At 40.1% G+C, this 144179-nt stretch overlaps 1 pseudogene; it reads right to left on the bottom strand.

Annotated features, from left to right (window-relative positions):
* Window positions 1-48547: 48547 nt before the first annotated feature.
* On the bottom strand, window positions 48548-112742 carry LOC100345707 (heterogeneous nuclear ribonucleoprotein A/B-like; annotated as a pseudogene).
* Window positions 112743-144179: the final 31437 nt, after the last annotated feature.

Raw genomic sequence — 144179 nt, 5'->3', positions numbered from 1 at the left:
ACTACTATGCCACAGCACTGGCCCAGGATGCTTTATTATTTTTTTAAGATTTATTTATTTATTTGAAAGTCAGAGTTACACAAAGAGAAAAGGAGAGTTAGAGAGAGAGAGAAAGAGAGAGAGAAATCTCCCATCCTCTGGTTCACTCCCCAATTGGCTGCGTCAGCCACAGCTGCGCCAATCCAAAGTCAGGAGCCAGCAGCTTCTGCCAGGTCTCCCACACAGGTGCAGGGGCCCAAGCACTTGGGCCATCTCACACTGCCTTCCCAGCCTATAGCAGAGAGCTGGGTCGGAAATGAAGCAGCCGATCTCGAACCGGCACCCATATGGGATGCTGGCACTGCAGGTGGTGGCTATACCGGCTATACCACAGTGCCAGCCCCTATTATTTTAAGACCAACAGTAAGCTATTATTCACATATCAACCCCTAATAGTTTGTCTGCATTGACTTTGCTTCATAAACCATGTCACTCTCACTTTTGGATTTCTGTGTGCTCTGGGTGGATGTGTTTTCCTAATATTCATATATTATATCTCTAATTTCATGACCATTGCCTCATTAGACCCTAATCACACGGTTTTCCACATCCACTTGAACCTCATGCCAAGATCATTGCCTAAGCAGTAAGAACTGCTGGATGCCAGCTCTCACCCTGAGACCAGCCTGACATATACCTTGAGAAGTTCACTTTATGTCTCAGCCTTCATTTTTAAGGGGCAGAATTTGGGTGGAATTAGGTAACAATATTTCCAACATTTCTATGGTTCTGTGACAAAACTCCAAATAAACAATTTTTGATTTCTCAAAGACCTACTATCCAGTTTGTGATTTCCTTATACTTTTCTTAGCATTAATCATTTCAATTGTTAAAACCCAGTCAGAAGAAGTAAAGTCCTAAGAAGTCTGGACCATGAAATGTCAGAACTTCTAATATATTATTTTCTGGAGTTGACATCAGTTACTCTAAATGTTTAAAAGTTTCTAGATTTTTAAAGTAATAAATAGTGGCCCTACACCTGCAGTTTTCTTTTCCACAATATTGTCAAGTACAAAACCATAACAATAGTATATCCAAGGGCTTGGGTTCTACACTGGGAAATGTATGTGCTATGAGTAAGAAATTAAATTTAAAAAATTTTAAGTATTTTTAAGTGCATGGCTATTCATTATTTAAAGCCAAAAATAAATTTATAGCCAAATTAAACTACTCAAAGTGACAAAAGAAAAATCACTTGAACTTCTATTTCTAGAATCCTGCCACAATATCTAAATATGCTACAACATTTTCCTGTCCAGAAAATACAAACAAAATAGTTCTCCTTATTGAATTCTATCCCTTACATATGTTCAAGGAATTACAGAAAGAGATATGAGCATCACAGAATGTGAACACTGTAATCACCCATGTACAGATGTGAAATAGTTTACAGCTATTTTCTTCCACAGGTAAATCCTTATGGAGAGATGCCTGAAATAACAAAATGGCTATGCATTTTGAGTTTTCTTAACAGGACTGTAAGTTGTCTTATGAAATAATGAACCATTATTTTGTTTCAGTTATTTTAATCTAATTAATTCAGTTAACCTCCCATCCATTCATATAGGCGCTAACACTCTAAAACTATGACTTATACCAAGAGAGAGGAGAAAGTATCAAACTGTCAGCCTGTGTTACTTTAGGACCTGCCACCTTTCCCCAGGCAGAGGTTATATGCCAGGTGGAGACGAAGATCGAAACCACTCATGAAATTACTTTTCTGAGCATCTGGCCTATAAAATGAGAATAATAATGGTGTTGATCTTAATGAGTTCATGGTACTGGGCTTAGTGTGCTGTATGCTAAACTGTATAAACATTTATCAAAAGAATCCTCATTGGCCCTGTGTTCACCTGTTTTCTTTAATTCTTCAATAAGTACTCTCTTTCCTCTAGGATTCTGTGTGAGGAATTTGCTCCACAGTATTTTCACCACGTAGGTAACTACAGATGCATGTGTGTGACTACTTCCTTAATGAACACATTACCCACAAATATAATTCCATGAGGTCAAGAACTCTGTTTTGTTCTCCATTGCATAGGAAGGATTATGTCAATGCTCACAGTGGATAATCAATGGGTATTTGTTGATGTGCACTAAATAAATGATAATAGTAAAAGAAGAAAATTATCTAAGTAATTTCTAAAGCCATGATAGGAATTTGGTTCATTAAGCTTCCATGTTTCAAGCTGGTGCCTCTTCTGCATTAGAGCATCAAATCTCAATTTAGCTTTAAACCTTAGAAATGTGCTTTTATGTATTTCCTTCCAAAGTACTTCTTCAGAAACCATATTGCAAAAGATAATCGCGTTTTTAGAGAACTACAAAAATGTATGATAGAATCTCTGAGATTACCTCATTTATTTCTTCTTTGGAACTACGGACACCTTGAAAGAAAATCTAATCAAATTGAATCAGTCAGTGGTAAACAGAGTGTTCCCAGAACAAAACTTCTTGGTAGATGATGCAGAACTTTGAAACTCGCTGTTTTTCCTTTTAGGAAGTACAGAAAAAAGCTTCAATAGGTTCAGTGTACCCTAGTGATACTGTTACGATGATTTAGGGAATGCAATTTGTAATGAGAATGTACTTGCAGAATCAAAAAATGAAATTGGGGAGGGCTGAATTTTTCACATTACTAATATTTTATTCCTATTTTCCTATAAGGAAATTAGTATCTCCAGAGGGTAATGACCAAATGACTAAGAGTATAAAAAGTGCTTCGAACGGCTGTGGGAGAGGTTTTATATGACAATATTATTTAAAAAAAAAAAAGTACTGAGGACTTACAAACCCTCAGGCCACCAGGAAAGGAAATAAGTTTGACAAAGGTTCTGTTGAGTTAGCAACTTTGAGATGCATCACTGCTCCTGGTTTTTATTCAATTCAGCCAAGTATACAACTTAGCTGTTTGTTCATTGACATTTTTACCTTCCTACCTTGCAACTACTCAGCATGGTCTGAAGAACAGCAGTATCAGCCTCACTTGGGAGCTTGTTAGAAATGCAGTCTCTAAGACCACACCTTGATAGACTGAACCAGAATCAACAAGTTAACAAGATCCCCAAGTGATCTATATGCACATTTGAGAAGTTCAAAATCAGCATGTCTTTTCCCTTTTCAGCCATCTGAAAAAAATTTTGAAAAATAGCTTTACTCAAAGCAACAAGAATTAAATGGAAGATTTCAGGGTAAAGAAGAAATCGTATGATTAGAAAAAGGCCTATTTGTTAAAATGTGCAGGAGTTTGCTGTATAGAAGCCTGTGGCAATGGAGTAAGATAGACTCAACTTTAGCTTTGCCTCTCTTTAGCTGTGTGCATCAGACACTTCTTGTCCTTAGCTCACATTCTCTCAACCCACAACTGCATGGCCGTTGGTGTGGGAACCAACACTGCACATCTATAATTTGACAATATCTCACCCCAACTGTCCCAGGTAGCTTTCACTTCAAACCCTGGTTTTCTCTGCTGCCCTCATGAGAGATGCCTTTGGAAACTTGCTCAGTCATTTTCTGACACTGAGATATACTCCTTGAACTCACAGCATCGATGAGGCAACCCTTGACCAACTCTAAATGCGAGTTGCAGTCAATTCCAGGTTACATTTAATAAGATCCAGTGTTCCCAGGAGGGGTTAAGCCCCAATTTCCAATTGTTGTCTAAGGAAACTGTGGCTTTCCTCTAATCAGATGTCACTCCTGTGATAATATTGCATTTTATATTAACTCTCACTTGCTAACACTCTAACTCCAAAGATGTTCTCTAAATAGAATTCTCATGTAGGGCATGGCTTTGCTGGCTCTGAAGAATTAAGCATCTCTGTTGGGAGACACACAGCAATGTGGTCTCTAGGAACTGAGTGTGACATATAGCCAACAGCCTGTAAGAAGTCAGGGCCCTCAGTCTATCCATCTGTTTCTGTACCAGTACCATGCTGTTTTGATTACAACTGCCCTGTAGTATGCCCTGAAATCTGGTATTGTGATGCCTCCAGCTTTGTTCTTGTTGTACAAGATTGCTTTAGCTATTCGAGGTCTCCTGTGTCTCCATATAAATTTCAGCATCATTTTTTCCAGATCTGAGAAGAAGGTCTTCGGTATCTTGATTGGTATTGCGTTGAATCTATAAATTGCTTTTGGGAGAATGGACATTTTGATGATATTGATTCTTCCAATCCATGAGCATGGAAGATTTTTCCATTTCTTGGTATCCTCTTCTATTTCTTTCTTTAAGGTTTTGTAATTTTCATCGTAGAGATCTTTAACGTCCTTGGTTAAGTTTATTCCAAGCTATTTGATTGTTTTTGTAGCTATTGTGAATGGGATTGATCTCAGAAGTTCTTTCTCAGCCGTGGCATTGCCTGTGTATACAAAGGCTGTTGATTTTTGTGCATTGATTTTATACCCTGCTACTTTGCCAAACTCTTCTATGAGTTCCAATAATCTCTTAGTAGATTTCTTTGGATCCCCTAAATATAGAATCACATCATCCGCAAAGAGGGATAGTTTGAGTTCCTCCTTCCCAATTTGTATCCCTTTAATTTCTTTTTCTTGCCTAATAGCTCTGGCTAGAACTTCCAGAACTATATTGAATAGCAGTGGTGAGAGTGGGCATCCCTGTCTGGTACCAGATCTCAGTGGAAATGCTTCCAACTTTTCCCCATTCAATAGGATGTTGGCTGTGGGTTTTTCATAGATTGCTTTGATTGTATTGAGGAATGTTCCTTCCAAACCCAGTTTGCTTAGAGTTTTCATCATGAACGGGTGTTGTATTTTATCAAATGATTTCTCGGCATCTATTGAGATAATCATATGGTTTTTCTTCTGCAGTCTGTTAATGTGGTGTATCACATTGATTGTTTTGCGCACATTAAATCATCCCTGCATACCAGGGATAAATCCCACTTGGTCTGGGTGGATGATCTTTCTGATGTGTTGTTGCATTCTATTGGCCAGAATTTTATTGAGGATTTTAAAATCTATGTTCATCAGGGATATTGGTCTGTAATTTTCTTTCAACGCTGCATCTTTTTCCAGCTTAGGAATTAAGGTGATGCTGGCTTCATAGAAAGAATTTGGGAGGATTCCCTCTTTTTCGATTGTTCTGAATAGTTTGAGAAGAATTGGAGTCAGTTCTTCTTTAAATGTCTGGTAGAATTCAGCAGTGAAACCATCTGGTCCTGGAAACACCAGAAATCAATCCAAATATCTACAGCCAACTCATATTTGATCAAGGATCCAAAACCAATCCCTGGAGTAAGGACAGTCTATTCAATAAATGGTGCTGGGAAAATTGGATTTCCACGTGCAGAAGCATGAAGCAAGACCCCTACCTTTCACCTTACACAAAAATCCACTCAACATGGATTAAAGACTTAAATCTACGACCTGACACCATCAAATTATTAGAGAGCATTGGAAAAACCCCGGAAGATGTAGGTACCAGCAATGACTTCTTAGAAAACACCCCAGAAGCACAGGCAGTCAAAGCCAAAATTAACATTTGGGATTGCATCAAATTGAGAAGTTTCTGTATGGCAAAAGAAACAGTCAGGAAAGTGAAGAGGCAACCAACAGAATGGGAAAATATATTTGCAAACTATGCAACTGATAAAGGGTTGATAACCAGAATCTAAAAAAAAAATCAAGAAACTCCACAAGATCAAAACAAACAACCCACTTAAGAGATGGGCCAAGGACCTCAATAGACATTTTTCAAAAGAGGAAATCCAAATGGCCAACAGACACATGAAAAAATGTTCAAAATCACTAGCAATCAGGGAAATGCAAATCAAAACCACAATGAGGTTTTACCTCACCCCAGTTAGAATGGCTCACATTCAGAAATCTACCAACAGCAGATGCTGGAGAGGATATGGGGAAAAAAGGACACTAACCCACTGTTGGTAAGAATGCAAATTGGTTAAGTCACTATGGAAGTCAGTCTGGAGATTCCTCAGAAACCTGAATATAACCCTACCATACAACCCAGCCATACCACTCCTTGGAATTTACCCAAAGGAATTTAAATTGGCAAACAAACAAGCAGTCTGCACATTAATGTTTATCGCAGCTCAATTCACAATAGCTAAGACCTGGAACCAACCCAAATGCCCATCAACAGTAGACTAGATAAAGAAATTATGGGACATGTACTCTACCGAATACTATACAGCAGTCAAAAACAATGAAACCTGGTCATTTGCAACAAGATGGAGGAATTTGGAAAACATCATGCTGAGTGAATTAAGCCAGTCCCAAAGGGACAAATAGAATATGTTCTCCCTGATCAGTGACAACTAACTGAGCACCAAAGGGGAAACTTTTTGAAGTGAAATGGACACCATGAGAAACAGTGACTTGTTCAGCTCTTGTCCTGATGGTTGATGTACAATGTAATACTTCATCCATTTTAGTATTTTTTTGTTCTAGTACCATTGGTTGAACTCTGTAATTAACACACAATTGTTCTTAGGTGTTTACATTTTAACTTAAAAGTGATCCCTCTTAGGAATTTGGAAAACATTATGCTGAGTGAAATAAGCCAATCCCAAAGGGACAAATACCACTTGTTCTCCTTGATAGGTGACAACTAACTGAGCACCAAAAAGGAAACCTGCTAAAGTGAAATGAACACTAGGAGAAACCGTGACTTGATCAGCCCTCACCCTGACTGTTGATGAACAACTTGATATGTTATCCCTCTTAGTATTTAGTATTTGTTTGTTTGTTTGTTCTACTTAATACTTTTGGTTGAATACTGTAATCAATACACAATTCTTCTTAAGTGCTGAAACTTAACTGAAAAGTGATCCCTGTTAAATAGAACAGTGGGAATAAGAGAGGGAAGAGATGTGCAATTCGGGATATGCTCAAGCTGACTTACCTCAAACGGTAGAGTTAGAAACATACCAGGGGATTCCAATACAATCCCATCAAGGTGGCATGTACCAAAGCCATCTCACTAGTCCCAGTGATCAATTTCTGTTCACAATGGATCATAATGATAGGACTAAGAACCAAAGGGATCACATAAACAAGAATAGTGTCTGCAAATACTAGCTGATAGAATCAAAAAGGGAGAGAATGATCCAACATGGGAAGTGAGATACACAGCAGACCCATAGAATGGCAGATGTCCTAAACTGCACTCTGGCCTCAGAATCAGCCCTTAAGGCATGCGGATCCAGCTGAAAAGCCCATGAGAGTATTTCAGGCATGGAAAGCCAAGACACTCTGTGGGGAAAAAAAAAAAAAAAAAAAAAAAAAAAAACTAAATGAAAGATCTCCGCGAGTGAGATCCCAGTGGAAATAACGGGTCATCAAAGAAGGAGGTACCTTTCTCTGAAGGGAGGAGAGAACTTCCACTTTGACCATGGCCTTGTCTAAATATGATCAGAGTTGGTGAACTCAGGGGGCTTCCATAGTCTTGGCAGCTCATGACAAGAGCCTAGGGTGATTACTGAGGCCATAAACAAGAGTGTCAATTTGTTAAGTCAACAACAGGAGTCACTGTGCACTTACTCCTCATGTAGGATCTCTGTCCTTAGTGTGCTGTACATTGAGATTTAATGCTATAACTAGTACTCAAACAGTATTTTTCACTTTATGTTTCTGTGTGGGAGCAAACTGCTGAAATCTTTACTTAATGTATGCTAAACTGATCTTCTGTATATAAAGAGAATCAAAAATGAATCTTGATGTGAATGGAAGGGGAGAGGGAGTGGGAAAAGGGAGGGTTGCGGGTGGGAGGGACGTTATGAGGGGAAGCCATTGTAATCCATAAGCTGTACTTTGGTAATTTATATTCATTAAATAAAAGTTAAAAAAAAAAAAAGAAGAAGTCAGGGCCCTCAATCATACAACCACAATGAAATGAGTTCCATAGAATAAATAAGTGAACTTGAAATGCCATTCTTCCCCAGTTGCGTTTCTAGGTGAGAATTCAGCCTGTGGCACCTTAATTTCAACAATGTGAGTCCTTGCCAAGAGGATACCATTAAGCTATGGCCCATATTCTGACCACATAAGGTGTAAGATAATAAATGTGTACTGTGTTAAGTGTATTGTAATTTCAGCAATAGAAAACAAATATGCTCTCCTTGAGATTAGGAACTACGGTATATCCAGTATCTGATAGAGTATATTACACATAATAGTTCTTCAATAAATGTGTTTTATGTATTAACATATATTTCTCAGTTTCCTGAAACAATTAATATTACTTAGGTCTAAAAGTAAATTTCACCAGAAATAATTTGGTATAAAAAGCAACTATAAGCTAAAGCTACATATATATAAATTATAACAAAAACAAAATTGGCAATCAAAAAGGAAATAAACCAAGAAATAAATTTTGCTTTCAAAATTTTCAAAATTTTCTGACCAAGATTTGCCTTAATATTTTGTCTTGAGATTCACTGCACCAGGCACCAATCACAAAAGGACAAGGTTAACATGGATTTCCTTCTAACCTATTTTCTTATACCTTTTACAAAATCTTCAATCTCTACCTAAAATTTGTAACTGGGTTATTTCTCTTTTTAAAACAGATTTATTTATTTATTTGAAAGACAGTGTTACACAGAGGCAGAAGCAGAGAGAGAGAGAGACAGAGGTCTTTCATCCACTGATTCACTCCCCAGATGGCCACAATGGCCAGAGTTTGCCAATCCGAAGCCAGGAGCCAGGAGCTTCTTCCGGGTCTCCCACGCGGGTGCTGGGGCCCAAGGACTTGAGCCATCTTCCACTGTTTTCCCAGGCCATAGCAGAGAACTGGATTGGAAGTGGAGCAGCTGGGATTTGAACCGATGTCCATATGGGGTGCCAGCACTGCAGACAGTAGCTTTACTCACTATGCCACAGTGCTAGCCCCAGGTTATTTCTCTTAACATAAGCATATTCTTTGTCATTATAAAATCAGCCATTTTCAAAGGTGTATTTCAAATACTTGGTCTTGCCTGGTTTTAGTAATGTTCTCCCAGCATTCTCTGCCCGGTATTATCTCCTGTTAACACCCATTCATACCAAACAGGTGTGGGATAGCTGACTTCTGCTCTGTACAGCAAGTTTCCCAAATTTCCCAATTTTAGTAACATCTCCTTTTCCTCATTACAGAACTACCTAGGTGTTCCAGATGAAACCTCAACAAGATGAGTAAAACATCACAGCACTCGATAATAAACTCAGATCCTCTTTTAGCCTAAAAATTCCTTGCCATGGCCTGTTATAACTACTAATGCCACACGATTTTTTTTTTTGTGTATATATATATATATATATAGAGAGAGAGAGAGAGAGAGAGAGTCAGAATCATGGAAAAATTTGCAAATTCATAGAAACACATAATATGAAAAAACCATGCATAGATTGCAAATATTGCTTGCAACAAAATAAAGTTATTCTTTAGTTCCCTATTCCACAAACTGAAGTACACACATGTACACATACACACACTCATTCAGGTATATCAGTAATCTGGCTGTGGACATTCACATTCTAGATGAATTTTTCATTTTCTCACTTCATTGCCTTTATCTCACTCAGTATGGATTTCCTATCCAGAAGCTGTATTGAATGTGTGCCAAAAACTAGCGGGAGTTGAACTCAAAAACTCCTTACTTACACTGTTATCTCATTTGTTTAGTGTGCCCTTAGACAAAAAGTGATCAAATAAGAGAGGTCTTGAGAAAATTCATACTAAATTTTAGTTACATTTTCAAGGAACTTTTGAAGTACTCTGATGTTTGTGTGTGTGTGTGTGTGTGTGTGTGTGTAATACTACTCAGCTTAAAAAAAATTAAATCCTGTCTTTTGCAACAAAATGGATACAAACAGAAATCTTATTATATATAGTGAAATAAGCCAGTTCTGGGGCTGGTGCTATGGCGTAGTGGGTTAAAGCCCCAGCCTACAGCACCAGCATCCCATATGGGCACTGGTTCGAGTCCTGGTTGCTCCTCTTCCAGATCCAGCTCTCTGCTATGGCCTGGGAAAGCAGTGGAAGATGGCCCAAGTCCTTGGGCACCTGCACCTATGTGGGAGACCAGGAAGAAACTCCTGGCTTCGGATCAGCTCAGGTCTGGCTGTTGCGGTCATTTGGGGAGTGAACCAGTGGAATGGAAGACCTCTCTCTCTCTAGCTCTACCTCTCTCTGTAATTCTTTCAAATAAATAAAATGATTCTTATTAAAAAAAAAAAGAAGCCAGTCCCAAAAAGACAAATACCACATGTCTTCCCTGATCTGTGGTAATTCATAGCATACCAAAATATATAATGTATAGGAGTGAAATTGACATTGAAATTTGATGATTGGTTACAGCCTGTCTCTACTCTTGAGGAACAGTGTTTGTTTTTGTTTTTTGGTTTTTTTCTTACTATCTGCTGAGGTCTTTATTTAGTGTAGGGTTAATCTCATGAGTATAAAGTAAACTGAAAGTAGATCATTGTTAAAATTAAGAGAGGGAATAAGAGAAGAAGGAGGAGGAAAGGTGGAAACCTGGGCAGGAGGGACGGTAGGGTGAGAAGTATCACTATGTTCCTAAATCTGTGTATATGAAATATATGGAATTTGTTTGCCTTAGATTTAAAAAAAAATTAAAAATGAGACTACAAATTTTTCTTTTTTAAAAATAAAATATTTATTTATTTACCTGAAAGTCAAAGTTATACAGAGAAGGAGAGGCAGAAAGAGAAACAGAGGTCTTCCATCTGCTGGTTCACTCTCCAATTGGTTGCAACAGTTGGAGCTGTGGCGATCCGAAGCCAGGAGCTAGGAGTTTCTTGCTGGTATCCCACATGGGTGCAGGGGCCCAAGGACTGGGCCATCTTCTACTGCTCTCCCAGGCCACAGCAGAGAGCTGGATCGGAAGTGGAGTAGCCAGGTCTCAAACTGGCGCCCATATGGGATGGTGGCACTGCAGGTGGTGCCTTTACCCACTACGCCACAGCACCAGTCCCTAAGACTGCAAATCTTTCTGAGCAAAGACATACTACCTTTATTGCAAATCAGGAGGAAAAAAAAAAAAAAAAACACATTTTCCAGGAATAAATTTTCATGCAGTTTAATTGCTGTTGTATCTTTTGAACTTATATGATCAGGAACATTTCTCAAGCTTCTCAAGGTTAATTGTTGATTTATTTTTTATTAAAACCTATTCTTCTTATTTGATTTCTTAAAATTACTTGGAATGCCAACAATATACTTGCAAATGGTAAATCACCACTTCTCAGCCTAGTTAAATCCAGTTCTTAATCTACTCCACACTGTATCAACACAGCTGGTTCTATCTAAAGAAAGACACAGTAAGTGCTGATTGATTTCACTTTAAATGCATGACCACCAATTTCCTAACAAACCTGGCAATCCCATCTCTCTTCCTAATGATGTCACTCACAATGCTTCCTCATCCTCCATTATTAATTTCCTCATCTTATATGCAGTATTTTATCATCATCAAACAAAATAAAGCATTATGATTCCAATTCTTTTTCCTGGTGTGGCTCCATTCCAACACCTTGGAACAATGACTGTACTCATTCTAATTTCTCTCTTCCTGTTCTCACTTACACTCACTCCAGTAATGCTTTTCCATCAAAACTACTCTTGTCGGGCCGGCGCCGTGGCTCAATAGGCTAATCCTCCACCTTGCGGCGCCGGCACACCGGGTTCTAGTCCCGGTCAGGGCGCCGGATTCTGTCCCGGTTGCCCCTCTTCCAGGCCAGCTCTCTGCTATGGCCAGGGAGTGCAGTGGAGGATGGCCCAGGTGCTTGGGCCCTGCACCCCATGGGAGACCAGGAAAAGCACCTGGATCCTGGCTCCTGCCATCGGATCAGCGCGGTGCGCCGGCTGCAGCGGCGGCCATTGGAGGGTGAACCAACGGCAAAGGAAGACCTTTCTCTCTGTCTCTCTCTCTCACTGTCCACTCTGCCTGTCAAAAAAAAAAAAAAAAAAAAAAAACTACTCTTGTCAAGCTCACCAATGATCTTCACAGTGTAAATCCACATTCCTCGCCTTACTTGACAGCAATCTGATGCGGATGACATTATTTTCTCCTGGAAACTCTGTCTTCACTTGACATCCAGGATACCACACCTTCCCCAAATACTTCTCAGTCTTGTTAGCTGGTTCCTCCTAATTTCCTCAGTCTGTTAATGCTGAAGTGCTTTCATCCTTACTTACTTCGGAACTTGTCTTTCCTACTGTCTATATCTATGTACCTATCACGATATATATTTAAAATAGGCCACATCATGCTGTTGTAACAAAACCCTTCAAATTTTAGCAGTCTAGTGAAAGATTCTCTCTCATGTCCATTGCCCCACACTGCCCCATCACTCAGACACACGATGACAGAGCAGCTACTGTTTGAAGCATTGCTACTTGCTGTGGCAGGGGTGAAGAATGCAACAAATTTGTAATAATTACTAAAACATACACCCAGAAGTAACAGATTTTACTTCCACTTGATTTTGATTGGACAGAGCAAGTCACAGAGCCACCACAGGCAGAAAAGTACAATTCTAACTTGAAATCGTATTAGAAAAGAAAATGGTGAATAGCAGTAATGATGATCAAAACCCAAATTTGTATCTGCTGCCCAGGGGCCCCCCTAAACTTGAGATTCTTATGAGAATTTTTCAAAAAGTTCATGAAAGATTAATCTCCTGACAAAATGATGAATGCATTTCAAAATTCTTTGTCCCACAGAGACTTACCTTTGGATTCCATTTTCTACAAACTTTTTGAAGCTTCTTTATATATCCACCCATCTCCTACACATCTCCATCTCGCCAGATAATTGAAATCTCAAATTAGACATCTTCAAAACTGAGCTCCTACTTTTCTACCCAAACCAAACTTCATCCTCCTAAAATTCTTCCATGTCAGTTCATGGCAACTCCAGGAAGTCCATAAAGCAGCTCTAAGGAAGTTTATTGTTATATCCCCAACTGCGTGGTAAACAGTAGATGAACATGTAGATTAATGAGTAAATCACGTGTTTGTATCTCAGTTTACCCTCTGATTTCTTTATATGCCTTAAAAGTGATCACTTAGCTAATCCTCCGCCTGCGGTGCCAGCACCCTAGGTTCTAGTCCCGGTTGCTCTTCTTCCAGTCCAGCTCTCTGCTATGGCCCGGGAAGGCAGTGGAGGATGGCCCAAGTCCTTGGGCCCCTGCACCCACATGGGAGACCAGGAGAAGCACCTGGCTCCTGGCTTCAGATTGGCGCAGCACCGGCTGTAGCTGCCATTTGGGGAGTAAACCAACAGAAAGAAGACATTTCTCTCTGTCTCTGTCTCTCTCACTGTCTAACTCTGCCTGTCAAAAAAAAAATAAATAAAATAAAGTGGAAAGATTCCCTCTAGTTGAATATAGTGGTCACCACTGTAGTTCGTGAAATTTGAGGGCCTATTACTATATCCAAATATTGTGTTATATTCCTCGAATTCCCTGCTCTATCCATCCCACAATTATCTCACTATAAGGGCAATAACTTACTCATATTTCTCAGACATTCTGTAAGTCTAATGGCTGAGTCTGAATCCTCACTAACCACATCCATCCTTTTTCATTCCACATGTCCATTCTTTCTATACATGTGTATACCAACCTTCCAGAGAGCCATAGAATATGTCTTATCTCCTAAACAGTTTGCCTTATGGTTCTCATTAGACATTTCCAAGGATACTTACTACAAGACATATGCTTTCTATTTCACAACTAATTGTATTCACTTTGGACTTAACCCTTTTTTTGGTCATCAAGAACCTAATCTTATCTCCTTACTCATTAGGCAAATTGTATTCCAGGTGTGGATGTTCGCTTCCCAAAAGCATGAATTTTAATGAACTATTTGCAAATTATGCTATTTTCTGGATATGACTGACATACCAGGTAAGGCAGTTGTCAGCTGTAAGTTGACAGCTGCAAACCCAAGGAGCCTTAAATGAAGACTCTAAATACAGAAATAAACATCCCCAGCGAAAGCTGCTATTCTGATACTATATATATATATATATATATATATATACACACATACATACACACATATATATAAATATGAGCTCTTATAACAATTAAATCAATAAATACATGTCAAGTGTTTAGTACAACTCAATTGAGGTATGCATTGCTTGTATATTTTCTTTCCCTTTAGATTAATAATTATTTAATATTCTAAGTGGATATAGTCTATTTAATTATAATCAAGAAAAATCTTGGCATGCTATCATTAACATTTTAAATCTTTAGTTAATTAAAAATATTTAGATAAATTAAATTCACAGTAAAATTCTAATCACAATTACACAGATTATACAGCTGTTAGGAAATTTGGGTATATCAATGCAACATGTAAGACAAGAAAATAATTAGATGGCAAGGACTACACAGATCTAAGATTTCTGTCCCATGACAGAATGCATGGAGGAGGAAAGGCCCAGAGAGGCAAAAATGACCAGAAGGAAGTTGACCAGCTGAATGGAAAAAGAGATGGACTAGTTTTGGCTGCATAAATGATTAAGCCACCTGAAACCAATCATAGATCAACATTTTTACTCCAATGTGAATAGAAATGACTGCCCAAAGTTTCTTAGTCACTATCGTATGAAAGCATTCATTTTTCAATGTGAGTCTGCCAGAAAATATAAATTCTCTTTTAATTGTGTCTCCACGCACAGTCCCAGCCATGCCTAGGGAAAGCTCTGATACTTTCTAGGCTGAGATCACGGCCTCCGCGGATCCTCACACTGTACAGTGGCCATCCCAACATGGACCTCCAGGAGGCAGTGTCTCTTCGTTTTAACTGAGCACATGCATTCTGAGTGTTCTGCAATTCCCCAGCTTGTGCCCTCATTCTCCTTGGAAACTTTCTAGTCCAAAAAAAAAAAAAAAAATTAGCCTATTAACTGTAGCCCTCCCTCCAGTCCATCCATCATAAAATAAACATCATGATTTTGACAGGTAGGATGACTTGGTTCAAGGGTTACACACAGGCCTATGGTATGGGGAAAGCTAGAAAAAAAGAGGCCATAATTCTGGGTGAAAGGGCAGGAACACAAAAGCAGCATTTAAAATAAGATGTGATTCTAAAAACAGAGCTATAAAATCAAATTAAAATCCTTGGCCCTTGCACATATAAAGTCACATATGCTGCAATCTATAGGACATTCAAACCTCAGATTGACTTTTTGTCATTTTTTCCACACTAGATGTTGCTTTTGACATTCAGTTTCACTGACTTCTATTTTCAACTAGGCCCTTGGATGTGATGCCAATTATTGCACCTCCAAAAACCCTGGAACAGTGAATGGAAACTTCTCTTGATCATAGATTTCATTGAGACTCTTATGAAAGTTACAAACTTGATCAGCCATCGCCCTGACTGTTGATAAACAACTTAATATGTTATCCCTCTTAGTATTTAGTATTTGTTTGTTTGTTTGTTCTACTTAATACTTTTGGTTGAATACTGTAATCAATACACAATTCTTCTTAAGTGCTGAAACTTAACTGAAAAGTGATCCCTGTTAAATATAAGAGTGGGAATAAGAGAGGGAAGAGATGTGCAATTCGGGATATGCTCAAGCTGACTTACCTCAAACGGTAGAGTTAGAAACATACCAGGGGATTCCAATTCAATCCCATCAAGGTGGCATGTACCAATGCCATCTCACTAGTCCCAGTGATCAATTTCTGTTCACAATTGATCATAATGATAGGACTAAGAACCAAAGGGATCACATAAACAAGAATAGTGTCTGCAAATACGAGCTGATAAAATCAAAAAGGGAGAGAAGGATCCAACATGGGAAGGATCCTACACAGCAGACCCATAGAATGGCAAATGTCCTAACAGCACTCTGGCCTCAGAATCAGCCCTTAAGGCATGCGGATCTGGCTGAAATGCCCATGAGAGTATTTCAGGCATGGAAAGTCAAGACACTCTGGGGAAAAAAAAAAAAAAAAACTAAATGAAAGATCTCCGCGAGTGAGATCCCAGTGGAAATAACGGGTCATCAAAGAAGGAGGTACCTTTCTCTGAAGGGAGGAGAGAACTTCCACTTTGACCATGGCCTTGTCTAAATATGATCAGAGTTGGTGAACTCAAAAGGCTTCCATAGCCTTGGCAGCTCATGACAAGAGCCTAGGGTGATTACTGATGCCATAAACAAGAGTGTCAATTTGTTAAGTCAACAACAGGAGTCACTGTGCACTTACTCCTCATGTAGGATCTTTGTCCTTAGTGTGCTGTACATTGAGATTTAATGCTATAACTAGTACTCAAACAGTATTTTTCACTTTATGTTTCTGTGTGGGAGCAAACTGTTGAAATCTTTACTTAATGTATGCTAAACCGATCTTCTGTATATAAAGAGAATCAAAAATGAATCTTGATGTGAATGGAAGGGTAGAGGGAGTGGGAAAGGGGAGGGTTGTGGGTGGGAGGGACGTTATGGGGGGAAGCCATTGTAATCCATAAGCTGTACTTTGGAAATTTATATTCATTAAATAAAAGTTTAAAAAAATTTAAAACAAAGAAAGTTACAAACGTAACTGTTTGCTGAACCTACATATATGTATCTATGTTTATACTTTGCTAGTGATTATTTCAAGTGTTTCATAGATTTTGCCCAACAAGGCTTTCTAGTTGGAGAAGAGCATTAGTTCTCCCTACCACTGGTCCTAATTCAATTCAATTAGTCTGATCATCAAGGGGATTTTTGTGAAGGAGTGACCATATTCAAAGTCAAACATCAACAACTCAGGAGGATTATCTTTGCCTTTGTTATTTGGAAATATTCTATGCAGAAGCAACTTGATTACCACATAGGACTGATGCTTTAATTTGTATTTTGATTACCAGGCAGCTCCTTCATGCATACATTTCATTTATTTTACTATCATTATATCATATTACATAATATTTAATAGTTATTGTCATCAGGACATTTTATACTCTTTAACCAAGTCTATTATAACACTACTGAGAGGAGGACATTATTATCTCTTTATGGGTAATTAAGCCAGAATAGAACAGTTAAATAACTTTCTCAGTCTGGTAGTGAAAGTTGATATCAATGCTAAATTAATTACTTCCATTCTAGGATCATCAAACCATACCTTCCTTCTTTACAAAAATTAGCATGATCATATGAACGAGTGTTTTGTACCTCCCATATTTACTGAAACTCAATTCACAATAGTTAAGATATTGAATCAACCCAGATCTCAATCAACTGAATACTGGATAAAGAAATTATGGTATATATACACCATGGAATACCACACAGCTGTAAAAAATCCTACCATTTGCAACAAAATAGATGCAACTAGAAACCATTATATTTAGTGAAATAAGCCAGTTCCAAAAAGAAAAATGCCATAAGTTCTCCCTAATCTGTGGTAATGGGATATCTAAAAGGTAGTCCATAGAAGTGAAATTGACACTTTGAGATGCGATGATTTTGAACAGCCCTTGGCCCTTGTCTCAACTGTTGAGGAACAGTTTTTTTTTTTTTTTTCTTCTCTTGTTATTTGTTGAATGCTTTACTTATTGTAGGGTTAATCTTATGAGTATAAAGTTAACTGAAAATAGATCTTTGTAAAAAAAATAGGAATGGGAATAGTAGAGGGAGGAGGAAGAAGAGTGGGAGTTAGGGCAGGAAGGAGGGTAGGGTGAGAAGTATCACTGTGTTCCTAAATTTGTATAGATGAAACACACAAAGTTTGTACACCTTAAATAAAAGGTTTCTAGGTAAAAATAAATTAGCATGATTTTCGAACTTGCTGAATTCATAACCAATTTAGTAATTTCAACTAATACACAGTATTTGCAAAAGCATCTGAAAAAAATCATTTCTGAATTAAAATCCTCATTAAGCCTGAACCTTGATGTCCTACATTGAGGATATTAAAGTCATATAAACTCCCTTTACTTTACTATATATAAATAATCCAGTAATATCACAATAGTCATTGTCATGATTGTTGTCTGTTTAAGCTTTATTATCAGAGTGGTCCCTAGTGGTACACTCTTCTGGTTCAAATTTTCAATGGGGACAACTTAAACATTCACTATTGACTCATTACAATAGCACCCTCATGAATGAAAAACTTACCATCACCACCGCCCTAAACTTACATATAGGAAACCAAGTCTTTTAGAATTTGATATCTCACATTTGAAATATACACAAAACAAAACGTTTGAGAACAAAAATCTATTGTTAAGACTTAGTGACAATGAAAGTTTTTAGAGGTAAATTAAAGGTGAGATGTTTCTTCCTAATGAATCAGGAAATTTAAGAGACAGGCTAATAACACGATAATGATCATCCCAAGACAATAACTCAAGAATTAACTACCTGCAAATAATCATCTGTGTAAGCAGTACCTCGACTTTAAAGCTCTTAAAGACACGAGCATGGAGATGAGGGAGCAAATCATACTAATTAACTCACTGTGCCTTGTAACAAATTAATTTGAGTAAAGGGACAGGCAACTAGAGAAAAAGGCCAAAATCTCAATTAGTTAATCTGAATAGAACATAAATACTCTCAGATCTCATTTGGCTTTTAAAATAAAATAGTAGAACTGGGATGGGTGCAAGTAGTGATCACTCCATGCTGATAGCCTGGAATTGTTATTTGTGGCACCATTTCTAAGCTCTGCGCTCCAATGGGAGTGTTTACTATTTTGGAGCAGCGGAATGTGACAGGTTGATGCATACTATCCATAACCAGTTCCACCCTCAGAGGACTAATCTAACCTGGATCTTCAACAACTTCTTTCTCTGTAGGACAGGTTAGGATTGTCAGCACTTATTTTTAGTCATGTAGTTGTGAGTAAGAGTCCTCTGTATATCTTATGTCATTTTATGAGGCCTAAATCATCATTCAAACAAATGCTGATAATATTTTGAGTCTTTAGGAAGTAAGAGTATGATGTAAGGTTTTTTCTTTATGCTTTAGAGAAAAGCCAAGACTAACTTTCTCTATCCCTTGGAGGTTCAATAATTAAATCTATGAAATAAAGTAAGTAGACAGATTAACAGGGGAAAATGCATACAAATTTATTACATACAAAGCACTCAGCATGCAAAAGTGATGTAATTTGTGATATCTGTTTCTGAGCTCCAACAAGTCCTACAGGATCTAGTTCTTCAATGCATACACTGCCTTCTCAGAATCTCCGAACTCTTCTTCCACAGGTTTGAGTCCCCGTGTTTTCAAAGGTTTGCCTGGATTAAAGCCTACATTTAGCAGTTGCTACCACTGACTTAACCAGTCAACATCTGTCACAAGCGCCTACTGTCACGTAGCTCAACAGTAGCCAAGTGTGACATACGACTTATCAGTCACGGGGAAGAAAGGAACACCAAGACACAATACTATTTTTCCAATGAGAGATTTTATTATTCACACACCGGGACACACCAGGGTTTTTCTTTATCACTCATCAGCATGCCCACTGAGGTCAATACACTTATCAGTATCAATATACTTATCAATCTATCCTCTTTAATACACTTATCACTAAACTTAACACTACTATTTAAGGTGACTTAAATGGTTAACTACTTAACTACATAACTTAACCACTTAACTACGTGACTTAACCACTTAACTACTTAACTACATCTACCCAATCTTAACAATATCACTTGTCTGCCAGGCAATCAATATTATACCACAAGTCATAACAAACACTATTAAAATAATCTTAAGTACTATCACAAGGAACACTACAAGCACAGCAAAAGAGTCATGACATTGGTTTGCTCCGTATCTAGGCTCGCATCACTGTCACGAATGTGCTTCTCCTGCGGGGAGTGTCCAGTGTCCAGAGTTCAGTGTCCCAGCAGGGACGGAACTCGGACCAGTCACTTACAGGAGGGAAGTTGTGGCAAGGTTATCACTCTGGGCAGTAGGCTCAAGGTTCCAGGTGGACGGTGGGCGAGAAGTTGGAGAGGTCCCCTGCTGAGAGGCCTGGCCCAGCTCTGCGGGATCTGCGGGCTCTGCAGTCAACTCCAGCAGCAGGCTGATGATAAGGGTGAGGCAGCAGCTCCACTGGTCAGACAGCAGCTGGGCAGCAACGCAGCAGCTCCCGATGGCCTCTTGATCCCGTCGTCACCTTGCGCCACGTAGCAAAAGCTAGCAGGCTGGCTCTTTGACTCCACGTGCGAGGAGATCCAGAGGTTCACTCCCACTGGGCCACACACACACACACACACTCACACAGACAGTGGTGCTACAGCTCAGGGACAGATCTGCAGGTCGGCTTGTGCTGCTACTTGCTCTGTGCAGAGTAGCAGGCTGCCACTTCAGCTCCGGAAGTGTGGAGATCCAGAGGTTCACACACACCGGGCCATGATCCCCGAGAGGATGAAGAGTGGTGCAAGGGCTGCCTTTTTATCCTCATTTTCAGCAGTTCTCCAGCTTGCCATCCTCCAACTTGTCCAATCAATGCTGGTTCCTCCTTGCTTATGTTGGAACTGTCCAGTCAGCGTGGGTAGGAGGGTATTGTCCATAGCACACTGTTATCTGACTGACCAGAGATGTCTGGTATGATTAGGAGTGTCTCCCTAATAGCCGTTAGGCATTGCCTTAGCTCCCACTTTACTTTTATTTTGTGGGTAGTGGTAACTTCTCAACTCAATGTTTTACTGTGTTTCTTTCTTTTTTTTTTTTTTTTAACAGGCAGAGTGGACAGTGAGAGAGAGAGAGACAGAGAGAAAGGTCTTCCTTTTGCCGTTGGTTCACCCTCCAATGGCCGCCGCAGCCGGCGCGCTGCGGCCAGATCTGAAGGCAGGAGCCAGGTGCTTCTCCTGGTCTCCCATGGGGTGCAGGGCCCAAGCACCTGGACCATCCTCCACTACACTCCCAGGCCATAGCAGAGAGCTGGCCTGGAAAAGGGGCAACCGGGACAGAATCTGGCGCCCTGACCGGGACTAGAACCCGGTGTGCCGGCGCCGCAAGGCGGAGGATTAGCCTATTGAGCCGCAGCTCCGGCCTTTACTGTGTTTCTACAGTTCATCTCCTCTTCAGGTAAGCGGTGATCTGTGACTCTTTTTGAGATTCCTGTGGGATTCCCCACAACCTCATCAATGTAGCCTTCCTTTCATACAGTTCCTTAAAAGATATTCTACATTCAATGCTTTTGTTCTTTCACTCACACAACTTAAAATTCCCATCATAATGGCCCTCTATCAACTTGCATTTGCTTTAAAAAAAAAAAAAAAAAAAAAAAAAAAAGCAGGCTTCCAAAAACCACTTTTCTCCTGAAATTCTCTGAGGTCACCCACAGTGACCTCACCAAATCCAGTAGATTTTTTTAACCTTTACTTTCCAAGACCCATCTGCTCTTTTTCACATTATTGATCTCCACTTCCTTCTCAAAATGTTTCCTCCTTTGGGATTCCAGGACATTATATTTCTCTTATTTTCCTCCTCCATTTGTAATCCCAGGGACATTCAAGGGCCCTTTTTTTTTTTTTTTTTTTTTTTTTTTTTTTTTTTTACAGGCAGAGTGGACAGTGAGAGAGAGAGAGACACAGAGAAAGGTCTTCCTTTACCGTGGGTTCACCCTCCAGTGGCCACTGCGGCCAGCGCACCGCGCTGATCTGAAGCCAGGAGCCAGGTGCTTCTCCTGGTCTCCCATGCTGGTGCAGGGCCCAAGCACTTGGGCCATCCTCCACTGCACTCCTGGGCCACAGCAGAGAGCTGGACTGGAAAAGGGGCAACCACGACAGAACCAGCGCCCCGGCCGGGACTAGAACCCGGTGTGCCAGCACCGCAGGTGGAGGATGAGCCTATTGAGCCGTGGCGCCGGCCAAGGGGTTTTAAAAAGTTCATGGAAATACATATTATGAAAAAAAATTATGTGTGGATTTCAAAAGTTTTTCATCAAAGCACACTTCTCTTTTAATTTCAGTTTTCCACAAATGTTTTGACGTATTCTCATATATTCTATGTCTGAATATGATATACTTCTATCATATGAATGAGTTCCCTAACATTGGCTACAACAAAGTATTTTGCAGAGCGAGGTGAGAGCAGCCAACAGTAGCCTGTGGCACTGGTGATACTGCCGGGGGAGAGCCTAGTAGACTACATGGTCTTTGAGTCCATCCTGCAGCCCTAGGGGGGTTATGCCTTACTGAGCAAAAAAGGGGCACATTTCTCTCCTCACCACCTCCACAACAGCACCTGGCAACTTGCTGGGAGATGGTGCCATCTTGACGCCAGCTGCAGCTGCAGTGGCTCTAGTGCGAGCACCCAGAAGCTGGCAGGGACAAGCTACCATGTTGACAGGAGCAGTGGCTGCAGCAGCAAATGTGCGCACCCAGCAATGGGTGAGGAGAAGGAGCCATTTTGACATTAATAGTGCAACAGTGGCTCCTGTGCACGCGGGTGATCCAGGGATTTTACCAGAGTGAAAAATCTGCACTCCCCATTGACTTTGAGTCTGGATGGAAAGATTGAAAAGGGGCTGGGCACCCATGTAGGAATGTGAGGTGTCCCCAGCCTCTCAACAGAACACAGGCTCTTGGGCTCAAACCATCAAGGGGGAGCACCAACAGACAGCTGGCTCTGGGAAAGATTCTGCCACTCTGTACACAGGTCAGGCTAAAAGGGCGGAACTGATTCTCTGCTCCTCATGACTGTGGGAACCTCGTGTGCTGAGACTGGGAGAACTCCGTGACTATACAATTGGTTGCAGGGTGCAGCCAGCTGGGTCCCAGGGCAATCACTGATTATGGTGCCAGAGACTCAGAGCTCCCTGATGGCGTGGGGTGGGTCATTGTAGCAGAATCCATGCTTACACTGAGGACTACAAAGTGCCTTTGTATGGTTCATGTGGCAGCATGGGTGAGTGTTGATCTACTGTGGGCTAACCCAGGTCATTGATCACCTTGGAAGAGACAAAGTGACAATGTGATTAAGTTAACATAGGTGATCATACCTTGCCTCCTGCTGACAATAGAGATCTAACATTCCAAACTTAGGTGTCACCATAGATACTTGCCTCACACTGAAGCACTGACAAGAGCACCCTGGCCACACACAGCACATGCCTCTGGGTATTCTCTGAATGGACAGACATTGCACTAAGCCACAGAAGCATAGTTCAAACAAAAAAGCCATCAGAGGAGAAAACCAACAAGTATTTACAAAAATGCCTAAAAGTAAATGTAGAAATTCAGGAATAAGGAAGACAACGTGACTCACCTAAATGAACACAACACTTCAATATTAGAACTCAAAGATGAAGAGATTGATGAAAAGCCTGAAAAGGAGTTAAAAAGTTTAATCATTGGATCACTAAAAAGCAATAAGAACCAAACTGACAAGTTAAAATGGTTACATGACAAGGAAGAAAAATTTTCCCATGAGACTGAGATTTTCAAAAGAAATCAAGTTGAAATATTAGAAATGAAGAATTCAATATGTCAAACAAGAAACACAGTGGAAAGCTTTAACAATAGACTTGGTGAGGCACAGAAAGAATAATTTCTTCCACAAGCTGGAAGACAAATATTTGGAAACTTATCAATCACACCAAAAAAAAAAAAAAAAGAAATTAGAAAAATTAAAAACGTTCAAAATTTGAGGGATACTATCAAAGGACCCAGCATACAGGTCTTAGGAGTTGCTGAAGGTGTGGAAAGAGGAAATGGATTAGAAGGCCTATTCAGTGAAAAACTTACAGAAAACATCCCTATCTAGAGAAAGCAGGGACATCCATGTACACTATGCACACAGATATGCAAGATATGACCAGAAAGACCTTCAAAATAACACATAGTAGTCAAACTTTCAACAGTAAAATATAAAGAAAACATTCTAAAATGTACACAAGAGAAATGTCAGATTAATTTCAAAGGATCTTCAATTAGACTCAAAGCTGATTTCTCATACAAGCTATGAGAGAATAGACAGACATAGTCCAAGACTTAAAGGAAAAAAAAATACCTGTTAAACCAGAACACAGCACCCTGAGAAATTCTCATTTATGAATGAAGGTGAAATAAAGGTATTCTATAACAAACAAATGTTAATGTCCTATATATTCCAATTAAGATACAGACTGGCTGAATGAATTGAAAAATCACCCATCTATTTGCTGCCTACAAGAAACACACTTCACCAACAAAGATATACAAAGACTGAAAAGTGAAAGGATGGAAAAATGATATTCCATGCTAAATGAAAACAACATGAGCAGATGTAATCATCCTAATACCAGACAAAATAGACTTCAACAGAAAAACTACTAAAGTGACAAAGAAGGGAACAGGAAGATGTGACTATAATATATGTAAATTCATGCAATGCCAGGGCACATGACTATTTATAGCAAATGTTACTGGATCTAAATGAAGATGCAGACTCAAATACAATAGTAATGGGGGAATTCAACACCACACTCTCATCAACGGACAGATAAACCAGAAAGAAAACCAACAAAGAAATAACAAAGCTAATCTACACCATGAATCAAATGGACCAACTGATATCTACAGAAGTTTTCATCTCACAGGTACAGAAAAGGCATTCTTTTAATCAGTGCATAGAACTTTAGAATAGAAGATATGCTAGGTCATAAAGCAAGTCTCAGGAAATTCAAAACAATAAAAATCATAGCATGCAACTTTTCTGACCACAATGGAATGAAGCTGGAAATTAACAACTCAAGAATATCTAAAACATATGCAAACAACATGCTCCTGGATGAACAGTGGATCATAAAGGAAATCAAAAAACCCTGGAAATGAATTAATGTGACAATACAAAATATCAAAATTTATGGGAAACATCAAAAGCCGTGTTAGAGGTAAGTTGATACAAACTGAAGCCTAATCAAGAAATCAGAAAGGCGTTAGAGAAGAAAGAAACAAAATTGAAACCAAAAAATAAATAAAAGATCAGTGAAATGGAGATAGCTCATCAAAAAGATGAACAAATTTAATACATCACTGGCCCAACTAACCAAAAAAAAGAGGGGTAATACTCAAAATAATAAAATCACAGATGAAAAAGAAAATAGAATGGATACCATGGAAATAAAAAGAACCATCAAGAATTATTACAGGGGGCAGCAAGGTGGCACAGCAGGTTAACGCCCTGGCCTGAAGTGCCGGCATCCCATATGGGTGCTAGTTCGAGACCTGGTTGCTCCACTTCCTATCCAGCTCTCTGCTATGACCGGGAAAGCAGTAGAAGATGGTCCAAGTACTTGGGCAGCTGCACGCACGTGGGAGACCCAGAAGAAGCTCCTGGCTCCTGGCTTTGGATGAGTGCAGCTCCAGCTGTTGTGGTCAACTGGGGAGTAAACCATCAAATGGGAGACCTCTCTCTCTCTCTCTCTCTCTTCCTCTCCTTCTCCCTCTCCCTCTTCCTCTCCCTTTCCTCTCTCTGTGTAACTCTGACTTTTAAATAATAAAATAAATCTTAAAAATTATTATTACAAAGAGCTATATGTCAACAAATAGAAGAAATGGATAGATTCCTGAACACATAATATCTATCAAAATTGAGTCACAAAGATAAAGAAAACCTAATCAGAACAATAACCAAGACAAATCAAATCAGTAATAAAGAGCCTCCCAAAAAAGAAAAGCCCAGGATCAGATGGCTTTACTGCTGAATTCTCCCAGATTTTTAAAGAATAACTAATGCCAATTCTCAAGCTGTTCAAAGCAATTTAAAGGGAGGGAATCCTCCCAAACTCCTTCTATGAGGCCAGCATCACCCAATTCCTAAACCAGAAAAAGATACAACAGAAATAGGAAACTATACAGCAATATTCCTGATGAACACAGATGCAAAAATTCTCAACAAAATAAATCCCATTCCAAATGGCTACAGAAAAAATTAAATACCTTGGAATACATTTAGCCAAAGAAGTGAAAGATCTCTATGATGAAAATTACAAAACATTAAAGAAAGAAATATGAGAATACACCCAAAAGGAAAAATCTTCCATGTATGTGGATTGGAAGAATTAATATAATTAATATAATCAAAATGTGCATACTATCCAAGGTAGAGATTCAATGTGATCCCAGTGAAAATGCCAACAATATTCTTCTCTGATCTAGAAAAAACAATGCTAAAATTCATACGGAAACACAAGAGATCCTAAAGAGCTAAAGCAAACCTATACAACAAGATCAAAGACCAAGGCATCACAATGCTATATTTAAGACATACTACATGGCAGTTATACTCAAAACATCCTAGTAGTGGCACAAAATAGATATGTATACCAGTGGAACAGAACAGAAATTCCAGAAGTCAATCCACACTTCTACAACCAACTAATCTTTGACAAAGGAGTTAAAATCAATCCCTGGACAAAGGACAGTCTCCTCAACAAATGGTGCTGGGAAAATTGGTTTTCTCCATGCAGAAGGTTGAAATAAGGTCCCAGTCGTCCACCTTTTATAAAGTCAGCTCAAAGTGTATTAAATTTATAACCTGATAGCATAAAATTATTAGAAGAGAACATTAGGGAAACTCTGCAAGACACTGGCATAGGCAAAGACTTGTTGGAAAAGACCACAGAAGCATAGGCAATCAAAGCCAAAATTGGCAAATCAGATTACATCAAGTTGAGAAGCTTCTGCACTGCAAAAGAATCACTCAGCAAAGTGAAGAGGAAACTAAGAGAATGGGAGAAAATATTTGCAACTATGCAACTGAGAAAGGATTAATATCCAGAATCTATAAAGAGCTCAAGAATCTCAACAAAACAATCCAGTTAAGAAATGGTCAAAGGACTTGAACAGGTATTTTTCAAAAGAAGAAATTCAAGTGGTCAACCAGATACATGAAAAAATTCTCAAGATCACTAGCCATCAAAGAAAAGCAAATCAAAACCAAAATTAGATTTCATCCCACCCCACTTAAAATAGCTCCTACAGAAATGAAAAAATAAATAAATAAATGCTGGCAAGAATGCGTAGAATATCCACTGTTGCTGGGAATGTAAACTTGTATGGCAATTGTGGAATCCAGTACAGAGATACTTCAGAAAACTAAAAATAGATATACCATATGACCCAGCAATCCCAATCCTGAGAATTTACCCAAAGGAAATGAAATTGCACATGAAAGAGTTATCTATATCTTATATTAACTGCAGCTTAATCCACAATAACCAAGCAATGGAATCAACCCAGATGTCCATCAAGTGAAGATTGGATAAAGAATTTATTGTATATATACACAGTGGACTACTACTCAGCCATAAATAGGAATGAAATCTTGTATTTTGCAAAAAAAGAAAATGGATGCAACTGGAAATCATCATAATTAGTACAGTAATCCAGTCCAAAAAAGATAAATACCATGTTTTCCCTGATCTGTGGTAACTCATAGAATATAAAAAAAACTAATGTATAGGAGTGAACGTGACATTTTGAGATTTGATGATTATACACAGTTCTTGTCTCTACTGTTGAGGAACAGTGGGTTTTTTTCTTGTTACTATTTGTTGGACTCATTACTTAATGTAAGGCTAACCTTATGAGTATAAAGTAAACTGAAAAGTAATCATTGTAAAAATTAACGGGGTTGAGGGTAAGGTGTGTGGCACTGTGGCGTAGCAGGTAAAGCTGCCGCCTGCAGTGCTGGCATCCCATATGGGTGCCAGTTTGAGTCCCAGCTGCTCCATTTCTGATCTAGCTCTCTTCTAAGGCCTGGGTAAGCAGTGGAGGATGGCTCAAGTGCTTGGGCCCCTGCACTTGGCTTCAGATTGTACAGCTCCGGCCATTGCAGCCAGTTGGTGAGTGAATCAGCAGATGGAAGACCTTTCTCTCTCTGTCTCCCTCTCTGCCTCTCCTTTTCTCTCTGTGTAACTCTGACATTCAAATAAATAAATAATCTTTAAAAAAAATTAACAGAGGGGACAACAGAGGAAGGAGGAGGAAGGGTGGCAGCATGAGCAGGATGGTATGTAGGGTGGGAAGTATCACTGTGTTACTAAATCTGTATATATGAAGCACATAAAATTTGCATACTTTAAATAAAATTTTTAAAATAAGATATAAATTGTCAGAGCAATCAGAGAAGGCTGAACTGGGCAAGAGTGAGAAATAGTGTTATTCTATAGAGGGACATTTTATCTATATAACATTCTGTGAAAGCCCAGTCTTATAAGTGGGATTTGAAATATGTCACCTTTTCTGATAATGTCATCAAAACCATAAGATAAATACATCTTCTGTAATCCTAAAGTCCACATCAGCCTCCATCTTCAATCTTAGAAAGTCCCACTAATTCCAATAAAAGAAGAAAATTAATTAATATCTTATTTAGACTAAACTTGTTTGTAAGTATATCTCTTCAAGTAAATTTCAAATTGATTATATTTATATGAGTGGGAGGTGTTTATAAAGCAAAATGAGGTCATCTTTCCACAAATGTCACAAGCAAGTCAACCAGAAGGCTTTTGTTAACCTAGCTTAGATTACACAATTGTTAAAGGTTAATCTTTTCTGTGGAGTTTAATGAAGTGGAAATTGTATTTTTAACCTTGGCTGTTATGCTATCAGTTGTCAGTCATCATTTGCTTAATCTTTCTAAACTAGGCTATAAATTAAGTTGATTCAAAAACTAATTTATTAGGCCAGCAGAGGAATGAAAATAGCCCATGGTAGTGGGGAAAATTTTTAAAGAAACCTGTCCTTAAGTCATGTTTAAGAAGATGGCAGTGACAATAGAATGACAACTGAATTACAGACCCTTTGATAAGAACTATTGGAGGAGGATTTTCCTATAGTAGGGCCTTGATGTTGTTATAACTTGCACCTAGTAAAGTAAAACATGGACTCAAGGCCTGGTCAAGACTCCCACACACCAGGCAAAATGCCAACAGATTATACCTAAAAATAAGTCCACTATTAAGCTTTTTTGCAACTGCTATTCCATTTTATATCAATGTCAGAGTTTTGTACATAGCTCCCTTAACAATTAATTGATTATTTTGTTTTCAAACACAATCCATTCATTGCATACCATTTCATTTGCTAAAAAAAAAGTAATCACCAGTAATTTTATGAAATAAATATTTCTGTAATGCCTCCTTTTTTCTTCACATTATTTTTTCTTTCTATTTTCCTCATTAGGGACATTATTCATCTATTAATAGATTTTCTTTTTCAAAATTCTGAAGTTATTAATTCTCATGAAAAATTCACACAATCACCATAGATAAAGTCACTGAAAAATCTGTACTCCTTCAGTTCTTTGCCAGCACGAATGTTGGCCTTGGCAGTTCCTCTGACCTGCTTCATCCTGTTCTTGCATTCCTTTCACTATTTTCTTGAGGTCTTTTTCTTCTCATGCAGGCAATGTCTTCTAAGTACATGTGTCTGTCCACTTATCATAGTATAATCCCATGGTCTTGTCACCACCAAAATGAGTTTAGAATCCAAATACAAAGAAGACATTGGGAGTAGTCTTGTACATTTTGGATAGTTTTCCTGAATTTCTGTCTTTGGCACAGTTGCTTTCCCAGAGTGGAAAACATCAATGACTATTTATTTGTTTCCTCTGAAGTAGTCAGTCGTGAACTTCCTGGTCTGGATAGTTACTGTGTCATTTATGATGACTCTCGAAAGTCATGCAACCAAGGAGGAAAAGAAAATATATTTGCTGATATATACCTCTGCTTTTCCAACAAGGTTCTAACACATTGTAAGTGAGGTATTTGTGTAGGCTGAAGCTATTTGCATACAATTTCAGAATAATGAATAAGTTTATCCTGTAGAAGAGGTGGTCAATTCTGAGTGGAGGAAAACAATCAATTTAACAAATTAGACACACATTCCACTCCCCTGGTGCAAGGTGTGCCACTGTCTTAAGAACAAACAAGGCCAGCACCGCAGCTCAATAGGCTAATTCTTCCGCCTGCGGCATCAGCACACCGGGTTCTAGTCCCGGTCGGGGCGCCAGATTCTGTCCCAGTTGCCCTTCTTCCAGGCCAGCTCTCTGCTGTGGCCAGGGAGTGCAGTGGAGGATGGCCCAAGTGCTTGGGCCCTGCACCCCATGGGAGACCAGGAAAAGTACCTGGCTCCTGGCTTCGGATCAGCGCGGTGCGCCGGCCGCAGCGGCCATTGGGGGGGTGAACCAACGGTAAAGAAAGACCTTTCTCTCTGTCTCTCTCTCTCACTGTCCACTCTGCCTGTCAAATAAAATAATAATAATAATAAAAACCAACAGAAGCCAGTTTCTGACCACAAGGAGCTTAGATTCCTGGTAAGAACCAGTGCAAATGACTATCAGCCATGCACTTTGGAGTTCAAATAGGTAGGCAAACTAACCCCTTTATATCATAGAGTTAATGCAATATTTTTGTTCATAGAGTCATCATCTTTACCGGTTCATTTTGTTTGTTTTAAAGGAAAATAACAAGCTTACTTTCATATATATATAGAAGCATAAAAAAGTGGGAGAGGTATTTTTATATCTGTCAAGATTTTAAATTTAAAGATACCTGTTTCTTTTTATACACACACAAAATGTGATGACCTGGCTCCCCATCTCCACTCCCTCCATCCCTGGGAGGGAAACAGCCCTGTGATGACAGCCCGTGCCTACACAAGTAAGCAGCCAAATGAGGTCAGAGCACTGGCTGATTACTTGGAGCACTGAATAAACAAATAAATGTATGGAAAACAGCGGAACCAGGCTTTTGGCTGTCATATAAGAGAAGTACAGATGTAAAAAAGGGAAAGCAAGAATTACCCCTGTCATGTTGGATTGGCACTGAAGGTATCAAAGTGAATTACTACTTTTCCGTATATATCTTGACAGATAGGTATGGAAATACAGGGAGATGTAAATGTGTATATGATTTAGTATCACATCTCAGGAAAACTTGGGACCAGAAGTGGTTTATATATCAAATTTGCTCAGTTTGCAATATTTACAAATAGACGGATGAAATATCTTGGGGATGGTACCCAAATCTAAACACAAAACTCACTGGTGTTTCATATATACCTTACACACGGAGCCTGCATGAAATTTTATGCAATATTTCTTCGTGTGCCTGATTTTTTACTCCAACTCATCACATGAAGTCAGGTGTGGAATTTTCTACTTGGGGTATCATTTCAATGCTCCAAAAGTAGCAGACTTTGATGTATTTCAGATCTCGGATCTTCAGATTAGGGTTGATCGGTCTACACATGCATATATACCAATACATCTACATATAATACAACCTTACATGCTGTAGAATATCAACTTGTAATGAAATAATAAAATTACCATTTGACTACCATTTTGGTAATAATTAACTTATGCAACAAACCTTGATGGATACTAATGCTCATAGATAAAAGTGGTATGAGTAGATGTTACCTAGTATCCTAGTGTCTCTCTGCAAAGTACTTCAAAGAAAAAGAAAGATAAATTTACAGTGGAAAACATGAAAGATATCTTAATTGAGGGATCAAAGTTAACACCTCAAGCAATGAGACAAGTAGACAATCAACTGCATCAGCTAGGATGAAATAACAAGACCAAAGCATCACTTACATGGAATCCTGGGTCTTATCATGAAGAATCATCAAACAAGTCCAAATCCCTTGTAATCTTTGTAACTTTCCTGGGTCCTGGAAAGTCAAAAGAAAACTAAAGAATCATTCCAAGTTGGAGATTGGAGTTGTGTGGCTGGCACTGTAGCATTAGCAGGTAAAGCTGCCACTTATAGTGCCGGCATCCCATATGGGCACCAGTTCGAGACCTCGCTGCTCCACTTCCAATCCAGCTCTCTGCTGTGGCTAGGGAAAGCAGTAGAAGATGGCCCAAGCCCCTGGGCCCCTGCAACCATGTGGGAGACCCAGAAGCAGCTCCTGGATCCTGGATTCGGATCAGTGCAGCTCCGGCCATTGAGGCCATCTGGGGAATGGACCAGCAAATCGAAGACCTCTCTCTCTCTCTCTCTCTCTCTCTCTCTCTATCTATCTCTATCTCTGCCACTGCCACTGCCACTGCCTCTCTGTAACTCTGCCTTTCAAATAAATAAATAAATAAATCTTTTAAAAAGAGAGATTTGAGTAACAGGACTTGAAGATTTGAACAATGTGACAACTGTGTGTAAGTAGTCTTAAATTGTACCACTACAAAAGAATTGTATCACTACGAAGGAAATTAAAATACAGCCTCTGGGTTAGAGATATATGCATATTTAACTTTTACATAAATTTTCAGTTGTTTCAAAGTGAAAATTATAAAAAGAGGCATTGAGTATACGCACCTGCTATAATGACATGTAAGTAAATTGAAATGGGGTTTGGAAGACAGAAAATCATATTCCCACAGTCACCAAGCTCATGTCTGTCTTCAGTATTACCCTGTCATGAGAGACCAACCTAGTCCTTCATATAATTGGGGTGTGCTGAATGAATTCTTGTTTAATTAAGCAGGGAGAAGACGTACCAGCCAGGAAAGGCTTCATGAAAGAGACTGGTAGGAGGAATGGGCATTCTAAGCATAGAGAACACAATGAGAAAGGTCACAGAAGGGAGAAAGGAGGCAGCACATGAAGGAGCAGGTGGCCAGAGCAGAGAGAATGTTTCAGGACACAGCAGGACTGACAGCTGTCAAGGCAGTTGGTACAATATGATACTTGACCTACAATATCAGGGTGAGGTGAGAACTGAATTCTGAACTTAAAAGGCAATTGCAAAAGCTTGTTAGCCCTTTCTAAGCAAAGTAAGATTCTTTCTTTTCCACCCTTCCTCTAACAACCCAACAGTGGTTCCAATGAGAAGGGAATACAAGCAAAGATTAATTTGCCAATAAAACTCCAAAATCTCTTTATTCTTCAGTACATTTCCAAGGGAATTCTATAGGATTATGTTCCATATAACCTTGTTTTATGTTAAATAAGTGTTTCAAAATGGAATAACTTCATATTAAGCTAAATTCACCATATTTCTCTCCTAAATGATTCTCGTTAGATATTCCAAAAGGAAGAGAATATGCAGTTTGACCCATACCCTTCTTCACATCGGCCCCTGGAGAGTCCAGAGGAATTTTGGAAGCACTTTCTAGGAACCTTGGTTTGTGTTGTCACGCAGATAGAAGGGGTTAATTCAAGGCTTTTATGAGCAACCAGTTAAACCACACAAGGCTGAGGGCTCTCAGGAAAATCAGAGATAAAATGACTAACCCCAAATAGCAGCAGAGGAGCAGGGCCCCACACACCATCACTTGCCTACTCCTCTCTTTGGGGCTCTTATTAGTCTCTGCATAAACAGTACACACACACAAAGACTGTGAGGATGTAGGGCCTGTCATGAGCTGACCTTTTTGCGTTGCTTGTGCTAGCAGTGGCCTGGTTACCATGGATTTCAGAAGAGTTAGAAGAAGCTTGCAAGAAAGGAGTTATTCATAGATGGGTAGGATAGAAAGATTGAGAGGCCAGTTTGATGGAGGCCCAAAGTGCTGCAGACTTGTACTCCATCTAACAGCACTGACAGAACACCTTCTTCATTGAATGTTCACATTCAGGGTCTAGTGACTCATGCTGACAGAGATGCAAATATTCAGCCTAGAGGTGGGGAATGACTGATGATTTTGGTGGAATTGAAATTCAGTGGTGCGTGAAGTACACACAGCACCTCTTCAAAGACCACATTGGACAATTACTAAGTTGAAAGATATATAAATGTCATGTAAACTTTGCAAACATTCAAGGAGCAAATAGCTCTTTCACACAAAACGTTTTTTTCCTCCAACATGAGAGGAAAAGAAGGGGCAACCAGAATTGACAGCAGAAAGTAGTAAAAGTAAATGGAGGAAATGTGAGGGAGATCTTTAAGGTTTCCCCTCCGGGTACTTTAACAAAATGGAAAAAAAAGGATGTGCACACCATGCATGCAGTTAGCCTTTTGAAAATGTGGAGATGCCACTCAAGCTGCAGTGTGCTCAAGAATACCCAGGGCAGTTTGTCAGGAATGCAGATGCCAGGGTTCACTTTCCCTCAGGTTAAGGATCATTAGGTTGAGGTGTGGGACTCAGAAATCCAAAGGTTAAAAAGATCCGCAGGTGATAAAGCTTCAGGTGCCCATGAACCACATTGTTATAAACTCTAGGCATAACTGTCTGGTAAAAGTCATTTGGCCCGGCCAGTGCCACGGCTCAACAGGCTAATCCTCCACCTAGCGGCACCAGCACACCAGGTTCTAGTCCCGGTCGGGGCACTGGATTCTGTCCCGGTTGCTCCTCTTCCAGGCCAGCTCTCTGCTGTGGCCCGGGAGTGCAGTGGAGGATGGCATAAGTGCTTGGGCCCTGCACCCCATGGGAGACCAGGAGAAGCACCTGGCTCCTGGCTTCGGATCAGCGCCGTGTGCTGGCCGCAGCAGCCATTGGAGGGTGAACCAACGGCAAAGGAAGACCTTTCTCTCTGTCTCTCTCTCTCTCTCACTGTCCACTCTGCCTGTCAAAAAATAAATAAATAAATATTAAAAAAAATCATTTGGCCCAAGGATTTCCTGAGAATATAAGTCCATCTCTGAGTGGGCCAAAACTAATGAGCAGGTTAATAGAAGGCTCCTAGTTCAAAAAATTTAGTAAAGAATAAAATATTATGTCCTTGTAATATGCACAGATCTCTGTCAAGGTCTTGCCTAGCAATACAAAATATTTACTCATATATATAAAGATGTACGTGTGCACAGAAGGATTCCACTTTAGTTAGGAGAAGTTTTGGAGAAAGAAGAAATACACTATGGTCCAAATCTAGATGATATGTAGTTAAATACCAGCAAATTCGTGCATGATCAATCATAATTATAAACAAATTGAGTTCAAATTAACTCCTAAAATGAGGGGCTCTTTGTAAAGGAAGTGTCAGCCCTATATGTTCCCTCAGAGTCATGTCCTAAAATACCAATGAGGTATTTTAGTGAAAGTCCAGCATGAGTGGTGATTCCATTTCCTTTGTGTATATGCCCAGAAGAGGGATTGTTGGGTCACATGGTAGTTCTATTTTTAATTTCTTTAGGAACCTCCATACTGTTTTCCTTAATGACTGCACCAATCAACATTCCCACAACAGTGTGTTAGGGCTCCCTTTTCTCCAAACTCGCCAACATTTGTTATCATTTGACTCTTGGATAACAGCTGCTCAGGGGGCTTCCATAGCCTTGGCAGCTCATGACAAGAGCCTAGGGTGATTACTGAGGCCATAAACAAGAGTGTCAATTTGTTAAGTCAACAACAGGAGTCACTGTGCACTTACTCCTCATGTAGGATCTCTGTCCTTAGTGTGCTGTACATTGAGATTTAACGCTATAACTAGTACTCAAACAGTATTTTTCACTTTATGTTTCTGTGTGGGAGCAAACTGTTGAAATCTTTACTTAATGTATGCTAAACTGATCTTCTGTATATAAAGAGAATTGAAAATGAATCTTGATGTGAATGGAAGGGAAGAGGGAGTGGGAAAGGGGAGGGTTGCGGGTGGGAGGGACGTTATGAGGGGAAGCCATTGTAATCCATAAGCTGTACTTCAGAAATTTATATTCATTAAATAAAAGTTAAAAATAAAAAAAATAAAATTCATATAGAACTACAAAAAAAGTAAATAACTACATGAGATGATGGATTTGATAATCTTCTTCACTATGTTAACTATTTTATTCTCTATATGTACCCCACAATATCATGCTGGATACCATAATTATAATATGATAATATTCCTTTATTACAGTAGCATATAATTTTTTATGTCCTGCACGTCAGTCAGCCTGCCTGGTTTCAAACCTTGTTCTGAAACTCCTTTGCGGTAAGACTCTAGCAAATCAGATTGCACACCCATCTGAACCACAACTTTTCTAATAAGGGATTTCAATATGCAGAATATGTTATATATATTCCAGAAGGGCTGAAGGAGCCAAAATGGGAAGGAGGATGAGGGAGCAGTAAGAGTGATCCCTAAATATAAGAGTATTCAGGTCTCTAAATTGGAACCCATTAGCTACATCTGCTGCTGTGCAATTGGAGAAACAACTTCCACTGGATTTGAATCCATGAGAAAGATGCTGTCTTGACCAGGGTCAGAACTACAGAAGGCCGTCGCCGCGGCTCACTAGGCTAATCCTACGCCTGTGGCGCTGGCACCCCGGGGTTCTAGTCCCTGTTGGGGCACCAGATTCTGTCCCGATTGCTCCTCTTCCAGTCCAGCTCTCTGCTGTGGCTCAGGAAGGCAGAGGAGGATGGCCCAAGCGCTTGGGCCCTGCACCCGCATGGGAGACCAGGAAGAAGCACCTGGCTCCTGGCTTCGGATCGACGCAGCACCAGCTATAGCAGCCATTTGGGGGTGAACCAATGGAAGGAAGACCTTTCTCTCTGTCTCTCTCACTGTCTAACTCTGCCTGTCAAAAAAAAAAAAAAAAAAACTACAGAAAAGATGTTGGTTTAGTTCAGCTTAAGGAGTTCAGAGTCTCCCTACCTTAGGTATCACACAAGCAGCAAGCATTGCCACACTGTTGGAGCACAAAGCAGAAAAGTTCTTTTTCTACTAGATTTCCATGAGTTTAATCTAAAAAGAAATCCAGTCAGCAATGAAAGCTTGGAAATCTAGTTTATAGACTTCCATCCTAGTAGCAGAGAGCACAGGGCATGTATGGGGCTGAGAAAGATGAGTAAACAAATGGCATCTATGGTCATGAGGAAGACTGGACTAATTTTCATTCTCATGCTAAATTTGTTGGAATTTCTTTCAAACATTTCTTTAAATTAGTTTACCTTATATATTTAAGATGTACCCCTGATACTTTGATACATGTAGTAAAATGATTACTATAGTCAAGAAACTTTACACATCCATCATCTTGCAATTACTCCATTGTGTGAAGGTATGCAGGACAGGAAGTAGGTGGGGAAAAAAGGACTTAAAATCTACTCTCTTAGTATTTTCCCATGTTTACACTATATAATTGTTGTATTTTTCTCTAGTGTAATCTTGAGCTCACCTTCTCTCTCTCTTTCTCTCTCTCTCTCTCTCTCTCTCTCTCTCTAACTCACTAGACAGTTTAGCTTTGCCCTGATGGAGCCCCAGGGAAGGTGATCACATTGTTTACAATTTGTCTTTCCAAATATACTTCTTTATGCTGGTGGAAAGCCTAATGCATAAGTGTCAGATACGAGATCAGGTGTCCATCATACGAGATGTGCTTCTGTCCAGTCTATATCTACCAACATAATCACTCTTCAGGAGAGCTCTGACTGTGAAAGAAGTTAAGGTTGGGTCTGTCAGTCAGGTGAGGCACAAACAATACAGGACAGTAAAACACATGAAATAACATAACTGTTACAGATTCCAGAAAGAAAAGGGGAACAATCTCTCAGGGCCAATAGGAAAAGGAAGCCTTCCAGAACTTGGACTAAGCCAACTGGTGACAAGCAAGAGACAAAGGGGAAAGACCTATGGGCCAAAGTGTCTAAAGGGTTCAGGGCATTACACAAGCAGGATTCTCTCTGGAGTTCTGATGGGTGGATTTTGAGCAAACGGGCTCAAGTTCATGGAAGTAAGAGTCACACTGTGGCTGATATGGTCACTGAACCTATCTGTGCTGTCCATGTTGGGTATTGGTGTCAGCGGGGCGAGTCAGGTGGGTTGGCTCTAACAGACCCATAGGAAGGTGGTCACCAGGGGTCACCTGTATAAGATAGACATCTAGAGGAACCACCTTCAGGAACTAGGAAGAGGTAAACAAGTAGTAACTGTATCAGGGGGACTAAGTCCTGCTATTCTAGTATGGGAAAATCCAACTTACATTGAAAACAGAGACCAAGTCAATGTAAAATCAAAAGAACTCATTACCATAACACAATGTTATTAACTACAGTCCTACACATCAGATTTCAAGACTCACTCATCTTCATAAACATAACTTTGCACTCTTTGACTTACAACTCCTTGGTTCCTCCCCTCAATAACCTTTCTATTCTCTGTGTATTTGACTTTTCCTTTCTTAGATTTCACATAAAAATAAACCCATAGTATTTTTCTTTATGTGTCTGGCTTCCTTCACTTAGCCTAATGTCCTCCAGTTTCATCCAAGATATTGTACCTAGTAGATCTTCTTTTCTAAGGCTGAGTAATAATCCACTATATATACAAGTACATGCCAAAATTTCCTTATCCATACATCGTCAGTTGTGTCCACATCTTAGCCATACTGCATGAGGCCAAAATGAAGAAATGAAGATATTTTTATGAGGTGTAGATTCCATCTCCTTTAGATATTCACCTAGAGGGATTGCTGGGTCATAGGGTAGCTCAACTTGAGGAAGCTCTATACTGTTTTCCATAATGGCTGAATTATTTTACATTCCCACCAACAGTGTGCAAGAATTTAAATTCAGGTATTATAGACCTCCATTCTCAGAGTTGCTGAAACGAACTCAGGTAGTATATGGAAGGTGCTCAGCACTGGGTAAGACATCAGTTAAGCATTCACACTAAATTGAAAGAGCAAGAAATGGATTAATATCTTTCCTTTAGGGCTTCTGCTGAAAAATAAAATTAGTTCTTCAAGAGAGAAGAAATCAAATGAGGAACAAGCCTCAAACCAGGAACTGCCTCCTTGTTGAACATCAGTATATAACTATTACTACTGGAGTTTTCTTTGGAAATACAACTAGTTGTGACGTTAGTCACACCACTTACATTCTTTATTAAAAATTTTAAAAAGCAAAAATCTTTTTACCAGTTAAACTTCTGATTCGGTGAAGTGCTAACCCTTTTAACTGTAATGTAACTTTAAAATACGTCATCTCAAAAAGTAAAAACAAAAAAAAAAAGACACAAAGGGAAAAGGAAAAAGGGTGGAAGGGAGAGAGAAGAAGGGAGGGAGGAAGGAAGGGAGAAGGAAATATCATAATGTTCTTAGAACTGTGTCTATAAATCACATTGAATCTATTAAAAATGAATTAAAAGTAAAATTAAAAAATATAAAATGAGTTAGGAGGCAAAAATATAATAAAATAAAAAATCTAAAACATTGCTGACTTAAAATTTCATGTTAAATGTTCTTTACAAATTGGAATGAGAGTGCATGGCAGTGTCATTTACAAAGATACTATAACATAGCTTTGTTTCTGGAGTGTGTGTATTTAGCTAATTCTACCACATGAACTTTCACAGTTACATATTTGGGAGGGGGTAGGTCACTGATATATCTGGGTGCCTTCTCATTAATAGACTGGGGTCATGCCCAGTCACTCCAGGCAGCTATCAGCAGCAGCTAAGGGTCAAATAGGTGCAATAAAATCAAGAGAAGGTGAATATTATCACAACATCATTTGAACTCTTTATTCCACTATGCTTGTTTCCCAGAAGACTTGCTGTTATTAAAAACAATGTCATACTTTCACCAAAAATAATTTAATTTGGATATCTGACCTTTTCTCATACAGCTACAAATATGTCCATATGAAAGCATTTGGCACATGAAACATACAGTGTCTTAGGGCACAAATGCCCTCATTTGCACTGTTTTTTGGGGAAGCAATGAATCTACCTTGGAATCTCAGTGCCTATAATAGTGATGGACCAATGCTCAACATATGTTTGAAATGCATGCATTTGTGCTTGCATATTGAATTCAATAAACTAATAATTGAATAAGTGACTTGGAAAAGAGAGTGTTGGGAAGTTATTCTGAGCACCTCTTGTTTATACTCCTGTGGTACAATGATCTTCCTTTTATTTACTTGTTGAATATTAGGATTAGTGGCAAATTAAGCCTGTGAATATAGAGTGGATTAAAGTCATATCTTTGCAAAAACTGATGACGAGAGAGGAGGGAAAGATTGGGGGTAAACAGAGAGTGAGGGAAGAGTGGTTGTCTCCTTGGAACTGTACCTAAGGAATGCATGAAATCTGTTCTCTTTAAATTAACTTAAAAAATTTAAATATCCACCATAAAAAGGGGGAAAGATTTTAAGATTTAGAGATTATATGACTTTACTTCTTTTTTTTTTAATTTATTTGACAGATATAGTGAGAGAGAGAGACAGAGAGACAGAGAGAAAGGTCTTCCTTCCTTTGGTTCATCCCCCAAATGGCCGCTATGGTCAGAGCTACACTGATCCGAAGCCAGAAGCCAGGTGCTTCCTCCTGGTCTCCCACGTGGGTGCAGGGCCCACCCAAGCACTTGGGCCATCATCCACTGCCCTCCTGGGCCACAGCAGAGAGCTGGACTGGAAGAGGAGCAACTGGGACTAGAACCCGGTGCCCATATGGGATGCTGGCACCACAGGCAGAGGATTAGCCAAGTGAGCCACGGTGCCGGCCATGACTTTACTTCTTTAACAAAATGGATGAGAAAAATCCTTGTCCATAGAGCTGTAATTCCCCCCCCCCGACACAAAATTATACAGGGAGTCCAATACAGGCCTTCCAGTTCAGAGAACTTGACACTCATCATGTCTGCTTTCCTCCTTATAGACGAACTCATCCCAAATGCTTATTAATAGTCACACTGGGCTAGAAACCAGAAAACTCAAGTTCAAAAATTGCCTTCCACTTACTAAAAACATTAAACAAATCATCTCATCTCTTTGAACACAACCTTCTACAGCTTTAAAATGGACATAACACTGCCCTTCTCAAAAGCAGTTGTGCAGGGCGTAGCAGGTAAAGCCGCAGCCCGCAGTGCAGGCATCCCATGTGGGTGCCAGTTCTAGTTCCAGGTGCTCCACTTCTGATCCAGCTCTCTGATATGGCCTGGGAAATCAGTAGAAAATGGACCAAGTCCTTGGGCCCCTGCACCCATGTGGGATACCCAAATTTTCCTAGCTCCTGGCTTCAGATTGGCACAGCTCTGGCTGTTGTAGCCAATTGGAGAGTGAACCAGCAAATGGAAGACCTCTCTCTCTCTCTCTTCCCCCATCCTCTCTCTCTGCCTCTCCTCTCTCTATGTAACTCTGACTTTTAAATGAATAAATAAATCTTTTAAAAATAAAAGCAGCTGTGCAGATCAAAGAGCACCAAAGTCCAAGTCTTCTGTAGACTACAATTCTGTAGAAATTAAAGGTGCTAGCTTACTGGGATTATAATTAGTAATAAAAGTTCAAATTCAGATGGAGATAAATTTTTCAGTCTTTCAGAAAGGGCCTAGCATTGTGGCACAGCGGATTAAACAGCCACTTGTGACACTGGCATCCCATATCAGAGTGCCGGTTTGATTCCCACTTGCAGTCCAGCTTCCTGCAAATGCACCTGGGAAGGCGGCAGAAGATGGCCTAACTGTTCAAGTATCTGCCTCCTGCTGATGGAGTTGGAGACCCCAGTGGTGTTCCTGGCCCCTGGCTTCAGCCTGGCCCAGACCTAGCTATTCTAGTCACTTGAGTAATAAACCAGCAGATAGAAAATATCACTCTCTCTGTCTCTCTCCTTTCATCCCTCTCTCCCTCTGCCACTCTGCCTTTCAGATAAATAAATATATACATCTCTTTTTAAAGGGGAGAAGAAAGAAAGCCAATTAGGAAAATACATCTATACTCAAAGCTATATTCTTTCAACTTGGACAGAATAAAGCTCATGTATTAAAATTAAGATTTATTTTCTATTATATGAATTAAAAACCCAAGGCTATGATCTGTTTGCATATCCCTCGAATGCATGTGTTGAAATCCTCACTCACGAAGTGATAGCATCAGGAGGAATCAGTGGGGCCTTTGGAAGGCTATTCCCTCATGAGTCGGATTAGTAGACTTAGAAAACAGGCCCAAGGGGGCTCATTCAGCCCTTCCATCACCTGAGGTTATAGCAAAAAATAGCCATCTATGAACTAGAAAGATGCCTTGGTCCTGGGCTTCTGAGCCTCACAACTGTGAGCAATACATGTTTGCTATTTGAAGCCACCCGGTTTACAGTATTTTGTTGTAACAGCCCAAATGGACTGAGATACCTACCACACTTGTTCGAGTGAACACTCTTCTAATCCTAGGACCCAAAGGATCATAGCAGTTTGAACAGTCAGTCATTTTGCTTTGTTTATAACACAGAACACACATCAGCCTGGTGTAGAAGTGGAGACTTTTGGAGCTTTGTGCCACCACCTCAGTAGAACATGTGGACAGAAGCAAGGGCATTAGACCAGAGGGCAAGAATTCAGGGTCCTCTTCCAGGAACAAGCTGCCCCCAGCATTGGCTGACAGCACAAGAGAGCCAGTGCAGCAGTCAACTACAAATCACTCCCAGTCCACCCCGGAATGGATGGGTCTGAAAGAAGCAGCAGCTGTTGCAACAGTCAGTTATCAAAGTGACCGCTGCTGGCTGGTTGCTGCTCACCAAAGCAAAGAGCAGCTAGCAGTGGGAGGGCTGGGAGAGAGGGACTGCGTCCTCTGACAGCAAGGGTATGACCTCTTCAAGCTACCCTCTGTGCTGCACTGTTGAGTCTTAGAAACTAAAGCATTCCAGGGGAACAACGTGCAAGGCGCCCGAAACTGCGAGAAAGAGGACACAGAACACCAGCAAACCAGAAAGCATTAGCTGTTGTCACGCTCAGAACAAACTTTGTTGTCCTTTTTTTCTAAATGATATTTTTAATAATCCCTTTACCCACAAGCAACTCAGATGATATTGGGTTTTCTGTGTTTCCAAGGGTTGCTAGGCAACGTTTCTAGGCAGCTGGAGATATTTCCATAGTAAGCAAGTCATGTTCTACCACAAAGGCCATGGTTTGAAAAATACATTTTTCATCTATCATCTATAAACCCAGTGTTTTAATACTAGGCGCCTTTATCATGGGGAAAATGAGATTCAGCATTTGATAACAGTAACTATAGAGCACTTTAGCATTGGACCCTGACATAATTCTGCTCTGGGAACACACAGTCACCAAAGTATGCATCAGTGTTTATAGGTATCATAAGTCAAGCATGGTCAACAAGATGCATCAAAGAAAATTCACCCAGGCAGGTTTTTTATTACATAAATAGAAGGAATTTTTTAAAAGAGCTTTTTAGAGGTTGATCTTCTGGTTTTAATTTGGTTTTTAATTCAAACCAAAGAGAATATGTTCTCTCCCTTGATTTTCTTTATTGCTGCATCAAAAATGTATTTGAACTAACCTGTGATACCATGGGATTTACTTGTGGGAGCCTCCAATGTTTTAATTAAAAATGCAAAATAGGAGCAAGCTTCATGGTATAGTGGGTTAAGCAACCACCTGGGAGGCCTGCATTTCATATCAGCCTGTTAGTTCAAGTCCTGGCTCTTCCACTTTCCATCCAGCTTCTTGTTAACACTTCCTGGGAGGTTTCAGATGATGGCTCAAGTGCTTAGGTCCCTACCAGCAACACAGGAAACCCATATGGAGTTCCTGGATCCTAGCATCAGCTTGGCCCAGTCCTGGCTGTTGTGGGAATTTAGGGAATAAACCACCAGATGGAAGATATGTCTATTTCTCTCTCCCTCCCTCTTTCTCTCTCTCTCCCCCTCCCTCCCTCCTCAACCTCCCTCTCCCTCTCCTTTCACTCCTCTCCCTCTCCATGTGTCACTCCGTATCTCAATTAGATGAAAATGATAAATGAATAAACATTTTTAAAATGTAAAATATACCAACAGTCTGTATATTTTTGCTAACTTCTAATTTTGATTCTCTTAGATGAGTATGAATATCCTCAGTGTGTGGGATGCTTTAAAAAATTTAAATGTTGATTGTGCCTGGAGGTTTAAAAAAAATCTCCAGAAACCCTGCTAAATCGCCTCTGTTACAGAAAATTAGCTTTTAACAATAAACATGCTAATCAATAGCGAGTGAAATTATTTCCCATTCTGGCTCATTGCCATTTCTGTGAAGCCACGCCGCAACTCCCTACTCAGGTCCCTCTTCCCCTCTGAAGCACACACAGTGCCAACTTCTAATTCTCAGGTTTAGCAATAGTTACATATCCTGAGTTCCAAAACTTTTGCAGAATTGGCATCTATACAGAACCTCTTTCAGAGTTTTCTTGAGCACAAATTCACTTGCTCGCTTTCACCTGCAAAAAAAAAAAAAAAAAAAAAATTCTAAGCCAGCAATTCTGGTTACTAGTTCCTCAAAAAGCTAAAAATATCAATTAAGCTTACCATATGCAAACAAAACCCTTTTTGAACCCATTTCTCTATTGTGCCCCTATACATGTAACCTCAGAAGGTATTCTAATTACTTCCAAAATAAGATATTTATATCTGATTATTTTCTGATTTGGTTTTCTATAGACCAAGAAGGGGAGAAAGAAAGAAAGAGAAAGAAAAATTCAAGTTTGAATTCTGTGGTTACTTTACAGAAAAAAAGGGTGGGAACTGAGGCTGAGAAATCTACCCTCAACAAAAGTAGACACAGTGGCACATTCATACTCCAAAAATGGGTATCCTCTGTAGTGGACAGTTTTCAAAATCAACCAAATCTATAGAATTAAGGCAATTTTAACATGTGTGTTCTCACCCAATTCTTTGTGCTATTAAACCATCACCACAACAAGGAAAATGTTTTTCTTTCTGCTAAACTACAGGCTCTTGTTGATTCATTCAACAAATCTTAAGACCCTACTAGACTCATATGCCAGGTACTCTGGCCACAGTCTGGGAACACCACCAATGCGAGTGTTTTTCTTGTCCTCAAGGAGCTTGTGATGCACGAAGGGAATGAAAACAACTAGCCAGGCCACGATGGCAGTGTTCTAATGTCAGACTGAAGTCAATGCAGGAGGCTAGGAAAGCCCAGGAGAGCTCAGGAAAGTCCTGGAGGAAGCCTCTCTGAACTGATACCTAAAGGACTGACAGAGGTGGCCAACAGAAGCTTGTAGAGAAGGGGAGGGAGGAAAGAGGTGTTTCAGACAGACGGAGCAGAGGTGTTTCAGACAGATGGAGCTACGAGTACAGAGGAAAGAAATACCTCTCTCAGCTGACAGATGGCCATCTTCTCTCTGAATGTTCACATGTCCTCCTTTTATTCCTGTCTGTGTCTTCATCACTGCTTATAGGACACCAGCAGTACAGGATTAGGATTTAGCCGAACAACTTCCTCTTAGTTCAATAACCTCTTTAAGACTCTAACTCTAAACACAGTATTCTGAGGTACTGGGAGTTAGTATGCCAACAAATAAAATTTGGAGAAACAAATTTAATTCATGACAGTCATTTTGGCTCTCGAGGTGGAGAAAGGAGAGATGTATGTTTCCAGGAGGAAGGGAGAGTCAATAGGATTCCAAGATCAATAAAAAAGTAAGGCCTGGGAATGACCTTCAAAAGTAAGGTCAAAGAAGGCATGATGATTTTGGTAAGCACTGTTCAGAAGAGCAGGGGACAGGGGCCTGCACTGTGTTAAGCCACCACCTGCAGTGCTGGCATTCTATGCAAGCACCAGTTCTAGTCCCGGCTGCTCTCTTCCCATCCAGCTCCCTGCTAATGCACCTTGGAAAGGAGCAGAGGATGATCCAAGAGACTGGACCCCTGTACCCACGTAGGAGACTGGGATGAAGCTTCTGGCTCCTGGCCTTGGTCTGGCCCAGCCCTGGCCATTGTGGCCATTTGGGGAATGAACCAACAAATGGGAGACTTCTGTTGCTCTCTGCCTCTGCAACTCCCTCTCTGTAACTCCACCTTTCAAATAAATTTAAAAAGAAGAAGAGTGGTGGACACCAACAGCCAATCACAGTACTTGTGGATGATCTGGGAGTTCAAAGGCACAGATGACCCCTCAGGAAGCTTACCTGGGGAAGACAGGAAAGAATTAATGGTAACTGATGGAAAACATAGTCCAAGAAAATGCTTTTTGTCAATTAGTAATTAAAATGGTTAAATTCCCACTGTGCACAAGGGTCTGAGGAAGGACAGTAGATGAAATCTTGCCGGAGCAAAATCAACATTTTGAGCCAATGGAAAAATTACTTTGGCGAGTTCAATTTCTATTTCGAAATCTTAGATAACTTCTAGGTCATGGAAAAAACATGACATGTATAAAATACCTTACATTAGTTTCCCAAAAAGGTACCAAAAAGTAGAGTAAAATTAGCACTTTCATTAACAGGAAATGTATGACACAAATATTACAAAATTAAAAGGTGGGGAAAAGAGGTGACATTGGTTTTGTGATACACAGTTTACTGTTGTTTTTTTTTTTTTGACATATAGAGTTAGGTAGTAAGAGAGAGAGAGAAAGGTCTTCCTTCCGTTGGTTCACCCCCAAAATGGCCACTACGACCAGCGCACTGCGATGATCCAAAGCCAGGAGCCAGGTGCTTCCTCCTGGTCTCCCATGAGGGTTCAGGAGCCCAAGAAACTGGGCTATCCTCCACTGCATTCCTGGGCCACAGCAGAGCTGGACTGGAAGAGGAACAACCAGGACAAGAACCCAGTGCCCATATGGGATTCTGGTGCTGCAGGCGGAGGATTAACCAAGTGAGCCATGGCGCCAGCCCTGATACAGTTTACTTTTTTTTTTTAATTTTTTTTATTTTTTTATTTAGTAAATATAAATTTCCAAAGTACAGTTAATGGATTACAATCGCTTCCCCCCACTATAAATTCCCTCCTACTCTCACCCCTCCCAACTCCTGCTCCCTCTCCCATTCCATTCACATCAAGATTCATTTTCAATTATCTTTATATACAGAAGATCAATTTAGTATATATTAAGTAAAGATTCCATCAGTTTGCACCCACACAGAAACACAAAGTGTAAAATACTGTTTCAGTACTAGTTATAGCATTACTTCACATTGGACAACACATTAAGGACAGATCCCACAGGAGAAGTAAGTACACAGTGACTCCTGTTGTTGACTTAACAATTTGAGACTCTTACTTATGGCGTCAGTAATCTCCCTAGGCTCTAGTCATGAGTTGCCAAGGCTATGGAAGCCTTTTGAGTTCGCCAACTTCAATCTTATTCCAACAGGGTCATAGTCAAAGTGGAAGTTCTCTCCTCCCTTCAGAGAAAGGTACCTCCTTCTTTGATGGCCCCGTTCTTTCCACTTGGATCTCACTCTCAGAGATCTTTCATTTAGGTCTTCTTTTTTTTTCCCCAGGGTGTCTTGGCTTTCCAAGCCTAAAATACTCTCATGGGCTCTTCAGCCAGATCCGAATGCCTTAAGGGCTGATAGGGCTGATTCTGAGGCCAGAGTGCTGTTTAGGACATCTGCCATTCTATGAGTCTGCTGTGTATCCCGCTTCCCATGATGGATTGTTCTCTCCCTTTTTGATTCTATCAGTTAGTCTTAGCAGACACTAGTCTTGTTTGTGTGATCCCTTTGACTCTTAGACCTATCAGTGCGATCAATTGTGAACTGAAATTTATCACTGGGACTAGTGAGACGGCATTGGTACATGCCACCTTGATGGGATTGTATTGGGATCCCCTGGCACAATTCTAAATCCACCACTTGGGGCAAGACCTGGAAGCAACCCAAATGCCCATCAACAGTAGACTGGATAAAGAAATTATTGGACATGTACTCTATAGAATACTATACAGCAGTCAAAAACAATGAAATCCGGTCATTTGCAACAAGATGGAGGAAAACATTATGCTGAGTGAATTAAGCCTGTCCCAAAGGGACAAATAGCATATGTTCTTCCTGATCGGTGACAACTAACTGAGCACCAAAGGGGAAACCTGTTGAAGTGAAATGGACACTATGAGAACCAGTGACTTGATCAGCTCTTGTCCTGACTGTTGATGTACAATGTAATACTTTATCCCTTTTAGTATTTTTTTTTTGTTCTAGTACAATTGGTTGAACTCTGTAATTAACACACAATTATTCTTAGGTGTTTCAATTTTAGCTGAAAATGATCCCTGTTAAATATAACAGTGGGAATAAAAGAGGGAGGAGATGTACAATTTGGGACATGTTCAAACAGTTTACGCTTTATAACCAAGATCCACAGCTCCAGGTGCAGGGCGGCAGCAGGAAGCCAACCCTCCAATCTGGTTCTGGGAAATCTGGTGATAAAATCAGCCCAAAATGCTTCCATGTGACACCACACACTGCCTAACACAACGAGCACTCTGGAAATAGTAAACAGTGTTTTCTATAGGAGAATGCAGCTCACAAGAATGTCACCCTCCCCCCCAACCCGTACTGCGGGAGATCTGCTCATGGTCCCTCTTTCTAGCCACCTGCAAAATGGCTTGAAAAACTGTATAAGCGAAAGTCCTCCAAGGCTTCTGGAGAGCCCCTGGTGCAAGTTCCCTCAGCAACCAGACAGATAAAAGCCCAGCCCTCTCTTTGGAGACTGTCACCACCTCTTTGCTTCAATACAGCATCCTATCTCTGTTGAGGTTGGCTCCATCTCCTTTTTCCTTCTCTCCTTTCTTGGGGTGTGAAAGGCCAGAACCCTCAGTCCAGGGGGACATTTTAAATGATACATGGAACAGGCCAGGGAAAGTTTGCCAAGTTAAATTTGGTACATAATTGCATCCACTCCATCTGCAAACCCAGCATGTGCAGGTGTCAGCCACTCCTGCTGAGTCTCATTAGGGCTTGTAGTTATTCTGCTGGCTACCACGTGGCTGGTTCTTCCCAGTAATTTGCTCTACCCTGACCACGTCCACTGCAGCCACCAATGTCTCACTTCCCCAGGTGGCAGTTTCTGTAGCTCCCGGAGCCACACTGTCACTGCTGCTAGATCTCTTTGGGCTGGGCCACCTTGATTTCACACTTATTTCCACTGAGGTGGAAACCACTTCACCAGAACCCTTTTCAAGGGGTGTGATTTAAAGGTGATTAAAAAAAGACCCTGTCTTTTGTTCAACACTGGATATACTTAATGACACTTAATGGTCTCAATCTAGCCAAACTTGTCAAAGTACTTGTCCATATTTCCCTCAACAGCTTCAGGATTCAGACTGCCCACAAATACTGCTTTCACTGGGTCTTTTTTCATAGTCAAGGCCTTTTCAGGGTCAGTGACATGGCCATCCAGCCTGTGCTCTTTCTGGTCCAGGACCTTCTCCACACCACACTGCTTGCGTCTTTGAAGAGGATAAACCCAAATCCTCTTGACTATCCACTGTTGGGATCTATTTTTATTGTGTAATCAATGATCTCTCTAAACTTAAAAATGGTCCTCTAAATCTTTTTTTGCTGGTATTCCAGCTCAGACCACTAAGGAACATTTTCCTGAAACTGTCAAATGAGATACATAGAACAAATATTAAAAAAGTAAGCTGTGATTTTTAGGAACAGCTGGTCCTGGCTAAGCTTTCACCGCAAGTATTATACAGCCAGTGTTCATGCAAAGTCTATGTAGACTCACCCTTAACAGTTGTATGGCTGTGGCCTACACTGTGATGTAGCTGGTAAAGCCTCTGCCTTCAAAGCTGGCATCCCATGTTGGCCCTGGTTCTAGTCCAGATTACTCAACTTCAAATCCAGCTCCCTACTAATGTGCCTGGGAAAGCAGTAGAAGATGATCCAAGTGCTTGGGACCCTGTACCCACACAGTAGACCCAAATGAAGCTGCTGGCTGCTGGTTTTGGCCTAGCCCAGCTCTGGGCATTGTGCCATTTGGGAGTGAACCAGTGGATGGAAGATCTCTCTCCCTGTCTTCTCTCTCTGTAACTCTGCATTTCAAACAAGTAAATAAATCTTAAAATAATAAAAGTCTGCACTATGCTTCCTTTGAAGGGTGCAAAATCTCCATTACCATCCAAATTCAATTTCAAACTCAACCCAGCCCTTCACAAAGCCAAAGACAATTGCAGGCCCTGGTTGTGAAAGGAGAAAAAAACAAAACACCTAGGGTCCAAGCCCTGACCATGCAGGATGGTAAGTACAATATTTTTTAAGGGGCTAGCATTGTTGGCATACCATGCAAGTGCTGGGTTCAAGTCCTGGATACTCCAATTCCAATCCAACTCCCTACTAACGCACTTGGGAAAGCAGTGAAAGATGGGCCAAGTGTTTGTGACCCTGCACCCATGTGTGAGACCCAGATTGAGTTCCTGGCTCCTGACTTCTGCCTGGCCCAGATCGGGCTGTTGTGAGGCATTTAGGGAGTGAAACAGTGAATAGAAGATGTCTTTGTTTCTGTCTCTCCCTCTTTCTCTGTCACTCTGCCTCTCAAATAAATAATCTTACAAAAAATAAAAGCTCCTAGAAAATATAATTAAAAGTTAAGTTTTTTAAAAAATAAAAAAGAAGTGATTTCCACATATGGTCAAAGACTGGAATACACCAAAATGATATCAATTATAGGGTTTGGGAGTTTACATTTAGGAATCATCTATTTTTTAATTTTCATCTATTTCTTTGATGTTAATACTAATAACAAAAGTCATCACTCATGGTTTATCAAGTATCATTAGGTAATGTGTGAAGCCTTCCTTCTGTTAGCTCCTTGAATCCTCAGAGAAACTCTGAGGTAACTGCCATAATTTTCTTCATTCTACAAAAAAGAAAGCTCAGGCTCATTGAAGTAAATCATTTAATAAAGTGAAGACAGAAATGATACCCAACCCCATTCATGCACATGCTCTTAAATCCTATGCCACCAACTCTTTTCAACTGGTATGCTTGTGTTTGAGAGGGAATGTGGTAAGGGGAGGTATTTTGTTTAACTTGGGGGAAAAGAAAGACAGAAACTACTTTATATGATAATAGCAAAAGAAAGAAATTTGTTTCTAGATTCTCCTAGCACTTATCACCTGCATCACAGAGTATAGAGCTTGGTTAAATTCTGCCTTGAGTGGAAGAAGCTTAGGAATTCATTGTTGTCTGTACATCTTGCCTGCCAATCTGATAAATTTCTCAAGGGTAGATATGTCTTCTATCCACATTACTATCACCACAAAAACTATCTCAGTGGTTTCAGCATAGGAATCTAATTAATGCTTGATAAATGTTTGCATATGGAATTGCTTGAATGTTAAACAAAATACTTAAATAGAACGAAACAGGACCATAATGTTCAGGGACACTGATTTCCATTTCTTGCTTAAATACTTGGGCCATTGATGATATTTGACACCATTTCCTAGAAGGGCTTTATTGGCTCTGAAAGAACAGGGTGATTCTCTTCTCCCCTACCGTTAACTTCATATTGATAAAAAGAGTCACTTTTGAAACTGAACAGAGACACTTTGAAGTTGCTTATTAGACATAGTCAATCAACACCAACAATCAATTATGCATCTTTGCTTTGCTGCTAACATCACTAATGGAACGAAGTTGACTCATACTATTAGCAGTCAAGGGCATGCATAAATGTAACATTAACTAGTTACAGCTTAATGGCAAAATCACTTCCTTAAGGAGACATTAGAATTAAGCTACTGTAACCCTTCATGCACCAAACTGGATTATTTCTATTTTCAAAACTTCATAACTCAACTTAAAGCCATTTTTTCAATGCAACAGTAGTCTCCTATTATCATGTATAGTAAGGCATAGAACGTCTAATGATAAAATGGGAAATAATGATGTTATGATACAATAGCACTTTTAAAGTAAAAGTTCACATGCTTAAGATAAATTTTCTGTCTCTACAGATTCATCAAAGGTCTGATTTCCTTTTCACATACATAATTCCAGGCCCCAAATTGCCAACATTCAAGGAAGTGCTGCATGGTGGTTGTGCAGCATGAGGAGTTACATTACTTGGAACCAAATCGCAAGTTTATTACATGTGTGATCTCAAAAAGCTAACTTTGTTGCCTTAATTTCCCCAACTCTATAAAGAAGATGATGGGGTCGGCGCTGTGGCGCAGTGGGTTAACGCCTTGGCCTGAAGAGGCAGCATCCCATATGGGCGCCAGTTCTAGTCCCGGCTGCTCCACTTCCGATCCAGCTCTCTGCTACGGCCTGGGAAAGAAGTAGAAGATGGCCCAAGTCCTTGGGCTCCTGCACCCGTGTGGGAGATCCAAAACAAGCTCCTGGCTCCTGGCCTCAGGCACAACTGCGGCTATCTGGGGAGTGAACCATCAGATGGAAGACTTTCTCTCTCTCTCTCTCTCTCTCTCTCTCTCCTCTTTCTGTGTAACTCTGACTTTCAAATAAATAAATAAATCTTAAAAAAAGATTATAAAAATAATGAAACAATATAAATATGAGATGCTAATAAGTAAATGGTAATATAGGTGATTCTGACCAAAGGGCCACCTAATTTTTATTAAGGTAAATTTCACATAACATAAAATTCACTATTTCAAACATTTGGAATTATACAAGTCACTGGCTTTATAATGTTCACAATGACCATTATCGAACTTCAGAGCATTATCATGTCCCCCAGTAGAAACCTTATACCCATTAAGCAGTCAAGCAGTCACTCTCCACTCCTCTCCTATCCCAGCCCCTAGCAACCACTAATCTGCTTTCTTTCTGTGTGGATTTGCCTATTCTGACATCTCATATAAATGCAATAACACAAAAGAGAGCCAACTCAATTTATCAGACAGTTGTATAGCATAATATATCTAGAGTTTTAAAGATAAATGCTCAAAGGATTAGAAATAATTAAAAATGGTGGATTCTGGGTAGAGGGAGTAAATGCAAGGTAGAGGGATTGAATGCAAGGTTTCTGTTAGTAGTAACTTCTTTACTGTTCAACACAAGTATATACTGTTTTCATATTTTTTCCAAAAAGGAATTTTATTTAAAATTAATGTGTAATGTTTAATGATGAAGCATTTACTTCATCAAATTATTTGAAAATGAAGTGATATAATATTTATGAAGTATTTAGCCCATGCCTGAAACACAGGATATTTGATAACTGTTCATTATCATTATTATCACTAATAAATATTAACCAGTCTATTAGTGACATATAGCTATTGGAGCAGAACCATTTTGGGGATAAATATCAGCATCCTTTGATTGAGAGTGAATGGTACAATATCAAGTAAAAAAAACTAATTTTTTAACACGAATTATCATTGCCAACTGCTAACTCTTAAACATCAAAGTGATAGGCTAGGGGTATCACCCTGATACAAGGTTAAATACCAGAACCAAAGTTCTGCTTATCACAAACCAAATGTATGCTGAAAATCAGGTGGTTTGAAGACAGAACTAGAATGGACCTCAGCCATCAGTCCCTTAATTCTTTTTTTTTTTTTTTTTTTTTTTTTTTTTTTTTTTTTTTTTTGGACAGGCAGAGTGGACAGTGAGAGAGAGAGACAGAGAGAAAGGTCTTCCTTTTGCCGTTGGTTCACCCGCCAATGGCTGCTGCGGCCGGCGCACTGCGCTGATCCGATGGCAGGAGCCAGGTGCTTCTCCTGGTCTCCCATGGGGTGCAGGGCCCAAGCACTTGGGCCATCCTCCACTGCACTCCCTGGCCACAGCTGAGAGCTGGCCTGGAAGAGGGGCAACTGGGACAGAATCCGGCGCCCCGACCGGGACTAGAACCCGGTGTGCCGGCGCCGCTAGGTGGAGGATTAGCCTAGTGAGCTGCAGTGCCGACCAGTCCCTTAATTTTTTTTTTTTTTTTTTTTTTTTTTGGACAGGCAGAGTGGACAGTGAGAGAGAGAGACAGAGAGAAAGGTCTTCCTTTTGCCGTTGGTTCACCCTCCAATGGCCGCCGCGGCCGGCGCGCTGCGGCCGGCGCACTGCGCTGATCCGATGGCAGGAGCCAGGAGCCAGGTGCTTTTCCTGGTCTCCCATGGGGTGCAGGACCCAAGCACCTGGGCCATCCTCCACTGCACTCCCTGGCCACAGCAGAGAGCTGGCCTGGAAGAGGGGCAACCGGGACAGAATCCGGCGCCCCGACCGGGACTAGAACCCGGTGTGCCGGCGCCGCTAGGCGGAGGATTAGCCTATTGAGCCGCGGCGCCGGCATCCCTTAATTCTTAAATCCTTCTTGTGACATAATTGCCAAGGAAGCTACTGAGGAACATGCTTTGGATAACAGAAGTAATCACAAACAGGAAAGACAAAGGCTGTGGGCTTCCCCTGAATGATAGGTCTCTTCCAAGAGACATAGAATAGTAAACGGACTGAGCAAAGACTTCCTGTAACCCAAGACACAGCACTGAAAACAAGAGGGAACACACTGAGAGCATGCCTAGCTTTAAATCCCTGCTCTACCCCTGAACTTAGCTGGGTGCCTAAACTCCCCATATTGTTGTAGTTTCTTCATCTGTTACATGATATTTTTAAGAATTTGATGTCATGTTTTTATGAGGGTTGTTAACAATAACTCTTACAAAACACTTTCACCTATGCACCAAATAGTAAGCACTCATAGATGCTATTATCATTATGTTCAATAGCAGACACATTTCTGATCAAAGCCAAATCTCCTAAGAAGTTTCTCCTTTAATATAAACACAACTCTTCATCTCACAACCTCAGGAAAAATTTACTCAAACAGTTTTCATCTTACTACAACTGAAACCACAGGTATAAAGAAATCTTTTTTTAGGAGATACATTAAATATTTATTTATTTATTTTTAACTTTTATTTAGTAAATATAAATTTCCAAAGTACAGTTTATGGATTACAATGGCTCCCCCCCCCATAAATTCCCTCCCACTCTCACCCCTCCCATCTCCCACTCCCTCTCACATTCCATTCACATCAAGATTCATTTTCAATTATCTTTATATACAGAAGATCAATTTAGTATATATTAAGTAAAGATTCCATCAGTTTGCACCCACACAGAAACACAAAGTGTAAAATACTGTTTCAGTACTAGTTATAGCATTACTTCACATTGGACAACACATTAAGGACAGATCCCACAGGAGAAGTAAGTACACAGTGACTCCTGTTGTTGACTTAACAATTTGAGACTCTTACTTATGGCGTCAGTAATCTCCCTAGGCTCTAGTCATGAGTTGCCAAGGCTATGGAAGCCTTTTGAGTTCACCAACTTCAATCTTATTCCAACAGGGTCATAGTCAAAGTGGAAGTTCTCTCCTCCCTTCAGAGAAAGGTACCTCCTTCTTTGATGGCCCCGTTCTTTCCACTGGGATCTCAGTCGCAGAGATCTTTCATTAAGGTGTTTGTTTGTTTGTTTGTTTGTTTTGCCAGAGTGCCTTGGCTTTCCAAGCCTAAAATACTCTCATGGGCTCTTCAGCCAGATCCAAATGCCTTAAGGGCTGATTCTGAGGCCAGAGTGCTATTTAGGACATCTGCCATTCTATGAGTCTGCTGTGTATCCTGCTTCCCATGATGGCTTGTTCTCTCCCTTTTTGATTCTATCAGTTAGTCTTAGCAGACACTAGTCTTGTTTGTGTGATCCCTTTGACTCTTAGACTTATCAGTGTGATCAACTGTGAACAGAAATTGATCACTGGGACTAGTGAGATGGCATTGGTACATGCCACCTTGATGGGATTGTATTGGAATCACTTGGCACGTTTCTAACTCCACCATTTGAGGTAAGTCCAATTGAGCATGTCCCAAATTGTACATCTCCTCCCTCTCTTATTCCCACTCTTATATTTAACAGGGATCACTTTTCAGTTAAAATTTAAACACCTAAGAATAATTGTGTGTTAATTACAGAGTTCAATCAATAGTACTAGAACAAAAAAAAATACTAAAAGGGATAAAGTATTACATGGTACATCAACAGTCAGGACAAGAGCTGATCAAGTCACTGGTTCTCATAGTGTCCATTTCACTTCAACAGGTTTCCCCTTTGGTGCTCAGTTAGTTGTCACCGATCAGGAAGAACATATGCTATTTGTCCCTTTGGGACAGGCTTAATTCACTCAGCATAATGTTTTCCTCCATCTTGTTGCAAATGACCGGATTTCATTGTTTTTGACTGCTGTATAGTATTCTATAGAGTACATGTCCCATAATTTCTTTATCCAGTCTACTGTTGATGGGCATTTGGGTTGGTTCCTGGTCTTAGCTATTGTGAATTGAGCTGCAATAAACATTAAGGTGCAGACAGCTTTTTTGTTTGCCAATTTAAAGAAATCAAAAATAATACCTGTTCTTTCTATGGATTCCAAAGAGCATTCATTATTTCATAATGAGTTGAGCTGTTACTCTTCCCTCCGGCCTTCACAGGACTCTCACAGCACCTGTGTAGAAGAGACAGTTCCAGAACAGAACAGAACAGTCACCTACTCACCTAGGAAAGATTTCCACTTAAGAAGTCAATAAGGCTGTCTTCATGATTTGGGAAATATAAAACCATTGCTGGGACATTTGATTATAGGAATTGTTTTCATATGAAATATTGGTGTGGTCATTCTAGTGAAACATAATTTCTATAAGAGTATCAACTGTTAAATCAACAATGGGAGTCACTGTGCACTTACTCCCCATGTGGGATCTCTGTCCTTAATGTGTTGTTCTATGCAAATTAATGGTAAAATTAGTATTCAAACATTACTTTATACTTTGTGTGTCTGTGTGGGTGCAATCTGTTGAAATCTTTACTTAGTATATACTAAGTTGATCTTCTGTATATAAAAATAATTTAAAATGAATCTTATGAAGAATGGGATGGGAGAGAGAGTAGGAGATGGGATGGTTTGCAGGTGGGAAGGTGGTTATGGGGGAAAAACTGCTCTAATCCAAAAGTTGTGCTTTTGAAATTTATATTTATTAAATAAAAGTTTTAGAAAAAGAAAATTGGGGCCGGCGCCGTGGCTCACTAGGCTAATCCTCCACCTTGCGGCACTGGCACACCAGGTTCTAGTCCCAGTCAGGGCACCGGATGCTGTCCCAGTTGCCCCTCTTCCAGGCCAGCTCTGTGCTGTGGCCAGTGAGTACAGTGGAGGATGGCCCAAGTCCTTGGGCCCTGCATCCCATGGGAGACCAGGATAAGTACCTGGCTCCTGCCATCAGATCAGCGCAGTGCGCCGGCCACAGTGCACCTGCCATGGTGGCCATTGGAGGGTGAACCAATGGCAAAAGGAAGACCTTTATCTCTGTTTCTCTCTCTCACTGTCCACTCTGCCTGTCAAAAAAAAAAATAGATAAGTAAGAAAAAGAAAATTGGCTATTCAAAAAAAAGAAACATTATTACTTTTAGCCCATTTCTTTTCTTACTCCAAATCTGTTACAATGAATGAGTCTACACAGTCCCACAAAATTTCAAAGCTTGAAAGGACTTCAGAGAATTTCTCATTCACCTTTTTATATTACAGATGAGGAAACTGAGACATAAAGATATTAAATAGGTTACCCAGCATTGGGATTAGGATCTAGATCTATAGAATTTCAATGTTAGCTCTTTTTTCCCTACCATTCAGCTTTCATTTATGAGAGATGAAAGAAAGTGAAGCACACAAAGATTCATTTGAGTCAAGGTAATAAAGGAATAGATACTTTGCAAGTCATTAGCATCCAGAATTACTGATTCTCAGTATTCTAACTATAAAATAAAACCCTATTCCTAGCTACCAAGAGCAAGCAATTTAACAACAAAAAATTATGCTGGAATGGTTATGGTCACTTTGTTTACTCTCAACCTCCATAGGATGCCAAGAAATACTAGCACACTAATTAATCTTGCCCATCTGGCTAATGCAGTCTTCATAATTAATAATCCAAAGCCTTTGGGCACAAAGACCTATTAACATGCTAATATACCTTCTCACTATTCTAGCTGCTTTTCAATTAGTAATTATCTATAGACTGAGCCAATCAGTGGCAATTTTTCCAAGTGATTAGCACCTTGGAAATCATGGTCAGGCTGGTTTCTGATTAACATTCTTTTGTGTCAGCAGTTAGCATTCCTCATTCCAGAAAATTATTCCAGTGGGTTCCAATGGCTGCTTGGGGCTATGGAAACCCAATCCTATTCAATAACCAATAACTTATTTTGAGAAAACAGAATTATAACATATTGACATGAGAATTTGATTCACCTTACAAAAAGAATTGTATCAAAACATTTCGGATTTAAAACATTCTGGAGGTAACTGCAGAAATTTGACTATAAATGTATATTAGATGACATGATTGTGTTGCTACTAATGATTGTTGGTGTGACTACAGCATTATAGTATAAAAGATGGATATTGAAATATTTATGCATAAAGCATCATGATGTCTGCAACTTACATTCAAATGCTTCAACAACAAATTTAGATAAATAGACACAAACAAAGATAGCAAGCAATTGTGGCAGAATGTTGAAAATGTCTTTTGTTTCAAACATATATTTTATTTTAACACCATGAAGGAATGTTTCTTCAACAACTATATCACTTTCAGAAAACTACCTATATAACTAAAGCACTATATTTATAACCAGTATCTAGATCAAGTCTCACTCCTTTCACTTGCCAATATTTTTCTCTCCTTCCTTCTGAATTGAAAGAATCAGAGGAGTGGATATTGTGGCAGTGAGTTTAAGCCTCTTCTTGGGATGCCCGCATCCCATATCAGAGTGCCTGAATTTGAGTTCTGCCCTTGCTTCCAAACCACCTTACTCCTAATAAATACCCTGAGAGATAGCATGTAAAGGCTCAAGAACTTGGGTCCCTGCCACACACATGGGAGACCTGGAAGGAGTTTCAGGATCCTGGATTTAGGCTGGCCCAGCCCCAGCTGTTGTAGGCATTTAAGGAGTGAACCAATAAATGGAAGATCTTTCACATTCTCACTTTCTGTCACTCCACCATTTAAATAAGTAAATCGTTTTTAAAGAATCAAAATTCACGGGGTCAGCATTGTGGTAAACTGGGTTAAGCTATTGCCTGCAAGACTGGCATCCCATTTGGGCACTGGTTGGAAACCTGGCTATTTCACTTCCAATCCACCTCTCTGCTAAGGTGCTTGGGAAAGCACTGGAGGATTACTCAAATGGGGCTTGGGACCCTGCACTCACGTGGGAGACCTGGAAGAGTCTCCTGGTTCATGGCTTCAGTCTGGCACAGCCTTGGCCATTGCAGCCATTTGGGAAGTAAACCAGCAGAAGGAAGATCTTTCACATTCTCACTTTCTGTCACTCCACCATTTAAATAAGTAAATCGTTTTTAAAGAATCAAAATTTCTCATTCTGTCTCTCCCTCTCTATAGCTCTGCCTTTCAAATAAATAGAAATAAATCTCTTTTTAAAAAAGAAATGGAATTTAAAGCTTAAAAGTTCAAAAAATTCTGAAAGTAGTTCAATGTCTTCTCTATCTTATTATAAGTGTCCATTGGATGATAATGTTATCTAAAAATTGACCATGAAATCAGAGTGAGGATGATGTTCCCACAACCACAGAGTACATCTGTAGTGCATATTCTGTCAAGCAGTCCCAGACTTTAGCTGCCTCAAAAGTGCCCACTGATGTAGATATGTCTGCTTTAGGAGCTTTACTTAGGTTTTTACTTCAGAATCACTCTCACTTTGTTCGGTGTTGGGTACTCAAAGTCAAACAACATTCTTGAAAATGTGGCTTCATATATTATAAATATAAGTAATTTTATACTATTAAATATAATATATATTATATATTACATATAAATATATAATATATATGGTGATCAAACTCAAAGTAGCAGTGAATCTATCTGCCATAAAAGATGTGGACTAAGTGCAAATAAATCAAGACCTACAACTCCAAAAGAACCACAAGGAATTGGTACTAAATTTGTCAAGTTTCTGTCTAGTTTTTTCCAATGATGTTAAAAATGTAATCCTGGGCACCAGTGTTACATTGCAGAAGGTTAAGCTGCCACTGGGGATGCTCCTATCCCATGTCAGAGTGCCTGTACAAGCCCTGGCTACTCTGCTTTCCATACAGCTCCCTGTTAATGTACCTGGGAAGCAGGGAATGATGGCTCAAGTACTTAAGTTCCTGTCACCCATGTGGGAGACCCAAATGGAGTTCTTGGTTTCAGACTTCTGGCTTCAGCCTGGTCCAGCCTCAGATGTTAATGGTGATGTGGGGAATTGATCCAGCAAACAGAAGATTTGTGTGTGCATGTGTGCGTGTGTGTGTCTACGCCTTTCAAATAACTGAGTAAATCTTTTTTAAAAAAAGAAAAGATGCAATCTAACTAAAAGCAATCACTGATTAATGATTCAAGCAGTAAACATTCATTAAAGTATCAATACTATATCTGACATTTCCATATGCATTATAAATCCTGCTAATATCTTCTTGCTCTTGATAAGACAAACATGAAGTCATATCAGTGCATTACAACGTTGTAGCAGTTTTGAGACCAGCCCATTTTTAATTTAATAGCAAAATTAAACAGACTTAGACACTTTTTGGAGGACTAAATATCAATAAATAAAATATAAAATGGCATATTAAATATTCATATGCATATTTGATGGCACTGACTTTTTCCTTATTTTTTCCTGAAGGAAAATGAATACAAGTATATAATAGAAGATTGAGAAATACATTGTTCTATTTAAAAGATTATATTTAGCAATAATACAAAACTTTGTGTAATTGCCTCTATAAAGTCAGAATTTTAGGTTTCACTGGGGATAAACTCCAAAATCTTCATTCTAGCAAGACGCTGGTACACATAAAGCCAAACACATACATACACACATACATACATACACACACACATACGCACACACCCTTGCCATTTGAACCTGATTCACAGGTTCTCATTTTAAATAAATGATATCCCACCCCAAAAGAAATATACTCAGGGGCCGGTGCTGTGGCCTAGAGGGTAAAGCCACTACCTGCAGTGCCAGCATCCCATATGTGCACCAGTTTGAGTCCTTGCTGCTCCATTTCCGATCCAGCTCTCTGCTGTGGCCTGGGAAGGCAGTAGAAGATGGCCCAAGTGCTTGGTCCCTGCACCTGCATGGGAAACCCAGAAGAAGCTCCTGGCTTCAGATAGGCTCAGCTCTGGCCATTGTGGTCATTTGGGAAGTGAGCCAGTGGATAGAAGACCTCTTTCTCTCTCTCTCTCTCTCTCTCTCGCTCTACCTCTCTCTATGACTGTCTTTCAAATAAATAAAACAAATCTTTAGAAAAAAAAAAGAAATATACTCAGATCGATAAAAGAACAAAAATATGGAATTCCCACAATGTCCAATATGTTAACTGTATTGGAATATTTGAAAATAAAAACAGAATACCAAGCCAGCTATTTGAAGGTCTCAACCTAAACCAAATGGACAAAATATGATAAATATATCTTTTCTTTGACAGTCAAGCAAATCTGTCCATCTGATGAAAGTCTTGCTCAATATTAAACTTTGAATATAATACTCTGTTCAGCATATGAAATGAATTTAAAAACAAGGATACCCAGGGTGGATGAAGAAACAGATAGATACAAAATAGGTGAACTCAAGAGAATTTTAGATCAGTCATTTTTGACATTTAAACTTTCTTTAACCACAGATTAGTATTCTGACAGATAAAATGATATCAAAATCCAAGATCCATTTGCTTGGATAAAATTTTTATCTCCGCATTTTCTGAAAGGTTTCCCTTGTCTCTGCCTGCAAATATTTTCCTTAAAACAAAGCAATTCTATGAGCTTAAAATGAAATCTCTCAGTATTAAATGCTAATTTATTAGATGGTTATAAAACAGAAACACCATCAACTCCAGCAATAATGAATTCCTATGATCTCTGGTTTCATGAGGAACTTCACATATTATCTGAAAAAAAAATTAAGAAACATAATCAAATGTCATTGTTAATGATATTCAATTATTCCACCTGTGACCTGAGCTATTGTAACTATCACCTTATAATTGCAACTCATCCACTGGGAAAGTCAACTTCAAACATTATCATAGCTTAAAGGTCACTCAGAAAGTATGCAATTATGTCAAAATTTTGTGAGAGTTATGGAAATAAATTCATTTTTATACTTACTCTCAGGTGATATTTGTTCTTTAAAGAACAAGCCATAGAATATGAGTTAAGTATATGAGTGTTTTCTCACCCTCATACATATTTTAGGAGAAAAGCAAGAACTAATTCTCCCCACACAATTCCCTATTTTCAACTGCCTTTTGTCTTGGTACAGCAGCTTCCATCAGGGATTCTACTCCCTGGAATCTGTTATGTATTTACAGGGATGGAGTCACCTCCTCCAGTTCATGCCTTGCCTCTTACCCCACTCTGACCTCTGTCCTCTGGACTTAGTACGATTGTATTCTCAGGCCTCCTGGTCACCTCCAATAAGCAAACAAAGAACAATGAATCAGAATGTAGTTTTTCTTGTTCTTTACAAGCCTAAGTAAAGTAAATGTTCTAGTCTTGATTGGCCTAATGTAGAAATAGAAAAAGAAACAAAACTCAAACTATTTATTGAATTACATTTAGATATTTTTAAAGATTTGTTTTATATATTTGAATGGCAGAATTACTGAGCGAGGGGGAGAAACAGAAGAGATCTTCCATCCACTGGTCCACTCCCCAAATGCTTGCAAGGGCTAGGGCTGGGCCAAGTCGAAGCCAGGAGCCAGGAGCCAGGAGCTTCCTCCAGGTCTACCATGTGAGTGTAGGGACCCAAGCACTTAGAACACCTTCTGCTACTTTCCAGGCTCATTAGCAGGGAGTTGGATCAGAGTGGAGCAGTAAGGTCAAATCTGTGCTTATACGGGATGCCAGGACTGCAGGTGGTAGCTTAACCTGCTGTGCCACAGTGCCAGTCTCCATATTTAGATTCTTATAACCATCATTTGTTGACAGCTTTCTAAGTGTCAAGCACTTGATTAGTTACATTACACACATCTAATTTATGTCATCAGCTTTTTTCTTTCTCCTGGTTTGGTTTTCAAGTTTGAAAATGCTCACTCAAAGCTGTCTCCCATTGAGGAATGGATAAGAAAGAAACATTAGAGTATGCATAATAACCAGAAGCTTTTGCATGCCTACATCCCTGGGAATTACACATTGGAGTAAGAATTCAGAAGGCAGAAAGGGGTGGGAGCAGCAGAGGGAGAAGAAATCAGGAGTTGCCAGGTCTCCTCCAAGTCCCAAATTAGGTGTCAGAATAGGAAGAACTCTTGCCATGCCATAGAAGTGAAAAGGAAATTCTGAAACTGCCAAGGAAAGAAGGAAGACAGAAGACAGACAGTAATAGATGTCGAGTTGTGGAGCCCAAATAGCTTAGAAGTCCAAGTTATTCAAGCTCCCAAAGGGAGAGTAGGAAGGGAGACCCTGATTTGCTCTGAGTGCCAAATGCTAAGGCTGCCATAGCCTTTTATCTGTTTCTTTCACCCAGGTGGACTGCTTTCCCCAACAAATTGACCAACTGAACAACCGCTTTATTAGATGATGTAGCTATCACTACTAGAATGAGACAGGAATTTTAGTACTTCAGTTTCCAAAAAAGCAACACTAACTTCCTTTTCTAACTCTTTCTTTAAGAACAGTAAAAGTAATATATATTGAGAAGAAAAAATTCTTAACATTGTCGCTCCCCCTCTTCGTGGAGGAACGACACAGGACCCTGCGCTGTTTGCTCCCCACAAACATAATATTGGTATACAAGTGTATACCATTTTTGTACATGTCAAATGCAGAAAAAAATAGGTTATTTATAAATGCACATTTGAGGGAGTATTGAAAAAGTTGATGGAAAACACAAACTTGAAAACAACAGGTTTCAAAAACTGTTACATGCAAATAAACATTAGCCTAAGCAACTCATGTCAAGAGCCTCGGGTGATCCCTGACATCATACATAAGAGTGTTAATTGTTAAATTAACAACAGGAGTTACTGTACACTAACTTCCCATGCAGGACTTCTGTCCTCAAAGAGTTACAGTGTAAGAATTAATGGTAAAATTTGTTCCCGAAGATTTACTTTGTTCTAGTGTGTTATATTCTTATGTATCATAAATTTTAGTTATGTCTAAATGTCAAACTCCACTGACTGTTTTCTTAGGTGTTTCTTTAAAGTTAATTAAGTGTCTCAAACATGGACTTTTGGATCCATGTATCCCTGTGATATTCCTATCTTGTATGTTTTAAGGTCAAATACAGAGTACAAAATAGTTAAAGGCCTCAGAACTATTAATGAGACAGTTGTTTCAATGCACTTTATTGTGTGCTAGACCTTTGCCTAAGGGATAATTTCTTCTGCATCCCACTAAATTCAGAATCTGGGAAAGTGAAGATACAGAATTTCCCAAACAAAACAAGGGGTAGATTACTTGGGATATATTCTAACCCCAGGAAAGAGTGCTCCTTCAGTCAAGAGAAGGGAAGCTATTCTATTTATAGGGTCACCACAAACCCAAAAGCAGCTAAGGCCATTTCTAGAAATGGGAAGATTCTGTGGAATGTGGATTCCAGGACTTTTGTATAAAGCTTTCAAAGGCCCTGACACCAACACACTGTGCTGGACAGGGGAGCTACAAAAGGTGTTCCAAAGAATTAAGGAGCTTTTAACAGAAGCTACAACATTAGGAATTCCTGAGCAAGCCATTCATAGAAAGATCCCCTTCAGATCAGCTGAGCTTAAATGGAAGGGATCCTACCAGGTGCTACTGAGGACAACTACCTCAGTAAAACCTGGGTTAAACTTCTACCTCTTAAGTCTTCACAGGTAAACTCAAAAGGCACTCTTGAATGTTCCTGTAAGCCAACTTAAGGTCTTAGACACCTCTTCAAAAACAGAAAAGTAAGTAAAGCTTTTGCTTTCAGGGCTAGCGCTGTGGCTCAGCAGGTTAACGCCCTGGCCTGAAGTGTCGGCATCCCATATAGGTGCCGGTTCTAGTCCCGGCTGCTCCACTTCCAAATCAGCTCTGTTGTGGCCTGAGAAAGCAGTGGAAGATGGCCCAAGTCCTTGGGCACCTACACCTGAGTGGGAGATCTGGAAGAAGCTTCTGGCTTCTGGCTTCAGAGCGACACAGCTCCAACTATTGCAACCAATTGGAGAGTGAAGCAGCGGATAAAGACCTCTCCCTCTCTCTCTCTCTCTCTCTGCCTCTCCTCTCTCTCTGTGTAACTCTTTCAAATAAATAAATAAATCTTAAAAAAAAAAAAGCTTTTGCTTTCATCACATCAAGACTGCTGCACCTTAAGATAGACATGCTGTACCTGCTTCCTCTTTTGATTCTCTCTGGGAGTTGTTATTGACAATAAACTCCTTAATGGATTCTTCTATCATAATTCCCTATGCTCAAGCTAAATGGTTTTATAATCTACATATCACCACCCACTATCTGGGAGTCTGTAAGATATGATATGTGCTTTCCATATTAAGGGGCACACCACTTGCATTTGGTTTTGTTCTGGTGTTGCTTATGCTAATTAACAAACTCATATATTTCAGAACTCAGTGACTATTTGTTTTATTTTTTATGACTTCTAAGAATAACTGACCATGCAAGAGACACAGCCATTTGTGGTGACCGAAAATTCTCCAGCTCATAAAACAAATTCATTAGATGAGATAGGCAGAGACTTCCAGACCCAGAACAGGCAGGGCCTGTGCTACGCCCCTGAGAAACAGGAAGCAGCTATAGAAGATAGGATGATTCTACACCCTTCAGCATCCCTTAAGATTAAGGTCTGGAATCTCTCTGAGGGGGGAATGATGCAGGCAGCAGATAGGATAAAACTGGAAGCTGGAAGGATAAAAGCTGGAAGACCACACCCTCTGTGTGTCTCATGCCCTACCTGACCCCACCTGTATGCCCACCTGCCAATCAGACTCCCTAACCACTCCCCCTCTGGGAGTAAATAAAAGGCCTGGAACGCAGTGGGCCCTCCCTTGTTGCGCCCTTGTCTCACCACACCTCTGAGCAAGAGGCCATCAGGCCTCCGCCCTGACTCTGTTTTCCTGCCTGCATGCTTGCTCCACGTGGCTCTTGGCTTGCCTGGTATGGATCCAACTTAGCTTCTAGACTTCTTTCTCCCCTAATTAAAGCCCTCACTTTCCTGTGTATTTCTCTCACTGAATAAAATCCTTAAAAACTTTTTAGAAAGAGAGAGATTTAATTTATTTGAAAAGCAGAGTTATGGAGAGGAGAGGTACTGACAGAGAGAGAGTTCTTCCATCTACCAGCTTACTCCCCAAATGGCCACAATGGCCAGGATTGGGCCAGGCCACAGTTAGTAGCTTCTTCTGGGTCCCCTATGTGGGTGCAAGGGCCCAAAGCTCTTGGGCCATCCTTTCCCAGGCACATTAGCCGGGAGCTGGATCAGAAGTGGAGCATCCAGAACTTGAACCAGTGCCATATGTGATGCTGGCACTACGGGTGGCAGCTTAATCCATTATACCCCAATACCAGCCTGTTAAATTTCATTTTCTACAAACTATTTGATTTATCCTCATATGTATATATATAAAAGCATTAAAATGGAATAGAGGTTTTTTTTCCCCTTTAGCATTGTTTCTTAAAATGTTTGTGAAGCAAAACGATGGTTCAAATTGAGTAACAAAATTGCTGGGGCTGGGACAAAAAGAAGGGAGTATTTAATCAGTTGGGTATTAGGCATTATTTAGGAAAAGCATCAATAGATAAGCATCTTTCTCAAGAGGAGGGGATGTTTTCTTGTTGATGTGGTCAGAAGTATCTTTTTTCTTTTATGAGCATTACATTCATGCTTTAACCCTATCTATGAATGATTATAGAGTTCGAAATATCACAGGACCAGAGAAAAATCAGCACAGCTTTCAGGAGAATGTGATGACCTTTACTCTTTATACTATCTTCTTACAGTTTAGCAAACTCAGATAAACATTGTCCTGCCTAATATGATTGCAAAGATTTGGGATATAAATCAACCTATGACACTCTTTACCTATTCCCAATTTCTATAACTAAGATTCGTTTTTTAAAAAAAATATTTATTTGGAAGGCTGAATTACATAGAGAAAGAGACAGAGAGAGCAAAATCTTCCATCCACTGGTTCATTCCCCAAATGGCTGCAATGGGTGAGGCTGGAGCAGGCCAAAACCAGGAGCCAGGAACTTCTTCATGCTCTCCCACCTGGGTCAGGGGCCCAAACACTTGTGCTGTTCTCTGCTGCCCTCCAAAGCACATTAGCAGGGAGTTGGATCAGAAGCAGAGCAGCTGAGACTTGAACCCCTCCCATATGGGATGTCAGTGTCTCAGGAAGCAGCTTTACTTCCTGTGCCACAGGAGTGGCCCCTGTAACTAAAATTCTTAATTTTTTTAATGATTTTTACTCATTTATTTGTTGGGAAGTCAAGAGTTACAGAGAGAGAGAAGAGAGACAGTGAGAGAGATCTTCCATTCACTGATTTACCCCCTCAAATGGCTGCCATGCCAGAGCTAAGCCAGACTGAAGCTGGGAGATAGAAGCTTGTTCGGGATTTCCCACCTGGGTGCAGGGGCCCAAGCACTTGTGCCATTCTCCACTGCCCTCCCAAGCGCAATAGCAGGGAGTTGGATCAGAAGCAGAGCAGCTGAGACTTGAACCTCTCCCATTTGGAATGCCAGCACTGCAGTTCTACCTGCTATACCCCAGAACTGGCCCCTAAAATTCTTAATTTAAACCTAATAAAAGTAGCATTACTTAACACTGCTGAATCAAATTCCACACGATGTATAAAGTTATCTATAAAACATTCTTTTAGATAGGTTGCTGTAAGATAAAAGGAACAGTGATATCTTTGGTAGGCCAAGGCTTTACTTAAACAAAGTTAATATTCCTAGACTTAAACCTTTTAATGGACAACTCAGTCAAAATATGCAAGTCTGTCAAAACATGTAGACATATCCTGAATTCTACACCAACTCTGTGATGGAGAAGAATTTTCTACATTTTTTACCTGGCCACAATGTCCTCATCTTTGTAACAATGTCTCCAGTGACATCATGATCCATCAAAGGAAGTATAGTAACTACACAATGGGGGTAACCATTAAGGTGAACTATTTCAGATAATAGTGCCTTGAGGAAACAACTGTTTGCATTATCCACAGCCTTACACTCAGTTCTCTCCCTCATCTAAGGGAAGATGGATATTCTTTGGTCAGATGAACACTTTATGAGATTTTGTACTATATAAAGAGATATCTTCAGGGCCTTGTGACTCTACATTGTAAAATCCCTTGATATGTTATGTTGCAATATACATATTTAATGTGGTAATAAAAAATCTTATTTCAAACTTTCTCTTGATTCTTGCTTATATAACCAAACAGCTTGATGCTATTGGCAAAATTTTCAAAACTTTCATTGTTTACATCTGCAACAGGAAAATGCCCAACTTCCAGATACATCAATCAAATTCTAGCAGCAAATGACACATTCTGGATGAATAATAGGCATCCATATGGAAGCACAGTGTGGCAGATTAAGGAAGACATGTATTTTTAAGGCCCAGCAGTTCTCTTTAGCTCAAAATTGTTTCCACAGTTGTTATTCTTATATTGTTACTTCCAAAACTGGTTAATTTATAAGCCAAAATTATTTAGTACATTGAACACTGTAACATAAAAGAGCAAAGGACTCTTGACAAAGGCAAAAATACTCATAGCACTGAAATAGTAAGGAATAAGATGTTCAAAAATCAGATTTCCTAATGGAAATTCATTTGAACAGCAAATGGCATTTACTATACAATCAATATAGGCTATGTAAAGACTCACAAGCTCAACTCCATGATATCTGTTACTGATCAGAGTTAGTGGCAGAAACTACTGCTCTAAATAATTTTCTAGGACTAGTGTCATTTCTGGAGAAATGACAGCTATTGTTGAATCATAAGATTGAAATGTAAATACTGGTTCGAATATTAGGCAGCACATTATTTCCCAGCCAAAACACGACAGAGAAGCAAACATATGTATTAGTCTTGCCTAGTTCTATCCTAAGATAGCCCCAAAGTGGTGTTTAAAAAGATGTGTACCTGAGTTACAATGCTGGATGAATCACTGAAGATAATTACATTATCAGAAAAGAAAAAAGAATCTTGTATTGTTTTATATGAGTACTACTTGGGGAAAATTGCTTCTGAGATCATTATAATAAATGCTTAATCAAAATATTTATCCACTTTGATTCTAAGCTATATGTCCATAACCCAAAGGACATGAGGATCTGGATCAAGCTTAGTGATCACCAGCATAATCGCAGCAAGTAAAACTGATAACTCCAACCTTTAGGTTAATTTTTACTAGTTTAATCATATGAAAACAACAAATACGATTTTAGTACATTTTATTTTGGGAAACACAATTTCATAGGACTTATATGTATTTTGACCTAATCCTTTTATGTAAATAATATGTATAAATTAGATTTCTATTGATGTGCTGTGAACTCTTTCTAAATAAACTTAGTTTATATCTAATTGCAAACCACAATAGTGTTTGCTGGCATTGGTCCAGGTGAGATGTTTTAAATGAAGCTCACTTTTAGCATTTGACAGACAAACCATTTAATATTTGGACTTCTAAACTGAAAGAAGGAAACCTTTATCCTAATTATTATTTGTGATCAACTTTAAGTGGTTGGTGTCTTTTGTAGTCTGACATTATTGCACACTACAGGATGATGGAAATGGCTGTTTTGTCTTAAAAATTTCCCCTCTAAGCCAAGAATCATTTCATTCCATTTACCGGGCAACACTATTTAACTCTTCTTGTTTAGATTTTTCTCTGACAGCCAAAAAGCACAGTAGGAAATAATTTCAGTGATTGCTTCTTGTACCTTCTTTTTATTTGTAGTTACTGGAGAAAATCCTCAATGAGTAAGTTCATAAAATAAAGACACAGGGCTCCTCTATCCACTAGAGGCCCAGGCCTTAGAGAGCAAGCTCTGTGGCCAACCCAAACTAATCAGAAACTCTCCCAGAAGATTCTGTTTCTCTCTCTCTCTCTCTCTCTCTCTCTGTGTGTGTGTGTGTATGTTGTTTCAAATACCCTAAAAAATCATGCTTGAGAAAGTTGCAGTCATTCTAATAAAACAAGGAAGGCATCATGTAAAAAATGTTTTCTACCTGGTAACATCTTTATTTTTTAGGTTCTAGTTGCTACACACAGGCATGTACAATGCATATGAGCAATGCATATGTTCACATGGTTGTGACATGAAGATGGAGCCTGAGAATACTTTGCTTTTTCAGCTTGTTTTTTAAAATGTGTATTTCAACATTTTAGACTTCATGATCTATTTTATTCTCTTACATCTTCTCCTAACTATTCATTTACTTACTTCACAGTAATTATTAAGTGCATTTTAGTAGCAGAGAACAGAGTTTAGATTAGAAAAAATGTGCAAACAATCATAGAAATGTGATTTTAAATCCATATTAATTATATGGGAATCTATAAGCTGTCCTTACATTTCAAGGAAATGGTGGTATTTGAGTTGTGTCTCTGAACATAAATAACATTTCCATGACCACAAAGGGAATTACAAAGGAGAGGACAGACAGAGGAATAGAAAGAACATTCCAGGCAGAGGCAAAGTAACTTTTCTAGGAATCAAGACAGGAAGAAAACACGGCAGCAGCCTCCTCCAAGAATTCTAGACTTTGGGTTGGCAGAAGCAAAGGGACATGTAAGGGAGTGGCAAGCCGTGGCCATAACCATGAGTTTGGAGAGAAAAAGAGTAGAATGGATATTCCTGCCTGGTTCATTTTTCTACTGATGTGGAATGGAAACTGTTACTAAGGTGAAACTGGAATTGGTGGTGTCAATCCAGATGCCTCTAGTTATAAAATATTCCTTCCAAATAAAGGACACAAACTCTAGTTCATGGCATTTAGCATTCCTTTAGGAGAAGCAGCAGAGCCTAAGTGTTCTGAGAATGTCCAGTTCTCTCCTTCCTTCCTATTTACTCAGATGACAGGAAAGGCCAATGACACAGGGAAAAAGGTAGCCTAATCCACGTTGGTTGGAACATAAACTGGTGCGACTGCAGAAAACAGTATGGAGATACCTTAGAAATCTGAATATAGACCTACCATATAATTCATCCATCCCACTCCTGGGAATTCACCCAAACCAAAAGAAATCAGTATATGAAAGAGTTACCTGTACGCCCATGTTCATTGCAGCACAGTTCACAATAGTGAAGATATGGAATCAACCCGGAAGTCTATCACCTGATGACTGGATAAAGAAATTGTGAAATATATATGTATATGTATATATACACTATTACTATATACAATATTACAGTATTACTCAGCTGTAAAAATAAATAAATAAAATCCTCTCTTTTGCAACAATATGGATGCAACTGGAAACCACTTTACTTAGTGAAAAAAGCCAGTCCCAAAAAGACAGATATCATATGCTTCCCCTGATCTGAGGTAACTAACACAATACCTAAGATATAATACATTGGAATGAAATGGACATTTTGAGATTCGATGATTTTCTCTTGTCTCATGCCCTTGTCTGTTCTGTTGAAGAACAGTGTTTTATTCTTTATTCTATTTGTTGAACTTTTTACTTAGTGTAGGTCTAACTTTATGGTCATTAAGTAAACTGCAAACAGATCTTTGCAAAAATTAAGAGAGGGGGGCCGGCGCCATGGCTCGCTTGGTTAATCCTCCTCCTGCGGTGCCAGCATCCCATATGGGTGCCGGTTCTAGTCCCGGTTGCTCCTCTTCCAGTCCAGCTCTCTGCTGTGGCTGGGAAGGCAGTGGAGGATGGCCCAAGTCCTTGGGCCCTGCAACTGCATGGGAAACCAGGAGGAAGCACCTGGCTCCTGGCTTCGGATCAGCACAGGGCCAACCATAGCAGCCATTTGGAGAGTGAACCAATGGAAGGAAGACCTTTCCTCCTGTCTCTGTCTCACACAGTCTGTAACTCTACCTGTCAAATAAATAAAAAATAAATTTAAAAAAATTAAGAGAGGGAATGGAGAGGGAGGAGGAAGAAGAGCTGGAGCATGAGTGGGGGGGGCGTCAGAAATCTCACTATGTACATAAATCTGTATATATAAAATGCATGAAATGCATATAATATAAATAAAATTTAAAAAATAAAAAATATGAAAAATCCAATTGAAGGTAATAGTCATTTGAAAGTGAAGTAGGGACAGTCCTTTCAAAATATTATCAAGTTTTGGCTTGAACAGCAAGAATCATGCCACTAATAATCAAAACAAGATTTGTCAAATATGTAAAATCTTTGGATGTTATAACATTTAATTCAAATACCCATGAAACAGAGCTAACCAAGCACTAACCCAGCACCAGTCATACATATGGATTTAGGAAGTGATTCAGGTCCAGAATATAGGGCTCAGGAATCACAAATGCAAAAGTTATCATTAAAGTTATGTGGGAATGACTGAAGGAGTATGTGGATGCAGAGAAAAGAGAATGGTGCCATGGAAGGAGGGGGCTGTTTACTGGATGAGTCAAGAGGACACTGAGGGAGTGCTATATATCTTTGAATATTTGTTTTGGTGTCCCCCAAAGGCCTGTATGTTAAATGGTTAGTCTCCAGGGTCTTATGCTAATGGCTTAGGGATTAAGGGTAGAAACTCAATCCAATTATGATGTCTAAAGGTAAGGCCTACGGGAATTGATTCAATTGGATGAAGTTGTTGTGGTGGAGCTCCATCACTGATTCATGGTGGCTTTATAAAGAGAGACCACATAACACATACAATAAGCAAGCTCCTTTTCTCTCTTCTTGACTCACCATGTGAGCCATATAATCTCCGCAACCCTCCAACTTTACCAAACAGACAGCCAAACCAGTGAGGGCCACTTAGTTTTGTCTATGAACTTCCAAAAACATGAACTGAAATAAACCTCTTTACTTCATAAGTAGCTTGTCTTATTTGATTATAGTGCCAAATAGTTGACTAGTACATGGAGATATAGAAAATAGTGTCATCAAAGATTCAGGAATAAAAAGCCACTAGGGAGCATCAATCTACTTGCACTGCCATCATACAAATGTGACTGACTCCGTGCAAAGGTTAATCTAGCCCTGAGAAAGATACTTACGCATTTTTCCATTTAAAAATAGAACCTTCTTACAGTAAGTTCTTTATCATGACAAACCACAAGGAAATAAACTTCAACTGTACCTATGATACTACATTGATAATTGTTTTAGAGTATGTAAAGTACTCCTTTAGGGTTAAGTATATCCTTAAAAAGTTTTTTGTGAACATTATAGGCTATATAATTCAGATAGTGATATTATAGAATATACCTAGATTTCTAACCTATGAAGCTATCTCCAGTCTTCCTTAACAATATTGTTGATTAAAGCAGCATTACCCTGAACTAAAATGATTCAGGTCAAGAAAGAATATGGATATTCTACTAATCTAACTCTAAATGGAGAAACAAAAAACTTACTTAGGTTTTACCCACTCTGCTGTAACATAATGACAAGTTCATACATTTCTGCTTTTATTTTTCATGTACAAAAGTTATAACATGAATTTTATATATGAATATATAAGCTTATAATATATGACTTTTTCTATTGAAAATTCCATTTATTTTTACTTTAACATGTATTTAAAATGTGCTTTATCCCAGTCAATCTGTGACTGGCAGGGCATGACAATATAAAAAGAAAGAAAGATGCCCTGGCAAAGAGCCTCCTGTCTTTCACTATAAAATATATTTATGATACAAAAAGGTGATAAAATAGAATAGTTTGAGCTGCTCCTAGTCACTGATGTTACTGAGCTTCTCTAGTCACTGATCCACAGATTTGCAAAGCCTCAGTTCTTACCTATGCACCCTTAAAAGAAATTTACAAGGCATAGTTCTCATTTTACTAATTTCAAGGTGACTGAAGCCCTAGAGTCTCTTATAACTGATGTTCATGGACTTCAGGATTTACATTATTTGGGAAATAGACAATTCATACATTTTAACACTCAAGTCAACGTTGAGTGCCCTTCTATACCTCTACAAACAGTAAAGATGTGATGATCAAACTCGCACAATTCTTCATGGCACCTTACATAGACTGAAAGTTTAAGAGTGTCCTATTTCTGAAAATTATGCTTGGTTGTTTTAGCAATTTGATACCCAATGATTAGAAGGGGTGAACCATTATTTAGAGAAGTATTCTCAGAAATGAGGAATCTGAGTTTACTCCCAAAATCTATTTTATTGCATACCAGGTGTCATCTTACACAATGTCTTCTCAGAAAATAATTTCAAAGTAGTATTTTTGTAAGTCAACATCCTTTGTATGAAGACTTTTTTTTTGTTAGCAAGTTAACCCTTTGGTCCAATGATGTGTTCATTTGGCCACACAGTGGTGATTTTCCCAACTGTAAAACTGTTCCTTTTTTACCTAGAAATCTTTTATTTAAGGTATATAAACATCATATATTTCATATATACAAATTGAGGAACATTGTTGTTCTTCCCGCCCTACCCTCCCTCCTGCCCACACTCGCATCCTTCTTCCTCCTCCCTCTCCTATTCCTATTCTTATTTTTTACAAAGGTTAACTTTATACACATAAGATTAACCCTACACTAATTAAAGAGTTCAACAAACAGTATGAAAACAAATCAAAATAAAACAAAACAAAAAACTTGTTCCTCAAGAGTCGAGACAAGGGCTGTTCAAAATCATTGCAACTCAAAGTGTCGATTTCACTTCTATAAATTACCCTTTAGGTACCCTATATAAGTCACCACAGATCAGGGAGAACATATGGTATTTGTCTTTTTGGGACTGGCTTATTTCACTAAGTATAATATTTTCTAGTTGCTTCCATTTTGTTGCAAATGACAGGATTTCATTTTTTTTATCACTGTGTAGTATCTCATGGTGTACATATACCATAATTTCTTTATCCAGTCTTCAGTTGACAAACATTAATTCCATATCTTAGCTATTGCGAATTGAGCTGCAATAAACATGGGGTACAGTTAACTCTTTCATATGCTGATTTCACTTCCTTTGGGTAGATATAATGGCTGAGTCATATAGTAGGTCTATACTCAGATTTCTGAGGTATCTCCATATTGTCTTCCACAGTGGTTATACCAGTTGTAAAACTGTTTCTACACTTTGACCAAAAAATGGACTTCTATGTCCACCTTCTTTCAACCTGGAAAAAAAATGTGGCTTTTAGCCACCACATTAACAGTAAAACGAATGTATACACTGACTCTGAAGCATGATCTGCACACAATCAGAATCACCTGAGGATTTGTACAGTTGAAAATTCATGCCCCACTTCCAGACCTGGTGAATCAGAACATCTGGGATTAGCAATTTGAGATTTAGCATGCCCTCAAGGTGATTCTGAGAAAGGTAAAGTGTGAGAAACACTGCAAATTAAAAACACCTGGGATACTTTTATTACCTCAGAAGGGAGAGGGGCATATCAGACTAATGAAATCAAATTTCTGGGTTTGGGTTTGAACACCAAAACTTATTTTTTAAATTCATTTTAATTCTGACAGATAATAATTTTATGTCTTTATGGGGTCCATTTATGCACTGCATATTAATCAGCTCAGGATACATAGGCTATGCATCCTGTCAAACATTTATAATTTCTTTGTGATAGAAACATACAGGGTCCTCTCTTCTTGATGTTTTGAACTGTGAGGTAATGCTGCTGACTTCATTCATTCCCTGCCTAACAGAACACCAGAACGCCTTCCTGCTATCTGACTGTGACTTAGTAACCAGTCTCCTCCCAGACAATCCTAGCACACACCCAGATCTGAGAGTCACTGCTCTAGAGACCTGTGTTAAACGGTGGAAATCGCCCTAGCATATACCAAGACAATTTATAGATTGTGTGATTTACTAGTTCAATTTATTTAGGTGCTTGTTTTCTCTGCCTGATTAGCTTGGGGTAGGAGTTTGAGTACAGTTCATATGTCATCCCTTAAAGCACAGGCCCGTGCACCCTGATTTTAATGAGAACATATTTCAACACCCTCTTCCCCAAGAACCATCTCATTCGGTCCTCACAATCAACCTCTGAAATAGGCAAATCATGATCTCTTTTGTTTCCAAATAGGGCTCACAGATGGTAACTGGCCGTCTCACAGCCAATTACCGCAGAATCTGAACTGCCAACCCAGAAAGCTTTCCACCACAAGTGTTTCTCCTTTTGTTTAACTTCTGCCTGGGATGCAGTTTCCCTACAGGGAACCTTTCCACCTCATTTAGACAGGAAGCCCTCTCCTGCCCCATCTCCCCAGCGTTTCAGGACTAGAATTTATGCTGTTCAAAAGGCATCATGGCTTTGGCATCCTCTCAGCTGCAGAGTTTCGGCCCTGTTCAACCAGCAGAGATGAACAGCACTGTGCATCTCATTTTGCTGAAATGCTAAGGATACAGAACATAGTCTTCATTTTAAAAACAGTTCTAAAAGGAGGGGAAGTAAGTAATAAAATGAGCATCTTTCCTGGCTCATTGATCTTTACCACATGTAAAATATCACATGATCTTTACCACATGTAAAATAAAGGAAAGCATCAAGTGGATTTGACTGTACATTTTTTTCCTAAATGAATTTCCTATAGTTTTAATTGGAGTCTTTTGATGGCTCAACATTTACTGTCATGAAAATGTGGACCCAGTGAAGTCAGCCTGAATCGCATGCAAATCTATCTGTATGCTGGCCATGCACCATCTGCAAGAAAGTCCTGTAAATAATCCTTCTCTTCCTTCCAAATCCAAACAATTATACTGTACACAAGCCATGTTTACAGATGGATCACTGTGCACTCTCATTAGAGGCTTTTGAACGTCATTTCCCTTTTCCTAATGTCTAAATGTTGACAAGTTGGTCTGCAGTACTCATTATAGGTAGGATGTGTGAAATGTTTTAGGTTTTGCTCAGAACTGTATGCAGAAGTTGCCTCTGTGCTGGGAGAGAACCAGCCACTGTCTTGATTATCAACTGTGTTAAGGAAGCCACTCAGAAGGCATAATTTACTTTTACTTCCTGGAGTTGTATAATTCTAAAGATTTTTCAAGTTTTATTTACTGCACTCCCATAATAAAATTTAAAGCTTGATAATCCAAAGAGGGAATAAAGATACAGAAACAGGATTATCTAGGATCATATGCACATCTTCGATTCAGATGAGAGGATCACATTGTCACTAATGAGGGAAGGAGCCCATGAACTTGGCCATGAAGATGTTTTATGCTGCACTGCTTTATGATGTTTCTAGTTCAGATCACCCTCCACCATTACCAAAAAATCTCACACTTCTCAGATGACAAGCAAGTGGGAGAAAGGAGGCCAGCTAGTTAATGAATAGAAAAGGACATGGCACTAAAAATAAAAGATTTGAATCAAAAACCACAGGAATCTATGACCAAGGTCACTTCCACATAAAGAGCAGTAGACAAGAACATAATATGAATAGTGTTATTCAGAATCAATATACTACATTCTAACTGCGGATCCACTAATTTGTGTGATCTTTGATAATTCACTTAACCTTTCTGTGCCCCAATATCTTCATCTGTGAAGTAGGGAAAATAATGGATCTGACCTCGTAAGCACTATTGAGAAAGAGCTTAGAAAGATGATTGGCACACAGCACACCATGAGTAGTCACTATTATTATTAGTCTTTAATGCCTCCTCTTAAGGAAGGATTCCAATATAAAACATCCAAGATAGGGAGAGAGGAGCCAGCACTGCGGTGTAGCTGCTAAAGCCGCTGCCTGCAGTGTCGGCATCCCACATGGGCGCCGGTTCGAGTCCCGGCTGCTCCACTTCCTATCCAGATCTCTGCTGCGGCCTGGGAAAGCAATAGAAGATGGCTCAAATCCTCAGGCCCCTGCACCCACATGGGAGACCCGGAGGAAGCTCCTGGCTCCTGGCTTCAGATCGCTGCAGCTCCAGCCATTGCGGCCGTCTGAGGGAGTGAGCCAGCGGATGGAAGACCTCTCTCTCTGTCTCTACCTCTCTCTGTAACTCTGTCTTTCAAATAAAATAAAAATCTTTAAAAAAAAAAAAAAAGAGGGATCTACAGAGAGCTCACAGAAAATGCCTATTTTGGAAGTAGGTTTTAGGCCTAGTGCTTAAGATGCAATTTGGGACACTCTCATTCCGTATTAGAGTGTTAGCTCTAACACTGACCCTAATTCCAACTTCCTGATAACATGTATAGGCAAGCAAGGGAATCAGCAAGTGATGGCTCCAGTTCTTGAACTGTTGCCACCTAGATTGGAGACTTAGGGTAAGTTCCTGGCTCCTGGCTTCAGCCTTGCCCAGTTCCTGTCCTTACAGGCATTTGAAGAGTGGACTAATGCATGCGAGACTTCTTTCTGTGTATCCGACTTTCTATCATCTCTAATCTCTACCTCTATCTCCATCTCTGTTTCCCAAATAAATTAAATTCCTTAAAAATAAAATGCTTATCATGAAAAAACTATGCATGGATTTTAATTCTTTGCACCAAAATTAACTTATCTTTTAATTTCATTTTTCTGTGAATTTTCTGAATTCCCCTCAAAAGTATGCACCAAGATAAGCACCTTCCAAACTCTGCTGTTATTTATACCCTAATGTTTTCTTACACTCAGTAAATATTTTTTAAAAAGGATTCTTATAAACCTGATATATGAGGCTGACAAACAGTTATAGTCTAATCAACTCTCTTCAATCAGACCAAAATCAATATGTTGTAGGGCCCTGCTTTTGTCATGTGTTTCAGAATTGGGGTTAACTGTCCCGTTTAAAAACCTTTTAGTCCTTGTGCATCAGTTAAGCTTCTCCCAACATGTTCATGTGTTTACTCTCAAGTAAAGAAGACTGGTTATTTACACAACCTCCTGATATCTTTTTCAGTGCTGAACTGGTACTTAATCTGACCCTGAGACACCACATAGGGGAAATGTTAAAATGCCAGTGGGTTTTTTGACTGGATTTGATTTCTTGAAACTTATCTCAAAGAGCTCAAAAGCATGCTGGATATAGACAGGGCAATCTCTATGTGAATAGCTATTAGACTCACAGTGACAATCCAACATATCAGTGGATATGTTGTGTTATGAAGAGTAAAAGGAGCAATTACAGAGACCTGAAGTGATCCCTACTTATTTCCATCTTTGGAAACAAAAACTAATGTTCCTTTGCACAGCCTTCCTGATAGACAAACATTTCTCAAGTGTTGTTCCACAAAACCAAATAAATTCTGTGTGGTATTTGAGAGGATCCAAATGATAATTTTTTCACATTCTCCACTGAGAACTAAAGGATCATTCTACCTCTGTTGGGAGTGTGTTAGAATAAATAACAGACTAGAAATCTCTCAAGAAAGTGATTGTACATGACCAACTCCACAATCTACACATTCAAATCAACGTTGTTACCTCCCATAGGGTCAAAGAGCTGCTTGAAATGTAGCCTGGGTTTTGGAGAACAGAATGTCAAAACAAATTCGGTGATAGCTATAACCCCTACTCTGATGGTCTCTGTACACTCAACATGAAATGATGATAATGATACCCATTCTAGAGTCACTGTGAAGATCACTTTGGATAACCCACATAAAAAGTTCTGTAGGTAATAAGTACTCAATAAAGAGTATACACAATGGTTCTTTAAGGTAATGGAAATACATATTATGAAAATACTATGCCTATGTTTGAAAATATTTTTGCACCAGAATAAATCTATTTTAATTACATTTTTTCACAAACAAGTACTACTATATTATCACACTTTGCATTTTTTCCTAAATGATGCTTTAATTTTATTTATTACCTAAATTAGATGAGTATGAAATATTAAGTTAATTTCTGGGCTAGTATGATGAAGAATCCAAAAACATTGTTAAATGGAGTCTAGGCTAATGGGGAAATTTTTATCTTCTTTGGCTCACAAGGATCTATATCCCATGAGGAGGTGTGGTCAGAAAGCAATGAATAAGATTTGAAAGCAAAATTAAAGTAAGCCATTAAGTGGATGTTTCAGCTGTATCTATGAACATCAAGCAAAATGTGAGATTAATAAAAATAATTTAGGTATCACAGGTAATCTGAAAAACAACTTTCTTCCCTCAAATATCCATATATTTCATTTAACCCTCTGTATCTACCAGGTCCCCATTAGCATATTCAACCAATCACAGGTTGAAAATATTTGGAGAAAATTTTCATCTGTATTGAACATGTGCAGACTTCTTTCTTGTCATCATTCTCTAAACAATACATTAAACAACTCTACATAGCATCTACACTATATCTGGTACTATAATTAGAGGCCGTACACAGCTTATGTTAAAATACTGTGCCATTTTATGTAAGTAGCTTGAGTATCCTGGGAGTTTGGTATCCATGGAGAGGTCCTACATTTAATTCCCCTGCAGATACTAAGGGATGACTGTGTTCAATGATTGCTTCAATTCCATAGTTCATGTGTTATATATACAGATGTAACATAGTTCTTTGATATTTCACAAAGAAAAAAATGGCTGCTCATCAGTATCAAAGTCATGAAAAAGGCAATTTAAAAAGCAATCACTACATTTGGTTAAAGGCAGACCAGGAAAGTACAAATCTAAGGTTACAATACACTTTTATGAGTCACCAAAGTTCAAAGGATATTACAGATTTCAGATCAACCTACAGAACATATCAAACGTTAATGGCCTCTAAGTAGTTGAGGAAATACTACTAAGTGGAGCCATTTATCAGGTGGGAGGCAGAAGAAATAAACGTCTAACACCTTTCCCATGGAAATTTGTTTTATTCAAAGGTCCATTACCCTTTATTAGCCTGTACTTCTAGGCTACAAAACAAGTGAGAGAATTGAACCTCCTGTCCCATCAGTTAAGACCAAAAACTCCTGCTTTCATTCAAATTTCCATGTGCTTTCACCCCGGATTATATAGAAACTGTCACAATCCCATACTACATTTCACTTTCCACGCATAAAGAGACATATATATGTTAACTAAGGGCTTTATTTCGGATTTTACTTCATTCTGCTTTCCATGCTTGGTAATAAAGAACAAGGCACTGAATGATAAAGTTTCTTAAAGTTGTTGACATGGCAAGATGAATTCTATTCTGGTCAATAAAAATGAGATTTACTTTTCTAAACTCATGAAAATCAAGCTGAGTTTGTACAATTCGTGAAGTTTTGTCTAAACCTAAGTTATTTTTAAAGGCAGAATTATATGCAGAGAGCTAAGGAAAAGTCTTTGGCAAATGCATATCTGTACCATCCTTTGATGTACAGTTTTATTCCTCATGTCACTAACTTAACTCAGACCTTGATTTTTTTCTTAATATGACCTTTGTGATATTATTTATCCAGTCTCCAAGGTCCCAATCTATCTTCTGTTCTTCCACAACAGTTTTTAATACAAACCCCAATACAATCTTCTCTGGACAAAAGCATTTCATGACACTTCACCATTAGCATTCTCATTGCTTATCAAGCAAAGTCCGAGTTCCACTGCATGTCTGCAAACCCTTCAAGTTCTACCATCTGTGCAAAATATTCAATGACTATCAGGTCTTTGTCAAGTTCTTTGGGCTCACTTTTCACCCATTACCTGCCCTTTTCCATGTGTGACATACATTTCTCAACCTTGTGGCTTTGCTGATGTTGCTTCTTTCACATTGTGTAAAGACAAATACCTATCTTTAATACAACCCAAGTACCATAGTATTCATTTGATGTCTATCCCTAACTCCAGACATGAATTAATCAACCCATTTTTGGTGTTCCCATAGTATAAAACTCCATTTTTTGAAATTCTATTCAATCTTCAAAACCAAACTAAAATGCAGTTTTCTCCCTAAGTAGAATAACCATATGATTTGTCTTCCGAACAGGAACACTCCTGAGAACGGAAAAGACTTCCAGAACAGTTACACGAGGACAATATATGTAAACGGGAATTATCCCAGGCCAGCCAAACCATATGCCTACCCAAGCCATAAAGGCTTTGAATGATAAGCAAAACTGAATATATGAGTTTTTACATCTTTTTTTACTTCTTTTACTTGTGTACTTCTTTTATGCCACTAAAGCCTTCAAATCTTTTGTCTTAATTCTACAAAAGAATTATACCCTCCTCAAGAGTAGGGATTAAATTTTAGTCATGCTTTTATTCTCTTCTATACCTACCACTTTGCTTCATATTAAAAATGTACTTAATTAATAATTGTTTACTGAAAACAATTACAAGAATGATGCAACAATCTATGACAATGTGATTAAACAAAATAAAAAAGAGTATGGAGTTTTCTTTTAAAATAGGAAATAGAACTGTCACACAAGCCAGCAATCCTACTCCTACCCCTACTCCCAAAAGACATGTAATCATTGTTATCAAAGGGAACCCTACTCTCCCATGTTTTCCACAGCACTGTTCACAATAGCCAGTCTGTGGAATCAAACAAGATGTCTATCATCACTCTGGCCGGCGCCGTGGCTCAATAGGCTAATCCTCCACCTTGCGGCGCCGGCACACCGGGTTCTAGTCCCGGTCAGGGCGCCGGATTCTGTCCCGGTTGCCCCTCTTCCAGGCCAGCTCTCTGCTATGGCCAGGGAGTGCAGTGGAGGATGGCCCAGTGCTTGGGCCCTGCACCCCATGGGAGACCAGGAAAAGCACCTGGATCCTGGCTCCTGCCATCGGATCAGCGCGGTGCGCCGGCTGCAGCGGCGGCCATTGGAGGGTGAACCAACGGCAAAGGAAGACCTTTCTCTCTCTGTCTCTCTCTCTCACTGTCCACTCTGCCTGTCAAAAAAAAAAAAAAAAAAAAAAAAAAAAAAAAAAAGATGTCTATCATCAGATGCATTGGTAAAGAAAAGGTTCTATATCTACACAATGAAATGCTATTCAGTCATAAAGTAATGAAATCCTGTCATTTGCAGCAAAATGAATGGAGCTAGAGGCCATCATGTTAACTGAAATAATTCAGATGCAGAAAGATAAATACATGTGCTCCCATATGTGGAAGCTGGGAAAAAAAATCTGAACACTGACTATTGATTACCACAGGCTGGGAGGGATGGGAAAGATAGAGGGAGTTTAGATTTTAAAAACCGGGGAAGGGGTGGGGCCAGTGCTGTGGCATGGTGGGTTAAACCACCCACTGCAGGGCCAGCATCCCATATGGGTGCCGGTTCAAGACCCAGCTGCTCCACTTCCAATCCAGCTCTCTGCTATGGCCTGGGAAAGTAGTAGAAGATAGCCCAAGTCCTTGGACCCCTGCATCCACATGGGAGACCCGGAAGAAGCTCCTGGCTCCTAGCTTCAGATTGGCATACCTTGGGCTATTGTGGCAGATTAGGGAGTGAACCAGAGATGGAAGACATGCCTCTCTTTCTCTCTCTCTCTCTCCCTCCCTCCCTCCCTCTCTGCCTCTCCTTCTCTCTCTGTGTAATTTCTGACTTTCAAGTAAATAAATCTTAAAAAAAAAAAAAAACAGGAGAAGATAGGTATAGTTCATTAATTGTGACAAATATATTATATTAACATGAGATGTTAATGATAGGGGAAGCTGGGTATTATATGGGAACTCTGTACTACTTCCCTTTTTTTTTTTTTTTTGTAAATTTAAAACCATCCTTAAATAAAAAGTTAAAATATATATAAATAATTTTTTTAAGGGAAAAGGTTTATTGGGGAAAACCCAGCAGGCCAGAGGGAAGGGACAAGGAAGGAAAAAAAGAGTAAAAGAGAGAGAGAGAAGAGAGAGAGCAAGCAGAACAGAGAGAGGAAAGGGGTGAGAGAGAATGAGAGAGAGAGCGAGCAAGAGAAAAGAGAAGAGGAGTGGAGAGAAGAGAGAGCAAAGGGAGAGAGGAGCGAGAAAGAGAGAGAGGAGAGGAGAGCAGGGAGCAAGAGAGGAGCCACGTGTTCAGGAACTGGTCCTTTTAAAACTTTGCGTAGAGGGCGGGCAGGGAAACAGGAGCAGCAAATCCTATTAGAATGAGGGTGGAGCTTGACACCAGTGGCTGGGTCATGTGGCTACCTGGCTTCCAGCAATGGTGCAGGGGGGGGGGGGGGGGCTAGAGCCTAGGAGGTAAATCAGGGGGTAGATCGCACCATAGATAAGACTACGCCATTTTCCTAACATTCCCCCCTTTTGTTTTTTATAAAGCAGGAATTGTATGGGATTACATTAGTCCCCAAAATCCAGGAGAGGTAGAGGGACGATGATCTGTCTTTAGAGCTACTTCCTGCTGACATGTGGCGACAAGGTACTCTTCACTGTCATGGGGCGATGTCTCAAGACACTGTCTCCTGGGTAGGGGGCCGAGTATGTCGCTGTAGCAGCATTTGGTTGACCGCCTGGTTGCTGAAGGCCTTGGTCTTCACCAGCTATAAACACTTAAACAGACGCTGTAGTATAAAGGACAGGGTGAGAATAGCAACCAATGATCCTAAGAGTGGCATTAACCAAGTAATGAGAGGATTTCATAGAGGAGAGGCAATGAAGGGTTCTCTGGACCCTTGTGAGGACAGTTTGATGGACTTGGTTTAAAGCTGATCCCAACCAAGACTGGGAGAAAAACCACTCAACTTTTGCAGGTAGAGGGGTTTGTCTGTGGAGAAATTCTGAATAATCATACAACATTAAGTGGGGGAGAGCACCATCAATACACACAGGTTGGGAATAGAGCCATTGATGTTAGAGTAGAGGCTATGATTACAAAGGAATGAGGCCAAGATGGGCTAGATAAGGTCTAGAACAAAAGATAGAGTCATTATTGGAGAACCTAAGAGAGCTGCTGTCTAAACCTCTACTAAGTTTTCCAGTTGAGAGGCAAATAGAAACTGGCAGAAGAGCTGACTTGTGGCTGGCAGAGCTGCCAGGCTCTTCATAACCTGACTTCTGCTGAAGCCCAGGCTTACCACATGGAAAGCCACTGCAGTGGACTGGCCTGTTGGGTCTCCTTGAGGGCAGATCACTGTACAGAGCTGCCTTTAATAGGCCTTATATAAATAGAACCTGTGAGTGTTACTCTAATTAGCATATGTTCACAACTAAACTAAAAAACCTGTATCAACGATGTTTTAAAAAGCTAAGAAATTTGTGTCATGTGTTATAATCTAGAAAAAAAATGTTTCCTTCTGCATTTAGTTTCTGATATGTTGTGGTGATGAAATAAAAAGACATTTAAACTTTTAGTTTTTCCTAAACAAAATCACCTTGAGGAATGGGCAGTGGCCATTCAGTGTAGCAGTTAAGAAGCTTGCATCCTACACTGGGTGCCTGGGTTCCATATCAGCTCTGGCTCCTGACTCTAGCTTCCTGCTAATGCAGATTCTATGAGACAGCAGTAAACTGAGTCCCTGCCACCCACATGGGAAACTAAGATTGAATTCCTGGCTCCCAGTTTGGCCCCAGGCTTAGACCTGGCTGTTGCATGCATTTGGTGAGTGAACTAGTGGATTAGAGTGCTGGTAAGTTTACTCACGTGCTGGCTCTTGCTCGCTCTCTCCCTACACCTGCTTCCTGCAAATAAATATTTTTTTTTATTTTATTTATTTGAAAGTCAGTGTTACATGGAGAGAAGAGAGGCAGAGAGAGAGAGGTCTTCCATCTGATGGTCACTCCCCAATTGGCCGATCTGAAGCCAGGAGCCAGGAGCTTCTTCCTGGTCTCCCACTTGGGTGCAGGGGCCCAAGGACTTGGACCACCTTCTGCTATCCCAGGCCATAGCAGAGAGCTGGACAGGAAGTGGAGCAGCCAGGTCTCAAACCGGCACGCATATGGGAGGCTGGTGCTTCAGGCCAGGGCATTAACCCGCTGCGCCATGGCGCCAACCACACAAATAAATAAATTTTTAAAAATAAAATAATCCTTAAGAAAATCACTCTCTGAAACTGGCTAACTGAAAAATAAAGTGTGAGGCAGGCATTGTGGTATGGCAATTAAGTTGCCACTTGAGATGCCCACATCCCATATAAGAGTGCCTGCATTCCAGTTCGTTACTCCACTTTCAATGCTAGTTTCCTGCTAATGCACACCCTCAGTGACAGCAGGTGATAGCCCAAGTACCTGGGTCCCTGCTTCCCACATGGGAGGCCTGCATAGAGCTGGTAGCTTTGGCCTGACCCAAACACTGCAGGCTTTGGGGGAGTTAACCAATAGATGCAAGTTCATTTCTCATCTCTCTCTCCTTCAAATTAAGCAACATTTTACAAATAAATATAAATTTGGGACCAGCACTGTGGCACACTTGGTTAATCCTCCACCTGCAATGCTGGCATCCCATATGGGCGCTGGTTCTAGTCCCAGTTGCTCCTCTTCCAGTCCAGCTCTCTGCTGTGGCCCCGGGAAAGCAGTGGAGGGTGGCCCAAGTGCTTGGGCCCCTGTGCCCACATGGAAGAAGCACCTGGCTCCTGGCTTCTGATCGGCATAGCACTGGCCGTGGCAGCCATTTGGGGAATGAACCAACAGAAAGAAGACCTTTCTCTCTCTGTCTCTCTCTCACTGTCTATAACTCTGTCAAATAAATAAAAAATATATATATACAAATTTTTAAAAATTTCTTTACTTGTTTTGACGAGTATTTATTTAATTCACTTATATACCAGAATAGTGAGAAACTCAAGGAAAAGGTAACTTCTTTGATTCCAAATGGCAACAATGTTACAAGGGCATACAACAGAGAAATTTTGGGGCTGGCACTGTGGCGCAGAAGGTTAAGTTGCCTCCTGTAACACCTGCATTCCATATGGTTCCAGTTCCAGTCCCTGCTGCTTCACTTCTGATTTAACTGCCTACTAATGTGTCTTAGAAAGCAGTGGGATATGGCCCAACTTCTTGGGCCCCTGCCACTCACATGGAAGACCTGGGTGAAATTCCTGGCTCTTGGCTTTGACCTGGCCCAGCTGTGGCTGCTGCAGCCATCTTGGGAATGAATCAGCAGATGGAAAATCTGTATCTGTGTATATGTGTTTGTGTGTGTGTGTGTGTGTGTGTGTGTGTCACTTCTCTCTCCTGTAACTCTGCCTTTCAAATAAATAAATCTTTAAAAAAAAAAATTGGGGCCTGGCACTGTGGTGTAGTGGTTAAAGCTGCTGCCTGTAGGGCTGGTATCCCATACCAATTCGAGTCCCAGATGCTTCACTTCTGATCCAGCTCTCTGCTGTGGTCTGGGAAAGCAGCAGCAGATGACTCAAGTCCTTGGGCCCCTGCACCCAGGTGGGAGACCCGGAAGAAGCTCCTGGCACCTAGCTTCAGATTGGTGCGGCTCCGGCCATTGCGGCCAATTGGGGAGTGAACCAGAGGATGGAAGACTCTCTCTCTCAGCTAATCACTGGGAAATACTTATGAATATATTTTTCAGAAATTTAAAGAATATAAAAATAAAAATATTTCTTAAAGAATATAAAAATAAAAATATTGGTTATTATCTTCAATCTGAAATACTTTTAAAATATAGTCCACTGAAAATTAGTTCTCCTCTTAGTTTTGTGCCAAATGGCTCTAAATATGGACTGTTAAATAAACACCTTTGCAGAGGAACCATAAAAGCAAATCAATTCTGGACAATACACTTTTTCTGATTATATTATGATTCCACTGTAGAATATTGCCCATTGCAGATAATCAAACCTATCATCAATGAACCAGCAGTCCATGCTCAAGGAAACATTAGTTCTAATAACTGACATCTGGGTTTTGTTAAGAATCATATGCCTGCCCAAGTAAAATACAATTCCACCCCTTAACCCTTGCCAATTTGTTGAGTCTTGAATATTTCACACAATTTTCTCAGGTTATCATTTAATTAATTCTTCTTGTCTTAAAAACGTGTATAATTAGGTACTACTAAGAGATGACTTTTCATTGTATGATGGACATTCTAGAGAAATACTTAAAATTATTGTAAAATGTATATTTGAGTAGAACACACCCAACACATTTTCCCCAGACTGATCCTAAGAAACACTCCTATTTTTCTTTCTGCAAACTGCAAAGTACAACAAAAACAGTATCTGTAATGTCCTAACCTACTGCCAAGTGTCACCCTCATTCTCAAGGAATTGATGCTGGATCCCGTCCAATAATGGGAAATATGTTTGCCTGGTTAAAGAGAATTTATAGAAGCTCATAGAAATACTATCACAAAATGGTATTGTTAAAAGTAGTTTTTAAAAAATCAAAAGTAAGAGAAACTTGGGTGGGTTAACAAAAATGAAATGTGGATTCAAGTTAGACACAGAAATGTGTACCATAAGACCTTGTATTCTTCTTTTTCATGCATTTATGTTTATTGTTATAAATTTTATAAATGTTTTGACTTAAAGTAACACATCATCTTACAGTTTCTATTGGTCAAAAGTCTAGGCATAGTGTAACACCTTGTATTCTTACTGAAGGTGGCCTGCAAAATTGAACTCTAACGTCTTCTAGCAGCCAAAGCAAAGAGAAAATTCTTAGAGTTAATAGAAAAACTTTTTAATTTCTCAGATCAGAGAAAAACAATCTTCCCTGGGGACTTCATTAAGAGGATTCTATGAATTTTACTGGGCTTTGTTCTCTGAAGCTCTAGTTAGAGTGTGAGTTAGTTAGTTAGTTAGTTAGTTTTAATAATACAGTGAGCATCTGTGACTCACTACCAGTAACCAGAGTGAGGACCTTGACATTAACTTATAACTACTCTCCGGTCCCTGCCCAGCCCAAACCACAGACCCCTGCCACCAAAGCTAGCTTCATCCTGAATCACATGTTCCTTATTATACCTTGATTCCCTTTCTATAAAAGTATGTAGTATTAACATTTACTCCTAAATTTTTATTTTCTCTTATTTGTTTTTAACTTTATAAAAATGGGCATCATTTTGTGTGTAATTTTTAGTACTTATTTTCTCACTTACTATCATGTTGCTAAAATTCATCCATATGATTGTCTGCTGCTATAATTTACTTGTTTTGATTCCTTTGTAACCTCTCATTGTGTAACTATAAATTGTTCTCTTATTTGTTCTCTTATTGTTGGATATATAGGTTACTTGAAGGTTCTCTTATTGGAGCATATTTAGTTCATTTGAGTGGTCTTGCTTTCTTGGTCAGTGGTGTTGTGAATATATGTGTCTCTTGTCAAACACAGGCAGAAGTTTCACCCAGGTATATATCTTAGAGTGAAATAGCTAGGTCTTCAATTATAATAATATTTAACAACAACATTCCCCTATCAAATATGATCACTTTTATGTAAGTGCTTCATAAAGAATGCAATTTCACATGGTACATAAACAGCAGGGCATAAGCGTGCAATTCAGTTGAAGCTGTGCACTTTTTTCTGGTAATGTAACTTGATCCAGGGGGTTACATGTATTGGGAGAAATAGACTGCTGCCCCTCCCCCATGAATATTATTCTTCTAAGGGAGCTTTAGGAAAGTGTGCAGCAGCAGGAGACTCAAGGTTAATGTTTCTGTCAGGAATCTTAAAAGAAGATCAAATATGTGGCTGGTTAAAAGTAGGAATAATTATATTCATTTGGTCCTACACAACAATGTTATAGGTATTTACCCATTGCTCCTTAAAGTTTCTCTCTTTTTTGATGTCTTTATAATTTTCCTAATAATATCAACCGGAAAAGTTCTGTTGGGTGATAAAACATCTTCCACACTTACACTTAGCACATGGGACTTACTCTGTGAACCAAATGCTTTCTCCTAACTATAACAGTCAGACGCAGATGGGCCCAGCAGAGTGATAATATGGAAGAAGGCTTAGTGGTGAGAGAGAGCAAGCCTCTACAAGGAACTTTTTAAAAATTCACTGGCCGAGGGTAGACTTGGAATTAAGAATAGATGGGGAAAACAGCTAAGATGTAGGCAGAAGCTAGATCAAGAAGGAGATTGTTAGAATACGAATGAGCATCTACTCAAGCCAAAGGTGAACTGGGAGCATTGGCAGTTCCAGCCTAAACCTGACCTCATGTTCACTGTACCCTTCTGAATTCTGTCAATCTTTCTTTCCAGCCTTGACTTCTTTCTCAAAGACCTAGTGTTATCTGCAGTGATCTCCACTCACTTCTAGGTAAATACTTTGGATTTGTCCTACCTGGCACCTTCGTTCTCCAGTTAGTTTATCTTTCCTAGCAAAACTGCAGGTAACAGGAAATTATTGAACCTTTATTAAAATTTAAATATTTATAAAAATATAAAGGTTCAGTGGCTGGAAAAGTCATATTTGGAGCACACTGAGGTGTTTTTTTCTAACTCTCTTGAGTTATTTTTAAACCTTCAGTGGGAATAATCTGACCTTCATTAGATTTAAACCTTGGTTTTCTCCTGGAGGAGTATTCAGTTTGCATGGAAATATCAGAAGTATTTCCTAGCTTTCCATTTGTTGAATGTATTCAGCTTACTTGGAGCAGGAAGGATAAACAGCTTGAGAAATCTACCTACATTTTGCATATTCAGATCCAGACACCAAGAAGAACCTCTAAAATCAAAATATTAATTCACATCTCTTCCTTCCTGTACCGCACATGCGCTAAGTAATCAGTGCATCAAGGACAAAAGTAAATCTCAGTTTAAATGGAATAAAGCCAATATTCTACACATTGTGGAGGAAGAGCCCCACAGTCAAAAGAAAGAACCGGGAAAATGAGACAATCTCCTGAGAAGTTCTGAGTTTCCATAATATGACTTTTATTATTTTGTTAAAAGCATTATAAATCCCCAATTAGCTATAATACACAGGCACAAAATGAAAATTCAGTCAATTCTTTTATGTTACACACTTCCCTCACTTCTCTCAATTTCCATGACTAATGGAGACTGATCTAAGCTTTCATGACATTGTGCCTCTGTCTTTGGGGGAATTCCACAACAAAGAAAAAGCTTAAAAGTGAGATTAAAATGTCAAATCACTAAATATCATCTCCTTTTAGATGACTGGTAATCTTCCTAAATATAAAGTGGTCTCCTTTGGTATACAATACAAGACACAGTGTCAATGAAAATAAGCAAATTGTTATGTATTCAGTGTATAGAAAGTTATGATATCCCCAGAGGAAATTAGGTGGCAGCCTGAATAATAACAAATCTAAGAGAAATTTGAGTCTAATGACACACATTCCTTTTATATTTTGTCCAAGTTGTATTTGTGAAAATCTTGGGGGGAAAGGCAAATGGTTAATTGAAGAAATTATCAGCATAATTCATGACCTAAAATACATTATTTGCCTGTAATAGCTGTACAATTCAAAGAAATGGGGAGTTTTTCATTTTAGGTTGAATTATCTGTGTACATGTCTCAATACTCTACTTCAGTGTGGATAACTAGACTCAGCCTTCATGTGCAGGATACAGTAAGTTGATATATTTTCATGACTGATGACATCGGGGAAAGAAGTAGGAGCTATAATATAAGATTTTAGATGATTTTCATCAAAAGGAAACATTAAATGTTTGAAGACATAAATATTTTTACCCTGATTGGACATATACCCAAGGTATACATATACTAAAACATCACAAAGTACCCCATAAATATCCCCAATTCTAGAAAAAGATACTGTCTTCTCTTTACTCAAATGTATAGAACGTAAATGTGAATCTAATACAAAACTTCCATGGCAAGAAGTTTTGATAAACTTTCCTCATACACTTACTAATTCATAATGGAGAATTGCATTCTAGTCATGTTAGAGGTCACCTTGACCATTTATATTAAAATTCTAATTTGTTCTGGGCCTGTGAGCCTATCGACCTAAGCAACAGATGAAATACTTCTTGGTGAAATAATTTCCTTTGAAAGACATTATTCTTTCCAGCCCTACGCTCATGAGTACTTCGAAAAGACACTGTGTCCCTGTGGTGGTCATTAGAGCCGTTCTCACACGTCTTTGTTTCCCCGATTTGGGGCATAGGATGGCATAGCACTTCCTTGCCACTTTGAAGTTAGGCAAAGGCAGGTGATGTCCTCCAGCCAACAAAATGGGATTAAAAATTCCGTGTGTCCTTGTGCACAGAAGCTTTCAGAGACAATGAGAAACTCACCAAGTTCCTTTTCTCCTGCCTTGTTAAGTATGGAAGCATGTAGGACTCCAGGTGACAGCAGTAGTCACTGAAAGGACTCCCAATCGACATTTAACACAGAGAAAACTTTACCAGAAGTAAAGCTGCATGGTGGCCAAGGCACTGAGAGTTGCCTGTTGTATATTACTTCAGCAAACTTTGCTCATCCTGACAACCTAATTTTTAAATGGTTCCAAACATTTCTAGAAGTCCACTTACAAAACAAGTGTAATTCATCTAATTATCATTTCTTAAAATAATAAGTAGCAGTAATCAAAAATATGATGTTTAAAAGCTAGTAAGTACAGTGTTATAGACTAAATTTGAACAATTATTATAGACAGTCTCAAGCAACAAATCCAAGTAAAAAATTCAGTTCCTTTACACTCTGAAATAGCAAAGCCTAAATATCCCTATCCTAAATAAAGTTTAACCTACAACAAACCATGTGTCAAATTAGGACTCCTTAGGACTACCATTAAATAATAGTTTTTAAAATTTTTCTCTGCCTCTACATTCTCCCTCTGTAAATTATCTCTACATGTCTGTCACACAAATCATTCCAAGCCTATTTTTCATCTCAGTAGTTTAGAAGCTATAATACATTTTTAGAAGCTATAATCCTATTTTTGAGTCAAACTCAAACTCTTTGACTCTAGAACCAAAGTCCTTACCAACTATACACATATTTCTCAACTTGAACCCTTTGAACACCCTTGCCATTCTCACATCTTGACTGGTTCCTTTACCCTACACAGCATCTTCTTCCCATTCCACTCTACCTACTGTATAATCTCTAAAGTACTGCACAATTTACAGTGTACACATAATTTGGCAATTTATTATAGATGATTTTCCATTTAATATTGTGGATATATGTAGGTCATCCTTTTTTCCCCATACATCGCCAGCTCCCAAGGAAGCAACCTACCTTCCAATGTCTAGCAAATTACTAGATACACTGCCCATTCTTAGAAATGTTCATTTTATGAGACTTATAACAGGAGCAATGAATGTAAAACAACAAAGATAAACCAAAGCAGAAAATTGACATTAAAATATTCTAAATTATTCAATACCAATAAAATCTTGTTTGTGCCTCCTTAAAAACAAGAATTTATTTTTTCACATGACGCTTCCTTTTCCAAATAAAAGAGAGACGTGGCTCTCACAAGAGAGGATCAAAGTATACCTAGAACAAAATTAAAGTATATATGTGGCTTTTCCCAGATGTGAACTCCCAGGCTTTAGTGAGAAAATAGAACTCACTTAGAGGACAAGGTGTACGTCTTAAGAACTTGGTAAAATATCAACTCTCACACTCCAATACTCACTGCTAAACAGACCTGAAGCATGAACAGGTGGCCTCACATAATTCTAACACACAGCGCCTGGAGGCACAGAAACAAATCGGCAGCTTGTTGAGTTGGATCACCAGGTTCAGTAACAACCTTTGCTAGAAAAACAAGTCAGACCAGCACTTTGCTCATGATAGACTCAGGGCAGGAATGTCCTGTAGCTGGCTTTTCAGCAGCTCGCTAATGAGCCATACTCTAACGAGTTCATGCACTTAAACCACTGGGCTGCATCTTCCTTTTGGGAAGTTCTCCAATAATGTTGCAGTTAGAAAAATATTGATTTTAATATTTTACATGACCAAAGAGATATACGAGGTGGATTTTAGCTTCTTGTATTCTCATAGTTTTAAGTGCTAAGAAACTCTCTAAAATGTATTAGTACAATTAAATTTGTGCAGATAATAAACCATCCCTCTTACCCAATTGAAATAAATTTGCATAGATGATCGAGGGAAGAAATACACCCTGAAGGACTTTTAATTTGAAAGTAACTACATTCCAAATTCTATGAGTGGCAGTGTGTTTATTCCAAGGTGATAAGCTTCTAATTTTTCATGACTCTTTTTATTATTATTTTCATATTGAAGATATAAATCTTCATCCACAGCCTAATTCTCCACAAAAAAAAAAAATCCTAATTTTCAAATTTTTAGTGATCAACAGCAGCAGAAGTGAATGTCACTACTCACCAGTCGTGACTCCTGAGCCGAACTCTCAGGTTTAGTATCATACAAGTCCTGTAGCACCGAGAGGACCTCGCAGGAAGTGACCTCACACGTGAAGCCATCTCTGGCAAAGGAAGCATTATAAGTCAAAATCAGAACACTGTCAATGTATTGCTCAAGTTTTGATTAGTTCAAGAAATAAAATGTTTCCTTCAATATGTGCTTTTATATGAAAACCGAAATGAACTTTGTGGAATTCTTATGAAACACATTAATGCAAGGGAATCGATCTTGCTGTGATAATGTAATATTTGAAGTGAAAATGTCTATTGTAGCTGAATCATTCAAGCAATTGCCTTTTTTCCCCATTTCTCTTTGTTTGGCCTCTCCCCACCTATGCTTGCCAAATGAAGCTCCCATAAGTACTGCCACTCAATAGTTTTTTTTTAAAATGTACTAGGATCCTTTCAGGACAGGGAAGGATCCTGACAAAAGTTATTACTGTTGGTGTTGTTTCGTTAGATCACCTTGATAATATAACTGCGCAGATAAACTCACATTTCTGTTTAGCAATTTCATTTCCCTGAGGAGTGCTTTCTAATTCTTCCATAAGTTTATTCTATAGAAGAGAGGCTATTATTAATAAAAAGGAACACAAAACTAATCACCAGACCCTCTGATGATTTTACACGGAAGACCATTGTAGTGTCTACTCATGCAGGATCAAAGAGAAAAACAAAACAGGCCTCAATTCAGACAAAACACATACACAGCTTTCATGACTTTGAGCAAATCATCTCATTGCCCTAATAAAGAATACTTTCAAATCATATGGTAACTTATCAAATGCAAAATGTTTCTAACTTAATTTAAATAAAATATTAAGCTTATATATTTGTTTATTTGTATTTATTTATTGGGGGTTTTATTATCATAATAATCAAGTATATTAGTTAATAAAGTCAAATATTTTCTCTTAAAAAAAAAACCTGCATACAAATCAATGGGATGATTTGCTAAAAGGTACATAAAGTGTGTTTGTGTTTTACCAGCTGTCTCCCAGGGTGTGTTACCATAGGAAGCTGGAATTGGAAACACAGCCAGGACTCAAACTCAGCCACTCAGATAGAAAATATAGACATCCCAGGAGGTATCTTAATTCTTATGCCGAATGCCTACTCTTAAGAAAGAATATTTTCAAAGGAAAAATATTATTTCCTAATCATGCAGAATTGTCTCGTAAGGATCAGTTGGGCCGGCGCCGCAGCTCACTAAGCTAATCCTCTGCCTTGCGGCGCTGGCACACCAGGTTCTAGTCCCAGTTGGGGCGCCGGATTCTGTCCTGGTTACCCCTCTTTCCAGGCCAGCTCTCTGCTGTGGCCAGGGAGTGCAGTAGAGGATGGCCCAAGTACTTGGGCCCTGCACCCCATGGGAGACCAGGGTAAGTGCCTGGCTCCTGCCATTGGATCAGCGTGGTGCGCCTGCCGCAGCGTGCCGGCTGCAGCGGCCATTGGAGGGTGAACCGACGGCAAAAGGAAGACCTTTCTCTCTGTCTCTCTCTCTCACTGTCCACTCTGCCTGTCAAAAAAAAAAAAAAAAAAAAAAAAAAAGGATCAGTTGGGGAAAATTCTCTCTGGCCTACGTTTCAGGAACACACTTCTCCAGAACAATATGTTTGATTTAAATCTTGTCAAAATCATTAATCATGTAACTAACCATCTTTCTCTCAATTTCTTGACTGCTAGAAAGTTTAGCACTCAATCTAAGACCCACCTGTGATAAAAAAATAAATAAATAAATAAAAACAAAAACAAAGCATGTGTCAGTGTGTGATTATTCTCCCAGAGTTTCATTCTACTTCCATTCTCTTTTCCCTTTACCCATATTTTTTCATTATTAGAAAACTATGTTGGGCACCAGCTCCAAGGCATAGCAGTTTAAAGCCCCAGCCTACAGTGCCTGCATCCCATATGGGCACAGGCTCAAGTGCCAGCAGCTCCTCTTTGGATCCAGCTCTCTGCTATGGCCTGGGAAAGCGGTAGAAGATGGCCAAGTCCTTAGGTCCCCGCACCCACGTGGCAAACCCAGAAAAAGCTCCTGGCTTCATTCAGATCATCTCAGCTCTGACTGTTGTCGTCATCTGGGGAGTGAACCAGTAGAACTGAAGACCTCTCTCTCTCTGGCTCTACCCTCTCTGTAACTCTTTCAAGTAAATAAAATAATAAAAAAGAGAGAAAACTATGTTATCCTGGTGTTTTAACAGTAATCCTCTTCAGAAGTAACTCACATTATATGTAAATCAGATAAATAATCAAACAATTTATATTATTTCTGTACTGCTACTTTCTGTACCAGTATAAAACTGCATATTTTCTATGCTATATGAATGTTGCTTGAATACCAAATTTACTTAATTTTTCTTTGGGAAGGCAAAATATTTCTATATTACATATTTTCTTAAAATATATAAATAGTAATTACTTAGAGACAGTTGCTTGTTTTTTCTCCAGATGGTTGGTGACTTGTCAAGAGAGCCACCATGTAAATGACACTGTTTTCTACCACATCATAAAATAATTAGGTAGAAATTTTTATTTTATTAACTAAAAATTTAATTTAGACTATCCACATGTTTTAAAATAGTCAGACATCTATTCCAGTTACATTGCAGTGGCAAAGCTACATTTCTTACTGATTTGGCAAGCTCTACAAATATATCTGTTATGTAGAAGCATGTTGCTTCATCCATCAAGGTTGCTCAGAGAAGGCATCATTTAGTGACTGAGTAAAGCATGGCAAAGAAAGATAAAAAAGAAAAATGATTCCAGCCATAGTTATGTTAATTCAAGAATGCCAACTGTAAAATGTTAAATCTCCCATCTAGTAAGCACTTCCCAAAAGGAAGTTCGACCACCATATTGACACATCCTCAATAAATATAATTAGCACAGTTGAAACTTTCAGCATGCTGGGCTTTTTTATGTTTCTTTGAATTTTTTTGCTAGTTTGTTCCATATCAAAGTGTCAAATTAAACTGAAACCTCTGGAAACCCCAAACAGCAGGCTGCACTAAAAATTAAATGGGTAATGACAAGAACAAGAGGGAAATGTTTTAATTAAACATTAGATTTCATGAATTTAGGTCCTCTGACATACTTTGTAAAGCATACTTTTGCCTTTGGTTTGGGTTCTTTTATTTTTTCAGTCTTACTCATACATCACTCTTGGGCATGTCTCTGAAGAATATCTGGAGGGGCAAAGAAAATGCCTTCAGATATCAGTCCCCATAGGACACTTCCCTCCTAAAGAAGACCCTCTCAGATCTTTTTGGATAAACGCAATTCTGCTTTCTCCTGGGAACTTGGCACATGATAAAATAAAATATAGTATGGATATTTTTAGAAAGAAAGAAAATACCTGTGGAACAAAAATAAACAGATGTTCATAACTTTCCATTTAGGATGCTCAAAGTCAACAGCAGCACCTAACTGCTTAGTATGATACAGGCTTGAACACCCCATTGGACAATGTGATAGTGTTATGCCAGAACATTGCTGAATCAAGGTCAAGATTTGGAAGAGCAAATGGACTTGAAAGATTTAAATAAGGTTTTCTTTTTGTTTGTTTGTTTGTTTGTTTGTTTTTGACAGGCAGAGTTAGACAAAGAGAGAGAGACAGAGAGAAAGGTCTTCCTTTTTCTGTTGGTTCACCCCCTAAATGGCCGCTATGGCCAGCGTGCTGCGCCGATCCAAAGCCAGCAGCCAGGTGCTTCCTCCTAGTCTCCCATGCGGGTGCAGGGCCCAAGCACTTGGGCCATCCTCCACTGTCTTCCCGGGCCACAGCAGAGAGCTGGACTGGAAGAGGAGCAACCGGGACAGAATCCAGCGCCCCAACTGGGACTAGATTAGCCTAGTTAGCCAGGACACCGGTGGAAGCAAGTTCTCTTAAGGCCACATGAGGGACCAGCGCTGTAGCACAATGGGTTAACACTCTGGCCTGAAGCGCCAGCATCCCATATGGGCACTGGTTTGAGACCTAGCTGCTCCACTTCCGAGCCAGCTCTCTGCTATGGCCTAGGAAAGTAGTAGAAGATGGCACAAGTCTTTGGCCCCTGCACCCATGTGGAAGTCCTGGAAGAAGCTCCTGGCTCCTAGCTTCAGATCTGTACAGCTCCAGGCATTGCGGCCAATTGGGCAGTGAACCATCGGATGGAAGGCCTCTCTCTCTGCCTCTCTTTTCTCTGTGTAAGTCTGACTCTCAAATAAATAAATAAATCTAAAATAAAAAAAGCCATCTGAACAGAGGGCAGAATCAGTTGACAGAAACATTAGCCCCACTGCTACGAAAGGTTTGCATGATCTTATATGCTAGAGCATCAAGTGGCTATGGCATTACTACTATTTATCCGAGGCCCTCCCTTAGGCTCCAGGATCCAAAGATTCGTGAAATACGGTTACCATCCCTAGAGCAGCACAATGTAGTAGATCATGCAGATACACAGCAACAAAGGTAATAGTAGCCCCCTCTTAGCACTAGCTCTGTCCAGGCACTATGCTGAGCACTCTGACTTTTGGCATTTACTCCTTACCAAAACCCGGCTTCCTGGGCCATACTAAGGGCAGTGAGGGCCCCTTTAGTAAGCACAAGGCCAACTCCATCCACAATCTTTTGCCAACTTGCACAAGGTGTCCTCTACTAGACAAGTGCCATTATTTTTTCCACTTTTCCCACTCCCTAGTGGGAAATTGAAGTTCATAGAAACTAAGCAATTACAAAAGCAAGGCAACTAGTGAATGGCAGAACTAGATCTCAGAACTACACTTTTAGCTGTGCCTTAAAATATTACTGAGGGCCAACACTGTGGTGCTGTAGGTTGTTAATTCTCCGCCTGCAGCACCAGCATCCCATATGGGAAACGGTTCATGTTCCAGCTACTCCTCTTCCAATTCTGCTCTCTGCTTTGGCCTGGGAAAGCAGTGGAAGATGGTCCAAGGGCTTGGGCTCCTGTACCCACATTGGAGAACTGGAAGAAGCTCCTGGATCCTGGCTTTGGATGGGCCCAGCTCCAGCCGTTGTGGCCATCTGGGAAGTGAACCAGCAAATGCAAGACCTTTCTCTCTGTCTCTCCCTCTCACTGTCTATAACTCTGCCTCTCAAATAAATAATAAATAATTCTTACATATAAAAAGTAGTACAAATGATCATACGAATCAATAATTAAAAATGTAATTTCTCATGGCCAGCACTGTGACATTGCAGGTGAAGCCTCTGCCTACAGTGCTAGCATCCCGTATGGGTGCTGGCTCAAGTCCCAGCTGCTCCACTTCTGATCCAGTTCTTTACTATGTCCTGGGAAAGCAGCAGAAGGTGGCCCAAGTCCTTGGGCCCCTGCACCTACGTGGGAGACCCGGGAGAAGCTCCTGGTTCCTGGCTTTGGATGGGCGCAGCTCCAGCTGTTGCAGCCATCTGGGGAGTGAACCAATGGATAGAAGACCTCCCTCACTGCCTCTGCCTGTCTGTAACTCTGCCTTTCAAATGAATAAATCTTTAAAAAAAAGTTATGTCACTACTAATGAAAGAATGCAAATTGAAATGTGATAATATTTGTCACTAATCAATTTGAGAACTTTTTTGTTGAGTATTATTTGAGAAAGCAGTAAGCATTCATTTCCTGCTGGTAGAAACATAAAGTAATCACTTTCTAGAACATAATTTTACAATATTGTCGCTCCCCGTCTTCGTGGAGGAATGACACTAAACCCTGCCCAGGCTTCATATCTGAGTCACGGCACCATTATGTCGCTCCCCCTCTTCGTGGAGGAACGACACAGGACCCTGCGCTGTTCTTTTGTCTGCTCGGCCCTCCCCGGGTTTGCTGCTGGTTCTTCCCAGGTTGGCTACCAACCCTTCCACCTCCATGGAAGGGCGGTACCCCCTGCCACTTTCCCCACTTCCGCAGGGGAGCGGCACACCGCCGGCCGGCTCTCTCGGGGGCTGCTCAGGTGTTCCTTCAGATAGATGTTCCTGGTGCATGTTGTCTCTCTCCTCCTTTATAGTCCTCTTCCACCAATCCCAACTCTGCTACCCACACGCCGAGTACGCTGCTCTCCTCCAATCAGGAGCAGGTCCTACTGTTTCTTGGTTGAACTGGAGGCAGCTGCGTAGAAGCTGTTTCTCCCTTCTCAGCGCCATATTGTGGGAGAGCAGATGCATAGAATAAGTCTTAATTCCAGTAACAGTCTAGTCCGAGTTGCTCCCCACAAATATGAATTGAGTAGACATAAGAATATATAAAACTGATCATTTAAGTTACAAGTTTTGATATTAGGAAATAAAAATCAGTTCAAATGCTTTATGTATTTATTTACCCAATAACTCAATTGACAAATATTTGCTGGGCACTTGGGATAGAATGATGAGCAAGATATCCTTGGTCTCTGTACTTTATTGAGTTTAGGGCAATGATACTCACTATAATATTGTTCACATAGTAACCAAAATATTGGAACTAATGGGGCTTGAATAAATAAAACATAACACATCCACAAAATGAAATAAATTGCAGCCAAATGGAACACTATTCTTAGGAGAATATTTAAAGTGTTGGTAAATGTTCACGGTATTTTATGCAAAAATAGATTATAAAATATAATGCTTCAAGACAGAATGCATGTTCAGTATAGTCCAGCTTTTGTACATTTCTAATTTTATTTATTCATTCACTCAACCAATGTTTATTTGTTTGTTAAAAACCTATTCCATGGCAGGCCCAATGGAAACAATTATAAGCAGACAAAGGCTTTGCTCTCTCATGAGCAAAGGAAAAGTAGAAAGTCTGTGGATATGCGACAGTCATGAAAATATGCCCTGCATGCCTCCAGTGGCAGTGAGTGTGCTGACCCATGGCCCAATTGTTGCACAGTATTCACATTCACACTCCCTCCAGGCTGCTCCTAGATGTTGACTCCTGGGGATATGACATCATGCTCATCACCCTAGAGGCAAGAATCCTCAGACGGCACCTTTTGGCTCCAGGATTCCACATCAGCCTTGCTGAAATTTTCTTAAAACTGCATAAAAATTTTAGACTTCCTCCCCAAATCTCCTCCTTCCCTCTGTTCCCAGCATGGGTGAGCCCTGCTTCACAGGGTGACAGCTCACCCAGCGTCCTCTAATCCCTTGTTTCCTCCCTATTTTTCTGCATTTTTTGCATTTTACCCAATAAATGGAGTTGAACTTACAATATCATCTTGCCCTCTGCTTCTTTGTGGGTGCAAACTTACACTCATGGAGAGTTTTTGAGATGCTAATAAACACCAGGTAAAGATGTCTGGTAGGTAGTCTAGAGGTCAGGGTTCAAACTGGAGATTGAAAATGGGAGCCATCCGCACACAAACTGCGTTTAAAACTATGGGGCGAAACGAACTCACTTTACTCAATTTTCCTTTCCTTCAGTGCCCACCTAAGAAGGTCAACACTAATATAATGCTGCAGCTTGAAATGCGCTTTACAATGGATGCCTTCTTGACAAGATCCAGCCCTACAAGGATGTCTTCACTATAAACTAGGATGCCTATGGAGTGAACCCAAAAGATCACCCTGTCTTGTTGCAGCTCCAAGTCCTATGGCAATTGAGTGAGGACGATCATTTTGAACCTTCTCCATGTCCGTTCAGAGCCAGACTCACTACCACTTGTAACTAACTCAGATGAACAGATTTTCTCATTTGTTTCCCTGTCAATTTTTTTTTAACATTTACTTGAAAGGCAGAGTTCCCTGGGGTGGGGGTGGGGGGACGGTGGCAGAAACAGAAACAGAAAAGGGGGGTGAGAGATCTTTCATCCACTGGTTCACTCTCCAAAAGGCCGTCAATGCCTGGGCTGGGCCAGGCAGAAGCCAGGAGCCTGGAACTCGATCCAGAACTCCCATGTGGATGGCATGGACCTGAACTTTTGGACCATTATCCACTTCTTTCCCAGGAACATTAGCAGACAGCTGGATCAGAACTGGAGTAGCTAGGGCTCCACCTGGCATACATATGGAATGCTGGCATTGCAGGCAGCAGCTTAACCCACTGCAACACAAGGCCAGACCACCCCTTTCGTTCTTACCCTTCAGTTTCTGTCCCCAAGTCCAAGTCATCCCTTTACCATCTCATCTTCTTCTTCACTTTCCTTCAGTGAGGACCATTTAATTCCTAGAATACATGTCTACTAAACATCCTAACTATACTCAGGACTATATAGGTTAAGACTCCGAAATCTTGCTGCAGCATAAAATAAAGGGAGGTGCGAGACCCTGGTTAATCCAAACAAATCCTCAGAAAGTCTGTTTCTGACATAATTGAAACATATGTTGAACACCAAGAAAATAACAGTAATATGAGAAAGTAGAAATTAAAGGACGTGAAAAGAAATATGACTAGAAAAGTTATATGCAGAAAAATAATAGGTACTCTTTCTTTTCCCCTATTTCCATATAGCATCCCAGTGAGAATGCTCTCTAAATTCAGTGTTTCCTCGCCTCCTCATCAGTCAGGTTGAGCTCCTGTTTGCTTTCCTTCAATTTGTGAGTGTATGGCTATTTCCTCCCTTTTCACATGTATGCAAAAGGTAAAAATACTGACTTGGTTATAAAAAATAGAATAGATGTAAGATTCACTAAAACTACAATAAGAGATATCTGTGTATCTATAATCTTTTAACTAATGAATAAACATTATTCTTTTTTTAAATTAGATTATATTTGTAATGCATTTTTTTTTAAAGATTTATCTATTTAGCTGGCGCCACGGCTCAATAGGCTAATCCTCCGCCTGTGGCGCCGGCACACCTGGGTTCTAGTCCCGGTCGGGGTGCCGGATTCTGTCCCGGTTGCCCCTCCAGGCCAGCTCTCTGCTGTGGCCCTGGAGTGCAGTGGAGGATGGCCCAAGTGCTTGGGTCCTGTACCCCATGGGAGACCAGGAGAAGCACCTGGCTCCTGGCTTCGGATCAGTGTGGTGCGCTGGCCGCAGTGCGCCGGCCACAGCGGCCATTGGAGAGTGAACCAACGGCAAAAGGAAGACCTTTCTCTCTGTCTCTCTCTCTCACTGTCCACTCTGCCTGTCAAAAAAAAAAAAAGATTTATCTATTTATTTGAAAGCCAGAGTTACACAGAGAGAGAAGAGGCAAGGAGAGAGAGAGAGAAAGAAAGAAAGAGAGAGGTCTTCCATCCGCTGGTTCACTCCCCAGACGGACATAATGGCCAGAGCTGTGCCAATCCAAAGCCAGGAGCCAGGAACCAGGAGCTTCTTCCTGGTCTCCCATGCAGGTGCAGGGGCCCAAGAACTTGGGCCATCTTCCACTGCTTTCCCAGGCCACATCAGAGAGCTGGATCGGAAGTGGAGCAGCTGCGTCTTGAACCAGTACCCATATGGGATGCTGGCGCTTCAGGCCAGGGCATTAACCCACTGCGCCACAGCATGGCCCCAACATTATTCATTTCTAAGTGGCATCATCTTCCATTTATAGTCTGAGTATCTCCAAGAACCCAATAGTATAGCAATATGATCTGGACAGCATGAGTATTCTTACAGAGGCAATTAAACAGGATATTTCAGATCCAGTGCTCTTCAAAAGCCCAAAATGTGTAGTCACTGTGCCTCACTGGCATTAACAGTTTAAAAAAAGAAACAAAGCATTAGGTCCATGGTACCATCTCACCTGGGCCAATATGAGTCTGCAACTAGCTCCTGGATTAGTCATGTACCTGAAATAGCTTAGAAAGGTAGCCAGACTCTTTTGCATTGTCAAAGGGTCATTGTGAATTCTGACAATTAGCCTACTTTTATCATGAAATCTCAAAATAAACTGCTACCAACACTAAAAAACCCAGGCAAGATTGCAGTACAACAACATGAAATTCGTCTTTATGGCCACCTGTCGCTCCCCCACTCGTGGAGGAACGACACTAGACCCTGCGCTGTTCTTTTGTCTGCTCGGCCCTTCCCGGGTTTGCTGCTGGACCTTCCCGGGTTGGCTGCCGACCCCTCCACCTCCGTGGAGGGACGGTGCCCCCTGCCACTTTCCCCGCATCCGCGGAGGAGCGGCACACCGCCGGCCGGCTCTCTCGGGGGCTGCTCAGGTGTTCCTTCAGATAGATGTTCCTGGTGCATGTTGTCTCTTTCCTCCTTTATAGTCCTCTTCCACCAATCCCAACTCTTCTGCCCACATGCCGAGCATGCTGCTCTCCTCCAATCATGAGCAGGATCAGCTCCTGCAGCTTGTCAAACTGATGAGGCAGCTGCATAGAGGTTGTTTGGTCTCTCTCTCTCAGCGCCATATTGTGGGAGAGCAGATGCATAGAATAAGTCTTAATTCCAGTAACTTAGTCTAGTCTCAATTGCTCCCCACAGCCACCCTTCTCTAACAACACTTTATTAAGACTATTATGGAATTTCCCTCCATTCCCTGGAAACACAATCCCAATTTTATGATACAGTCAATGGAACAGAGGATTCAACTTGAAAATTCTGAACAGAATCTTTGGCTATCTACCTATTTTGTAAACGGAGATATACCTCAATATATACAAACTGCCTAAAGCTCCAACAAGAACATCAAAAGTAATTTGGAAAAGAGAACTGATGTTTGTGCGAAAAATAACATCATTAACACATTTAGTTTGCCTAAGGAAAGAACAGCTTACAAGTATTCTTTCTGTGAACTGTAAACACCATAGAGACTTCAGATAGAATGAGAAGAAATTAAGAACAAATAGATGCTGACTGCTATCAGGAAAAAGAAAACCTGTCTCCATAGCATCATCCCCCTTTGGGATTAATTAGGATACCAAGTGCACTTGCTCAAGTACTCATAATGACTCTAACGCCAGGGATATGGAATAGCTTTAAATCAGACATGTGGACAGGAACCACCTAGGTGTCTACTCTTGGATCTACACAATTTTCTCTTACCATAGGTAGTGTGAGTAAGCTCAACATTTATGTTGTAAGTAGGAAGAGGAAGGAAGGAAAATACAGCCGGTAAAGTACATCCAACACACGATGCAAGGACCTGCAATGCCTCACGACAGCCTCCAGGGAACGTGGACCACTCACTCCACTGCAGTCCAGAGGGCAGACGCACCGCTATGAATGCGCATGCTTCTCACCAGCTCTACCTTGACCATGGCATGATTCCCACCCAGTGAAAGCTGCATAGTCTCCAACCTCAAAGATGTTAGCTTTGGTGACTACTAAAAAAATGACACTTCTGGCATGGATAGGACTTTTCTTCAGAAGCATTGTGAAGAAAGTGTATTGTTTCAAGCTCCTTCAGAGCAACAAATCTGGATGAGTGTGAAAACATGAGGGAATACATCCATAAATCTGAGAGGCACTCTGTGTACACACTCCTAGGAAGACTTGTAAAAAGACAGTTTGCATGGAACTAGACATCCTGCACAGCATGGGGCTGCACCACCTGCTACATGGAAGTTATTATCATTGATGCGAACTACATTTGTACACAGAGACAGGCAAAGCCTTGGGAAGGTTAGGTTTTACATCAAAATTTCAAGACTGAAAATGTTTACTTAGATTTATATAATCTGAAATTTTTATCCAATTTATTCAAAGTAGAGATTGATGAAATTTAATGAAAGGAAAAGGGGTTGTATTCTTTTTTGTTGTTTGTATTTTTAATCTAAAGGTAATGAGAAAAGGTAGAAGAAGAACTCCTGCACATAATCAGCTGTGGCAATCCCTTAACACCGCTCAATGATTTCACTCAAAAGAAGACATTCAATCACTGACTTGACTGTTGCCTCACCATCTGTTTTGTGTCCTATGCGGGTGAACTCGCCTATGCCACACAAGAACTGTATAGCACCCTTCAAACTCCTAGCTCAATAGTAGTAGCAAACATATAGTGCTTACCATGTTGACACTATTAAAATTGCTCTCCAACATGAAAGAAGCTCCTGGCTCCTGGCCATTGTGGCCACTTGGGGAGTGAACCAGCAGATGGAAGACCTCTCTCTGTCTCTATCTCTCTGTGTAACTCTGTCTTTCAAATAAATAAAATAAATATTTCAAAAAAATTGCTCTCCAGACAGTAATTTATTTAATCCTTATTTGGCTCTATTAAGTAGTTGCGATTTTCTAACCCATACTTTAAAGAGAAGGAAATCAAAGAGTATAAAACCAGGATGTGTAATGAGACAGTCTGCAGCCAAAGTCTTAGCTGCAGCTGAAGACCTAGGCAGTTGGACCCATTTTCTTCTGAGCTCTGTTGGAGAGGAGGACCCATTAAGCTGTTTACATACACCAGCAAAAGAACAAATTCCAAGAAAAAGGCATGATGCAAAAATAAACAGCTAAGGCCCCAAGAGGGTCACACAGCACAGTTAGTTGGCCCAAGGTTACCCCTATCTCTAATTTCTCTACTTCTCCCATAAAAGGCATAATTTTCACTCTTAGAATCCTTGAATTATTGACTCACCCTGCAGCTTGTATTTAGTGGTGGCAGACTAGTGGGTGCTATGCATGTCTGAAAAATAAGATGTGTCCCAAAGTTACCTCACAGTATCTCTGCTGTGATCATAAGAAGCATCAGACAAGAATGCCGCCCTACGCTTAAGGATGCCAGTGTAAAAGGGCATTTTTGGCAGGTCGAGCTACTGATGAGAAGTTATAAACAACATCTCATTTCTCCCTTTTCCATTCACCCACTCCAACCTGTTTCTCTTCTCTTGGTGTGTTTGGTGGTGGGAGGCAGGGGTGGCTTTGCAAACGGCAGGGGATAGGAGTGTCTTATTGAAGAAGAACTAGAAGGCAGTAATGTCCCAGAGGGGATAGAATGTCATCTGGCCTTTACCTACTCTCTTAAATTGGTTTTCAGCCCCTTTGGAGGAGGAAGTTAGAGACTCTGTGGTCTCTGATACAAAAAGAGCTACACTGGAACTGAAGTAGCCAAATGTGGCCCAGAATTGGAGAAGAGGCCATGCTACAATGCAGTCCTCATCATTTCAATAATCAGAGAGCACACACAGATAGCAGCCCAGGCGTGGACACTGGCATCATCTCAGGATTGGCAGTTGCAAAGCCAGTTTATTAGATGGTAAATGTGCATGTGGGCATCAGAGCAGCTTAACAGATGTCAAGTGAAAATTAAAAGGATAATTAATAAGCCTGCAGTGAAGGATGGCCCAAGTGCTTGGGCCCTGCACCCCATGGGAGACCAGGAGAAGTACCTGGCTCCTGCTATCGGATCAGCACGGTGCACCGGCCGCAGCGGCCATTGGAGGGTGAACCAACGGCAAAAGGAAGACCTTTCTCTCTGTCTCTCTCTCTCACTGTGCACTCTGCCTGTCAAAGAAAGAAAGAAAGAAAGAAAGAAAGAAAGAAAGAAAGAAAGAAAGAAAGAAAGATGGATAGACCAATGGAACAGAACAAAAATGCCAAAATCAACCCAAGCATCTACAGCCAACTTATCTTTGATTAAGGGGCTAAAATCAACCCCTGGAGCAAGGAAACTCTCTTCAACAAATGGTGCTGGGAAAACTGGATCCCCTCATGCAAAAGTATGAAGTAAAACCCATACCTTACACCTTACACAAAAATCCACTCAAAATTAATTAAAAACCTAAATCTATGAGCTGATACCATCAAATTATTAGACAACACTGGAGAAACCCTGCAAGGCATTGGCACAGAAAAAGAGTTCTTAGAAAAGACCCCAGAGGCACAGGCAATCAAAGTCAAAATTAACAAATGGTTTTACATCAAATTGAGAAGCTTCTGTACTGCCAAAGAAATACTCAGGAAAGTGAAGAGGTAACCAATAGAATGGGAGAAATTTTTTGCAAAATATACAACTGATAAAGGATTAATAACCAGAATATATAAAGAGTTCAAGAAACTCAACAACAAAACAAACAACTCAGTCAAGAAATGGCCAAAGGACTTAAACAAATGTTTTTCAGAAGAGGAAATCCAAATGGCCAACAGACACAATACAAAATGCTCAGGATCACTAGTCATCAGGGAAATGCAAATCAAAACCACAATGAGGTTTCACCTTAAAACAGAATGGCTCTCATACAGAAATCAACAAACAACAAATGCTGGTGAGAATGTGCGATAAAAGGTACTGTTTCCACTGTTGGTGGAAATGTAAACTGGTAAATAAATAAATCTTCAAAAAAAAGTACTGTATTATCCAAGATGTAGAATACCTGTGGGTAATGTAAAATACTATTAGAATTACCAAGGAGGGGTGGTAGAGTGATCAACCAACCCGTTTTTCCAAGACCTGCTGATTTCAGTATTAAAGGTCCCATGTGCTGGGGAAACCCCTCAGTGCCATGCAAATTGGAAACCTTGTAGTCACCCTGGATGACTACTGACTTGAGCTTGGAGATTAGCATAAAAGTCTGGGTGTGTGTTGGGCATATAGCTTGGTAATGGCGTGCTCCAACACAGAGAAGAACTCTTAACAGCTGCTATTTTTAAGACCCAAGGAGCAATGAAATTCAGTTGCTTACTTCATATAGGCAGCTTGGTTGCTATGGCAACAGTGAGTACAAACTTGATTGTACAAACACATAAAATCGACAAATGTTTCAGTGTTTGCTTTATACCTGTAAGTGTTAAAATGTGCTACCATGATGTTGAGCCCCTTGCATTGTGAAATCACATTATAGCAATTTAACATATTTACCTTTCAGAATATTATTTCCAACATATTTGGAAACCAACTAATTATTTACAACAGCAATTTGAAACATTTTTTCCTATCGGTAGGCATTTGATCTAGTGGTCAAGACCCTTTTGAGATGTCTGCATCCCATACTGGAGTACCTGGATTCAAGTCCCAGCTCTACGCTCAATTCCAGCTTCTTGGCTTCTTGCTAATGTGCATCCTGGGAGGTAGCAGTTGACGACTCAAGTAGTTGGGTCCCTGCAACCCACCTGATAGACTTAGGGGTAGACATTAGGCACAGCAGTTAAGACACCACTTGGGACACATGCATCCTTTATCAGAGTGCCTGAATTCGAGTCCCAGCTCTGCTTCCAATTCCAACTTCCTGTTAAGGCACATCCTGGGAGGCAGCAGAAGACTGCCCAAGTACCTGAGTCCTTCCATCCATGTGGACACTTGGATTGAGTACTTAGCTCCTGGCTTCTGCTGGCCCAGCCCTAGTTGTTCTGTTTTGAGAATCTGGGGAGTGAATGTGAAAATGTGAAATAAATTAACCTGTCTCTCCCGCTCTTCTTCTTCCTCTCTCCCTCTTTCTATCTTTCTCTACTGTTCAAATAAATAAGTTTAAAATGTTGTTCCTTTGAATTTTTAGAGCACTAATTTCATTCAAGGCAGAAGAATTTTAAACTCTCTAAGGACAGCAAGGCAGAGTATTATTAAATTCCTGGTACATAAGCAGTACCTAATATATATCCACAGTTACAGGCACATTTTCATGGCCTGATGTTAAGACTCTGATAGTTTGTGTAAACCCTCCCTTGTCTTATAATTAGGTTAAGGAGATTTTAAATAAATTTACAAAATAAAGCAAGACAAAAAGAAATGGAAATAAGTGGGAAATTTTGAGGCAAAGTAAATTGATGCCAGGAGTAAAATCAGAGTAACAATAACAAAAAATAAAGCATGCTGAAAAAGTAGCATTTCCTTACAGAATTCTAAATATGAACTACATATGTGTTCCTGACCAATCTAACATGCAATTCAAGGAGGAAAATCATATACTATTATGAAACTTAGTGCTCATATGGCCAAAAAAAAAGTTACCTAGATATTTATACACACTGATAGAGAAATAAGAACTATTTATCATATGGTATTCACATAAATGATGCTATCCAGGTGATAATCATTAAATCAATGGCCAACTATCTCATTTCAGGCATGGAAAGCCAAGACACTCTGGCCAAAAAAAAAAAAAAAAAAAACCTAAAAACCTAAATGAAAGATCTCTGTGAGTGAGATCCCAGTGGAAAGAACAGGTCTTCAAAGAAGGAGCTACCTTTCTCTGAAGGGAGGAGAGAACCTCCACTTTGACTATGACCTTGTCTAAACAAGATAAGAGTCGGAGAACTCAAAAGGCTTCCATAGCCTTGGAAACTCATGACTGGAGCATAGGGAGATTACTGATGCCATAAACAGGAGTGTCAATTTGTTAAGTCAACAACAGGAGTCACTGTGCACTTACTCCTCATGTAGGATCTCTGTCCTTAATGTGCTGTACATTGAGATTTAATGCTATAACGAGTACTCAAACAATATATTTCACTTTGTGTTTCTATGGGGGTGCAAACTGTTGAAATCTTTACTTAATGTATACTAAACTGATCTTCTGTAAAAAAAAAAAAAAAAAAAAAAAAAAGAAAAGAAAAGAAAAGAAATTATCAATTCCCAACTTGACTCTCACTGGGATTAAACATGACAATAGGTCTTATCTGATTTCATCATCATTTAAAAAATCATCTATTATTTTTCACTTTATGTTTCTGTGTGGGAGCAAACTGTTGAAATCTTTACTTAATGTATGCTAAACTGATCTTCTGTATATAAAGAGAATCGAAAATGAATCTTGATGTGAATGAAGGGGAGAGGGAGTGGGAAAGGGGAGGGTTGCGGGTGGGAGAGACGTTATGGGGGGGAAGCCATTGTAATCCATAAGCTGTACGTTGGAAATTTATATTCATTAAATAAAAGTTAAAAAAAATGGCCAACTATCTCATCTAAGACTACTCTGTAGGTGAGAAGAATTATTTATTAGTGAAAAAGGAAAAAAAACTATAGGAACAGATCATTTCAAATGCATTTTAGGAGAACAATTAATTTAAAGGAATAGTTTACTAAATAACATTTATTTCATTATCTAATTAGGCATATACAGCACAAAAATTATACTTTTTTAATTACATTAAGTAGGCATTAACATATTTCTTTAAGTTAAATGTCACAACTTGTGAAATATTTGATGTCATGGAACCACTGGTTAGGGTACTTCACTATGTGAGTGTCAGTTAAGAATTCATGAAATTTAGTTCATTCAACAAACATCATTTGGACTTAGTTTGTGTATCAAAATTCTGTGCCAGTCAGAAGAATATGAAGAAAATGGAAAGCCTCCCTGCCTTTACTTTCAAAGCATTCTGCCTGACAGAGGTTTGCTGCTCCTATCAATCTGTTCAACTGAGTTTCAATCAGAAAGTCATTCTGAACTAGAGAGGAAAATGAGCAAACCAAGCCTAATGGAATCTCCATCTTTCATGACTTAGAATTATTAATGAGAACCAAATCAGTAACCCTGGAACTTCATTCTCTGTCATAAATTCCAGGGGCTGTCACTCAGACACTCTTCCATCTTCATGGAAGATAAAAATCAGGTAGCAAAATGTATTTTTAACTTCAGAGCCCTGATCCAATATTTTTAGCAGAATCAAGTCTAGGTTCCAGCAGGGTGATTCAATGGTCTCCCTGGTTAAAAAAAAAAATGTAGAGTTCTTTTTTAATGGCTCAGTACATTAAAAAATAAAAAGTGTTCCTATGCTTGATCTACTGGAAGACACAAACACTTTGATTACACTTAGTCATTGCCTTTTCCATCTCTGCACAAATACAGTGTGTCAAGAGAAGAAATATCTTTTATATATAACATCATGAACAAAGTGAATAAAAATTTCATCTCCATAAAATATGAATAATTTTAATTTAACTGGACAGCATTGCTGAAACTCAGCCCAATATTTAATACGGAAATATGATCAGATGAGATAATGTGGATGAAAACGCTTGGTAAATCCAAAGAATTAGCAAAGATACATGATCATTACTAATCAGCTCTGTGGTAAATTTATGTGGCACCCTATAAGAGACTTTAAGCTGTGAGAACTACAAAACCTGTCACATAAAATCTTGTGTACTCAAGTCGAAAAATGATTGATGCTGACAAATTATAGGTCCTTCCTGAATATTCTTCAAAGAGTGACATATTTGCAAAAGAAGTAGGAATCAGTCAGTTTTAAAACGACAAAACATATAATATGTGCTGTTAATTACTGACTTCCATATAAGATTGACATCAGCTATCACTATTCACAGTAATTTGCATATCTATATCCTACAATAAAATTTCACTAAGTTCAATTTATAAAATCTATTATCAATCCTCATGTTAATGTCTCTTTTATTAACAGAGTACAGTAGAGGGCTTCCCAACAATTTTTATTATAGATAAAAAAGGATAATATTTGCATGGTCCCTCCTGGCCACCCTGAGGAATGGGTGAATCCACATCTTGGAATATCTAAAACCAAAGTGGGATACCAGCCTAACATGGTCAGTTTTACAGAGATAGGATGTTCTACAATTTTTCTATAATTTACCAACCCATATCAGTCAAAGAGTGGGTCTCAGATATTTATAATAAATGTAAAACCTCATTACAAAAATACCTAAAAGTTATTCTCATGTCTTTATTGAGTTAATTATGATGCATTACACACAACAGATGATTCGTGATCTTGTAACAGGAGCTCCACTGACTCCATTTTGCTTAACAAAAGCTAACTGCTGATTTTGTGACTAATCTGACTTACATTTAACTTAACAGGTAAATAATGCTTGCTTGAGAATTCCAGAAACTGGCTTTAAGAAAGGCAATTGAAGCTGCAAAGTTACCTAGCCCTAGTCAGCATGAACAAAGGCACAATTGCAAGTTGAAAGTAACCACTGTGACTCCAAACAACCCTTTATGGACTGACCAGGGGCCAACAAGCAGCTGGCTTTATCCTTTGACCCACTGTTCCTGACCACCCCCAACCTTCCTGTCTTACCTTGCTTTTCTATTCCCTTCCAAAGCTTTCTTGCTGATCTGAGAATCTGAGATGGTCTTGGTGAGAATTGCAGCCTCCATACCCCAAGATTGTCAGCATGTTGATTAAACCTAATGTTTTTGTATTGGCTTTTAAAACAGTAAACACCCAGACCTGGTTTTCACTAATAATGGCCTCAGATCCTGTTGACTATAATGCAATACAGTCACTTTCTTGTTTTGGAGGAAAAGATTTATTTATTTACTTGAAAGTCGGAGTTACAGAGAAGGACAGGCGGAGGCAGAGAGAAACACAGAGACAGACAGATCATTCCACTAGTATGCTCCCCAAATGGCTGTACTGGTCACTCCTGGCTCCAGGTCCAGTCCAGACTGAAGCCAGGAGCCAGGAGCTTCATCTTGGTCTCCCATGTGGGTGCAGGGGCCCAAGCACTTGGACCATCTTCCACTGCTTTCCCAGGCACATTAGCAGGGAGCTGGATCAGAACTGGAGCAGCCTGGATAAAACAGCGCTCACATGGGATGCCAGCACTGCGGGAGGTGGCTTTACCAGCTATACCACAGGGCTGGCCGCTACTGATTGATTTGAAGCAGGGAGGGGTGGTCAGGGAGAGAGATAGCTTCCATCCACTGGTTCATTACCCAAATTACCACAACAGCTGGAGCTGGAGCCAAGCTGAAAGCCAGCAGCAAGGAATTCTATCTGGATCTCCCACAGGAGTGACAGGGATTGGGTCATCATTTGCTGCTTTGAAGGTGTGTTGGCAGTTGAACCAAAAATGAAGTAGTGGGACTTGAATTAGCACTCTGATATGGAACATGGGGCTTGCCCCTCCATGCCACAGTGCTGGCTCCTGGCATTCCTTCTTTCAAAGGCAAGTGGACAACATCTACTAGAACACAAGTACACTGCTAGAAATCTGCTGTGGCCCAGGAGAGCAGTGGAGGATGGCCCAAGTGCTTGTGTTCCTGCACCTGCATGGGAGACCGGGAGCACCCAGCTCCTGGCTTCAGATCGGCGCCGCACTGATTAGGAGAGTGAACCAACAGAAGGAAGACCTTTCTCTCTGTCTCTCTCTCACTGTCTATAACTCTCTCTCTCTGTCTCTCTCTCACTGTCTAACTCTGCCTGTCAAAAAAAAAAAAAAAGAAATATACACTAAAGAACATTAGCATAAGTAATAAGAGATGTATATTATATTAAAGCATTGTCTTTACTAGCAAAAACACAGGAGACAACTGTCTTTTTTTTTTTTAAGATTTACTTACTTATTTATTTGAGAGGCAGAGTTACAGAGAGAGGGAGAGACAGAGAGAGGTCTTCCAGCCACAACAGCTGGAGCTGGGCTGACCCAAAGCCAGCAGCCAGGAGCTTCTTCCAGGTCGCCCATATGGGTGCAGGGGCCCAAGCACTTGGGTCATCTTCTACTGCTTTCCCAGGTCATCAGCAGGGAATGGATTGGAAGTGGAGCAGCTAGGACTCAAACTGGCACTCATGTGGAATGCCAGTGCCACAGGTAGAGACTTAACCTACTACAACACAGCGCAGACCCTGTCAACTATCTATTAATAAAGGAGTGTGCAAATAAAATGTGGTGTGCCCTTACAATGGAAAGCACTTAAATCAGATCCACAAACATCTAGACATATAAAGCTTAAAAACATAAGGATGGCCGGCGCGCAGCTCACTAGGCTAATCCTCCACCTTGCGGCGCCGGCACACCGGGTTCTAGTCCCAGTCGGGGCGCCGGATTCTGTCCCGGTTGCCCCTCTTCCAGGCCAGCTCTCTGCTGTGGCCAGGGAGTGCAGTGGAGGATGGCCCAGGTGCTTGGGCCCTGCACCCCATGGGAGACCAGGATAAGTACCTGGCTCCTGCCATCGGATCAGCGCGGTGCACCAGCCGCAGTGCGCCAGCCGTGGCGGCCATTGGAGGGTGAACCAACGGCAAAGGAAGACCTTTCTCTCTGCCTCTCTCTCTCTGTCCACTCTGCCTGTCAAAAAAAAAAAAAAGAAAAAGAAAAAAAAACATAAGGATGAATAAAAATAGCACATGTGGGTCTGAATATATATATTTAAATATATATTATATATTATAAAATATATTTTATATATAATATATATTATATATAAATATATATATTTCTTATATATATATATGAGAAAGACTCTAACACAGCAATTTCCTGTTAGTAAGGGACACAAAGGAGGACTGAGTATCTCTACAAAGGTAAAACAATCAAATCAGTTATGCTGTTACATTTCTGTGACAAAACGTGTTATTCTCTGTAGTATTTGAAATATTTTATAATTTTTAAATGTCTATGTTTTCATCTACTTGAATGAGCAAGTAGAGCAAGAAGAGCAACACAGGGAGAAATAGAGAGAGAGAGAGAGAAATTCGATCTACTAGTTTACTCTCCTAAATGCCTGCAAGAGACAGGGCTGAGCCATGCTGAAATCAGAAGCCCACAACTCCAACCAGTCTCAGATGTGGGTGGCAGGGGCCCAGGCACTTGAACCATCATCTATCCCCTCCCAAGACATATTGGCAAGAAGCTGGATTTGAAGCAGAATAGTCAGGACTTGAACCATCACTATGATTTCACCAGGAAATCTGAAATTCTTTAAATATTTACACTTCTGCTCACTGTACACACTGCTTTTGCTAGCTTTCATATTTGTTTCTCCATCAGCTGTTCAACCAGTCTCCCTATTTCTCTCCCTTCATCCTCCTTTCCTGTACCTACTTCAAATTCAAGTGCCTGAGCCAGAGTCATACCACGCTAGCATTCTCTCTTGGGATATGAGCATCCCAAGCAGTAACTTAACCTGCTGCACCACAAAACCCATCCCATATTTTATAATTTTATTAATACAAAAGTAGCCTTAAATCAGCAGGTTCTCTTCCCCTTGTAACCTGTACAAGCAAGTTATAGGTAGAAATAAAAGCAATTATAAGCTACACTATTTCAACTGGAAGTCTGTATTTACATTTTCTTTCAGTCTGTTATCTAAGAAACACAATGACATCTCCAAGCCTAATATTAAGATCTGTCTTCCTCCAACTTACTGATAGTGCAAATCCTGGGAGGCAGTGGTGATATCTAAGTATCAGAATTCCTGCCACCCATGTGGGAGATCTGGATTGAGTTCCAGGCTCCTCATTTTGGTCTCAGACCAGCCCCAGTCATTGCAGACATTTAGGGAGTAAACCATAGATAAGCGCTCTCTCTGTATATCTTTGAGAAAATAACAATGAAAATAATTTTTTGTCGCTCCCCCTCTTTGCGGAGGAACGACACAGGACCCTGCGCTGTTCTTTTGTCTGCTCGGCCCTTCCCGGGTTTGCTGCTGGTTCTTCCCGGGTTGGCTACTGACCCTTCCACCTCCGTGGAAGGGCAGTGACCCTGCCACTTTCCCCACTTCTGCGGGGGAGCGGCACACCGCCGGCCGGCTCTCTCGGGGACTGCTCAGGTGTTCCTTCAGATAGATGTTCCTGGTGCATGTTGTCTCTCTCCTCCTTTATAGTCCTCTTCCACCAATCCCAACTCTGCTACCCACACGCCGAGTACGCTGCTCTCCTCCAATCAGGAGCAGAATCAGCTCCTGCAGGTCATCACTCAAGTTGGCGAGAGGCAGCTGCGTAGAAGCTGTTTTCTCCTCTCCCAGCGCCATATTGTGGGAGAGCAGATGCATAGAATAAGTCTTAATTCCAGTAACTTAGTCTAGTCCGAGTTGCTCCCCACAATTTTTAAAAGGGGAAAAAAGACTTGTATTCAAGATACATTTTTGCGAACAACTACCAACTTTTGATTTTGAGGAATTTCTCCAAACTTTCTTCTTATTCAAAAATATCTACTTCACAACCTTCTTTCTTTTACTGTTTCCTTCAACAGTAAGATTTTCCTGAAAACTATGCAGAGCTGAAAATAAATGTATTCCTGAGATAATCTTCCCTAGTCCCAGATTGTTAACTTGAACATGTTACTCTGGTGTGGTTCTGTTTATACATAGAGCACTAGCAGCTCATTGACAAAGACTCCCCCATTCTCCAACCCTCACATACACAATAAAAAATAAGTAAGAAAAAAATTTTTTACCATTCTTTTTTTTTTAAATTTTATTTAATGAATATAAATTTCAAACGTACAGCTTATGGATTACAATGGCTTCCCCCCCATACCATCCCTCCCACCCACAACCCTCCCCTTTCCCACTCCCTCTCCCCTTCCATTCACATCAAGATTCATTTTTGATTATCTTAATATACAGAAGATCAGCTTAGTATACATTAAGTAAGGATTTCAACAGTTTGCTTCCACACAGACACATAAAGTGAAAAATAATAGATGATTTTTTTTAAATGATGATGAAATCAGATGAGACCTATTGTCATGTTTAATCCCAGTGAGAGTCAAGTTGGGAGTTGATAATTTCTTTTTTTTTTTTTTTTTTTACAGAGGATCAGTTTAGTATACATTAAGTAAAGATTTCAACAGTTTGCACCCCCATAGAAACACAAAGTGAAATATATTGTTTGAGTACTCGTTATAGCATTAAATCTCAATGCACAGCACATTAAGGACAGAGATCCTACATGAGGAGTAAGTGCACAGTGACTCCTGTTGTTGACTTTACCAATTGACACTCCTGTCTATGGCATCAGTAGTCTCCCTATGCTCCAGTCACGAGTTTCCAAGGCTATGGAAGCCCTCTGAGTTCTCCGATTCTTATCTTGTTTAGACAAGGTCATAGTCAAAGTGGAGGTTCTCTCCTCCCTTCAGAGAAAGGTACCTCCTTCTTTGATGACCTGTTCTTTCCACTGGGATCTCACTCACAGAGATCTTTTGCCAGAGTGTCTTGGCTTTCCATGCCTGAAATACTCTCATGGGCTTTTCAGCCAGATCCGAATGCCTTTAGGGCTGATTCTGAGGCCAGAGTGCTATTTAGGACATCTGCCATTCTATGAGTCTGCTGAGTATCTCACTTCCCATGTTGGATCACTCTCCCCTTTATTTATTCTATCGGTTAGTGTTAGCAGGTACTAGACTTGTTTATGTGCTCCCTTTGACTCTTAGTCCTTTCATTATGATCAATACCAGATTTCAGGACATACTACAGGGCAGTTGTAATCAAAACAGCATAGTACTGGTACAGAAACAGATGGATAGACCAATGGAACAGAATTGAAATACCAGAAATCAACCCAAACATCTACAGCCAACTTATATTTGATCAAGGATCTAAAACTAATTCCTGGAGCAAGGACAGTCTATTCAATAAATGGTGCTGGGAAAATTGGATTTCCACGTGCAGAATCATGAAGCAAGACCCCTACCTTACACCTTACACAAAAATCCACTCAACATGGATTAAAGACCTAAATTTACAACCTGACACCATGAAGTTACTAGAGAACATTGGAGAAACCATTCAAGATATTGGCACAGGCAAAGAATTTCTGGAAAAGACCCGGGAGGCACAGGCAGTCAAAGCCAAAATCAACTATTGGGATTGCATCAAATTGAGAAGTTTCTGTACTGCAAAAGAAACAGTCAGGAGAGTGAAGAGGCAACCGACAGAATGGGAAAAAATATTTGCAAACTATGCAACAGATAAAGGGTTAATAACCAGAATCTACAAAGAGATCAAGAAACTCCACAAAAACAAAACCAACAACCCACTTAAGAGATGGGCCAAGGACCTCAATAGACATTTTTCAAAAGAGGAAATCCAAATGGCCAACAGGCACATGAAAAAATGTTCAAGGTCATTAGCAATCAGGGAAATGCAAATCAAAACCACAATGAGGTTTCACCTCACCCCGGTGAGAATGGCTCACATTCAGAAATCTACCAACAACAGATGCTGGAGAGGATGTGGGGAAAAAGGGACACTAACCCACTGTTGGTGGGAATGCAAACTGGTCAAGCCACTATGGAAGTCAGTCTGGAGATTCCTCAGAAACCTGAAGATAACCCTACCGTTCGACCCAGCCATCCCACTCCTTGGAATTTACCCAAAGGAATTTAAATTGGCAAACAAAAAAGCGGTCTGCAGCCTAATGTTTATTGCAGCTCAATTCACAATAGCTAAGACCTGGAACCGACCTAAATGCCCATCAACGGTAGACTGGATAAAGAAATTATGGGATATGTACTCTTTAGAATACTATACCGCAGTAAGAAACAACGAAATCCAGTCATTTGCAACAAAATGGAGGAATCTGGAACACATCATGCTGAGTGAAATAAGCCAATCCCGAAGGGACAAATACCATATGTTCTCCCTAATCGGTGACAACTGACTGAACACCAAAAAGGAAACCTCCTGAAGTGAAATGGACACTATGGGAAACGGTGACTTGATCAGCATAGCCCTGACTGTTAATGAACAACTTAATACATTATCCCTCTTAGTAGTTTTTTTGTCTGTTCTACTTAATATGACTGGTTTAATTCTGTAATTAATACACAGTTATTCTTAAGTGTTGAAAATTAACTGAAATGTGATCCCTGTTAAACATAAGAGTGGGAATAAGAGAGGGAAGAGATGTATAATTTGGGACATGCTCAAGCTGACTTGCCCCAAATAGTAGAGTTAGAAACATACCAGGGGGCCGGCGCCGCGGCTCACTAGGCTAATCCTCCGCCTAGCGGCGCCGGCACACCGGGTTCTAGTCCCGGTCGGGGCGCCGGATTCTGTCCCGGTTGCCCCTCTTCCAGGCCAGCCCTCTGCTGTGGCCAGGGAGTGCAGTGGAGGATGGCCCAGGTGCTTGGGCCCTGCACCCCATGGGAGACCAGGAAAAGCACCTGACTCCTGGCTCCTGCCATCGGATCAGCGCGGTGCGCCGGCCGCAGCGCGCCGGCCGCGGCGGCCATTGGAGGGTGAACCAACGGCAAAGGAAGACCTTTCTCTCTGTCTCTCTCTCTCACTGTCCACTCTGCCTGTCAAAAAAACAAAAACAAAAACAAAAACAAAAAAAAAAAAAAAAAAAAAAAAAGAAACATACCAGGGGATTCCAATTCAATCCCATCAAGGTGGCATGTACCAATGCCATCTCACTATTCCAAGTGATCAATTTCAGTTCACAATAAGTAAGAAAAATTTTAAGAGCCGTGGGAAGCAGGGCATTTTGAAAGCTATAATAATAATTACAAATGCTCACACACACCAGTACCAACAGACCCCTCACCTTTGTTTTGTATTGCAACAGCTCCTTTCACCAGGAAATCTGAAATTCTTTAAATATTTACACTTCTGCTCACTGTACACACCGCTTTTGCTAGCTTTCATATTTGCTTCTCCATCAGCTGCTCAACCAGTCTCCCTATTTCTCTCCCTTCATCCTCCTTTCCTGTAGCTACTTCAAATTCAAGTGCCTGAGCCAGAGTCATACCATGCTAGAAAAACATTTTGATTCATCTGGGTCATTCTAAATCCATGGAAACATTTGCGAGTTCATCTGTAACTGGTAGAAGTGTGAATTTTTTTCACTATGTACATATTTTAATCTATCTGAAGTCAAATAACTGGTTTAAATAAGTCAAATAACTGATTTTTTTTTCTTTTTTTTTCTTTTTTTTTTTCTTTTTTTTTAACTTTTATTTAATGAATATAAATTTCCAAAGTACAGCTTATGGATTACAATGGCTTCCCCCCCATAACTTCCCTCTCTTTTTTTTTTTTTTAAACTTTTATTTAATGCATATAATTTTCCAAAGTACGACTTATGGATTACAATGGCTTCCCCCCCATACCGTCCCTCCCACCCACAACCCTCCCCTTTCCCACTCCCTCTCCCCTTCCATTCACATCATGATTCATTTTCGATTCTCTTTATATACAGAAGATCAGCTTAGTATACATTAAGTATGGATTTCAACAGTTTGCTCCCACACAGAAACATAAAGTGAAAAATAATAGATGATTTTTTAAATGATGATGAAATCAGATAAGACCTATTGTCATGTTTAATCCCAGTGAGAGTCAAGTTGGGAATTGATAATTTCTTTTTTTTTTTTCTTTTTTTTTTTTTTTTACAGAGGATCAGTTTAGTATGCATTAAGTAAGGATTTCAACAGTTTGCACCCCCATAGAAACACAAAGTGAAATATATTGTTTGAGTACTCGTTATAGCATTAAATCTCAATGTACAGCACATTAAGGATAGAGATCCTACATGAGGAGTAAGTGCACAGTGACTCCTGTTGTTGACTTTACCAATTGACACTCCTGTCTATGGCATCAGTAATCTCCCTATGCTCCAGTCATGAGTTTCCAAGGCTATGGAAGCCCTCTGAGTTCTCCGACTCTTATCTTGTTTAGACAAGGTCATAGTCAAAGTGGAGGTTCTCTCCTCCCTTCAGAGAAAGGTACCTCCTTCTTTGATGACCTGTTCTTTCCACTGGGATCTCACTCGCAGAGATCTTTTGCCAGAGTGTCTTGGCTTTCCATGCCTGAAATACTCTCATGAGCTTTTCAGCCAGCTCCGAATGCCTTTAGGGCTGATTCTGAGGCCAGAGTGCTATTTAGGACATCTGCCATTCTATGAGTCTGCTGAGTATCTCACTTCCCATGTTGGATCACTCTCCCCTTTATTTACTCCATCGGTTAGCGTTAGCAGGTACTAGACTTGTCTATGTGTTCCCTTTGACTCCCAGTCCCTTCACCATGACCAACTGTGAACTGAAACTGATCACCTGGAACAGTGAGATGGCATTGGTCATGCCACCTCGATGGGATTGAATTGGAACCCCCTGGTATGCTTCCAACTCCACCACTTGGGGCAAGTCAGCCTGAGCATGTCCCAAATTATACATCTCTTCCCTCTCCCATTCCCACCACCATGTTCAACTGATTTAGATACTGTTTTATTTATAATGATGTCATGAAGCCATTCAAGAGTCTTGAATGGTTCCTCCAAGTCTTCTCAGAGAGTGAATTAGTGAACAATTCCAAAAGAAAATTCATCTAAAAATTCTGGCTGCCCCATAAATTAGAAAAAAACAAATACATAACCCTTTATCATATGAGACTGTTCCTAAACTCCTTTAGTGAGAGAAGTGAGCTACTTTGATTTTTCAGAAAATATCTTTTTAAAATATGATTGCCGTATGTTAAAGCAAATGAATACTGATTTGTACAATTTGGTACTCCAATTAAAATACTTTGTGTAAACAGATTATTTTTTCAGTTTATAAATTAACCTGTCCGGGTTTTTCCATTCTGCTCTATGTACCCTAAATGGTCAGTAAAAACCTCTCCGACTGCATGTACTGCTGCCACTGGGAAGAAATCAGAGATCATGAATATTCATTAAACACCTTCAAGTGCTGCACCAAGCTGAGATGTAGAAAGAGAAATGGCCCATCAAATCAGAAGAAAAGCCCTGTCTGTGATTTATGAAAAAGAAAAATATTGAACCTGATACACTATAGGATTTTATATCTTTTATATCTCTATCCATGAATAACCTTTTTTTCTAGAATACTCCAATTTGATTTCTTTCAATAACACAACTTTTAAGTACTAATGATTAGTTCAGGATGCCTCACTTATGAGACAGTATTGATATATTCAAATATTTAAGTTAGCAAATCTATTTCAGACTAGAAGAAAGAGTTCTTACCTGTGATGTGACTGTTGCTCTGTCCGGTACTGCCCAGTATTCCCTTTGATTAGGCTGCACCACCCAACCTGTCTCAGTTTCAAATATTTAACCAATGTCCTTGAAGTATTCTCATCTCGTAAAATGAAAGTATGGGAATGAGACTGTATTAAGATTAAAATCTGTTTTTGTCTTTAAATTTATTGAATCCATATTTTGTGTAAAATACCATAGGATGAGGGAATCAAGGAATAAGTGAACATGAACTAAATCTATTAATGATATAAAAAGACAAATAGGGAGGCCAGGCATCATTATTATTATTGTGATAAACTGTTCTGTATTTGGAATTGACCCCAGCTAGGAAAACTGCCAAAACATAAGTGCCATGAATGAGGAAAACATTTACTTGAAAAATATTTTCCTAATAAATTTTTAAAACAGATAATGAAGAATGTTAGAATAAATGAGTTCAAACGAGAAAAAAAGAAAATCTAACTGTTTAAACTGAACACAATGCTAAATATTACCCTTATCCAAACTTGTCTTTCTTTCATTTATCTTACTTACCTATCACCTTCAAAATATAATGGAAGTTCAGCCACAAAATCAACTTAGAAAGTAGAATTACCTGGCCTAACTGCACAGATTGATTTAATAGCAAAGTACTTTCCTGCAAAGACATTTATATGCCATCTAGAAGAACTTTGCACTTCATTTTATATTTTACAAGTGGTGGATTTATTGTAGAGAAAAGAATCTATCTCTTCTCTTATTCTCAGCAAGAACTGTCAGACATATTTTTTCTTATTTGAAAGGCACAGACACAGAGGCCAAAGAGGGCAGCTCCCATCTGCTGGTTCACTCCCAAGACACACACAGCATCTGGGGCTGGGCTAGACCACACAGGAGACAGGATTCACCCTATGGTCAGAACTTCATTACCATTCAGCACCTCAACCACTGATCCTGCTGTGTGGATTGTTTTCAAACCCCATCAGCACAAGTACCCCAAGAAAGAGAGGTGGGACCCTGGATATTGGGTGGGTGCAGAATATTATCAGGACATCTGTACTTGAGGTAAGAAGACATGAGTAATGGTCACTAAAATTCCCACTCCAGGAGCCGGTGCTGTGTCGTGCCAGGTAAAGCTGCCACCTACAGTGCTGGCGTCCAATACACGTGCTGGTTTAAGTCCCGGCTGTCCTACTTCTAATCCAGCTCTCTGCTATGGCCTGGGAAAGCCCAAGTCCTTGGGCCCCCACACCTGCATGGGAGACTTGGAAGAAGCTCCTGGCTCCTGGCTTTGGATCCGCACAGCTCCAGCCGTTGCAGCCAACTGGGGAGTGAACTAGTGGATGGACGATCTCTCTCTCTCTCTCTCTCTCTCTCTCTCTTTCTCTCTCTGTCTCCTCTCTCTCTCTCTCTCTCTCTCTGGCTCTCATTCTTTCTCTGTTTAACTCCGACTTTCAAATAAATAAATAAATACAAGATCCCCACTCCACTGGCATCAAAAATGTTGAACCATCAAGTGACAGATGTTTGAGAATTTGGAAGCAACAACTTCTCTTTAACTTACTAGTGGGACCCCTCAGAAAGCATGGTGACTGGAAGACACATGCTTTTTTCTATTCCCTCCTAAATAACTCCAAAAATTAAAAAAATAGAAAAAGAATAACAGCAGATAAGAAACACCATAATTTTGGAACACGGAAAATAGATGGACTAGTGGTAAATGGATTAGCAAAGCAGAGGAAATGAAATCTAAGTTCATGAATCTAGGAATCCAATAACAAATAATTTAATTGGTACTGCACAATCCAGAGAAACATGGGGAATTTGAGAAACTGCTTACTATGGATGATGAAGGCTGAACGGTAGGACTTAAAACAGAAACGTGGCAGGAAATCTATATAAAGAGTAGTTACTGGGGCCTGTGCTGTGGCGTAGCTGGTAAAGCCACCTCCTCCAGTGCCAGCATCCCATATGGGCACTGGTTCGAGTCCTGGCTGTTCCACTTCCAATCGTACTCTCTGCTATGGCCTGGGAACACAGTAGAAGATGGCCCCAGTCCTTGGGCCCCTGCACCCACGTGGGAGACCCGGAAGAAGCTCCTAGTTCCTGGCTTCAGATTGGCGCAGCTCCAGCCACTGTGGCCAATTGGGGAGTGAACCACTGGATGGAAGACTTCTCTCTCTCTCTCTCTTTCTCTCTCTCTCTCCTCTCTGTGTAACTTTGACTTTCAAATAAATAAACAAATCTTTAAAAAAAAAAAAAAGAGTAGATACTGGTGCTGGCATTGCAGTACAGCTAGTTAAGCCACCACTTGTGACACTGGCAATCCGCATCAGAGTGCCAGTTTGGGTTCTAGCAACCCTGCTTCCAATCCAGCTCCCTGCTAATGACCTGGAAAGGCAGCAGATGATGGTCCAAAGTACTCGGGCCCCTGCCACCTATGGAGAAGACCAGGCTGGAGTTCTTGGATCCCGGCTTTGGCCTGGTCCAGCTTTGGCTGGTACAGCTAAGAGAGTAAACCAGTGGAGGAATGTCGCTCCCCTTCTTCGTGGAGGAGCAACACAGGACCCTGCGCTGTTCTTTCGTCTGCTCGGCCCTCCCCGGGTTTGCTGCTGGTTCTTCCCGGGTTGGCTACTATCCCTTCCACCTCCGTGGAAGGGCAGTTCCCCCTGGCCGCATTCCCCACTTCCGCAGGGGAGCGGCACACCGCCGGCCGGCTTTCTCGGGGGCTGCACGGGTTCCCTCAGATGTTCCCCATAGATGTTCCCGGTGCATGCCGTCTCTCTCCTCCTTTATAGTCCTCCTCCGCCAATCCCAACTCGGCTGCCCACACGCCGAGTACGCTGCTCTCCAATCAGGAGCAAGTCCTACAGTTTATTGGTTGAACTGGAGGCAGCTGGGTAGAAGCTGTTTTCTCCTCTCCCAGCGCCATATTGTAGGAGAGCAGATGCATAGAATAAGTCTTAATTCCAGTAACTTAGTCTAGTCCGAGCTGCTCCCCACAGAGGAGAGCAGATGCATAGAATAAGTCTTAATTCCAGTAACTTAGTCTAGTCCGAGCTGCTCCCCACAGATCCCCCTTTCTTTTTATTTTTGGCGTTGATACGCGCCTGTCTTCGGTGTCCCGCGGCACACACTCTGCTCTACTTGCTAGAGTTGCCACAGGCTCTTACAAGTCCTATCAATCAGGAAAACCGAATCCGGGTCCTCTCTTCGCCATGTTGTGAGGAGGTTTTTAGGCGCTGATGCGTGCCTGTGTTCGGTGCCCTGCAGCGCATGCTTTGCTCTGCCTGCAGGGGACTTACAAGACCTATCAGGCAAACCGAATCCAAGCCTTCTCATTGCCTTATTGTGGGGGAGACTTATTAGTGTTGGTTCGTGCCTATCTTCGGTGACCTGCAGCTCATACTCTGGTCGAGCTGCTTGCTGGCGCTTACCGCCTTAATTAGGCAGACCGAATCCAAGCTTTCTCATTGTTGTATTGTGGGGAAGCCTTACTGATGTTAATTCGTGCCTGTCTTCGGTGACCTGCGGCGCATAAGCTGCTAGCCGCCCAGGTGCTCATCGCCTCACTTAATCAGGCAGACCGAATCCAAGCTCTCACATTGCAGTGTTGTAGGGAGGCCTTTCTATTTCTCTATTTCTCTATCTCCGGGCATTCCTATTTCTCCCATTTTACTTCTATCTTCCAGCATTCCTATTTCTCTCACTTTACTTCTAAAACTTCTGTTTCTCTTATCCCTGCGGCTTTCCGGCGGCGCTCGCCCCGAGGCTGCTTCTCGGCACCTCGCCCCGCGGCAGCTTCATGGCTCTGCGCGGCTTCCCGGCGCCTCGCCCCGCCGGCGCCCGCCCCGCGGCGGCTTCACGGCTCTGCGCGGCTTCCCGGCGCCTCGCCCCGCCGGCGCCCGCCCCGCGGCGGCTTCACGGCTCTGCGCGGCTTCCCGGCGCCTCGCCCCGCCGGCGGGTTCCCGGCTCTGCGCGCACGCTCCGCAGTCTCCACGCACTTCGCGCCCGCACCACGGCCTCGCGCCAGCGTTCCCTATCTATTCACGCCCCGTGCTCTCTCTGCACGCGGCAGCTTCCGCGAATGTTTCCGCCACCACCGGCATTCAGTCCAAGTTCCCCGGACTAACCTGGCGAATCCTGGCGGCCCACGTCTCTGCCTCTGGTTCCAGATCTTCGCCTCTTGCTCCCCGGGGTGACTTGAAGAATTCCAAGGTGGCTTATATCTCCGCCTCGGCCTGCACTCGCGGCTTCATCCTCCCTAACATTTCTCTCTACCCGGTATGTTTCCTTAAGTTTTCTTCCAACAATATTCCTCTCATTTCTCCTGGCTTCTCCCCACAGTCCGTATCCGAGTCCAAGCCTCCTCCAGGTTTCACTTTCGCTTTCAGTCTCCTAGCTTCCCCGCCATAGTCCGCATCCGAGTCTATGAAAGCTTTCACTTTCGCTGTCAATCCTAACTTCTTTCCCACAGTCCATATCCGAGTCTATGCCTAGGCTTTCAATAGCTTCTTCCGGCACCTAGGCTCTTTGCTAGTCTCTCTCTCCGGTATTTTCCCATTTCTTCCCGTTTCTTCCCTCCTAAGTTTGCTATCCGTCCTAAGTTTCCTATCCGAGTCACGGCACCATTATGTCGCTCCCCCTCTTCGTGGAGGAACGACACTGAACCCTGCCTAGGCTTCATATCCGAGTCACGGCACCATTATGTCGCTCCCCTTCTTCGTGGAGGAGCAACACAGGACCCTGCGCTGTTCTTTCGTCTGCTCGGCCCTCCCCGGGTTTGCTGCTGGTTCTTCCCGGGTTGGCTACTATCCCTTCCACCTCCGTGGAAGGGCAGTTCCCCCTGGCCGCATTCCCCACTTCCGCAGGGGAGCGGCACACCGCCGGCCGGCTTTCTCGGGGGCTGCACGGGTTCCCTCAGATGTTCCCCATAGATGTTCCCGGTGCATGCCGTCTCTCTCCTCCTTTATAGTCCTCCTCCGCCAATCCCAACTCGGCTGCCCACACGCCGAGTACGCTGCTCTCCAATCAGGAGCAAGTCCTACAGTTTATTGGTTGAACTGGAGGCAGCTGGGTAGAAGCTGTTTTCTCCTCTCCCAGCGCCATATTGTAGGAGAGCAGATGCATAGAATAAGTCTTAATTCCAGTAACTTAGTCTAGTCCGAGCTGCTCCCCACAGAGGAGAGCAGATGCATAGAATAAGTCTTAATTCCAGTAACTTAGTCTAGTCCGAGCTGCTCCCCACAGAGGAAGATCTTTTTCTCTCTCTCAAATACAGAAAAAATACATCTTAAAATAAAAAACAAAAAGCTGTTACTTTCCCAGGTCCTATCACTCATGCCATCCAACCAGATAATTTCCCCATCTTGTTTCTTCAGGAAAGTACAGGTTTATTCTAGGTAAATTAAGCTAATTCTGTCATTCTCCCTATCAACTCATAGAACACTGAGGTCAGGAAATTAGAGAATTTCTTTCTGGAGAAGTTGATAAACTCAAGAAAAAATGTCATGAGATTTGGAAGTCTCTTCCCAAGTAAACTACTAGATCCTTAACCAATCAATAAACCCAGACAGCTTTTTGATTTCTCAGTCAGATTCTTTAGTGCCACACTTTTAAATACAAACAGCAACCCATTCGCAATTCTTTCCAGGGAAGCATCAATACGAAAGACAAACACCTAAGCAAACAAGTTATTGAAAAGAAACTCAAGAAGGGCCCAGCGTTGTGGCATAGTGAGTCATGACACTGGTGACGTAGGCATCCCATATGGGAACACCGGTTTGAGTTCTTGAGTTTTCTCCCTACCTGCTTTCCCCACCCCTCATCAACACATCATGAAAGGATCTGATATCAAAATATGTCATATCCATTCATGACTTTCTTTTCATTTTGTCTCAGTGAACAACCAGACTTTTTCAAATTTGCATTTAAATGGTATTATTCCTTTTATATTCTTGAGAAGTATTACATTAAATATTAATGCAAAATTTTGTTCCTATTATTATTGCTCACTTTCACTTTTGCTAAACATTAACTGGTCAGCCTACACAAGAAGATATAGATGAGACGTGGTATTTAGTGCTAAAATATAACCAACCTCAAGTTATCATTTTAGCTCCAAAACAGTTTATTGTGCAATGCTGGCAATTCAAAAAAATTAACAATATTAATATGAAGTTATCTTTGTTTACCAGAGCTCTTATCTTTTCTATTATTTCTTTCAAGGATCCAATTTCTGGAATGGGTAATAATTATAACAAAATAGAAAACAATCAGCACACTTTCTAAGTTTTTTTGAAAATAGATAACTATAAGGCTAAATGAAAATTTTCTCATACCACTGTATTGCCCAATTTCTACCTATTCCCCCTAAAAGGGAAAGAAAGCAATTATAAGCACATGTGGAAGACACAGAAGACCCTATCCTGTTATGGGAAACACTGTCTAAAAATCCCAGAAAATAGAACATTTATAACATTGAGAGGAACTTGTCAAGGCCAAATTACAAGATATTAGAAGAGTCTGGTAATCAGAAGAATTGAAAATGTGGTGCTGAGATTTAAAAGGGGAGTTCTGGATAGAAATGAGAACTGCCTACTACTATTAGATCCATGTACACATGCTACACAGTTTAAAAATCCAAACCACGAATCTCAAAAATCGAGTAACATAAGTTCTATCACATTATACAATGAAATTTTGCTGAAACATCTATTTTATGTGAAAGTATCCTAAATACTCATAAAATATTTGAGTTGCAGAAAGACGTTTTTCTGAAAATTGAAACAAACTTCCTAACTTAGGTATCTTTTGGAAGAAGCACAAAACAACACATTTTCTTCCTCTAAGACAAAAATATCTGTCCTATCCCCACTCCCATGAAAAGCTGTCTGTTTGCAGATTGCTCTTCATAGGAGCTCACTAAAAGGCATGAGTTCTTAGGTTCTGGCACATTTCATTGCAACACATGTACTCTGCAACGGTCCAGAGAGAATATCAAAGAAGAGAGATGCAAACAAGTATTTGACAAGAAATTGCTTAACTTATAATTCATTCTAACTGTTTCAATGATCTTAAAGAAAAGAGAGGGGCTGGCATTGTGGCACAGCAGGTTAAGCCTCCAACTGCTATACTACCATCCCATGTGAGCATCAGTTTCCAGTCCTGGCTGTTCTACCTCTGATCACACTCCCTATGGTGTGCCTGGGAAAGCAGCAGAAGATGGTCCAGGTGCTTGAGACCCCCGCACCCATGTGGGAGACCTGGATGGAGTTCCAGCCTCCTGACTTCTGCCTCGTTAGGGCCTGTTGCAGCCATTTGGGGAATGAACCACTGGATGGAAGATCCTCCCTCCCTCCTTCCCTCCTTCCCTCCCTCCCTCTCTCTCTCTCTTCCCTTTCCCTTCTCTTCTGTCTCTGCCCTCCCTCCCCCCTCACTCCCCCTCTTCCCCTACCACCTACTGCCTCTGTCTCTAATTCTGCCTTTCAAATAAATAAAATACATCTATAAAAGAAATGGAGGGGAAAAACAGAAAATCTGGTTCAAGAGGACATACGAAAATTCAAAATGTCAAAGTCACCATATTAACTATGTACTGTCATAGTATGTGATTATAATCAATGTTTATGCTTTTCATGTGTTAATTAAGGACCCATGGGAGAAAGTATGAACCATAGAATGGATATAAGCGTAGGTGTTTCAGAACTCAGGCCTCAGAATCAGCCCTTAAGGCATTGGGATCTGGCTAAAAAACCCATGAGAGTATATCAGGCATGGAAAGCCAAGACACTCTGGAAAAAAATGACCTAAATGAAAGATCTCTGCGAGTGAGATCCTGGTGGAAGGAAGGGGCCATCAAAGAAGGAGGTACCTTTCTCTGAAGGGAGGAGAGGACTTCCACTTTGACTATGGCCTTTTCTAAATAAGGTCAGAGTTTGTGAACTCAAGAGGCTTCCATAGCCTTGGCAGCTCATGACAAAAGCCTCAGGTGATTACTGACGCCATAAACAAGAGTGTCAATTTGTTATGTCAACAACAGGAGTCACTGTGCACTTACTCCCCATATAGGATCTCTGTCCTTAATGTGTTGTACAATGTGAATTAATGCTATAACTAGTACTCAAACAGTACTTTACACTTTGTGTTTCTGTGTGGGTGCAAACTGTTGAAATCTTTACTTAATATATACTAAATTGATCTTCTGTACATAAAGATAATTGAAAATGAATCTTGATGTGAATGGAATGGGAGAGGGAGTGGGAGAGGGGAGGGTTGTGGGTGGGAGGGAAGTTATGGGGGAGGGGGGGGAGAAGCCACTGTAATCCAAAAGCTGTACCTTGGAAATTTATATTTATTAAATAAAAGTTTTTAAAAAAATGCAGGTGTTTCCCATCTAAATGCCTGGCAGATCCTGATACAACCTTCCATTCTTTCCATTTAACTTCTAAAAATCTTAGAAAAGCTGGACTTCTATGCTTTTCCCAAAAACTGAGACTGGCAAACAAAATCTTCACAAAGATGTTGTGACTTGACTTTACCACAACCACCACTATCCCTGTCATTCTCTATTTGTCAGCTTGTGTCATTTTTCCCCATAGCATTTATAGTTGTCTATGACTATATTACATATCTTTTCCCTTTGTTTATTGTCTAGTCTATAAAACCCCATCAAGGAGGAGTTTCTTTGTTTCCCTGCTGCAACATTTGGAAGCTCTACTGAGCCCAGCCATAGTAGAAACTAAACAAATCCCTACTGAATGAATTAATAAATCTAGCACTGGAATCCAGAAGGAATATGTACCGAAGTAGATTGACTCAGTGCTTCTCAAACTGAGATTCTGAGTTATCTGGAAATGGGATACACATGAAATCGCACTGATAATAGAGGCTGTAATGACTTTTTTTTTTTTTTTTTTTTTGGACAGGCAGAGTGGACAGAGAGAGACAGAGAGAAAGGTCTTCCTTTACCGTTGGTTCACCCGCCAATGGCTGCTGCAGCTGGCGCGCACCAGCCGGCGCGCACCAGCCGGCGCACCGCGCTGATCCGAAGCCAGGAGCCAGGTGCTTCTCCTGGTCTCCCATGCGGGTGCAGGGCCCAAGCACTTGGGCCATCCTCCACTGCCCTCCTTGGCCACAGCAGAGAGCTGGCCTGGAAGAGGGGCAACTGGGACAGAATCTGGTGCCCCGACTGGGACTAGAACCCGGTACCGGGGCATGGCCAAGACATTTCATCCCAGCCTATGACAATTCTGTAGTAGTCCATTCCACTCCTGGTATAACACCTGGTTGAATGAGTCTTGTGAGCTAAATTCAGTATTTTGAGGCAGCAAACTGCTATTTCAACTACCCACCTTCTCCTGACCCCCATTCCATCTTGACCCTCATAAATCATATTTCTACAGGCAGGGAGTTCAAACCCCCAGGAGCAATCCAAATCTAAAAAATGATTAATCGCCTTGATGTTTTTCAAAAACAAACTTCTTCCATTGAAGCAAGGCAAAAAAAAAAAAAAAAAGACCTGGTAACTGTGCTAAGGAAAGACTGAAGGTTTTGAAGGTTTTGTATACTCTGTGGCCTCAAAGTAGCCAAGAAATACCCACTGAGATAAGAGATGATCAGAGCTGCATGCAGGAGAACTTGTCCATATAAATACCTCCTAGACAGTGAGATGGAGCTACCTACATTATTTTGCCTTCATGCAAAAATATGATAAAAGACTCTAACACCCAGATCCAAAGAAAAGATCCAATGGTCAAAGCTAAAATAATAAGAGCAACATAATCCAATTATCACAATACCCTTTGTTGAAGTGACTGTTGTTTCTCTAAGGAATGATTTTAACTTGTTTTTCAAAGATTAGTTGGTTGTGCATACATGGGTTAATTTGTTGGGTCTCTAATTGATCCCCATTGTCCACATGTCTATTCTGCCAGTACCAGGCTGTTGTGATTATAGCTGCCCTCTAATATATCTTGAAATCCGGTATTGTGATGCCTCCAGCTTTATTTTTATGTTAAGAACTGCTTTAGCTATGAGGTCTGTTGTGATTCCATATGAATTTTAGGACCATTTTTTTTCCAGACCTGAGAAGAATGTCTTTGGTATTTTGATAAGGATCACATTGAATCTGTAAATTGCTTTGGGTAGTATGGACATTTTTGTATTGATTCTTCCAATCCATGAACATGAGAGATTATTTCCTTTTTTGTATATCTTTTATTTCTTTCCTTAATGTTCTGTAGTTTTTACTGGAGAAAACTTTCACTTCCTTGGTTAAATTTATTCCAAAGTACTTAAAATTTTTGGAGCTATCTCTGCATGCAGAAATATGAAACAAGACCCCTATCTTACATCCTATACAAAAATCTATTCATGACAGATCAAGGATTTAAACCCTAAGACCTGAAACCATCAAGTTACTAGAGGAAAATATGGAGAAATTCTGCAAGACATTGGTATAGGCAAATAGTTATTGGATGAAATCCCAGAAGCACAGGCAATAAGGTACACAGACAAATGGGATTGCATCAGATAGCAGCTAGGATGTTGATTGGGAACTCGCATTCCATATCAGCATTAGATTCACATCCCTGTTGCAGCTTCCTGCTAATGTAGACCTTAGTAGGCAGCAGTGACAGTTCAAGTAATTGGTATCCTACCACCCACATGGAAGACCAGAACTGAGTTCCTGGCTCCTGGCTTCAAACCAGCCCCAGTGTCAGCCAAGATGGGCATCTGGGGAATAAACTGGAAGATAGACTTTCTCTCTCTCTCTCTCTCTCTCTCTCTCTCTCTCCCCCCACCTCTCCCCACATATAAATAAATTTTTGAAGTATTATCTTAAAGATAGAAGAGAAGGACCGCATTCTGAAAAAAATCTGCAACAGAAACCAAAATAACATTCTAGAAAAATTTGGTCAACACTCAGAGATATGGGATCTATAAGCCACAAGATGAGAATATGTGAACATAAAGTAAAAAGTGCATGAGGTTAAAGGATAAAAACTAAAACAAAAATGGGTCTACATGGTATGAAAACTAAGAAGCCAATGAGAGATTATTGTGCAATACAATAGAATTTACACTGGAGAAAACTTCATTTGTGATATGAAGTACAAACTGGAAAAGTTCTTCCACAAGAAAAAGGACAAGGGATAAATAGTTGGAAACAATGAAGGCATGGCACAGACATGATAAATCAATGAAAAAATTATTTAGATAAAAGGTATACATATCAAGAGATCTCAGGGGCTGGCGCTGTGGTGCAGCAGGTTAAAGCCCTGGCCTGAAGTGCCGGCATCCCATATGGACGCCGGTTCAAGACTCAGTTGCTCCACTTCCAATCCAGCTCTCTGCTGTGGCCTGGGAAAGCAGTAGAAGATGGTCCAAGCCCTTGGGCCCCTGCACCCAAGTGGGAGACCTGGAAGAAGCTCCTGGCTCCTGGCTTTGGATCAGCGCAGCTCCAGCCATTGCAGCCAATTGGGGAGTGAACCAGTGGATGGAAGACCTCTCTTTCTGCCTCTCTTTCTCTCACTGTGTAACTCTGACTTTCAAATAAATAAATAAATAATTTTTTTAAAAAAGAGAGATCTCACTATGCTTCAAGTAAATTTAATAAATTAAGTCATCATAGCAAATATTTTCAATTATAATATATAAAATATTCAGCAAGAATTTAAGTAAACTAAAGGGTCAACTACAAGTAAGTAAATAATATTATATAGAGATAAATACACAGGACAGGATTCCTGCCTTTTGGAACAAAATGGATGCAACTGGAAACAGTTATGCTTAGTGAAATAAGTCAGTCCCAAAAAGACAAATGTTTTCTCTGATAGGCAGTAGTTAATATAGAATACAAAAAATGTATAGGAAGGAAACAGATATCTTTCAATTACATTGTTGTTCTTAGGCCTTATTTATTAACTATTTCTGTGGAACTGTGGGATTTCTACTTTTTACTTGTTGAATACTATGGTTAGTGCTGCATTAAGCCTGTGATTATAGAATGGACTAAAATTTTGTTTTTTTGCAAAAAATTTTTATAAAGAACGGGAGGAGGATTCAGTGCAGGAAAGAGGGAGAGGAAAAAGTATGGTTATCTTCTTAGAATTGTACCTATGATATCTGTTCTCTTTATATTACTAAAAATAAATATATAGTTAGACAATGAAGAAATGTAGGCAGAATCTGAAAAGAGGAAAATTATTTTATACTACTCAAATTGTCATTGATGAGTGAAGAAAATAGATTTCTCAGAAATGTTAGGTGTCATAAAATATCACCCTCAGGAATCTAAAATTACTTGAAGACAGTTCAACCTAAAAAAAGGGGTGGATAAAAAGTAAAAGCTCAAGAAGGTGAATGGGAATAAAAAGAATTGGTATGTGATCTAATAAATTTCACACTTAAAAGAGGATATTCGTTCTTCCAAAGCAGCTGCTGGCAAAGGCACGCTTTCCAATAAACAGATGCTTTATGGCCAAATACAGACCTCCTCTCTGCCACTACCCTCTCACCTGGACACAATGCTCTCCTGGTAGTAACGTTCCACAGCTCCTTATCCACAACATCAAACCCAAAGGAACTCTAAAAATAGATTTCCTAATAAGTTACTTGGTAGCAGAGTGAACTCATGCAAGGCTATTTACAATTTTTCTAATCCCATAATATGTTAATATTCATCATTTTCCTGCATTAATATTAGTAATTTAAATTACAGTTCATTGTCATAGCTATGGATTTATATAACATGCAACACTGTCCTTTAGGAAATCTAAACATATCTGCAATTTCAGAATACATTCAAGATTTTCCAATAAGACAACATGGAACTCCAGTTGATCAACACATCCAAATGGCTTACTTACTTATCAAACTCTACTCCCCAGGGCCCATCTCAACAACATCTCCCCTCAGGCACAATTATCCCATCGTAACCAATTTCTATCAAATCCACTTGGAGCCTGTCCTTGACCTTGGACATTTGACCTTGGGGAACTGTCAGGTCTAATACAAGTGACTGTATATTTCTAACACAGCTGTGGTGTACTTCAAGTTTCTGGACAATCTAGAATAACACTGAATCGCATTCAAATTTTGAACACCATATGGTACATTAAAGTTTTCATATCAACGATGAGAAGGATAAGATTGTGCTCCCCTTTACTTCAGAACATTTATAGATGAGTCACTAAAGATTCCCTCCCATGGTGGGCATTTGGCACAGCAGTTAAGACTTGCTTAGGATGCCCACATCCTACACTGGAATTCCTGGATTTGTATCCTGGTCCTGCTTTTGAGCTAGTTTCTTGCTAATGTACACCCTGAGAAGTGATAGATGATGACTCAGGTATTTGGATCACTGCCATTCATAATAGGGTGATACAGATTGAGTTCCTTGCTCCTGGTTTCAGCCTCACCCAGCCCCAACTATTACAGGCACTGAGGCGTGTGGAAACAATCTGTCTCCCCCCCCCCCCCCGCCCCTTTCCTCCCTCCCTCTCCCAAATACTCTCTCTCTTTTTTTTTTTTTTTTTTTTTTTGACAGGCAGAGTGGACAGTGAGAGAGAGAGACAGAGAGAAAGGTCTTCCTTTGCCATTGGTTCACCCTCCAATGGCCACCGCGGCTGGCGCACTGCGGCCGGTGCACTGCGCTGATCTGATGGCAGGAGCCAGGTGCTTCTCCTGGTCTCCCATGGGGTGCAGGGCCCAAGTACTTGGGCCATCCTCCACTGCACTCCCTGGCCACAGCAGAGAGCTGGCCTGGAAGAGGGGCAACCAGGACAGAATCTGGTGCCCCGACTGGGACTAGAACCCGGTGTGCCGGCACCACAAGGCGGAGGATTAGCCTAGTGAGCTGCGGCGCCGGCCAACTCTTTCAAATACAAATTAAAAATAATTTTAAAAACATATTCCCTCTCTATTTGTACTCCTGGAGTTCTTTCTAGCCTTCATCTCAAGATCTGTTGACTCTATTTTGTTTCTTCTCTATCATGACTACTCATTTCAGAATCACCTTTTGTTATTTATCCAATTCTTTTTTCTGTACACTTTGGATGTTTTAAAACTTCTCTGTACCCAGAATACAAAATTTAGTTTTCTTGTGTTCAGTGTTTCAGTTATAGCCAACCCTTACCATATTTGTTAGGATTATAAGTAATAGAAAAGTAATAAATTTAGAAATAATTAAGTTTTTCCTCTTTCAACTAAGAGACATTCAAAGATATCCCACCCAAGACTATATTAATGGGTTTCTCATGGTCAGAAGGAAATCAAGCATCTTCTATCTTTATGTTGTATTATATAATTATATGGCTTTTGTTCTGAAGATCATTTCATAGACACAAATGGCTGCTAGAATAAGAGATCTCACATACAACTTCCAGGGAGCAGGAAGGAAGAGGACCAGAAAGGCAAAGACGACACACTTAGCTGAGCCATTTCCTAAAGACATTCAGAATATCTCGTCCAATTTTCAACACTTACTCTCTCACTGTCCCAAGTCAGTTACATAAATGAGCACTCACCTGGCATATAGAAAGTTGGCATTAATTTGGCCATCTGCCAAATACACACACAAACATGCACATAAATAAAAGGCAAGAGGTTAAGTTTCAGTGGGTTGGAAAAAAAGGCACATGACTTTGACATTTTAATATGAGTCATAAATAAGGATTTTATGGGTTAACGATCTACTGACAAGGTCCAGGAAAGCCACGGATGGCACTGGCCAGGATGACTTGATATGTTACTCTCTGTCTTCTTCATTATAGGAATTCTAGCCATATCACTGATGCTGCAGACATAGCCCTTCCTTTCAATGTGGCAGCACTCACCAGCGCTACTGATGTGTCTGGCTTTTTCAATGCAGCAAACATTTTCTGTATTTTCAACAATAGGAATCTCTATATAAGCTGAGTTTGCAGTTATAATACCTCTTTAAAGTTTTAAGAAATTTTTAAAAAATAAAAAGCACACTTGGCAAACACCCAAAATTATAGAACATACCCTCAGACTCTCCAAGTCCTATCATAATGATAGGACTAAGAACCAAAGGGATCACAGAAACAAGAATAGTGTCTGCAAATACTAGCTGATAGAATAAAAAAGGGAGAGAATGATCCAACATGGGAAGTGAGATACACAGCAGACCCATAGAATGGCAGATGTCCTAAACAGTGCTCTGGCCTCAGAATCAGCCCTTAAGGCATGCGGATCCAGCTGAAAAGCCCATGAGAGTATTTCAGGCATGGAAAGCCAAGACACTCTGGGGGGAAAAAAAAAACAAAAACTAAAGAGAAGGTCTCCGCCAGTGAGATCCCAGTGGAAAGAACAGGTCATCAAAGAAGGAGGTACCTTTCTCTGAAGGGAGGAGAGAACTTCCACTTTGACCATGGCCTTGTCTAAATATGATCAGAGTCGGTGAACTCAGGGGTCTTCCATAGCCTTGGCAGCTCATGACAAGAGCCTAGGGTGATTACTGATGCCATAAACAAGAGTGTCAATTTGTTAAGTCAACAACAGGAGTCACTGTGCACTTACTCCTCATGTAGTGTGCTGTACATTGAGATTTAATGCTATAACTAGTACTCAAACAGTATTTTTCACTTTATGTTTCTATGTGGGAGCAAACTGTTGAAATATTTACTTAATGTATGCTAAACTGATCTTCTGTATATAAAGAGAAAGAAAATGAATCTTGAAGTGAATGGAAGGGGAGAGGGAGTGGGAAAAGGGAGGGTTGCGGGTGGGAGGGACGTTATGTGGGGGAAGCCATTGTAATCCATAAGCTGTACTTTGGAAATTTATATTCATTAAATAAAAATTTAAAAAAATCAATTAAAAATAAAATAATGTAACATTAGCCGATTTTAAAAATTACTAATGAAAATAAAATTTGGATTAAAAAGTTGGGGAAAATTTAGCAAGACATAATAAAAAATATTAATTTCCAATGACTCAAGGAAAAGAATATTAAACATAAGAAATGCTCTATTGATAAAACACACTTGCAATAAAGATATAAAAAACATGCACTGTTAGAAGCAGTAGGACTCAACCACAATTCTGAGAGAGAACTGTATCACTTTCTCAGCCTCTAACAGATCAAGTAGAGAAAAAGTACATTGAGATGTAATAAGTAAGACTGAATTTGTAGACAAACATCAATACTTTAGTCCTTCTCACAGAATATATTTGCTTCAGAAAATGAAACAATTGGGACACCCACATCCCCTATTTGGAAGGTCTGGTTTAAGCTCTGTTCTGCCTTTGCCAATCCAGCTTCCTAGGAAGCAGCAAGTGATGGCTCAAGGACTTGGGTCCCTGCTACCCAAGTGGGAAACCCAGTTGGCACAGCTGCAGGCATCTATGGAGAAAACCAGGAAATGGACAACATCTCTATCTCCCTCACTGTCTCAAATACCCCTTGCCTCTGTCTCTCTGCCTTTCAAATAAAAATAAATACAATTTTCTAATGAAGGAATTGAAACTCTCCTAAAGATACAGTAAAATAAAGACAAGTTTAATAAATCACAAGAAGCAGAAAATGAATTAGCCACATTCTCTGAACACAAAGCAATAAAGCTAGAAATTAATATTGTGTTTATATAAAACTCACCTGGGGAAAAAAAACTGCTCAGTATATATCTTATAGTGAAGAAGTATAAACCTCAAAATCATATTATTTAGAAAACAACAACAGGGGGCCAACTCCCTGGTGTAGCAGGTAAAGCCACTGCCCACAGTGCTGGCATCCCAAATGGGCGCTGGTTCGAATCCAGGCTGCTCCAATTCTGATCCAGCTTCCTGCTATAGCCTGGGAAAGCAGTAGAAGATGGCCCAAGTCCTTGGGTCCCTGCACTCATGTGGGAGACATGGAAGAAGCTCTTAGCTCCCAGCTTTGGCCATTGCAGCCATTTGGGGAGTGACCAGCAGATGGAAGACCTTTCTCTCTGTCTCTTCCCCTTATTGTCTGTAACTCTACCTCTCAAATAAATAAACTCTTAAAAAAATAATAGGAGGGGGGTAAGCATATTTCCTTATTTTGTTCATGATTATAATGGTAATTATTCTAGTTTCTCACCATTAAGCATGATGCTGACTTTCTGATTTGGTGAATATTATTATGTTGAGACATTATTATTTGCTTTTATTTATTTGTCACATATTCATTTGTCACATACCCAGAAAGCTAGATCGGAAGAGGAGCAGCCAGGATTAGAATTGATGCCCATATGGGATACCGACATTGTCGGTGGAAGATTAACCTACTGTGCCACAGCACTGCCCCCCACCAACAGGATTTAAACTGTTCTAAAAAGACTAGCTGCCGGCGCCGTGGCTCAATAGGCTAATCCTCCACCTTGCGGCGCCGGCACACCGGGTTCTAGTCCCGGTCGGGGCGCCGGATTCTGTCCCGGTTGCCCCTCTTCCAGGCCAGCTCTCTGCTGTGGCCAGGGAGTGCAGTGGAGGATGGCCCAGGTGCTTGGGCCCTGCACCCCATGGGAGACCAGGAAAAGCACCTGGATCCTGGCTCCTGCCATCGGATCAGCGCGGTGCGCCGGCTGCAGCGGCGGCCATTGGAGGGTGAACCAACGGCAAAGGAAGACCTTTCTCTCTCTGTCTCTCTCTCTCACTGTCCACTCTGCCTGTCAAAAATAAAAAAAATAAATAAATAAAAAGACTAGCTAATGAAATGAGGTACCAAATAGAAACAAGGTAAAATAATTAAAAACCAAGATGCTAAATTATCACTACTTGTAATGATATCATCATATAGCAAAGGAAAATATGATAGTTAACTGTAAATTTCATAAAATTAGCAGAAGAGTTTAATAAATAGCCATATAGCATGCTAATACAGATATAAATAGCACTCCAATTTACCAGTGTTATACTGCTATAATTGACAATGAGAAAAAATCTTCCCTTCATAAAACAGCAAAAAATGTATTCTTGAAATGCATGAGAATGACAATAAAAGTAACTACCAAAAATGGCCTTTATTGAATTTCAAAAGACAGGGAAGGAATGCTCAGAGAAATAAAATTTGAGGAGATTTGTTTTATGGATTTTTTTCTCAAATTAGGAATCATAAGAAGGAAGATAAGCCATTGAGAAGGACCTCCTTGAAAGTTAAATGTTACAGAAGGTGAGTTGCTGAAACTCATCTGATTAAACAAGCTGAGTTAGTAAATGAACTGACCCAGTTCCCTACACAAATTAGATATTTTACTAATAACTATTCCTTCTCCTCCTTGACATGATCTTGTTCTATAGGGAATTTCAGTCATGGAAATACTGTTTGTCTGTGGGCAAGTCAGAATAAAATAAAGAAATGTGTTTAACTGGATCCTCATCAATAGACTAATAATGATATTTGGAACAAGTACTCAGATCATTATGATAATTTGTCTTTTACAAAGAAAAAGAATCTACTGCATTAATTCTGCAAATAATTGTCCTAATTCTTCAGTTTGCACTACTAGCATTGATTTGGTCAAAATAACATACATAGCCCATGATTATCATTTTATTTGCATAATTGTTCTGGGAGGAGATTGGGTGGGAATTTCTTTTTTTTTTTAACTTTTATTTAATGAATATAAATTTCCAAAGTACAGCTTATGGATTACAATGGCTTCCCCCACATAACGTCCCTCCCACCCGCAACCCTCCCCTTTCCCTCTCCCTCCCCCCTTCCATTCACATCAAGATTCATTTTCAATTCTCTCTATATACAGAAGATCAGTTTAGCATACATTAAGTAAAGATTTCAACAGTTTGCACCCACATAGAAACACAAAGTGAAAAATACTGTTTGAGTACTAGTTATAGCATTAAATCACAATGTACAGCACATTAAGGACAGAGATCCTACATGAGGAGTAAGTGCACAGTGACTCCTGTTGTTGACTTAACAAATTGACACTCTTGTTTATGGCATCAGTAATCACCCTAAGCTCTTGTCATGAGTCGCCAAGGCTATGGAAGCCTTTTGAGTTCACCGACTCTGATCATAATTAGACAAGGTCGTAGTCAAAGTAGAAGCTCTCTCCTCCCTTCAGAGAAAGGTACCTCCTTCTTTGATGACCTGTTCTTTTCACTAGGATCTTGAGATCCCAGGGAATTTCTGTTTTGAAAATTGTTTCTTTTCCATTTCTCTGGTTGTGTTCCCATGTGATCTTTTATCTTGAATATCAAAGATAGTGCATGGTGGACTGTGACTTATTCAGTCAATCCCACAAGATAACGTTGACTATACAAAGCTGAGAATGGGTCATATCAAACCACTTCTTTTTTGGCCCTGTAGATAGGTGCAGAATCAAGATTTTATAGAGGGGCTGGCACTGTGGCGCAGTAGATTAATCCTCCGCCTGTGGCGCTGGCATCCCATATGGGTGCTGGTTTTAGTCCCAGCTGTTCCTCTTCCATTCCAGCTCTCTGCTATGGCCTGGGAAAGAAGTATAAGATGGCCTAAGTCCTTGGGTCCCTGCACCCGCATGGGAGACCAGGAAGAAGCACCTGGCTCCTGGCTTCAGATTGGTGCAGCTCCAACCACTGTGGCCATTGGGAAGGGCCAACGGAAGGAAGACATTTCTCCCTCTCGCTGTCTGTAACTCTACCTCTCAAATAAATAAAAAAAAAACCTTTAAAAAAGATTTTATATAGATAAAAAATTATCAAAAAATTAAGTGTTTATATTCCTAGTCACAAGGCTATGTGCCATCTGGGGAGTGAACCAGCGGATGGAACATTCTCTTTCTCTCTCTCTCTCATTCCAACTTTAGTAGATGTGCTACCAAAGTGAGTTCGCTTGTGCCTTCTCTCTCACTCTCTCTCTGTCTCTCTCTCTGCCTCTCTGCAACTCTTTCAAATAAATAATAATTCTTAAAAAAAAAGAAGAAGAAGAAGAAAAGATATTACTGGTCAGATCTCAGGAAAAACAATCTGTGTGACGGAGGTTTATTGAGGTGTGCTTGCAGACAGGACTGAAGAAAGAAGGATTAGGCAGAAGAACATAACAGCAACCTTACAAAGGCCTCAGCTAATCCCCTAGGAAGTCCTGGAGTTAGGATGGTCCTTCACTGTTTTCCAACATTAGGAAAAAATAAAGCTTATGTAACCCTATATAAACTAGTTTTGAGTGTGAGTTGCCTTCCTCACTGGAAGGGAGAGTAACCCTGGCAAAGGCAGCTCTAGTCCATCAAGGGCAAGTCCCAGAGACTCAGCCAAGTGCGACCAACTGCCAACATTCCCAGTAATTGGAGAAATGAGTTTTTTAGAACTGAAGAGAAGGGATCTGTACAGAATGCTACAGTATCCACTAATCCATGACCTGAGGATATTAGAAAACAACATTTTTTAACTCCAAAGCTTCTGTCCAAGAAGCATGTCATCGACTTTACTGAGCTGAGAATCAAAAGAACTATATCCCTTCTAGTCTCTCCTATTAAAAAAAAAAAAAAAAACTTGGAAAGCCACCTTTTCTCTCTCTCTTCCTCTGTAGTATTACATTTTTTGACGAGAAAATCATCTATGCTCTCATCTATCTTGACAATTTTAATTTAGTGCCTGAATTTTCAGCAAAATCAATAGGAAAAAATTTTAAAAAGAAGTCATGTCTCATAAAAAGTTCAGTTTTGTTTAGATTTTAAAGTCTTGCATCCTATTATCTCTTAGTTAAATTAAATTCCAAAGCTTCAAAAATTTTTTCAAGTCCCTTTGATAGCGTTTAGTACAGCAACATCTTAACTAAATCTAAAAGTAAGAGTTAAGTCCCAGATGAAGGATGAAGATGATTGATCACAGATTTCTGATGTGCTTAACCCAGGATTCAAGACTGCTGAATTCAAGCTAGGAAATCAAAAGAACTCCTTTAATCATAAATCCATCATCATCAGTTTTTCCAAAGGACTAAAATTGCTAGTGAACCTATAATGCATTTTATTATCTCTGCAAAACCGAGTGTGTTACATTTCTTCTACTGGGAAAAAGCAAAGAGCCACATTCTCTCCTTTATTGTCTCCCTCTGTCATGCTTTGTAAAGGTCATTAGCCACATCTGGGGTCTCCATTATTCAGAATAACCAACTGATAAACATAAAAAAGTCATCTACCAGGCTAAATATATAAAATCCAGCCATCTTTATTTGGATACTTTAGTATAGTTACCTGGGAAAGGTGCAAGGGAAAGCTAAAATGACTATATTGGATTTACTTTCTCACTCTATTAGGACTTGTGTAGCATCTTTGTCCCTTAGAGGAACCAAATGGAGAGACGTAAAAATAAAGGATATTGATCTTCTGGCAGTAAACTTCAGGAAGAATAGCTTTTTGCAAAAGAGCGGCTTTATTTTAACTAGTTAAATATTTCACATCATGTGTGCAACATAGCATTTTCTTTAATGTGTTCCGTTCCTAGCTCTGCCTTTTATTTTGTCAACAAAAACTTTAATATTAATGATTCATGCCAAAAAGAGGCTGAAAATATGTAGTTAGGAATAAAAATGACTTCTCTTTTGGCCCTAAGCAGGAAGCTGGCTTGAACTGACAGTAAACTGCCACTGAACATGAAATCAAACATGTGTAAGCCATTGAGTTTTACAAAATTTATAAGTCGTTTACATTCGTGAGATCACATTTTTACTTATTTCCAACAATTTTCTATTAAAACACACTGATGTGTTTCCTGCTGTTTTAATCCAGCATATGTTTCCATTTTCTACTGGAATGTTTCCATGTACTTGGATGTGATTGTACTATAATTTCTATATAACTCTTCTAGAATATGTAATGATTAGGCTGTGCATTTTGGCAATACTAAGTAAATGCTATACATTTTGCAAAAACAGTCATACTGCTTGGTATATCCCTTCAAGTTTCCAA

This window comes from Oryctolagus cuniculus, chromosome 12 (genome assembly GCF_964237555.1).
Source record: "Oryctolagus cuniculus chromosome 12, mOryCun1.1, whole genome shotgun sequence".
Classification (NCBI taxonomy): domain Eukaryota; kingdom Metazoa; phylum Chordata; class Mammalia; order Lagomorpha; family Leporidae; genus Oryctolagus; species Oryctolagus cuniculus.
This window is presented reverse-complemented; position numbering and strand designations above follow the sequence as displayed.